This window comes from Mya arenaria, chromosome 3 (genome assembly GCF_026914265.1).
Source record: "Mya arenaria isolate MELC-2E11 chromosome 3, ASM2691426v1".
NCBI classification, from domain to species: Eukaryota; Metazoa; Mollusca; class Bivalvia; order Myida; family Myidae; genus Mya; species Mya arenaria.
Window position 1 is genome coordinate 16,574,378 of NC_069124.1, and position 132,387 is coordinate 16,706,764.

A 132,387-nucleotide genomic window follows, 5' to 3' on the forward strand; every position below is an offset into this window, starting at 1 on the left:
TAAAGTCAAACTTACTCAATGAAAGCTAAAACATAAGAGAATATAACAAATATTTACTGTATGCAACATTGCTCTTCGGCTTTTTAACATTCCTGGGCAGGCTTTTGCTAGAGACCTCACTCAATGTCTATCGGGTTTTGTAAACAAAAATACAAATCTTTCCAGAATTGTTAACAGCTCAAAGTAAAGCTCGATGCTCATTGCAACATCAAACAGCCTTTGACTTCTAGTAATATACATAGGCATTCTAACTATATTTTAACTTGTTGAACAGATCTGACATGTTCTTTGAAATTCAGGTAATTGTTCTTATCGGCCAGCTATTTTTCTTAATGGAGACGTGATGTCACAGCATTTTTTGCAACAGCTGATCTATGTGAGGGTGGTAGAACTATATTTTGATAGGTGTCACCGTCATATCTTTTTTTTTTTTTTTGTAAGACCTTAACTTTAACGTCTACGACCGCTCGGCAGTTTATTTATTTAAGCATTCTGAAGAAAAAAATGAGCAACTTAGAATTGATATCTGATATAAGTCGTTTACAGTTGAATGACAATTATGTTTAGTTTTTTTAAACAAATGTCATTAAATTTACCCGGTACACCATAAGGTTATTTTTGCATTTATTACATGTTTGTCTTGTGAACTGTTAAACATTCTTCTTTCTAAACACAAACATCTATGCCAGTAATTGCATACAGATTTCTCCTGATCAGTTCATATTGGCGACCAGCACATTTCATCATTGACAACTACATCAGGAGCTTATCCACCAACAACCAAAAAAGACTCTCATAACTCGAGTCTGGACCGCATTGATACTTCTGTAAAACTTAGCACCCCAGGCAGATGCACCATATCTTAAAGCTTATTACTGGACAACACAAGTGTAAAACAGTTGCCAGTGGCAGTGGCAGTTTTTAGTAACTTGTTTTCCAATCCATATTATTTGTATTGTTGTTGTAATACCTTTTATATGTAAATTTGAAATAAATAATGCTTAAACTGAAACAGTTGTCACTAGATTTTATATGGAACATCATCAGAATTCTTGAATTAAACATGTGATAAAACAGCCGAAAAGAATACCTTCTATTTTCTAGGAGATGACAGAAGCGGGAAGTGATTGCAGTCTGAAAAATGACTTGTATAAGTTATGGTTGCAAATCTTGGGTGATGGTACAAAATTAGCATTTAAAAAGCAGTTACTATTTGGGACCATGAAATATTTCTAGCATAAAACTATTTACTGAAACCTGTGCACACACGTACTATAATTTCAATAGAATGAACATATGCAAGAACGCATTAATGAGCGAATTATTTAAGGAATGAATTGCGGGGTTGATGTCATTATCGGGGATATGAACGCAATTGGGCTGGATAAAGTACGCGTGGAGTCCTTCGGACTCCACACACTTAGACCAGCCCAATTGCGTTCATATCCCCGATAATGACATCAACCCCGCAATTCATTCCTAATATTTACACCAATAGTACATTATTTTATTCAAGAAACGTTAAAAAATACTTAATTTCATTTCGGATTACCGATATTCGGATTACCTATCGGTAATCCTTTCTTACCCATTCTGTAAATAGGACGACCCGACTGTTACGTGTATATTGTTATGCGATGAATTGCGATCCGAACATATCCGAAGATGTTGCGTTCATCGATTGATGAACGCAATTGCCAAAATGCAGTTCATTTAAGGAATGGAAGTTGAGGTGTAAATATTTATTGTTATTAATATAGAAAATAAGATACATGTAAATGTATTTCAAGTATTACTGTAATTTATATTTGAAAACATCCGGCAATTCAGAAGCTGAAAATCTAATTGGGCGTTTGACGGCAAAGTTGTTATCTTGGTGATTAATTCAATATCGAAGCAACTTACGCACCAACATTAAGTGTTAAGCAATGGCCCCATTGTTGTCGGAATTTATCATAAGATTCAAACATTGAGTTGAGAAAGTAACGTAAATATGAGAATCTTGTCCGTTAATATATACAAGTGATTCTTTGAAGTGCAATGAAAACCAGACACGTATAATTGATCAGTGCAAAAATGCTAATTAATTTCTAGAAGCTGTTGTGCATTATCAAACAGAGCAATTCCAACATCAAGAATACTGTGATCGAATTTAATAGAATCAATACCATCCAGACAACTGACAATTAGAGCTGCACTCTAGCACATGGTTCGTTTTTATTTCATGTTTTGTTTTGGAACGAGCCATATTTGCGTAAATATCTGAAAACCATTGATAATCGATAAAAGGTAAAATCTCAGTTATTTATATTAACGTTCGAAAATTGATGTTTTATGACGCTTTAAGAAAAATGAGTTTTCGGCCGTTTTCCAAACAACTGAAGTCTGATATATTGTGACAGCTCTTATATGACTGTATAAATGATGCCAAAATCAGCTGATTCTGAGACAAAAAAATAAATAAAATAGAAGTCAAAACTGTCAATCCGTTAGAGTGCAGCTTCAATTTAGGAACAGATAAAACACACAGATTTTGAAATTATGTTCATCGATCAAGTATAAATTAATGTTAGGGTTGCTTGCTCTGATGATGCTGATATTTTTCAATTCAGCAATTATTGACAGATTTTGGGACGAGTGTGAGTTTATGGCCATGCTAACGATTTTAATCCCCCAGTACACTCGGGTTCCAGTGAAATCTTGTTTCACTGACCATCCCAAGGCGATTAACCAATTATTTAACGATAAAGCAACTTTAATGAGTGTGTTGTTTGTTTGTTTGTGGTGTTTGTATTTTTGTATGTATTGGTGTGTATATTTGTCAAAGAGAAGGACGTATTTTCGTTTCATGCACACATTAAATGAAAAGCATGTTTCATGGCAAAAAAATCTCAGGAAGTCCGTTCCTGAAGTGAAAAAGTTGTTGACTTCAAATTATGATACACATCACATACCAACATAAAAGACTCGTGATCATTAGCGATTCTCAGAACTAAAAACGTATCCTCTCAAAGCTAATGGGGGGGGGGGGTTAGAAACAAAATATCGGTCAGGAACGTGTACAGTCGAGTAATTACCATGAAGTTTGGAATATATACATACAAGCATAGTTACAACATGCACAGATATGCTATATTTGCAGAGAAAATACGAAAAATTGTGGATAAAATCAACACATTTATTTGTAAACATTGCTTCCTAAGCCATAATCTGTTCAATAACTTTTTATCTTTAAAGTTATTATACTTAACTAAGATGTTAATCGAAGAAAATACTTTTCGCCACATAATTGACGCCAACATTTTTCAAAATTTAAAGAAAAAAAAAACATTTACCAGGCAAAAGTTGGTACCTGAATCGGTACTTTTCATTTTTAATCCGCCATTTTGTTTGCAATGAAACATTTTTCTTACTCAATGTTGGCATGAAACGAAATAACGCCCCCCCCCCCTCCCCTTGAGTTGTGTATTTATATATTTGTGTCTCTAGTTCATTGACGTTTGGACCCTTGCCCTGTGCCCTTAAACAGGCTTGATCTTATTATGAATTTTGTAAATCGGTTACCTCATTATATCAGTGACACGGGACTAGGGATGTAAATCGGTTACCTCATTATGTCAGTGACACAGGACTAGGGATGTAAATCGGTTACCTCATTATGTCAGTGACACAGGACTACGGATGTAAATCGGTTACCTCATTATGTCAGTGACACAGGACTAGGGATGTAAATCGGTTACCTCATTATGTCAGTGACACAGGACTAGGGATGTAAATCGGTTACCTCATTATGTCAGTGACACAGGACTAGGGATGTAAATCGGTTACCTCATTATGTCAGTGACACAGGACTACGGATGTAAATCGGTTACCTCATTATGTCAGTGACACAGGACTAGGGATGTAAATCGGTTACCTGATTATGTCAGTGACACAGGACTAGGGATGTAAATCGGTTACCTTATTATGTCAGTGACACAGGACTTGGGATTTACTTCGGTTACCTCATTATTTCAATGACAACAGGACTAAACTAATATTTAGCCGACAATCCATATTTGCTTTTATGCCTTGCTGACGACAAAAGAACACACATTATACGACTGAATCAAATGTTTACAATATAAGCAATGCCAATGATAATAGGATACAATTTCAACACGAATAAAAACGTGTAAAGGTAACAGCGCCCACCCATAATCCTATCCGCGATATGGTGCAACCGCTGAGTAAAACTCCAGAATTAAGTTTTTCAATATTCTAGATAGTATTTATTGTGGTTTGACCTTTAACTAGCTTTGGGTTTGTGATGCTATAACGTCCTAACCAAAACAAAACAGATAACAGACATTGACAATAACATAATTGCTGTGACGTGAATATAATTTAGATTTCGAATGAAATGTGTAATAATATAAATTCAAGCTCATGCAGAACTGCAGTAAGCATAAGTATACAATAAATAAAAGAATGAAATTATATAACGGTATGGATGTAATAAAATTCTAAAAATAGGAAGTTTCTAAATCAGTTGCTAATACTGTCCGTTATCAACGCCATTACAGTCGGTTCACTACCCAGGTAGGATCGGCACCAATTCGATTCCGACAACAACAGGCCTGGCACCACCTGTTATGAGGCTTATTAGCAGTTTGATTTTAATCTTTCAACCTTTAACGAAGCCAATTCCAAGCGGAACATAATATTGTCACAAGTAATCAAGTAACATTATTTCTTTCAAATTGCTTCGAAGATAAGGAGGATAAAAAGCTTTACACATTGTACCAATGCGAAGTAATTGAGCGTGTAAGTTTCACAAATCTAGAGTAGAAAAAGACATTCGGCAAAAAAGCTCTGATTAAAAATAGAAGCTAACGAACAAGGCCAGTGGCAAAACACTAAAAATGAGCACGTACACACTTTATACAATAAGGTCTAGTCATCTTTTCAATCCGATGACATGAATATTTACGAAAATGACTTCAACCACATGCACCATTTTCGCTGACGACGTCATATATTTACACAGTTTCGCCTGTAACTTATGTTTTCAACGTATTAAACAGTAACATAATATCATTATCATACTGTTATTGCATATGTGCACGGGCTAATTAATGTTTGTTTACACATACCCCAACCGCTGTTTCTCTCCCGGACGTCTGGAATTTCCGCAGAAATATTGTGAATTTACACTGATCAATCTTGACAATAGCTTGCGAAGATGATAACGCACAATAAAGAGATAAAACATTCCGGACTGACGCCCTCCATGTGCCTTCAAACACAACAATGTTTCGTTAGACAGTCGACAAGCGGGGACCAAATGATCGCAATCTGAATGATGCACTGCGTATGTAATGATTGAAATTTCTGGTTTATGATTCAGAAAATAGTTGAAATAAACATTAAATGTTTCTAGCATAAATATACTGCTGTCATACTGAATATGAAACCTATCGTATCATAAGCGAACACGTACATACGTTCATTCCAAATAATTTGTTAAAATGATTTCAATAAATTGAGCATATAGAAGCACGAACAATTGAACGGATGGTTTGGTCGAAAACAACTACCTTGCGTTATTTACAGTAGCGAAACTAAGATAAACATATTGCATGTGTTTCGGTAACCTATATTGAAAAATATTCTTGTATTCTAATAAATCAATTTGGCGAAGAGAAAGCTATATTTTGGGTTGATTTATAGTTTATTTTTGTCTCATTTTTGTACAATGTAATACGTATAAAATTATTTACATATAAGGAAGAAAGTACACAGCCATTCTTTATAACATAATATTGTTTTTGGTTTTGGTTTTCTATTCCAGGAAAGGTGATGTATTTAATTATTGTTTCGGTCAATTTGGCTATTATAAAGAGGAATATTAAAGGTAGATGTTGAATTTAAAGATGTATTTCTGTATAAGCACCAACATTTTCATATTCAAAGTACATGATAAAAAAACCATAAAATATACCTGATCATGGTACACATAACATAAGTATAAAATAAAACTTACTAATTGAAAGCTAAAACATAAGAGAGTATAAAATATAAATATTTACTCAATACAGCATTACTCTTCGGCTTTTTAACATTCCTAAGCAGGCTTTTGCTAGAGACCTAACCTAATGTATATTGGGTTTTGTGTACAAAAATACAAATCTTTCCAGAATTGTTAACAGCTCAGAAATATAGGTCGAAGCTTATTGCAACGTCAAACAGCCTTTGACTTATAGTTGTATACATAGGCATTCTAACACTTCATGAACGTATTGAACAGATTAGCCATGTTCTTTGAAATCCAGTTTCTTTTTGTAAAGGAGCTAAATCACGGCATTTTTGCAAAAACTGATATATGTGAGATGGTTGGTAGAACCATCTTATAAAAGGTGTTACCCGCATAGCTTTGTTTATCTACCTTGTTAGACCTCAACCTTTACGTCTACGACCGCTCGTTCTTTCAGTTCAATTAATTGTAACATTCTATAGAGCAATATGAGCATTTTACAACTTAGAATTGATATTAGATATAAGTCGTTTACAGTTCAATGGTTATTAAATAAAGCTATTTATACCAAAGTCTTTAAATTTATCCGGTACACCATAAGGTAATGGCAATAATGTGTAAGAATGTAAACCAAAGTCATTAAAAATTTTGCGGTACACCATAAGGTAATTTTTGCATTTATTACATGTTTGTCTTGTGAACAGTCAAACACTCTTCCATTAATTCTACAGCTTTCTAAACTCAAACATCTATGCCAGTAAGTGCATACAGATCTCTCCTGATCAATCGAGTCTGGACCGCATCTATAGGATTAGTACCCCAGATAGATGCACCATATCTTATAGCATATTACTGGACAACACAAATGTTAAACAGTTGTGTTTAGATTTTATATAGAAAAACATCACCATTCTTCAATGAAACATTGTCTGAAAATATACCTTCTAATTTCTAGGCGATAAAAGAAGTGGACCAATGATTGCAGTCTGAAATATGAACTGCACAAGTTATGGCTGTAAATTTTGGGTGATGATACGAAAATAGCTTTTAAAACCAGTTTACATTTGGCACCGTAAAATATTTCTAGCATAAAACTATTTACTGAAACCTGTGCGCACACATACTATAATTTCAATAGAATGAACGTATGCAAGAACGCATTAATGAGCGAATTATTTATTGTTATTAACAGAGAAAATAAGATAATTATATTGCAAGTATTCCTGTAATTTATATTTGAAAACATCCGGCAATTCAGAAGTTGAACATCTAATTGGGCGTTTGACGGCAAAGTTGTTATCTTGGTGAGTAATACAATATCGAAGCAACTTACGCACCAACATTAAGTGTTAAGCAATGGCCCCATTGTTATGGTAATTTATCATAACATTCAAACATTGAGTTGAGAAGTTTACGTAAATATGAGAATCTTGTCCGCAAATATATACAAGTGATTCTTTGAAGTGCTCTGAAAACCAGACACGTATAATTGATCAGTGCAAGAATGCTAATTAATTTCTAGAAGCTGTTGTGCATTTTAAAACAGTGCAAACCCAACATCAAGAATACTGTGATCGCATCTATTAGGATCAATACCAACCAGATAACTGACAATTAAAGCTGCACTCTATGTTATAAGTTATTTATATTTACGCTCGAAAATTCGAAAGCGTTGCTAATGCTTCAAGAAAAATGAGTTTTTCGGCAGTTTTCAAAATGATTGAAATAATCGATTACATCATTATGTCAGTGGCAAGGGGATAAGGGATGCATATTGGTTATTTCAGTGGCAAAAGTACTAGGGATGTGCATCGGTCATCTCATTATTTCATTGGCAAGGGGATTAGGGGTGCATATTGGTTATTTCAGTGGCAAAAGTACTAGGGGTGTGCACAGGGCATCTTATTATTTCAGTGGCAAAAGTACTAGGGATGTGCATCGGGCATCTTATTATTTCAGTGGCAAAAGTACTAGGGATGTGCATCGGGCATCTTATTATTTCAGTGACAAGAGGATTAGGGATGTACTTCGGTTATCTCCTTCTTTTTTTTTAATGCCAGCAGGACTAAACTCATTCTTTAGCCATCACTCTTTATTTGCTTTTTAGTATTGCTGACGAGAAACGAACACACATTATACGACTGAATCAAGTGTTTACAATATTAGCAATGCCAATGGTAACAGAAAACACGAATTCAAAATTCTAAAAGCGTGTAAAAGTGACAGCGCTAATGTAATAACCCGCCCATAATCATATCCGCGATATGGTACCCCTGCTGGGCAATACTGCACATTTAAAGTACTTCAATGGGTGTTTAACGAACCGTTATCTTAACAATATTAAAGATAGTATTTATTGTGGTTTCACCTTGAACTAGCTTCGGTTTGTGATGCTATAAATTCACAACCAAAACAAAATAGATAACATAGACAATTGCTGTGACGTGACATGATTTAGGTTTTGAATAAGATGTGAAATAAAACTCATTAATGCTGGTTCATAAGTGCGTTAAGAATAAGTAGTCAATTAATAAAATAATATTACGGTATGGCTGTTATGAAAACAGTTGTTTCAAAATTCTGAAAAAAAAAGTTTCCAAATCAGCTGCTGACTTTGTCCGTTATCTAAGCCAATTCAGGTTGTTCACTATCCGGGACGGAAAGGCACCAATTCGATTCCGACATCAACAGGCCTGGCACCACCTGTTATGATGCTTGTTAGCAATTTGATTTTAATCTTTCTAACTTTAACGAAGCCAATTCAAAGCGGAACATAATATTGTCAGAATTGACCTAATAACATTAATTCTTGCAAATTGCTTTTAAGATAAGGCGGAAAATTAGCTTTACACATGGTGCCAAAGTAGAGTAATTGAGCGTGTAAGTTTAACAAGTCTAAAGTAGAAATAGAGGTTCGGCTAATAGCGGAGGTGCTTGTTGAGTTTGCCAAATTCATGTTGGCTCTGAATTCAAATAGAAGCTAACGCACAAGGCCAATAGCCAATCAATTTGATTCCGTTTAATGATACAAAGATCGAGCGCCAAATCCAAACAGACAATAAACAAGAGACACCCGAGACAGCACACAAGGTTAACAAGTTTTCATCATGTAGTTCTAATTAACAATAAGGGTGTTGTTGACCAAACGGACATCACTAGTCCTGTATATTTGCGAAATCGATTCGTACCACTTTCGTATTCGGGAGTTGTTCTGGCTTCCATAACTTTAATGATACCTTTTATGTTTACTACACATACAAATTATGGTATAACCCCCATACAAATTAAAGTCAACCAGTGTCAACGGACTACGATAATCCAATAAAATGAGACATAACAAGTATACATTTCACACATAAGCATACTTTTGTGTTTCATCTTCTGAACAATAATTACATAATCCAAAACATTACAAAATCAGCCTTTTATTTTGAGTAAATTACCAATTTGTAAACATTTCCTTCGAATTCCAGCACGAGACTCGGCAATCACATGACCGTAATGATGCCCATTGATTCTAATTCAATTTTAGCATCGGAATCACATTGTTTATTTAATTAAAATCCAATGTAGTTCGGTGACTCAACAAAAACAATTAATATATTCCAAACTTGTGTTCTGTTCGATTTCTTATCATTCAAAAAAGAAAAAAAAATACAGCAAAATAAACTTAACACTTGTGGGTCAAAAGTAGGTCACGTGGGTATTTTTCGAACATCTTGTTATCACGTGATTATTTTGTATGTACAATGTATTCAAGTAAAGTTACAGCGAGACATAAAAATGTCACGAATTCTGGTGGGGATACGGCGTTCTCTTCAGCGAACACTTCCCAAAAAATCTTTAGCTAATACGGGAGCACCTATATCAAATTCATCAAAAGCCTTTTTGTGGTTTCTGTTTTGATGTCCCTGAGACAATGCGATCTTATACGCACTGTTGATAATGTAAGAACAACAGCAAGGGCGAGTCCGCGAAATCACAATAATGCCTTGGCTATCGCATATTTGTTTTGTGAACCCGTTCCAAGGCCGTAGCCCAACTTTTGTTAATAAATAATGCATTGATATGGATGTGCACGTTATCTTGAAAATTACGTAAGTCGTGTTTACTTGTTTGAATGTAATTTACGTTTGAATATTTGTGTTACTAAAACCGATCTATATAGGGTATGTTCCGGCTATTCATTTTGTAATTGCTTTATTTGTGTATAGTTTTCATTGTATTTGAATTTAGCTGATCGCTTTCACAGTAGTTTAACCCTATTTGGGAATCGTTGCATAGTGATGGACACATGTCTAGAAATCATTAAATTTACCCTAGAGGTTTTGAACAGCATCTGTGACTCTAGTTATATCGAACAAGATCACCGCAGGCCTTTGGCTGATGAACATGTCCTTATGTATAAGCTCCATTGAATTATTATAATTATTATATATGTAGTCTTTCCGTCCTTGATCCAGGATCAAGTCCAATATGATACCCAATAGTTAAAAGCAAAAAAAAACTAAGTCGTTGTTGATGTAGACACAGACACTCAATGGGAGTGACACAACGTCACAAAACCTAACAGACACTAAATATCAGACACACATTCCCACAAGCCCTAACAGACACTCAATGAGTGTTACACAATCCCACAAGCCCTAACTGACACTCAATGAGTGTTACACAATCTCACATGGCCACAGACACTCAATGAGTGTTACACAATCCCACAAGTCCTAACTGACACTCAATGAGTGTAACACAATCCCACAAGCCCAAACAGACACTCAATGAGTGTTACACAATCCCACAAGTCCTAACAGACACTCAATGAGTGTAACACAATCTCACATGGCCACAGACACTCAATGAGTGTTACACAATCCCACAAGTCCTAACAAACACTCAATGAGTGTAACACAATTTCACAAGACCTAACAGACACTCAATGAGTGTTACACAATCCCACAAATCCTAACAGACACTCAACATACAACGCCACAAGGCCTTATACACAGTCTATGTCAGACACACAACGTCACAAGGCCTTATACACATTCTATTGAGACATACAACGCCACAAGGCCTTATACACATTCTATGTGGGACACGGAACTCCACAAAGCCTTACACACATTCTATTGGAGACACACAACGTCACAAGGCCTAGCATTCACTCTTAAGAGACACACAACGTCACAATGCCTTATACACACTCCTTGAGAGACACAGAACGTCAAAAGGCCTTACACACAATCTATGAGAGACACACAACGTCACAAGGCCTTACACACACTCCTGGAGAGACACAAAACACCACAAGGCTTTACACACACTCTATGGTAGACATACAACGTCACAAGGCCTTACACACACTCTATGGTAGACACACAACGTCACAAGGTCACACACGCTCTATGGTAGACACACAATGTCACAAGGCCTTATACACATTCTATGTGAGACACAGAACTCCACAAAGCCTTACACACATTCTATTGGAGACACACAACGTCACAAGGCCTAGCATTCACTCTTAAGAGACACACAACGTCACAATGCCTTATACACACTCTATGGTAGACACAGAACGTCACAAGGCCTTACACACACACTCAATGACAGGCACAGAACGTCACAAGGCCTTACACACACTCTATGACATGCACAGAACGTCACATGGCCTTACACACACTCTGTGACATGCACAGAACGTCACAAGGCCTTACACACACTCTATGACATGCACAGAACGTCACATGGCCTTACACACACTCTGTGACATGCACAGAACGTCACAAGGCCTTACACACACTCTATGACAGGCACAGAACGTCACAAGGCCTTACACACACTCTATGACATGCACAGAACGTCACAAGGCCTTACACACACTCTATGACATGCACAGAACGTCACAAGGCCTTACACACACTCTATGACAGGCACAGAACGTCACAAGGCCTTACACACACTCTATGACATGCACAGAACGTCACAAGGCCTTACACACACTCTATGACAGGCACAGAACGTCACAAGGCCTTACACACACTCAGTGACAGACACAGAACGTCAAAAGGCCTTACACACACTCTATGACATGCACAGCACGTCACATGGCCTTACACACACTCTATGAGAGACACAGAACGTCACAAGGCCTTACACACTCTCTTTGGTAGACACAGAACGTCACAAGGCCTTACACACACTCTATGACAGGCACAGAGCGTCACAAGGCCTTACACACTCTGTGGGATACACAGAACGTCACAGGGCCTTACACACACTCTATGACAGGCACAGAACGTCACAAGACCTTAAACACACTCTGTGGGATACACAGAACGTCACAAGGCCTTACACACTCTCGGTGGGATACACAGAACGTCACAAGGCCGTAAACACACTCTGTGGGATACACAGAACGTCACAAGGCCTTAAACACACTCTTTGGGACACACAGAACGTCACAAGGCCGTAAACACACTCTGTGGGATACACAGAACGTCACAAGGCCTTAAACACACCTTTTGGGATACACAGAACGTCACAAGGCCTTAAACACACTCGGTGGGAGACACAGAACGTCACAATGTCACAGAAACATTGAATTAATACTAAGTTTCGCTTTATATAAAGAAAATGTTAAGTTAACCTTAATGTCAAATGTTGATGACTTTTTTCAAGTTTTTGGTATCATGACAAAGGCATTTGCTTACTGATTACTAATACGTAAGTGCATCATAAATACAGTTATAACAGGTCGTATATTTAGCTCTTTATTTGTACTGATATTGGACGTATATATGTAATCAAGTATTTTGCAATCTTTCAAGGCGAATAAAAAGCGTGTTTGGTACATCATGTTCGTGTTCATTGCCCACAAAACCAGTTAAAATGATATCAAACTAATATGGGGTCACCAGGCATCTGAAATGCACATAGTTGTAGGTTGGTTACCTTTACTGTATGATCTTTAATTGGATTTCTTACAACTTTCTGGGGTTGTCACTGTAGTTCACATTGTTAGTGGTTTGAAATTATTTTGAAAACTTTTATGAGAATAAGAATGTTACCCCACAGAAATTGCGTTGCGGCTCATTTATTTTAACATCCATGACATATCAGTTAGACACGATGATATATACCCCGCTGGGAGCATAATGCAATATTCATGCGTTTTCTAAATGCATTAAGCAGATAATAAGCAAATAATGAACATCAGGTAATTATATAACCTTGGATATAATGTTAAATGAAATATCAATAAAAAAGAGTATGTTGTTTTTTCAAATATTTCAAAAACGCACACACAAAATAATACCATCGCAATGCCGCGTTGAGAGAGAATGATAATGACACAGCCATGGGATTGAGGGACATCATTTGCCCTACAGAAGAAAAAAACATTACCAAATGTTCTGTCAAATTATGTGATATAAAGTTAAAAAACAAACTGAAAAATGTTTATTTTCATTCTGGACTCCTAAAATTTATGCCGGACTCCTTGATTTTGGAGTTCAGGAGTCCGGTGGACTCCTCTAAAAGTCTAAATGTCAAACACCGAATGCGTTGTTTATTACTGGAATATTCGATCGTTAGTAATGACAAGGCGTAGAACTTAAATATGTCCAGTCATAGAATTTCCGCGTGGGATTTTCCCAGAGGGCGAACAATCTCAATATAAGCACGTTTAATACTTGATGTAATTAAAAAGTTACGGATATAATGCACTATTTGATGGTTTGAATGTCCGTTTCCTTAGTTTTAAAGTACCCTCCACTTCAAGTCATCAAAACATTGCAACATATGACATCATACCGTAAACAACTCACACTGCCGTATACAATGATACAATGAGCAATATAAAAACAGGAGGCAAGACTCACGTCGATTTGACAAAACCGATGTAGCTACAGATTTCGAAAGTGTTCCAAGCAATTCCAATGTGGTTAGTAGCCATCGATGGTATCTATCAATGTAGGCGTTTTGCACAATATTTATCCCTTAATTACTTTTTGCACCGTTTGTCTGTCAGACGAAGGATGTTAAAATTCACATGGTCGTATGATATAAAACATACGCATTACCACGAGCGAGGAATGTTTTACAATTGAGTGAAACACTATCGATCGAAAACTTGTACTTACGAACAGACATACGAATATAATGATCATTGATATGGTTAATGATAAAGCTGTTGTTGCCAATATATTAATTACTTAAACGTGAGACTGGGGGTAATTTATTTATTAATTGGTATAATAGTGAAGAAATATAATGATCATTGTTACGGTTAATGATAAATGTGTTGTTGCCGATATAATAATCACTTAAAGGGGCTGTCTCACGTATGATAAAATAGCGGAAAAAAGAAAATTGTCGAAAACTGACATAAACTTGGCATCGATGTGTACAATGCATTGAAACTTACTAACTGAAGTACCACATAGTTTACAATTTATTTAAGTTCAGCAGTTTTTCGTATGTTCCATTAAAAAAGATTACTGGGTATGTCTACCAGTTAGAATTCATTCCTTATGCGTGATTGGCTAGTCGGTGTTATCACGTGATATTACCGAGGTAGGTGTATAGCTTAATTATGTCATCCGATTAGTATAAGCCTTTGTAGCTCAGTGAGTAAGACGCTGGAGTTCAATTTTGGCGACGCGGGTTCGAACCCGGTCTCCGACACAATTATTTTTTTACATTTTGGTACTTTTTTTACAATTATGATATCAAAGCGTAACACATTCTATTAGATAATTGTCCTGAGATTCGTTACAGAAAAAAACTTTCTTTGGTGCCAATCTGTGACACAGTCCCTTTAAACTTGAGACTGGGTGTAATGTATTTATTGGAATAATATTGAAATATAATGATCATTGATATGGTTAATGATAAAGTTGTTGTTGCCAATATAATTATTACATAAACATGAGACTTGGAGTAGTTTATTTATCGGAATAATTTTGAAATAGTTGTTGATACTTATATATAGAGCTAGTTACGCAGTTATAGGCAAACGCGATAAACTAATCGGAAAATAAAATTACTCATGGTGAGAGTTAACAAGACCTAAGAAAAGGCCAGCGTGGGAGTAAATAAGACAGAATAGCTTGCAAGTCAGATCTTAACGGATCAACATTTAAAACAAATCAGAATTTAAAACGGGAGAACCATTGATTAAAATAAATAAATAAATAAATATATATATATAAATACATACATAAAGTCAACTGGAATCTATAGTAAAGATAATTTACGTCACATTTACCGTATGATAGGATAGAGGCTTGGTCTCAGACAGGAAGAAAATCTAGGGATATACCAGGTGGTTGCATTCTTCAAAGGCTGTAACAATCAACACATTTGTCGTTATACTCGTTTGCACTTGGGGCAGCAACGATTGTATGTGAATGATAGACGAAATAAAAGCATAGCATACGCAGAAGGCCTTGTATCGCGGCTAAAGACTTGACACTCGTGTGGATGTGACAGAAAAACTTAACAAATTTACTGAATTATTCAGGAGATTGTAAGAATGATTATGTAAATGTGTTTGGTTGTTCAGAAGATTGTGAATTTCCATTAGACATAAATACGAACAATTTGACAAAATGGACGGACGTTCTGGAATTCTTTGCGTTGTTTTGATTTTGGTAAGTATTAGTATAAAAAGATGTTTATTTTGTTTTGTATTGTGTTAATGAATTAGTTCGCGTATTTGTAAAGTTGGGAGTGCCGCTCCTTTGCGATTTACTGCATAAATAGATAGATCTATTTGTATACTTTTGTAGTTGTTTACAATAACTTGATAAAATCTCTGTTTTCAACGCATGATTTAAACACGTTCATCATCCACTACATTTTTTGTTTAAGTTTATTATCATAACGCCTTTGACGCTGTGGATATAAATTTGTTAACAAACAGCGTGTACTCTTATTACAGTTATTCAATATTTCAAGGACTAAAGATAAAATTTGAAATTTAAAAATACACCTTATTCATGAATGTTATTTATTATCAAAAAGCATTAAAATGCAAAATCATCTGTATGTAAACAGATTTATTTCTCCATGAGTAATACCTAAAAGATAAATATATATAACACAGGGCGGACCATGATTTGGCGTAAGCGGGGAGCATAGTTTAGGGGACCATTGACATGCGCCCTCTCCCTTAGAACCGAACAATATATGGCTTAAATGTGTTTTTGTAGTGTAGTGCAATTTTGCGTATTTAGTTTATTTTAGCATCATGTTATTATAATAAGATTAACTCCCTCAAAAAAATCCGATAGTGTGACACGCACGCAATATTATTTTATCATAGTTCCGGCTTGAGGTATTTAATTGTATGCTCTCGAAACTGCGTTCTATTCTCCAACATCTATCAGGTTGAGAATTAGGTTTGTTGATCATTGCAATTGCATGTTTTAATGAAAACCTTGAAATATCGTAATGATATCTCGAAGTATGCTATTTTCTATTGTAGTTTTTGCATCAAATTTAGTTTGCTATTATTGACATTGAAATTTTAGTTGATTTCAAACGAATGAAGGTCATTAGTCTAAAATAATACACGTGTTAAACGGTATACATATTCTTCAATTCCCTAACTACGTGAAGGATTTGCCGTATCAAAAATCGTAAAAAAATCTGTCAACGCACAATTATATGGACTAAAAGGTCATATGCCATGTAAGCAAACAATAATTAAATCACTATACAAATGTCAATATATGGTGTTTTATGTAATAGTTAGATGACATGAATCAAAATCTTATGATTAAGAATGGGCGAAGAAAGTGAAGCAAACGACCCCTTGTTAATCATTAATATTTTTATTCAGGTCATTCTAACTGACTTAGAATACAACCGCATTGGCTGATACATTGTGAACGCAAAATCTGACGCAGGGAGTGTGTATCGCATGAGTGGCAGTAGGCGGACCTTTAAACAGCCGCGAAAGTTGAAATTCCTAATGATTAAGCCAAGTCATTGGCAGTAAATGTAGGTTGTATTCTATTCTATATCATGTCCTATCCAGCAGGCTGATAATGCTCAATTTCAAAGTGGCATTGGCATAAACTAACGACATATTGAACTGAGAGCCGATATAGTTTAATAAAATGTATAGGAGACCACAATGCATGTCAATTTTGTCAATGAAGTTGTTACAAAAACACAGATTTCTGTCATCGCCCTTTGGCTCCAACCTGACACTTGGAATGCAATTCTTTTACAATAAATCTACCGTTATCACTCCTACTTCTTTCAAAATAGATGATAGTAATCTTCGTTAAACCGTTTCTATTCTGGAGTTTGTCAGGATGTGTGCACGCATGGTACCTTCTATCAAGTGAAGCTTCATAGACATACCCAGCATGGCTCCTAGACGGCCAGTGAAACCAATGATTTTAAATAAACCCAACACGTATCCTTGAACACAGCATCCGGCTGTAAAAATGAACGATCAATTAAACCTATCAGGAGCGTAGCTGACTGTACGCAAATACGCAGTTGCGTAATGACATTTTAAAAGTCGAAGTTTTTGTTATACCAAAAAAAACGAATTTGAAATAAAAACAAAAGGGGGGTAGGGAGAGAAGGGGTTATGCATCGATCTGCATAATCCCAAATCGGCCCAAGCTAGGCGCCTGCCGATACTGATATTTGCATACTTTTTGATGAGCATTGTGCTTCTTTCTAGAATGTATCTATGATTTAAATAACACTATGAAAACAACAGGGACATGCCATATACTAGTGTATATCTTGACATTTAAATATAAACCCCATTTAGAATCACAAGGCAAGGGTCCAAACAACGGCGTATTTAACTTAGGGACTACCGGACTCGGTCCATGTAAGGCTGGGAAATATAACAACATTAAATGTGAATAAGGGGGGACCTCTCATGGCCTCTAAATGGTACCCATAAAACTTCTTTGAACATCAATAAATACAATGAAAACCACAGGGACCAGCCCATTTCAGTATAAAGAGGCACAAGGTATGGGCCTACACAGGATAATTTAAATCTAAAGCAGAACTAAAGCTGCACTCTCACAGATTGAACGTTTTCACCACTTTTTTTGTCTTGGAACGAGCCAATTTTTGCGGAAATCCATGGAAACCAATCATATAAGACTGATGACAAAAATTAGATAGCAGATTTTTATATTTAAGTTTAAAAATTGATCCTTTATGCATTTTTCTTAAACCTTTAGTAACGGTTTAAACCATAAAACATTAATATTCGAATGGAAATATGAAAATCTACGATCTGATTTTTGTCAGAAATCTTATATCATTGGTTTGCAGATATTTACGCAAAAATTTGCTCTTTCCAAGACAAAAAATAAAAAAGTTGTAAAAATGGTAAATCTGTGAGAGTGCAGCTTTAAGTAGCAATTCCGAATACTGGAAATTGTTCCTATTATTTAATTCATATTTGAGCCTTTTCTGAATCGCAAAACCAAATACAAAAATAAACAATGGATGAAACAGTATGTCCGTTTTTAACCCTTTATGCATGGATCGTCTGTTGGACATATTAGGGGGAAATGGGTCAAGATAATATGAAGAAATATGTGGTAAGGAGATGATGAAACATGATGAAAGTAATGGTTACGAGTGTCATTAATCTGTTTTTTTAAAATTAACAAATGTTATGAAACTAAGCCATTCCGCTTACACCCATTATAATAAGATAAAACACGTTTTATCGTGTACAGTGACAAACTTGACATACGAACTAATTTATCAAATGTAAAATGAGGATGTAAACATTGTCAACGTCAGAAATTTAATTCTATTTTAAAAAGGTGTCACATAATATCATTATGTTTAATGTATGCCAACATTCTGTCGGCAAACAATACAATCCAGGTATAAAAACACAAATGAACTGAAAATTCAAAGTATGTGTGGAGGTCAAAAGCTCCTGCTATTTAGCTGGCTGCGGTGTTTGAATTGTCAACATGATGGGAGGCTTTGTGTGCTTCAACTCATTAATTATTGTTACACACGTGCTGCAAACTACACTAACAGTGATGTTAATGTCTGACAAAATGCAGATGCATCCGAACTGCGTTCTTTACAAATGTTCAATGCTAATATGACAAGCGTTTCATGAAATATTTGCTTGGAAATATTTGAATAATATTCAATTCTCATTGGTCCAAAATCAGTAAATTCGTTTAATAAAATAGCATTAAGTCAAAACGGCTAATAGAAAAAAACTTGTCGCATTGAACTTTTTGGAATCGTCGGCGGTGCTGCTTTGGTCAGTGGTGTTATAAAACAGTCTCAATCGAATCGGGGCTGTTGATTTACTTGTTCCGATTCGTCAAAACATATACAAGTAAAAACATATTTTAGTTTGAATCTATTTACCTCCATCCGACAGTTCAGTGAAACAAGAAGGGGTTGGAATAATAAAAAAAATATCATGACCATTTCTTTCTCCGTAAGACAATTCCGTACGCGTTAACTTCATTGATTTTCATCCAACATTTATCAGTTAACTCTTTTGTAAATATGTCTGAAAATGGCAAGTTTCTTTTCATGGCCTTCGTCACGGCTATTAAAGAAAATTGTTACTTGATTACTGGGTGGTGTGTCCCTGTGGCTTCATTTAATTAAATGTATGTTTTGTATCAATGTCACTGATAAACAAGTTAGCAGTACTCATTCTTCCTATCATATTACTGTGAAAATGACTTCGACTTTGATTAATATAATCTACCCTGGTAAAGGTCTACTCTAATTATCGAAAACAGTTTAAATAATTACCATTTCCGTTTGTTCAAAATGGAATAAGGCGATTAAATTGTTTTGGGACAATAATAAATAATGAGTTTCATAATTGTTTACCTGAGTAGCGAATATAATTATGATAATATGAATTTATCACAAGAAATAAGTCAGAATGTCATAAATCATCAAATAATAGTGGTGACAAAAATATTCAAAAGTGGGGTACGGTTTGAAGACGCTCGACCGAATTTAATAGATAAGTTTCACAGAAGCGGGACAAAGTATGAGCTTTGCAGAAGTGAGACATAGTATAAGCTTCACAGAGTTATACAGGATGTAAGCTTCAAAGAAGCTTCGCAGAAGTAAGTCATAGTATAAGCTTCACAGAACTTTTACTGGTCATAAGCGAGACATAGTATACGCTTCACAGAAATATACAGATCATAAGGTTCGAAGAAGAGAGACATAGTATAAGTTTCACAGAAGCGAGTCTATATAGGCTTAAAAAAGCCATATTATAAGCGTCACAGAAGCGAGACAAAATAAGAGCTTACCAGCAAGAATAGTTTAAGCTTAAAAGAAGTGAGACATAGTATTAGCTTCGCAGAAGCAAGGCATAGTATAAGCTTCGCAGAAGCGAGACAAAGTATAAGCTTGGCAAAAGCGAGACATAGTATAAGCTTCGCAAAAGCGGGACAAAGTATAATAAGCTTTGCAGAAGGAGAATACATACTGTCAATCAAATAAAAGCTAACCTTCTTTCAAAAATAGCTTGCATACCATATTAGCTTTGTATAGGCTTTCTGCAGTTACATGCAATATATTACAAAAATTGGAATTTGCATGTAGTTAACTGTGACAGCGTAATTAGTTCATAAGCATATTTTGGCTAGTCTTCAACTAATGTCCCGCCAGAAAACCCTCAGAAACACCTGAAAAGTTCTTCGATTACGTCAGTAACATTTTACATTTACTGTTTGTTGTTGTTTTTTCGACTAGCAGCTATGCTGCATTATGCTCTCCTTTAGCTTTTCTTTTTTGTTTTCCCATTAATATTGCTTATTCTGATTACAGGTTTTGCACACTTGTAATGTCATTAACAGCTGCATGGGACCTTTCGACAAGGACATATTTAATTTTTTCTAGGTTATCAGTGCAACACTATTTTGAAACTTCTTAGAATAACAAGTATTAAGCTAAGGCTTATCTTTACTGAAATATTTGGCTCCTATATTTCCTCTTTTACGTCTTAAAGCTGCACTTTCACAGATTTTCCAGTTTTGACATGTTCTTAGTTTTTGTCTCGGTATCAGCTAATATTGGTATCAATACCTTTAATTCAGTCAAATAAGATAGCTCACTATAGAAAACAGCCAAAAAATATCAATTTTCTTAAAGCGTTAGTAACGTGTTTAGTTATAAAACAACAATTTTCGAACGGAAGTTTGAAAAACTGCGATCTGATATTTTGTCAGCAGTAAAACTGGTTTCTGGATATTTACGAGATATTGACTCATTCCTAGACAAAAAAAGACAGAAAAGTTGTAAAAACAGTCAATATTTGAGAGTGCATCTTTAATAAACACAAAACTGAAAAGCAGTACTAAACCCCCAAAGTTTGTATTGGCACGGGCGTTTCCTGCTATTACAAAGAAGCTAAGGACGGAAAACATCGAGAAACCCTCAGACAGACGAACTGACTATCAAATCTATTTTCGTAAAACCTTGGGTAAAAAATACCAGTACTGCGTCTATCAGAAAATACAGAAACCTCATAAAACTTTCGAAGGAAAGTTGAGACATTTTAAGTATATAAAAATATTAATTGAGTTTTAAATTTCTTGCAGGTATCACTTGAAGTTGCATGTGCAGTAAATGGTCGTTTTCATCCAGGTATGTTGTCTGATTGGCAAGTCAATCATTCTTGATATCATTGAAAAAAAAACTTCGTATTTTGATATTCGTATACAGTGCTAGTAATAATACTATACTATCTATCATAAATGAAACGCTATAAACGACGTTCACCTCTCACTGAAAGATGCCGTAAGCTCTCATGGGTGTCTGGCCCCAATTTCTCAAAACTTCCCTTAGTCCCTTATGACAGGATTAAGCTATGCTCACTATTCTTGCTTTCCAATAATTTGCGTAATATTAACTTCGTTAAGAGTTGCTATACTTTAGATAGGAATTATCGTTATGATTATCACAATAAACCATTTTTCGTTTTTCGTTTAAATTTATAATTTGACCAATTCAAAAAAGTTACTTAAGTATGTTAAGCTTAAGAAGATAAGAGAAACTAGGGCCAGCAGGTCTATAAAAAAAGGACACCGGCGCACAATACTCCTAACTTAGTTATTGCAAGCTAAACATTAAACAAGAAATTGTATATTTAAACACATTTAGATACTGTGCCGGCTGGAAAACAAATCAACGAGTTGTTATTTCATTCATCAAGATTTATCAAGTACTTTTTAAGCTGTATTTCATCAAATCATTCTCACTTTCCAGGTCAATGCGGGAACGAGGCGTTTGATATTGTGTTTGCCATTGACACCTCAAGCAGTATTTGGAAACCGGATTTTGATCGCCAACTCAAATTTATACGGGACGTCTCTAACCAGTTTGACATCGGCCGAAGCGATTTACAGACGAGGATTGGCGTTATTTCGTTTGCAGATTCCTATTACTTGCAATTCCATCTATGGCAAAACAATCGGCCGGACCTTTTAGACCGGGCTTTAAACCGCGTCCATCATAGGGCAGGTCGCAAAACAAATACAGGGGACACTCTGAAATACATCGCAAAGTATATGTTTCAACATAGATACGGTAGTCGACCATTTGCTAACCATGTTGTTATCGTTATTACTGACGGAAGGTCGCAAGACCGAAAGAAAACAATTGAGGCCGCTAAGCTTATGCGAGCATCCGGGATCCATGTTTTTGCCATTGGCGTTGGCGACGGAGTTGAGTACCGGGAACTGGAGGAGATTGCCACCAGACCACCCGAGGATTACGTGTTTGAAGTGGATGATTTTAAATCTCTTGACGCAATGAAGTACATAATTGCAAATAAAACGTGTCAAGGTTTGTATAAAACTGTGTGTTGCCCCAGTAAAATGACTGATCAGTTGTGATATACTAAAATAAAAACAATATTCCCTTGCCATAATCATTTATTGCGATGCATCTGTTCCATTTTAATGGATTTCGTGCATATAATGCCATATAATGCACCGGCAATCTCCAACCAATGCATTATTTATATTTACTCAGCAGGTTATTAGATTGGCTTGATCGATTTCTCAATATTCTATTAATATACATCTAGGTACACTAAGGACAACGACAACGACGACACCTTTACCTACAGTGCCCTCTCGTCCGATCCCCGGAGTGATCAACCCTGTGACCCAGTACACCCGACCCCCGCCCGTGACAGTCACCCATGTTGATGGGGTCACCATCCCCAATCAACCAGATGTTCAAGCTGATATAGACCCCAGCCTGAATGTTACAAGTAAGTCTGTCTTCCAGTAAGATGCTTTATCTCTCTTTAAATAACGAATAGCTCCGTCTTGTTTATCTCCCTTTATTTAAGTGATATCAAAAAGATCCGAATACCTGAAATACCATGTAACATTAAACAATTGTTTATAACTTATTGGCACATTGATTAATCTACTTATCATAATATTTGTTCCAGATTGCGGGGGAAAACCTGCAGATATTTACTTCGCACTGGATGCTTCTAACAGCATATGGCCTGAAGATTTTAAGAAGCAATTGAATTTCGTTCGCGATCTGATAAGCCTTTTTGACGTCTCCGCAACAAAGACGCGGATTGGTCTTGTAACTTTTAGCGACACAGTGAGGCCGATCTTTGACTTCAACACCAAACAAGAGAAGAGCAATTTGATAGCGTTGATGAACAACATAACGTTTATGAGTGGACGTACCAAGACGTCAGATGCGTTGAAATTCATTCACGAGCAGGGATTCTCTAGAGACGTTGCAAGGCGAGAAGTAGCTCACATCATTCTGGTTTTCACGGACGGTATATCCAAGACACCGCACGAGACGGCGAGGGAAGCAGAACTTGCTAAGAGGGACGGTATATATCTATTCTCCATCGGTATCGGAATGAGTGTGGAGAGAACAGAACTGGAGGTATTTGACAAGTTTACAATTGTTAGTCATTCCCATATATACATGCATCATAAAAAGTGCATCAAATGAGACTAAATATTGCTAAAATCTGAATCCCGACACTGACTCTTCACTTATAAATGCCAAAAAAAGTCTTATACGACTGTACCCACAGCAGAGGTATTGAAAAATTGTCTTTTTACGGTTGTAAGCGGACCGTGCACGAGAATTCCGAGTAATCCCACTAGCGATACATTGTATTTAGAGAGTCCATGATACTAATATGTCTATTTATCTTTTTATAAATCTGTATTTATTTATTTATATATGCATTTATTTGCTTACTAATATTATGCAATACACTTATAGTCGTATAAGTCACATACAGTTACTCGTTTTTTCTTCAAAATTGTCCTCCTACAGACGTAAGAAACCGTTTCGCTAGGACGAACACCAATTACGTCTGTAAGAGGACACTTTTGAAGAAAAACTCGTACTGCATCTAATACATACAGTATTGAAAATTTACATTCCGAAGTTTAACAATTTCATAACGCACAGAGAACTTCATAGCTCATTTATGCTTTTCCAGGACATTGCAAGCGAACCTGTTGACGATTACGTGTTTCATGTCAGCAATTTCAGCGTCCTAAATACCATCAAGAACATACTAGCCATCAAAACATGCGCTCTACAGCCAGAGGACTACGTTGCTGACACAGACGTGAAGAGTATGTTATTCTGCCTGCTGGCATGTTGTAATTTATATAATAGTTGGTGTTGATATTCTGCACTTATGTCCGGTATACATCTTGCATGTGCTGACATTTTCCTTTGGCGATGTGGTCTGAATAGATCGAGGCGTGCGTTGTTTTTCTTGACTTGTCAGTTGTCACGAAATACCTCAATATGTCTTTGTTTTAAAGGTGTCATGTAGTTGTTTTATACTTAGAAATATATAAATATGTATCCTCTAATTTTAAAAATGAAGCTTTTAAGAACTTGATATTTGTTAATTTTCGAAATTTAATAAAAAAAATACAATTTAATGTGCATACGTTAATGAAATTGTACTGTGTGTCGATTTTTTATTAATGTATTACCTGGATGAATTTTAACGCTATTTCGGTTATTTCTATTTTTAGAGATATTAATATGTTTGTTGATATGTATTATAAAAGAGTTATTGGTGATCAAACTAATAATCATTATTTTATTTTCAGAGTGTGATATCAACATGAATACAGACCTTATGTTTGTTTACGACTCCGCACAACTCGGAATCCCTCGCACAAGAAAGATCACGAAGTTTGTTTACGATGTAACCGCCAATTTGAATTTGGAGTCCGGCCATTTGAAAGTTGGGCGGTTACTAGAAAACTGTATATCCAACGCAGATACTTACTTGACATCTCAACGACAGAACATGGACTTTGATGAGATTTATTTTCCGGATTTCCGTAGAATGATCAGGCGGTTGGCGAGTCAAGGTTTCGCGGAACCTTACGGTGCTCGGCGTTACGCAAAGAAGGTAGCCGTGCTTTTTATTGACGATGCTACGGAAAACTTGAAACAAGCGGCGGATGAAATCGTGCGTCTTACAAACACACATACGTTTGTCGTTGCCATTGGTGATATGGACGTGTTCGCTGCTGCTAATTTGGCATCGAAACCAGCAAACGATTATATTGTGCATATTCCATCTTACAAGTATCTTCATACTGCAAAATACACGCTTCTTCAAAAACTGTGTAACATTTTCTCGAAACCTGTGCAATGAGAAAGAACTTGACGAGAACTGTACACGTGCTAGTATTCCAGATAGGGCAGAGCAATGACATGTAGTGAGGGCACTATACGTGCAGATGGTCCATAAAATCGTTGCGAATTCGTTTTTTTTTAGAAAAAACAACAACAATGAACTATACATTGCAGTTATAGTCACTGTGTCTGTTGCTATTGTATTTGATTTTAAAAGCCAGCCTTTGCTAAAGTAGGAAGGACATTTAGTTTTAACATAATTATATATTACTGATGTACATATTTTGATATTTTATATCATAGACATTACATTTTTTCTCTATATTTCACATTCAGATACCAATATATAACGATGTCATTACATGCGCTAATGACATCATTTTCTTTTATGCGGATTTGTAATTTGTTACCATTTTGTGATATAAGCATTGCTTGTATATTTAGCAGTAATGTTGATTACATTCGAGATAAAGAAAACTATTTTTCTTTTTTCAAGTGTTGAATATGAAAATATAAGACCAATTTGTGTTATTTTGTGTTGCTCATTCGTCATTATATATGTAAGTGGCTGTCAGCTGTATTATAAATAGTGTATATAGTATGCAAATAAGTTTGGTACCTATTCTATAGAATAAAACTTGTTTTGTATATAATGTGTATCGATAAATATATATGTGTGAAATAAATCGATTTTTAAACTTCTTCAACAATAATTTCCAACGCTTTCACCTGGTGTAGACCAAATAATATCGAAACACGTTTTGGAGGTGGGAGTTTGTCTGCTGGGCTTATCTCTGTACTCTCGATTGTGTTATATCTGTTTGGGTATTTATTTACGATAGTAAATGACATTAAAATAGTTAAAATTCAACCATTGACTGACACATTCTGCAAACTGTGTTCCACCCAAACATCCGTATGGACCGTGCTTGTGTTGTTCCTTTCTTGGTGCTATTACTTGAGCTATTACTAGAAACATAGGTTTTAAGAAAACACAGAGAGAAGCTTACACGTATGGCCTCCGGGTAGGCGTATTTATATTGCGATAAAAGTGATACTAGTATAAACTTACTTACCAGGTCAAAATATCCTTCAAACACGCCAAAATACTCAAACAATTCGCCATTTTGTTCCGCACCCAACACGTCCCTTACTTAAGATAAAAAAAATAATTTACGTTGGACCCCCTGGACCTAGAAGCCAACATTTCTACGAAGATCCAGTTTTAAGACACAAAGCTTAGGGCCAACAGACACTAAACAAGAGAGTCTCAACACACAAAAGAATACATAATCCCAACTCTTTCTCCTCCCCCCCCCCCCCCCACTCTCTCTCTCCGAGTCTCTCTCTCTCCCCCTCTCCCCCCCCCCCTCCCTCTCTCTCTCTCCTCTCCATGGCGTAAGTCAAGGTCGCAGCCTTGAAATGACTTCTTCCTCGTACTAGAAGAGGAATACGTAGTATATAAACATAACACTGTGACATTAAATTTAAGTTCATGATCCTACCATTTTTTTTAAAACCAAAATTAATTAGTTACCATTGAAAAATAATCAAAGGTAAGTAATCGATCAGAAACTCCTGAATCATACTATAGTGTGGATAGTGTTATGAGGCACTTGACGAACCCCAACCCTTCCGTTTTCGAAACTTTAGTTGTATATGTAATATGCCGGCGGGCCGTGAGACCTTCCTCATAGAAAATATAATTTGTATTAATAGAACATGTTCTGGTAAGGATTGGACGGTGACACCCACTTTATCTGCTAGCTACTGCTTTATTTGCAATACTTGCCGATAGTCTGCGAAAACGCGGTACCGATGCACTATGGATCTGCATGCACGGGTTACAGATACAATTACTTATACATTTAAGATGGTAGAAACGCACTTCGGGGCTCACTTTTAAATGCAATGTAGATAAATTTAAGATTTTTCATTATTCCGTTAAAAAAAATCTAAGGAAAGGGAATTCATATGGCCTGGTACTATGGAAAGAAGTGACCAGAATACTCAAATGCTACAAATCATGCTCTCCTGTTCACATGCATTCGGAACTCCTCGGCCATTTTATCGAAAACAACCTCGGATGTATTTGGATGGTTTACACACTCAAAAAGTGGTACGTTTAAGTCCGCTGCAAGTAGATCGCGTAGTAATTTTATTTAGCAGTTAAACTTTGTGACTTAACTCTTGGGATTCTTCATTATGTTTGCTATAATACAATTCAATGACAACAAATTTAAACTTAGATCAATAAATACAACTCTAAAACACTACATTTAACTAATGATATAATTCAAAATTTTACGAACTACTTCAACAGATGTACCGGCATACATCCGAGGTTGTTTTCGATAAAATGGCCGAGGAGTTCCGAATGGTTCACATGTTGATCTTTACAATATAAAGTTACTGCTATCTGACCTAAACATGCTTGGTACACTACGGCACAGCTTTTAATATTTGCACTATTTTTGACCAATCGGAAAGCCCGAATCTATTCACTGCTCAGCAACAAATGAGTAATGAGTTAATCTCAAAATCATTTCCTAGTTGCAAGAATCTGCAGAATTAAGCTGCAATTCAGGTATATAAGTATTTCGTACAATGTATTTAGTATTACCAAAGTGATATGCAAAATATGGCCCCATGTCATGGCGAATAAGCTCAGTTTTGTGCATCGGTATGTGTGGGCGGATGGTGTCAGTTTCAATGTTATTGTTCTTATTAACCACTTGTTAAACATTTCCAATTCATGAAGTGTTATCATAATGTTATGTTAAAAGATCAGACGTAATGTGCTGTACTTTAATGTTTGTTTTTGGTAGTGGGTTTAAATTGGCATTTCCACTTCATTCTAGTCCACATTTTGTATATTTTTTAGCTGAAAAAGTTGTGAAAGTATTGTCATTGTTCTAGTCGTGGTTCTACACTTGAATTAACTCAGGACAGTTCACGAATGACTGCATATGCTTGTGTTACTAGCTGTTGTTGAAGTATTATTTCTTGCATCCACCACACTTGTTATCAAAAGTGTACAGAAAAGTATAATTTTAATCATAAGAGTTGTGTGATAAGCAATTTTTCCCATGTTGTCAAGAACAATGTTCAATAAGCGGCATGTGTATCATTGATGAGCATTGTATTTTATCCCCTCCCTTCATGCCATTGCACCAATGGATGAAATAAGCACTGGCCCACAATATATTTGATACAGCAGGGCTTGTTACTCCAAACAGTGATGTTATAAGTCTGGCTCGTTATCCAAAATATGATTTCCATGACAGTATAGTGCTTTCTACTGCAGGCTACCATTCTGGTATGGGAGATAATAACAAAAAAACTATCTAACATGCTACAAGACAGTTTATTTCCCTTTAATTTACATCATGGCAGATATGCACTTAGGCAATAGGCTCAGTCAATGGTACATGGTATATCTTACATGATAAAGTAATTCTGTCTGAATAATTCTAAAATAATATTTTATTTGAAAATATGTCATTTGTTTCACACATTTCTTGTGCTGAAAATGATCATAGGAGAGATATAGTTTTCTTCAAGTCTACATTTAAATTTCAATCCTTAAAAGCATGTGAAAGGTATAATTATGAAAATAATTTGTTTTTAGGTGTCAAGATAAAAAAAGCCCTAGCCATGCTGGTCTTTAGAAGATAGATTTTTATGTGTCACAAAATTCAATAACAATCCAATTGGCCATTATGAAGTCAGTGTAAGGAAAGCATTTGCTTCATAAAATGACATATACAGCTTGCACTTTACAGAAGGACTTAGCCCAGGTCCAAATTTCTTAACTATAAATCATTAGATTCAAGAATAAATCATAATATAAATTGATCCGTAACAATATTTTCATATATTTGCTTTTCCTGTTTGATATTCTCTTTCAGAAACATTTTATTTAAATCACTGCTGAACAATTCATGATGATATTTGTAAAATTATGGAAGATAATATGTATTAGCAAGCATGAGTTTGTGGTGTGAATTTTAAATCTCATACATGATGTCACTGCTAAGTAACACCCTTAATAATTTTCATTAATGACTTAAAAAAGTATAAAAATTTGGCAGTTTAATTGATTTCATCTGAAACTCTCTAAATGATTCAATCAAAATCTCTCTGCTGATCCCATTGGTGAAAACATGAGCATGAACACTAAGATTTTCCTGTCTTAGTTTCAATGACAAATATTTTATTGCAATTTCCTGACTTTTCAACATGATTATCTTTGTTGTTATTTGATAGGTTAAAAGACAGGCCTTCAATTTTAACAAATCACTAGTACATCATTTATGGTTTGATAATTAAATTGATAGAGCACATTTTTTTCATTACTGTATTTGTTGATATGTTTCATTAGAATAGTACTTGTTTTATGCACAGTCATGTAAACATTATATCTCAGACACACATTATACAAGTTTTCCAAGCCAGCCCTGTGCCTTTAACCTGTTCTGGAAATTCTAATCACCAAGTAATGTGTGATATGACAAATAAAAAACACATGTGGATAAAGAATTATCGAAAAACAAATTGTGCACCATATTGCATTAATCAATTATATAAGGAAACAAGCAAGTTTGTTCAGTACTTCAAATAGACAGCCATGCAACCAGACTCCAGTATAAGTTGAAGTGGCATATCAGTCAGGTACACGGGAGCTCATTGATGGCTTTTTGTTCTGTCTCATAATGCTTTCATAATCCATCATTTGGCATTCCATGTGTAACAGGAAAGCTCATGAAATGATAACCATGGAAAACAACTTTTATATTCAACATGTTTATAGAAAATCAGGCTTTTATGGATAAATATTACCCATTAAACATTGATTAAGAGATGATATTAAATTAAGCGCTTAAATTAAGTAAGTTTGTAAGATAAAAACATTTTTTTCTCCAAATTTGCTTTCAATTTAAATACTCAGATATAATTCATGATGCACAAATATTTAGCAAAATAATGATTATAATATAATATTACTACATGTATGATCATTTCAATTAAAACTCTTAAATCTTGATTGAAACAGGGCCCACCAGGCTGATTCATAGTAAGAATGTATGGACACAGATTCCTGTCATTCCGTAAAGTGATTTCCTTTAGAAAAGCTCGTCAAAGCAATGTTTTCTTGTTATTGCTTGATAAAATCTGCTATTCACCTGCAGACATTTAACAACAAATAAATCAAAAGTATTGAAAGTTTGAAAAAAATATCACTTTGTTTCATCAAGGCATCCAAATGATCAGTGATTATAATGGTGGTATGTTTCTGGCACCCGACCACAATCAGGTCTTGAGTACCGACATTTTATACCTACCTGTTGGAAAGACCTGTAGGAAAACGTCCAGTGTGAAGAGTATGTCTGTGAGGTTTATTGTGATGCAGTAAATGTAGGTACTACTTTCCGTTGCTGCTGAATGTTAAACTGATGTGAATTAAGGTTGAATATGGTTGGTTGACATTTCAGAGGAGTACAGGTTAATGCATGTAAACATGAAGTGTTTGTTGTATAAACAATGCTTTTATGTCTCAAATGATTCAAAGTCAGGCCTGATTTTCTAATGATTTTTTTTGGGCGGAAATTCAGTCCAACTTACACGGTATATATTTGGTGTAAAAAAAACTGTTATTTATAAAAATAGTCAAAATGTATGCAATTTTCAGCATCTATCATACTGTCATGAGAATCTTGTTATTACTAATGTTAATGTAAATGTGATGGTCTATATATGACTTAACAGTTCACTTACACCTAATTTTAAGAACATATATTATATTTGTCACATTTTTAATTCCCTTTTTTTCTGGAAAAATTATCTCTATGGAAGGGTCCTGGGCTGATTCCCCTAGGGAAGAGAGACAGCGCAGAATTTGATTGCATGGATATTTTTACAGTGTGCAGCCACTGGTGAAATCCCATCAAATTAAGATCATGCAGATATCATTCATATCTATCATTCATATTTCATTTTTTTTTGGACCACAGCCTGATATCAGGATGCATTTGTAGGTGAAACTGGAATCCGTGTTTGATGGTTGTATTTACAAAGGAAAGTTTTTGCAGTGTTTACTTACATGATGTTAAGAATTAACCAAATTAAATAACTGCTTGACATTTTTCGGGTGAAAGGTGGTGCTCATTTTAAAGCACAATAAACCACATGATCTGCAGCAGCATAAATTGGTCGTATCTTTATCAAATTGAATAAAAAAACTCATGTACGGTCTAACAATATGTTTTTTGCACTGTATTAAATTAGGACTTTTTTTGGCTAATTTGGGATTTTTGCGAGAAAGGGCAAATACTCAAATTTTACAATAAATGTAAGGTATAATAGCATGAGATGTATGAATCTGTTAATCATATTAAATCATTTGTTCAATGCAGTCATTGAAATTAGACTTTAGGATGAACAAGCCCAAATTCTTATACTATTTCTTGGCATCATATTTTTTTGAACAAGACCTGCTTTTGTAAATTAAGAATTTGAGCAAGCCTGAAAGACATTTAAGAGTGCAGGGTTGCAGGCTTGTGATATTTTCGACTACTGTCAATGCCTGTGAGAAAACGAGAGCTATTGTTTTGTTGATTTCTTGCCTATTGACCAGCTTTTTGAAATTGAACTTGGAATTTCTGCATTCAAATCAAAGCATAATCTTTTTGGCATTGGGACAATAACCCAATAAAGTTTATTAAAATGGGCGAAATAAATCCATGTGTATACTATTAGTTTGTGTTTATAATAATTATAAGCTAAGGCCAGGGGGAAGTATAAAGTTAGTTTCATTACTTAAAAAAAAGAAAAGAAATCATTTTACTCGACTTATATTGTACTTTTTCCCCCTGGTTTAAATTCTAAGAATTTATTGGGTGGGCCAAGTGTATTTGAAAGCCATTAATGTTACAAAGTGCTCAAGCACTTAAAAAGTTAATGATTATATTATGAATGAAAATATGTGTTTAAAAGCTTCAGGCACTCTGAGATTCATATAATAACTGCTTTGCTGTATGTCTGAAGTAAGTGCTTGCCTGTAATTTATATTAAAATCCTGCTCAAGGTAATTAATGAAATACTTTGACTCCCAAGGTATTTCAGAGCATATCCTTGTAGTTTACTGTATAAAATGAGATTAAGTGGGATTAACAAATTAGTCAGGAATTAATAAGGTGAGTTTACAACAACTTGGACCACAGTACATTTTTGGAATAAATCATAAAACATTATCAGGCATGTTGCATACTGGATTTATTTTCATTAAATGATGTTTATCAAGGGGAGGAACACTACCACATTGTGAATAGGGCCAGGGTCCTAAAAAAGTGTGGAAAAAGGGATGCTATTTTGTGAAAAAGCCAGACTCACAAAAGATGGATTATTAAAAAAAAGTTTTATACTTATTTACTAAAATGGTGAAGACAGTTAAACGCTGATAACTAATAGAATCGCTCTCAAGTGACTGTTTCCTGGGAAGAAACCAGTACTAGAGGCCATGAGAATAGTACACCTGGTGAAGATCGAACCCACAACCTCTTGAGTGAGAGGCGTACACCTAGAGCCCACTAGACACTGTCACCCTCAATGATGTATTTTGAAAGAAAGTTTAAAAGTAACAATGGATGCCTTTGCATTATTCGTTGATGAGGAAGTGGAGAATTAAACTGAAACTGTAAACCTACTGAATTTAATTTACGGCAAATTGGGATGTTTACAGACTAGTAAAGATGAACTTCAAAGAAAAGATTTGGAAGTAAAAATATACAAAAGCATGAAATAAGGCTTAGGTAATCTTAATAGATAGTCAAAATTTTGTGGGTGGTATTATACTTTCAAAGGTTTGTATTAATCTGTAAGTTTGGATACTCTCAGCTATGTAAATTTCTATTTGAATTAGGTCAGTCTATGATGTCAAAGCAAATAACAAGACTTATCATCAGGATGAACGGATATCATAGTCATGTGTGTCTTTGTTTACTGCGTTAGTCAGTACCATTACAGTCATTTACTTTGAAACTATCCTTTGGTTTGAATTAAACTATCCCAGATTGACTGTTCACAAAAATTAATGGTCAAATCTGATTTTGGTGTAGCAATAAATTTAGGTTTATCTCTGTTTAAATCACATTGTCTTCATTTTAGTGGTTGGATGTAGATTCCTGGATTTCACTTTTAATGTGTGTGGTGGTTTTTATCTTTGAATTAAACATGACTTAAAGTTGACTTTGTGGTTAAAGTATTGTCACTAGGAGTGGTTTTATTAATTTAAATCAACTTTTCATATAACTGAATTTGAGTGTATTGAAAAGTAAAGTTTTTATCCAAGGGGCAATAGTTTTTCATGTTTGTGGCATGGCTCAGCTTAGTAATCCATATTAGTTGAAGTTAAGGCACAGCACTTGAGTCTTTAAGACTTTCTCTTGTAAAAACCACAGGAATGTCTGGCCGTGCATGTATGTTTTCTGTATATAGAGTGTAAGGAGACTGAAAATGCACAGCAGTGCTTTAATTGTGGGGAACTATTTGTAAAAACTCTTCCTGTTAAGCTTTGTGTTTTAGGAAAGAATGACACTGTTTATAAGTAAACTTCCGTCTATATATCTGTATTATTTATGGCGTTATTTTGCGTAGGATTGTAAGCTTCATTTGCATTTAGGGTATTTTTGAAAACATGGGATATTTTCCTGGTAAGAAAAGTGCACATTTTCATTTTTAATTAAGATACTTTTCAATGTCACATCTAACAAAGCTTTTATGAGCATTGGTTTATTACTATGATCACAGGTTATTAGCTAAAATTGCAAGTGGGCAATTAAACTGTTCATTACTGTGCAATAAAGATGGGTAACACTCGCAAACCATGTAGATGATGAATACAAACATTAAATGGATATAAAATGATGTGTACATCCTATTGGTTTGTCTAAATTTAGGATCACTGTATGTTTAGATCATAGATAAAACATGTTTGTGTATTGAACATCAGGTCATGATCTTTAGCAGGTGGAACATACACTGTACATGTTAACTTATGTACTAGTGCTGTAATTTATCTTTCCAATAATACAAAAAGGTAAAAGTTCTATTTATTAACTGAATGACTGTGACATAGTTTGAAGGTAAATGTAAATACATTGTAGATTCACTTCTTCCTGGTTTTGGCTTTCGTTAAAATCATCTGTGTTATTAAAATTAAAAATATAAAAAGTGATGGAAACATGGATTTTTTGTACGGATCGATCCAGGAGGTAAGAATTCATGTTGATTAAAATCTGTATTAGATTTAAATCTATTTAGGACCAAGCCTTTTAGTATGCTTAAATGGTGGATGGATAAACACATTTGCTTTAATTGTTTTGGAATGAACAAAACAAAGTTCTCTAAAATGTATTGATGTACCTTCTACTATTATTAAGATGTTGGAGTGGTTATTTTTATCAGCCTGTCAATCTGTCAAAAAAGCTGAATAGTTGGACATAATTGATGTAACTGCCCCCTCCAAACTTGTCCAAGTGAACTAACTATATGACCTATGGAACTTTGGACCCCCAAAAACTCATACCATTTAAATCTCTAGAGTTATATTTCTCAGTTCCAGGGAAAGTGGGTCAACAGGTGCCACATGATGTCTTCCCCAGTTGTATTACAGGGTGACCGTGAGGAATCACGTGACTTAAAGGTTTTCTCACATGGGTCAGAAAAAAGCATAGTCTTTTAATATAGGCTAAAAAATATTTTCATATCTTTTCTGTCAAAAACAGTTATTTAGAAATTAATGTCACCTACTTGTTTGTTTACATTAGTTGTACATGAAGCGTGGTGACTCATGTGAGAACCCCCTTGAAGGTAAGACGCATGATTCCTCACCCTGAGTACTCAAATGCAAAAACCTCGGTCTGTTCCTGGAACCATTCATTTTTAACATCATGATTTATGGCCAGTACATAATCTGTCATTTTAGTTTGGATCATGCATTCAGCATTAAGAGTGTTTACAAAAAAAATGGTGTTTTAATAAATGAGGATTCTTTGGTTTGAAATGCCAGTTTCCCTAAAATATCTTTTGTTTATGAGTGTTAAGTGTGCTCATGGGAAATATACATGTCCAAGATGGCAAATTGGATTTCACTTATAGTTAATCTTTGCTACATGTCAGTTGATGAATCACTTGAAAATTAGGAAATGAAGTTTAAAAAGGAAGTTAAGGCTTTGTTTTATTGATTAGGATCAAGTACAGTGAGTATAGTGAAACAGAGCAGAGCAGCTTGTGGCCCTGTTTTGTCTTAACACGTGTAACTTAGCTTGGTTTTATGACTTTTTAATTACAGTTTATTAAAATACATTGTGTATTTAAAAAATTATAATGAAATGTTTGTACAGACAGTTATATAATTAGTTTTTGTTTTTTTCAACGATTGTGAAACAAGTTATTGCAACTTATATTAATCACTCACGTTGGCACGATGTTGCGTGTGAGTGTGGTCTTGTGTTGTGGGGGAAAACGGAGTACCCGGAGGAAACCCATTTGGTGACCACAAACCAAACTCACATGCGCCCAGACTGGGATGGGACTCAAACTTGGGTTGCCTGAAGAAGCGAGTGCACTAACACCTGTGCTAACAGGACAGCATGAGTTGTGGGGTTGATGCCAAAAGGTTCCAAAACCTTCTATAGTTTAATATCACGTAACACCTTCTGTCATTAACCTCAAAAATGATGTTCATCTATTTGGGATGAAATATTGTTTGTTTATTTTTCCAATAAAAGTGTTATATTTGACCTTTGAAGCTTTAAAAGTTGATTACCCGAACAGATTTGATTAGCTTTACTATAAAGATTGTGGGCTGTATGTATATTATTTATGTAAAGGATCATCTTTTAGAAGGTAGTTACAGGTGTTAATTCTGAGTCTTGGGAATTAAAAAGCACTCCAGAAGTCGGTTATGTGGATATATTGGTAAAATACACAAAATTTGGAACAGTAGGGCGTAGTTTTGTTATACGTGCAACTATTATATAGCCCAAAGAAAGTTTCACATTCAGTGTCATATTTCTGTCTAGTGTTCATAGTATTTGAATGTGCTCAAGTTTCCAGCTCTATGGATTATTTTAAGAGTGAAGAGTCTCTGCTCTGTTCCATTGTGTATGTATTAATAATAGTTGAATGGTCTTCGTTTAACAATTTTTATTTTTTTGATTATGTTAACTCAACTTTGTGCATTCTTTGATTCTTAAAAGGTGTTTGAACATTAAATAATCAGATTTCTTTTTCTAAAGGACAGGATTCACTCAATTATCTGCAGGCATTTGCATAAAACATGGATAAATTGTCAACATGTTATCTTAAGGCTTGTTTGCATATTTAAATGATTTGATTGGTTAATATTATTTTCCGGATAAATATTGACCAATTAAAAAACAGCTAATTTTAACCAAACCAAACAATTAACCAATTTTATTCAATTGGCTGCTGGTAGGTTTGCTTTGAAGGTGTTGTTTTCTAGATGTCATAGACCTCACATGTGCCGACCTCCAAATTCATTCATGCACCGTGTGTAACATTCATACAAATCACATACAACATTAAACAGAGTCACATTAAGTTTGAATAAACATTATGATGTAAAAAGAACTTTCCGGGAACACTTTCAATTGCTTGTGTGTTTTTGCACTGTTTTGCAAGAATCGTCATTGAATACTTGGAATGTTAATATTGTTATGTTGATATCGCGTTTTATTACTTCATAAATCATAAATTGCCTTTACCTTGTGGATTTTAGCTTTGAACTTCTTGTTGTGTAGGTCTGCTGGATGCATGTCTCCTTAAATCAATGTACTAATGGCTGGGAGTCAGACTGGGAAAAAAATATTGTTAATGTTTTTCTGTCTAGAAAATGTTTATGATCATAATGTGTTCACATTCCACTTTTTCCTGACTTAACTTGGGTCAGACAATGGAATGTTCTATGAAGAATAAAGATTGCTACTATTTATGTATGATAAGGCCTAAAAAAAACCATTTGTTTCGGGATACCCGACCCTAATAATAAGTACGTAATAGGCACCTGGAAGCCTACCATTTTATTGGCAGTTGTCAGTAATTCCCCAATGATGGCAAACACATTCTTATATAAAGCCTCATAATAAGAAACAAAAAATAAAAAGCTTACCTACCCTACCAGTTTTTGAAAAGGATGTAACCCCAACCAAACCAATGTTTTTGGCCTAATATGAACATTTGCCCTTTGTTTATAAATCACTTTTGTGTGTTAGAGTGACTTTTGTAGACTGGTCATGAGTCTTTGCTGATAGTATTTTAATACCTGCATCATGATTTCTGCTTTAAGGGATATAAATTGGTGTGAAGGTAACCCATGTTTTGCAGTGTCAGTCAGCCATTCATGTGTATGAAAAAAGTTTTTTATAGACAGCTCATGATATACACATATCTATTAAAAGCGTAATATGAACCACTTTGAAAGGTATAAGCTGAATTGTTAGCTTAAATATTTTGCTTACAGATGGGAAGTAAATAGGACGTACATGTTCAAAAAAGTTTTCATCCTGTGTTACCTACTTAATGTATGGACCTTACATCTCAGCAGGATGCAATGAATAAAAAGATTGGCAGGTTTTAGGCTAGAATCACTTAAATCAAGTGTGATGTGTTTATTGGAGAGTATCATGATTATTGAATCCATTCTTGGCAGGAGTTGTGGATATTGTTCCATAGGTTGGCTCACCTTTGATTTCTACTTTCAGATTAATGTGATCACAGTGGCCTGATAAGCCTTTAGGCGGCAGGAAAAGCAGAGTCTTCCAGCTCGGAAATACAGTTCAATCATTGGAAATGAGAGGGAAGATACTGCTTCATTGAAAGTCATCAACAGTGAAATCTACCTATAAGCTTAGCTAGCTGGTGCGTTACACATTCAAGGAAGTTTAGGTGTTGAATTTATCTGTACCCATCATTTAGATCCAGAATGGAAAATTTTGATAGTGAATCAAAGTGTGTAATTTTGAATTGGGAAGTAAGTTGTCTTGAGGTGTTACAGAAATGTTGAATGCAGGATAGCGATGGCTCTAAGCCCTATTGTGCCTCCGGTTGTTGTGGCCATCAGCGCAGCCCCTGGACGCAGAATGAGCACGGAGACATACATGGTTCGTATCTACACTGGGCCACTGAGTCAGGAACTGGACTTCATCTCTGTTGAGGCTGAGAAAATCACACCTGCTGAGGAGGTCGTGCGTGTTGCGGCAAGAAAAATGCATCTGTTGGAACCGAAAGATTATGAAATTGCCGAAGTTTTCAGTACTGCAGGTCAGCTATGCAAAGAACGAAGGCTCGGGGATTTAGAAAATCCTGTAAGAATTCAGTTACTGTGGCCGAAAATTGTAAATGCCGAATATGATCCTCTTGCTGATCAGGGCTTTACTGGATACAGATTTTATATTAGGAAGAAAAACCCGGAAATTTCTAAGCGGACTTCATCGTGGATGGAATTCACCGAACCCAACCCTGTGGATAATTTCTTGACAGCATTCTTAAAACAACCCACGAGTAACAAGGAATATTCCGATTTGTGTAACCTTCCAGATCTTAATGAGAGAACGTTGTTAGAAAATATCAAATCTAGGTTCCTCAATTCAAACATTTACACATACGTTGGCTCAATTCTTATAGCTGTGAATCCATTTAAGTTCTTTCCAATATATAATCCGAAATATGTCAAAATGTATCAAAACAAACGCTTGGGGGATCTGCCTCCACACATATTTGCAATAGCAGACGCAGCGTTTTACACGATGTTACGGACTAAACGTAACCAGTGTATTGTGATATCGGGGGAGTCAGGCAGCGGGAAAACCGAGAGTACAAACCTGCTGTTACACCACCTCACGGCGCTCAGTCATAAGGGTCTCCATGGTAGTGGCGTAGAACAAACCATTCTTGGGGCTGGCCCTGTTTTAGAGGTGGGTATAAATAGGTTATGGCTTTGAACTGTTTAGATAGTTTTAGATATTACTTACTTATTATTTTGCTAATAATGTAAGTCTATATAAATATCAGGGAAGTGCATTTAACTTTTGCGATTGCGTGTGTTACTGGTTATTCGATATGTATATAGTGGCACTTATACTGTATCACTATAGAGCTAGGTTTTATAGCCAGACAGTAGAGTGTCTGCCTGCAGAGTGGGTGGTTTTGGGTTCGAACCCAAGTTTATGCACACAGAAAGTTGTGCAGATTGTTAAACATACACTTAAACTATATTAAACGTTATAAAGGACCTATAATTTTATCTTGTAATTTTAATGAAAATACGATAATAAAACTAAATGATTATGTAAGTTAAGAAGGTAAAATATAGACTATTTTTGTATTCACAATGTTTTGAACTCACAACTGTGGTTTGAGCAGACATGAGGCGGGTCGTATTTTGCACACATCATTACAACTTGTCTAACCACTAAGGCGATATTAATTAACATTTGTACCACTCATTATTGATTTGAATGATCAGTTGACAGCTTTTATGCAACTTTTACATATTTTAATTGCAGCTGTGTACATGTAGCATTCGTATATTGATATGATGTTAATTGATAGATAGCTGTCATTTTCAAGTGAAGAGTTATCATCTCGCATATCATAATTATCAATTTTATTGTCTACATTTATTAATACCTCATGAAAATATTATTGAGCCATCGATCCTTTGACACAAATGATATTGTTTAATGATATCTGAATTATAATGGAGTTAAGTTTTGAGAGTCAATTATCAGTTGTCAGTTGTATTCTGTTTTATTATCGACTCCCAAGCTTGAAAATGTTTAAAGAGTATGCTAATGTGCAAATGACTTGTTACACAAGAGTAGTCACTTTCGATTAAGTGCATTCTGTTTGCTTGACTACACAATTATGCAGACTGAAGTTTTCAAACTAACCTGAAGGTTTTCATTTCTGAATTGAATTTTCATTTTAAATGGGAAGAAAAAATAATGGAAGATTTTAATTATCATAGCATCTTATGATACTGTTTGCTTAGTTTGCTGTAAGTACACAGAAACTAGAGCTAAAAAAACCGAGTTGGCTGTTCATCTGTGAAAAATGTTTTAACATAAAGTAGTTGTGTCACTATAGTAACAATCTCTGATTAATTAACCACCTAGTTATACAGCATTCCCCCTGTTAGAGCATGACAGACAAAGCCTATGTTTTGTTGACAGGTTTACAACACTATTTACACCTGCCCTGGCTAAAGAAGTGTGCCCATCCTGTACTTTTATCATTTTGAATTTAAAAGAATGTTGTTAAATGTTTGTCAAGAATTTCAGTTGTTTTCATCTTCGCTGTTCTAAATTACTCAATGGATTTTAATTAAATAACATACTTTGGTTGAGCATGAGAAGTGAAAATGCAGAGTACGATAACCTCAGAAGTTATATGGCCTCTTTTCAATATATTGCCATTCCTGTGTCCAGGAGACATTCGGGGGTATTCGTCACTCCTGTGATAGTGATAGTTTATTGTCCTCAACATTTGATACCTATGATGGTAGATTACAAATTAAAATCTTTATACAAATGATATATTTACAGCTCCATTCATCTACATGTACAGAATTGAACTTTTGTCTGATCATTGTTACATTAGATATTAAGCTCTGGAAAACTATTCTATGCTTGCCCAATTTAGATTTCCAGATTTTTTAATATTTATTTCATTCTGAAGACTGAAAAACAACCTGCCCAATGACACCTAACACAGAATCATTTTGCCATGGCCAAAATTTTCAGATGATTTCAACTGGTTCAGATTTTTACAATGAAACTTATTAGTTGTAGCAATTCCATTGCTTGAGTTTTTGACAAATTGTTTTCAAATAAATATGCATTGTTTTGGCATTATGATTTACATGCATTCCCTGCTAATTGACAAGGCTGAATCTCAGTCAATCTTAGTCAAGTATAATTTCCATTGGAAAGTTATTACAATGATAAGTTGAGCAATTTTCTGGAAGACATAAGAAACTAGTTAAAGTAATATCTCGGATCATAAATCTTTCAAAGAAAATGAAGCACACAAATGATACTGTAAGGCAAATCAAAATCTGGGAAACAAAAATATTGACTAATTATGATGGGCCTACCACTTGGCAGGAACATTAACCGTATTATGTGAACCTGCGGTAATGATTAACCTGTACTTACAAGACTGGTGTCTTTTAGACTTGGGTTCAGTGCTAATTGCTCCGGTGCTAATTGCTCAAGAAAGTCAGGTGTTAAAACTGTCTACATTTTACTGCTTCAAAAAACTTTTGCAATGTTATTTGTCATCCTCCGCACCTGAGCGTGTTCATAACATATATTGTACCCTCGGTGAATCTACTGTAGAAATCTGGTACTCATGAATAATTAATGAGATGAAATTTAGTCGCTCGATTGGTTGCATGAGACACACCTCATGCTGCGGAGAAAAAACGGATGAATCTCGGTTCTGAATGCTCCAATACGATTGAGGCTTTCAAATCATTTTAGGCAGGATATAAAATATTTTGTCAAATTTGCTGAAAGCTTGTCACAAAATTGGCTAAATGTCATTTGTCTGAAAATGCTTATGAATATTCAAGCATAACAAAGTTTCGCGAGCAAATTCGCTCAGGGTAGCATATATTATATATATATATGTTATGAAAAGGTGGGTTGTCAAGGATGTTTATCTGTATTAATTCTGCCATAATGTTACTGATGAATCCAACTGGGACGAAACACATATGGTAATAAAGTTGAGTCCAATCGATCTACATGTAGTTCAGGTCATAAGTATTGTCTTTCTTAATTACTTTGATTTAACCAGGTGTGTGAGTCTAAAAGAATTTCAATGTACAATAATGTTTTAAGCTTATGAGTTATAAGAGGGTGCTACACCCAGTCGTTCTTTGTATCACACTTCTGCCCTCATCGAAACAAACAAATGCAGCCTTATAACTTCATGGAATTTATTAAATGCTTAAGATTGCCAAATATTTTTTTAGTTTTGATTAAAACTTGTAATATTATTATAAATGCATGCAATTTTAGTTTACACTAAACATATATATAGTAGCTGAAACCTAATATTACTTGAATTTAACATAATGCCAATTATTTCCTTTCAAATGCATTATATTTAAATTTTATTCAGCCCGATACATTATGTGTCCTGCACGCCCTGCCGCTAAAACCCTGTCATTAGCTGCTCTTTGTGAATAAACTTTACTGTAGATATAAAATTTTGAGGTTTACTTTTCTGCATTGTAAAAAGTTTCTGCAGAATCAAATTTTATGTGGTATATGAAATTCACATTCTTGTATTAAAAAAGAATAATTATTTTGATTTATAGCAGGACTGTTTAGAATTGTGCCTAGGCCTAAAAAAAAATACATTTGGTTCGGGTTACCCGACCCTACCTACGGAATAGGCGCCGACCCTAACGTTTTTATAGTCAGTTTGAAAAAAAAAATGAAAAACTAAAAAAAAAAAAAAAAAAAAAAAATTTTTCTTTTTTTTTTTGCTTTTCAATATGTAGTTTAAAACCTTAATTGCTTATATAGAAGATAACTTTAACACCATTCTCCAATGATGAAAATGAAATTCTTATATAAAGCCTAATAAAAAAAAAAAATAAAAAAAAATAAAAAGCCTACCTACCCTACCTATTTTTGAAAAGGATGTAACCCTAACCAAACAATTTTTTTTTTTAGGCCCTACAGTAGTGGCAAGTCTAAGGTTTACATTTCCGACCATGTTGGCCATTTAACCTTTTAGTATAGTTATTTGTGACTTTGCTTTATTGGAACAATGAGATAAAGAGATTATGGTAGCTATAAAAAGATGTTCAGAGATTAGGGCCTCATCTTAAAGAAGGAAAATCACCTGATAGTGAATTATAGTTTTTGTCTGTAAAAGATTATTTCTGAGCTGTATGTGTAATAAGTCTTTTAGACTTTTGATGTTAGAAGGCTTGTATATCATTCCAGTGGGAGCGAGGTTGTAGAATCGTAGAATATATAAGACGTATCTGTTATATTTGCATCCTCGAGGGGTAGCAGTCTTGTAAACAGTGAGGCGGTATGCTTTTAATTCTCCAAACCTGCGAAATTTATGTTGTAAACAACAAACTGAATAACGCAAGATAGCTTACTTTGTGTTGATTGATAAAATTATCATTAAGTTGTTAAGTGACAATGAAATCTCAAGTTTTTGTTTCTGGTATGAGGGAAAATGTGAGAAAGTTGCCTAAATGTCTGCAAGGAAGGGATTATGACCAGAGGTTTTTGTAGGTTTCATTTTGACACACACACTTACTCTGGGTAGAAATATCTTTTGTTATAAATGTTCTCATTTAACATACAGTCGAACCCCTTTGGCTCGAACTCCCAGGGACCAGCAAAAATACCTCTAGCCTCAGAAAATTTGAGCCAAGCGGGAATGCTTACATTTAGTATAGAAAAATCGGTCCTTAACATCCAGTTTGAGCCAACGAGGAATTCGAGACAAGGGAATTGGAGCTAATGTGGTCGACTGTATCTAAATGTTTGGGAATGTATTTTCAATTTATTTTCATTTAAGGCGGCACTGCTACTACTTTTAGTGAAAATGTTGCATATCTTTTGGATGAAAGCTTCTTTCACTGCAATGTGTTGATGTTGATGTTTCTTTATTCTTATGATGATAAGACTCGAGGGAAAATCTTCATCCTAGCAATGTGTTGAGATGCAATGCAATCGGCTTAAGCTGCGCTAAGTCGTATTTTATTTCTGTTAAAAAAAATGCAGAAGAATCGAAAATCTTTGCATTAGTTTTAATCTTAATACACTTTTACCTACTATTTTAAGCCAAATCAAGATCAACTGTATTTACTTGTCAGTCATTTTTGCTGATGGAAAACATTAATTGCATGTTAAGTGCCAAAGAGATTTCATATGGATTTAACTTCAAAGTTATATGAGCTGCATGAGAAGAAAACATAATTTATCATGAAGTTCTTAAATTTACTGCATCTCTAAAAATTGTAGTGAGAATCATTGCGTTTTATTTATGATTCCACCTTGAAACATTATATTCATGTTAGGTGTCTGCAAAATCATTTAATGTGGAAAACATGTTCATTGAGATTATTTGGTGCAGATATCTCCAAATCTGAAACTTAATTTAGAATCTGAATGAAATTGAACTAGAGGTACTAAACACTGTAGCCAACATTTCTATTAAAGATGCACTCATACTCCCAGATAAGATTTACCACAATTAATTATATTGTTTTAATATCCCAAAACGGATGAATAAATGTCGAAAACAATGGTTCTTATGAAGGATACCGAGTTTAATTTGAAGGAAATGAACATACTTAATACAGTATTTCTACCTTATGAGACCATAGTAGACCACAGTAAATCTTTTAGCATTCACCAATCATTTAATATTTTGGCGCTTTCTGCTATTAAATACACGGTTACAATTTTGTTACCAGTAATTAATATTTTCCATAAATGCATTATTTAGTAAGTTGTTAAAGGTTTATCAGTCAAAATTGATGTTTGTTTTACATGTGTATGTATTGATTTTGAATAAGAGTGTCACTTTAATATATTGTTTAACAGCTACATGACATTTAAGAAATACTTCACTGCTCAAACCACAACTTGTTATTATGAAATACGATTTATATCTCATTTGACAAAAGGTTGTGAAATAGAGTTATCTTCCCTTTATCCTGGAAGAATTTACAGTCACTCAAGATCAGCAGGAAGTATGCAATCTGTACAGTGGTTGCCAATGACCTTGACTGTTCGGAATGCAGTATACTTCAAAGTAAAGAATTCTATCAGCAAAGTAAAGAATTCTATCAGTCAGTTATTGTATGTTGTTGTTGTCCCAGCCAATTTATTGTATGTTGTTGTTGTCCAAGCCAATTATTGTATGTTGTTGTTGTTTCTTGCAGGCTTTTGGCAATGCGAAGACCGTGCACAACAACAACTCGAGTAGGTTCGGCAAGTTCATACAGGTCAACTACAAGGAGAATGGAATGGTCCATGGGTAAGATGGGCAGATATTTAAGGTTAAAATAATCATTATCCAATAAAGGTACATGTATGTTTGCATATGAAATAGAAAGGCTAATACCCTGCTTGGCAGTCAAAGGATTATTTGTATTATCTTTTCTGTTTTTGAAATAAAAAGTCACGGTATTGTCATAGCCTTGAAGTTGTTGTCTGCCACAAGAAGTTAAAACTTTGGCCACAAATCTGTAGTATTCTAATGAAACTTTCTACACTTGTTGCCAAAGTCAAAAGCAATGCAAATGACTGGCTTTAATTATTGTCGAGTAAAAAAGCAACAAGAGCTGTTGTTTTTGAGGTAAATGGTATATATCTATAACATTACTTTTGCAACATATTTCAGAAAAGCTACTACTGTGTTGGGCAATGCCAATAAATATTGTGCAAAAGCAACAATTTTAACTGTTCTAAATCTTTTTTACATAGTTATCATTTTGTATGATTCATCGTTTCTGTCCTAATATATTAAGCAAATTTTCTTGGATGATGGATCAGACATTGCTACCATGTGTTTGATGGTTATTTTGAGATTTTCTGTTTGTGATAAGTTCTATAAGCCAGATAGGGCATGGCTGATGTAGAAATTATTTTAAGAATACAGATGATAAATTGTAAATCAAAAACGTGATTATTGTTTGTTTGCAGAGCTATTGTGGAGAAGTACTTGTTGGAGAAGTCCAGGATTGTTTCACAAGCCAGTAACGAGAGGTAAACACAGGAATTGGCCGAAAATATCAGTTTCTTGTTTAAGAAATTAATTGGCATAATTTTCAGGGTTTCTTGTTTAAGATGGGAATTGGCCGAAAATATCAGAGATTCTTGTATAAGACAGGACTTGGCTGAAAAAAAATCAGAGGTTCTTGTTCAAGAAATAAATTGTCCAATATTTTAGAGATTTCTTGTTTAAGTCAGGAATTGGCTAAAAATATAAATGATTCTTGTTTCAGACAGGACTTGGCTGACAATATCAGAGATTCTTGTTTCAGACAGGACTTGGCTGACAATATCAGAGATTCTTGTTTCAGACAGGACTTGGCTGACAATATCAGAGATTCTTGTTTCAGACAGGACTTGGCTGACAATATCAGAGATTCTTGTTTAAGACAGGACTTGGCTGACAATATCAGAGATTCTTGTTTAAGACAGGACTTGGCTGACAATATCAGAGATTCTTGTTTAAGACAGGACTTGGCTGACAATATCAGAGATTCTTGTTTAAGACAGGACTTGGCTGACAATATCAGAGATTCTTGTTTAAGACAGGACTTGGCTGATTTTATCAGAGATTCTTGTTTAAGACAGGACTTGGCTGATTTTATCAGAGATTCTTGTTTAAGACAGGACTTGGCTGAAAATATCAGAGATTCTTGTTTAAGACAGGACTTGGCTGACAATATCAGAGATTCTTGTTTAAGACAGGACTTGGCTGACAATATCAGAGATTCTTGTTTAAGACAGGACTTGGCTAACAATATCAGAGATTCTTGTATAAGACAGGACTTGGCTGATTTTATCAGAGATTCTTGTTTAAGACAGGACTTGGCTGACAATATCAGAGATTCTTGTTTAAGACAGAACTTGGCTGACAATATCAGAGATTCTTGTTTAAGACAGGACTTGGCTGACAATATCAGAGATTCTTGTTTAAGACAGGACTTGGCTGACAATATCAGAGATTCTTGTTTAAGACAGGACTTGGCTGACAATATCAGAGATTCTTGTTTCAGACAGGACTTGGCTGATTTTATCAGAGATTCTTGTTTCAGACAGGACTTGGCTGATTTTATCAGAGATTCTTGTTTAAGACAGGACTTGGCTGACAATATCAGAGATTCTTGTTTAAGACAGGACTTGGCCAAAAAAGTCTTGAGTTTCTTGTTCAAGAAATTTATTGTCAAAAATTTCAGAGATTTCTTGTTTAAGTCAGGAATTGGCTAAAATATTAGAGATTCTTGTTTAAGACAGGACTGGGCGAAAAATATTAGAGATTCTTGTTTTACACAGGAATTGGCCGGAACTATCAGAGTTTCTTGGTAAACACAGGAATTGGCCGAACATGTCAAGAGATTCTTGTCTAAATCATGTCTCTTATCAGATTGTGTATTCATGGGTCTCTGCTATGAATAGACAAATATCTTCCATGTTATCTATGCTATATCAATCCATTCCATTTGTTATAATTATATGAAGATGCTCTATGATTCTTTAGCATGAAATAAGAAACCATCTTTATATGATGTGTTTTTAAGCAATCATAAGAGTATTACTTCCTGAAGGGTTATATGCTTTCTTTGACAATGCATCAAGCAGGAAATGATTTAAAACTAAAAGATCTGTGCATCTCATTCTGTTTGTAATATTAAGATTCTGCCTGATTTTAGCAAAAAAACATGCATTGAAGTCATATCTAGAGATGAAATTTTAAGCAATCGTGAACACATTACTCCTGAAGTGAAAAGTATAATGTTTGACGATATATTAAGAAATAAATGATTAAAACCCCAAAGATCTGGGCATCATTTCATTTTGTTTGTAATGTGAAGATACTCCCTCATTCCAGCAAAAAACGTTTTTTAGCAATCATTTGCGTATTACTTCCGTTATTTTCTTTGGCAGTGTATAAAGCAGTAAATGATTAAGATCCCAAACTTAGGTATGTGCACTGTTCGTGAACAAAGGTGATATTTGCTGATTTGCATTTTATTGAAATTTCACAGGTGAAATCTTCCTTGTCTCCTGTAAATTGAAATGAAAGTCATAAAGAACATGTGTCATCTTGGGATGGGAAGAAATTAGTCATATCATTATGATATTTGTTTAGTTGTAGTTTGTTTATTTTCAACAGGCCTAAAATTGTATGTGTTTGATTTATGAGGTAATAGCATGTGTTCATGGTTGGGTTTTTACTAATTATAGCTCAATCATGATAACATCTGATTGCTGATATGTCACTGAGTCAGTACTGTATACTTTCTGAGAGGCTAAGAGAACGTTCAACTGGTAGGGATCAAACCCATGACCTCTTTGGTGTGAATCTGACAACTATATCTCTTGACCACAAGGCCATCCTCAGCCTGTTGGGGTTCAAACCCTATTTCCACCGGTTGAGAGGTGGATCATTTTTCACCCTGGTGGGGTTTAAATCCACAACTTCTTGGTCTTGGGTGAGAGGAGAACACCTATACCATAAGGCCAGTCTCACTCTGGTGGGAATTGAACTGAAGTCCAATTGGTGGTCCATATAACACAAGACTACCCTCACCCTGTTGGGGATTGAACTGAAGACTTTTTGGGTGAGAGGTTGACACTTATACCACTAGACCATTCGCCCTAATGCTTTCTTTGCCTCAAAGCTTTGGTTTTGAAAAAGAATTTTAAAGAAGAATGTGTCTAAATGTTGTTAAATTTTGTCAAATATTTCTAAGCCATATAATTATTTAGTATGATTTCCTTCTATTTAACAAGAAATGTTTGTTTTTCAGGAACTACCATGTGTTCTACTATCTTCTGGAGGGTGCAGAAGACTTGGAGAGGGAGAAATTGCACCTTGGCAAGCCCACAGACTACTTTTACCTTCAACAGGTATGTGCATTTTGGGAAGCCAGAAGACTACTTTTACTTCCAACAGGTATTTGCAACTTGGCAAACCCAGGGACTATTTCTACTTCCAACAGGTATGTGCACTTTGGCAAGCCTAGGGACTACTTCTACCTCCAATAGGTATGTACACTTTGGCAAGCCCAGGGACTATTTCTACCTCCAATAGGTATGTGCACTATGGCAAGCCAAAGGACTACTTCTACTTTCAACAGGTATGTGCACTTTGGCAAGCCAAAGGACTACTTCTGCCTCCAACTGGTATGTGCACTTTGGCAAGCCAAAGGACTACTTCTACTTCTAACAGGTATGTGCACTTTGGCAAGCCAAAGGACTACTTCTACTTCCAACAGGTATGTGCACTTTGGCAAGCCAAAGGACTAATTCTGCCTCCATCAGGTATGTGCACTTTGGCAAGTCAGGAGGCTACTTCTACCTCAAACAGTTATGAGCACCATGGAAAGCCTCCTAAAGGTTTGTGAACTGCAATCCTATCCCCCAAAACAAGACGGTCTGTATGCCCCAGGATTTATAAAACACAGAACAATCCAGTCACAGACCAGTCATTTATTCATTGTAAATTTGATTGACTTTCATCATCTTAAAGTGTATTGGACAAAATGATATTGTAAAGATTTTGAAGTCCAGAAGTAGGTTACAGTACTGGCATAACTATATCATTAAGGAAAACTTATCATAATATTTAATGTGAAATGTTGATGAATGGACAAGGCCTACATTCATAAATATGTGCATCTGTCTGTGTGTTTCAGAGTGATCGTGACAGCGTGGAGGAGGAGGACGAGGCCAACGAGTTTTCCCGCCTTAAACAGTCCATGGAGATTGTAGGCTTTTCTCAGCTCACACAAAAAAGGTATGCTTTTTTTATGCTTATTAAAAACAGGTACCTTTTTTCCAGCTCTCACAGAAAACATACAAGTGTCCAAGCTCACTCAGAAAAGATTTGCCAGTCTGTAATGATATTAAGTTTTCCCTTCTTAAATAGCCCATGTAGATAGTCAAATTATCTCTGTTCACACATGTGTATATAAATGTATAAAAATGATATGACTATCTGTAGTGTAACTGATTGCACAAATTGCTATGTACAGCTCTGGTGGGAATCAAACTCCTGACCTCTTGCACTGCAGATGACCCTACTGCAATGCTCTAATAGCTAACTCAGTAGCATTACATTATATAAATGAGGATATATGTTTGAAATAACTGGTTACAGAAACTGCCTACTGAGGCTAATTTTGTGTAAGGTGTCCTTTATGTCTTGCACTGAATCTAACAGACTGCACATAATTGTTATTTGCTAGGATGCAGATTAAACACAACCTCTCGCACTGCAGGCGGGCACTATACATTGTCACTATAAAAGAAAGGGAACAGTATCATTGCCATTATAGTTGGAAAACACAGTTTTAAATATTGACAGTCAAGTTTTGTTGGATGATTTTCACTTGAAAAACTTGTTTTTAATTCAAGGAAAAACTTGTTTTTAATTCAAGGAGAACAGCTCTATATTGTTATCAATATTGAACGTATCACTGTCTGTTCTTTATTCTGAGATATTTTATTTCTCTAAGAAAATACAGTCTTCTCTCAATTATCATCCAATTATAAATTTGATATCTTTCCAGTGAAACAAACATTGTTATGAAAAACCGAGATACTCTTATAATTGCCATAATTTGTGTACATTGTGAAAGTACAGACGGTTACTTGTAAACAGTAAGGGACCATGCTAATATTGACATATTTATGATAATAAAAAAATCCAGCATTTTTTCACCAATTAACCTCGTTTATGTTTTCAGAATATTTGGAGTTCTCTCAGCAGTGTTGCATCTGGGAAATGTTACATTCAAAAAGGTAATCATCTTTACTGATATCTCCGACATGGGTGGAAGGTACGAGGGAGGAAACTGGCATATATACACATGGGAAATATGTCTTGCATCACAACAACGCACAATCAGTTTGTCTGTGGTTTGTTTTAGGGTATAAAAATTGTGGGTGTTTATTATAGTGTATTAGCTTTGATTATGAAATTGATGCCACACAGATCGTGAGGGATGAAACTGGGTTGTCTGGTCGCTAGTTCCGGGTTGTGATGTAGAAAGTGAAAACAACTGTTATTGTTGGTGGCAATAGAACACAGGGTGAGAAATAACATGACTGAATGGGGTTCTCACTTGGGTCACCTCGGACACAACCGATGTAAACAAGATATCTGTTATGCTATTTTCTGCTTCTCCACATGTGAAGAATTTTAGATATGCTTGTATTTTAATGATGCGATCATTGGCCAAAATTTCAACTTGATGGAATTTCCTAGAACGATGCAACACGGAATTTTTGGCCAAGGATTGCAACATTAAAATAAAAACAAATCTAAAATATTTCACATGTGTGGAAGCAGAAAATAGCATAGGTTTTTTATAGGTTAAGAAATAATTTCATATCTTTTCTATCAAAAAAGTTATTCAGAAATTAATATTACTTCCGGTTTGTTTACATCAGTTGTGACCCGTGGTGACCCATGTGAGAACCCCTTTAAGTCACATGATTCCTTACCCTGGTACAGACTAAAGCTAATCAAATTAAATATTTTAATCTATTAGGTATTCTAACTATATGACATCACACAGTGAATGAAATTGAACACATTTCATTTATTGATTGTTCTAAAACCTTTTTAATCTGAATCGTTGGTATATTTGTAAAACACTGATTTGTAAATTTTTACAGGATTTAACATTGGGTCGGAAAAAGGCGTTCAAACCAATGGTCCTGATTTAATCATAAAATCATAAGCTTTTCTGTTTTTCCAAAATAAAAAGTCAAGGAATTGTGATAGCCTTAGTGTCATTGTTGATGTTGTAATTCAAATTCCTTAACCTTGGCTATTACTCAAACATTCAAATAATACCATTGAACTTAGTACATATGTTACTAGTTACTAGTGACAATACACACATGTGTATCAAGGCCCTTAACTCTGGCTTTAATACTAGTCAGATTATGCCCCATTATTCAATGAGTAAAACAGACGACCATTGGCACCCATTTGCGGTTCTCTTGTGAACATTCTTATGTTTGTCTTCAGAAAGGGGACCAACACCATGACGAATCAGTGACGATAACGAACCCAGAGACAATCGATGTTGTGTCACGTCTTCTCATGGTGAAGAAGAAAACACTGGAGGAAGCTCTCACCCAGAAGAAAACCATTGCAGGAGATGAGACCGTAGTCATGACTCACCGCATGGAACATGTACGGAGACTTTTGTTCGATAATTGTTTTGATTTATTCAAACAGGGATGATAAAATTCAGGATTGAAAGCTTTCTATTTCATAATATCATAGATTTGTTTAAGTTTGTTTATTTCCTGGACATTTGCATTTAAAAATAGTAGGAAGTACCTTGAAATGGATATGAATGGTTTCAAAAACAATTCCAACAGTTGTCTAAGCCCCTTTATCCTGCTTTGATTCATACTCAAACTAAATTTCCAGGATTAGAATTTTTGGTCTGTAACTGTCCCTTTTATAAAGCAATATAATGATAGTTAATTTGTTTCCTACAGTTATTTGGACTGTTACTTATATAATGTTTCCAAATTCTAAAAAAATGCATGATACTCTAAGGCAAATATCACAGGCAAATACACCTGCATTTAGAATAATTAAGAACAGCCTTGTGGATTAGCTGTGTTACACCCATTACTGAAACGAATGTTTGAGGACCACATAATTGATTTATCCAGATATCTTTGTATCACTCAATAAAAAAGTTTATTACCATTGACTTCAAACATGCTAATCTACAAGTTTTTATCAGGGCCTCATGAAGTGTGCTACAATTATGATCAGGTAACTTGTGTGTCAAACAATGAAAGTAATTACGTAAGTCCTAAAAAAGAAATATGTTTGTTTCTCGTCACATGTCCTAAAAGGTACCTGTTGCAGTGTGTGTATACCACGTGATAAATTACGTCATATATGCTACGTCGGAAGGCAACATTTTGCTTAAAATGAAGTCTTAAATCAAAGATAACTTTTGTTTCACAACACCATTTTAAATGAAACAAAGGGTAGTCTATGCCGCTTAAAGAGCTCCGCATTTGTTTTATTACCGAAATTTGATACAGTCATTAGTTTCATCAAACACTTCGACAAACCTGTTTCCAAAATAATGTTTTGACAGTGCTCTGTCAGACGGCCGTATTGTGAAAAGGTTTGTCGAAGTGTTTAAAGAAACTAAACTCTCAATCAAAATCTGGTAAAAGATTGAAGGCAGGGCTCCGTAAGCTGCGTAGACTGCGCTATGTTTCATTTAAAATGGTAAATTAAAAGTGAAGATATCTTTGTTTAAAGTCTTTTTTTCAAATCAAAACATTGCCTTCCGACATAGCATTTATGACGCAATTTATCACGTGGTATACACACACTGCTGTTGGCAGGTTACACCTGGTAGGATGGTTTTTTATGGTAATAAGGTATGTTAAATTACTTTCAAACGGCATCTTCCATGGCCATATAGAGCAACGAAGTAATGCACCGTTAAGTGCTGAAATAAATTTAGTTGTGAAATAAGCAAATTAGCCATATTTTCGGACTAAAAAGTTTGGATACTGCATTGAGGGGGGGGGGAGACATATATAATAAATAATATAGATAGGGGCGGTCCGGTGACCAGAAACAACCTTTTTTTTAAGCCTTGTATAAATCTGAATCTAACAGAGTTTCAACTAATGTGTAAATTAAGAGTTGTACCTGTCATATGAAATAAAATTTTGACTTCACAGGCTGTAGCGACACGTGACGCAATGGCCAAGTGTCTGTACGGTGCCCTGTTTGATTGGATTGTGCTCAAAGTGAACCAAGCGCTCCTCGCCAAGCGACATAACAGCGAACACCAGGTAGGTGGCATGGGGTAGAATATAAGAAGAGTTACTGTTTTCTTATAGGTTTATTATTGGATAATTTATGTGACGCTAAAATTAATTTCTGCCTACACAACAATTATTTTTTGTGACAAACTCATTGAGAATTTGTTTGTTCAGGGTTATTATGTGTCTCATTGGTTGAAAAGTTATGAATATTTATAGAGGGATGTTTCGGCGTCTTTTCAATAGATGTACACAATTGGCTTTATTTCGCCTTTATATGGTTTTTAATAGAAGGGACATTTCACTTTTCAGGCATATAATGATTTTAGGTAGAATTTAAATAAAGACTTTATAAGTAGATTCTCGTATTGTAGTGTTAACGGAACGATGCTTTGCATTGCAATTTTCCAGAGTTTTTGTATTGGCTAAGATAAACCAAATCCTAAGAGAAGCGAATTTTCTCCAGTTTCATGCAAGGCCACTAAACAATACTTCGCATTGCATTTTCCCAGAGTTTTTCTATTGGCTTGAATAAACCCAATCCTAAGAGTTGCGAATTTCTCCAATTTCATGCCAGGCCACTATATGTTTGCTTTCTTGTTTGGCTTTGTATGTGTTTTGAAAATCACAAGCAGTCGCCCTCCAACAAAATTTAATAATTTCACACAAAATTGCTTTGTACTTGGTAGTCCCATTCAAATGCAACTCTATGTCACCTGTTTGATATTTAAACCTCACGCATAATGTTACACTGATTGGTAAGCTAAACACAATATAAGATTAACTAAAAAGCCATCTCTTAAGTAATTGTTAGCTTGTCTGGTTTTCTGAAGCTTGTCAATTTTCTCGAAGATCCATCTGTCAAGGTATTGTGACAGCCTTGGTGTTGACATCGGCTTTGGCATACAATGTTTAAACATTGACTCAAAAGCTGATAGATATTATAATGAAACGTGGTACACATGTTACCAGTGACAAATTACGCATGTTTAGGAAGGCCCACAACTCTGGATTTAATAAATATTGAGTGGCTTTTAAACTCAAAACAACTACAGACGAATGTTGATGTTCGCTCTTGTTACTAATAAGCCAGGTTTAGGCTTATACTTAGTAGTATTTGCCTTCAAATATAGTTATAATGTCATCTTGAACATAATGAGACAATTCCACTGAGAAGCCATGGATATGCTTATACTTGGTAGTATTTGCCTGTAAATAGAACTGTAATGTCATCTTGCACATAATGATACAATGCCACTGATAAGCCATTGTTAGGCTTATTCTTAGTAGTATTTGCCTTCAAATATAATTATAATGTCATCTTGCACATAATGAGACAATGCCACTGATAAGCCATGGTTAGGCTTATTCTTGGAAATATTTGCCTTCAAATAGAATTAAAATGTCATCTTGCACATAATGATACAATGCCACTGATAAGCCATGCCTGTTTACCACAGGAGGAAGAGGAAAGGACAAACTTTAACCGACATACGGTACCCAGGACTTTGTGTGCCCTGCCGCCTTTAGCTAGCTTCTTAACCTTAAACTGTATTGTATTGCTACACAACATCCACATATTCTGTTTCGAACTTGCTTATTTGACCAAAGGGATTGCTTTTCAAATTTTACATATCTAGTTTTGAAGAATTTGAAGTAGTGTTTTACATTAGGTAATTAAAGCCTGATTGTTTTTAAGTATGGCCTTGTAAACCGAAAAAACATGTTTTGTATGTTTTACCTTTTAATTAATATGAACTATCTGTTCTTTATGCAACGATGAATGATTTGCATGGAATGATCATTTTAAGTTCCATCCCATTTAATCAGAAAGGCAAGTTCTAAAACATGATTAGGTCTGATATTGTAGATTTCTTTACTTAATTGTTTTGAGCACGTGCATGTGTTTTCTGCTATGTTGTAGTTCCCATAGTTGACTTTTGGATATTGACTTTCCAGTACAGCATGTTTAGTTAATAATGTTCTGTCTTTAATAACAGCTGTCCATCTGTGTTGCAAGTGTTCAGTTTTGGTGCACATAATATTGTTTGAGAGTGGGAGTGGTCTATCAGTGTTTGCCTCTCACCCAAGAGGTTCAGGGTCTGATCCCTATAATTGAAACTTCCTCGCGGCCTCTCAAAACCAACAACAATACTGGTTTCTACCTAGAAAGAAGCCTTGAGCCGGAGTCCAGAAGCTATCAGTTTTCATCACAATCAAACCAAAATGAATTAGTACAGTCAAACCCTGTTGGCTCAAACATCCAGGAACCAGCGAAAATACCGTGAGCCTTGTAAAATTAGACAGCAACGAAAATGCTTCAGCATAAAGAAATCGGTCCTTTACATCCAGGTCGAGCCAACGAGGGATTCAAGCCAAAAAAGTTTTAACCAACAGGGTTCGACTGTTTAGACTAAAATGACTATTTAGTTTCAAACTGAGACTTTCCCTTGTTGTTTTGCTAATGGCTATTTTAGTATTACTCACTTTCAAATTCATATTTATTCAACAAATTGGTTCAGAGGTGCTTGTATGTATGCTTTGGAAGAACACTGCAAAACACTGCAAGTACTGGTCATCTAATAGAAATGTGATGGTAACCAGCGAAATACAGAACAGAATTCATTTATTAGCTCATCTGTTTTTCAAAGAAAAGATGTGAAGGTTTTGTGATAGCCTAGGTGTGTCATCCATGGCACCTGCTACGGTGGGTTGCTAATTTTTTACCAAGGTCATTTCTCCAAAAATAGTATTTGATGTTTTCCTGAAACTTAGTACACATGTTGCCAGCGATAATATGCTTATTCGTAGCATGACCTATAACTCCAGGTTAAATCATCATTGAGTTATTTTCCTTGTTCGACTTAAAAGAAAACAAGACAAGCGCTAGCATCTGCTTGTGACGCCTGGGTTTGCATTATTTCCTTTGACAAAGTATTGTTTCTTATTTTTGCATCTGTTTTTAAAACTACCGCCTAACTTCTAAAATTATAGTTGTATTCTCTAAACCTATAATCACAGTAGGATAATCATAGATTGAGTGTTTTAGCAAACATCTTTGAGCTATTTCTTTCAACTTTGTTTGATTAAGTTTGCTAGTTTTTATTCCCCTTAAAATTAAACACTTCTGAGTGATCATGATCAATGATAAATATACAGAAGCTGCACTCAACAGTTTTACCTTGGTTAGTACACAATGCATGCCACCTCAGTTCCAGTTCATTTAGGTGTATAATGCAAGTCGTGAAATTTTGGGAGGGTTAAATTTTGCAATATATATATATATATATATAGCAAATTGATCAGGTCGGGTATGTAATATCTATATCAGTATTTGCCATGGGTCAAATAATGATGTCAGGACCTATGACCTTTTAACCTGGTATTTGACCATGAGATTCATAAGAAAAGGATCTCTATATAAGTAATTAATGAACATAGGCTGATTATTCATGTAGATTAATATCCTGTTTTCCTTATACTTCTACTAAATGAAGTTTTTGGTTCCAGCTCATCTATTTATGAAGAAAAAAGTCGTGGTATAGTCATAGCTTTTGTGCAGTTGCCAGCAGTGTTTGGTGCAAAACATTCACCTTGGTTATAACTCAGAAAACGTTTCAAGAAATTGCAATGAAATTTGGTATACATTTAGCCATTGACCATACACACATAACTGTAGTCCTTATATTGTTGAGTAAAGCCCCTTCCATTTTAAAAACAACAGACGAGCTTTGGCATTTGCTCTGCCAGGCTCTTGTTTGCACTAGGTAATGAATGGATATTGTTTTGTCATCATTTGTTGTTTTTGGTTGTGAAGTATGCCATTGTGATGTCTGTGTGTATGTAACTGCCGAATGAAGATGTTGATAATTTTGACTAAAACTTAACAGTTTTTGTTGTGGTTAACTGTTTAAAAAAAGAAGCAGAAATGCCAAGATCTTTTGATAGAGATGCAAACTCTACCTTTAAGTTAATTCTGTTGAAGAATTTGAATGAATCAGTGTTTTTTGCTTAAAACCGTTCGCAGTTCACTCTTTTACAAATTCTCAAACATTGTAACAGACATGAAAATCAACAATCTGAGTTATAACATAACTGCTTGTCTTAAAATATGGAGAAAAAAATCAAACTGCTATATAAAATTCAGATTTTGAACAAGTTCGACAAACAGTTAACCAGTGCAGGGCTTGTGTGCTTCTGCTTGCTTCCACCACTGTTGTTATAAAGGAAAGTAAAATGACAATCATTTAAATTTCTTGTGTTTTCAGGGTAACTCTATCGGTGTCCTCGACATATTTGGGTTTGAGGATTTCCGTTGGAACAGCTTTGAACAATTCTGTATCAACTACGCAAACGAGCATCTCCAGTATTACTTCAACCAACACATCTTCAAATTTGAACAGGTACATTCTGAAATAACTATGCCAACAGGTCCATTCTGAAGTTACTTTTCCAGCAGGTATGTTTGTAGTAACTATGCCAAAAGGTACTTCTGTTGTAGCTACTCCAACAGGTATGTTTTGTAGTAACTATGCCAACAGGTACGTTCTGTAGTAACCAAGCCGACTGGTATGTTTTGTAGTTACTATTTGAACAGGTACATTCTGAAGTAACTAAGCCAACTGGTATGTTTTGTAGTTACTATTTGAACAGGTACATTCTGAAGTAACTAAGCCGACTGGTATTTTCTATAGTAACTACAGCTACATCAGCTATATTTAATTAAAAATTGTCAACTCGTGGTCAATTTGAATAACAGCATTGACATTTTTTGGATCAACGAGCCAAAATTATTTTGATTGGCATTAAATGTTTGAACAAGTTCTGAGAAATTTGAGCAAGCTGGTTAAGCATTTTACCAGTGCACGGTGTGATGGCTTGTTTTAAACCACAGAAATAACTACTGAAAATGATATTTTCCTGTGAATTACCAGCCAGTTGGTATGTAATTTCAGGAGGAGTACAAGAAGGAAGGGATCCAATGGATGAACATAGAATTCATAGACAACACTGGCTGTCTGGAACTCTTCTCCAAGAAGGGAAAGGGACTTTTCTCCCTCCTAGATGAAGAGTGCAAGTAAGAGGGTTTACAATAAACTTGTTACAAAAGAATACCCAAACAAATATTTTTTCGAAATATGTATTGCATTTTTGTGAAAAGAAATACAAAAATAACACATTAGACTGAGAAAAAGCTGCCTAAGGTTTTATTCTTTCCAGTTGATTCTGATAGCCTGATCATCAACTTACTTCTCTGTCAGGTTGTATGCATTAATTCAAAATGAATAGTTCATGTTTTAATGTAAACGTATGTTTCAGTTTTCCTGGGGCAACCAATGACACATTACTGAGCAAATTCCACCATCACCACGCGAGGGGCAACGTGTACTATGAGGCCCCTCAGAAGCGAGAAATGGCATTCACTGTCGTACACTACGCTGGCAGGGTCAAATATCAAGTCAAGGTGAGATATGGCAAGGAGTTAAACGTTTTTCACATGACTTCCTTGAAAACCACTAGTGTAATATAACATTGATGTCTTTACGCGAAACTAATAAAGTGTCAAATTTTGTAATGAAAAATGAATAAAATCTTCATTTTGTGGCACAAATGTGTCATTTCATAAAAAGAATCTCACATTCATTGCCATTTAATTAAAATGAAGAAACTTGTTACAGAAAAGTTATAATGATTGCAAATGGCTGACTTGATAACTTCCTTATTTTATTTTGTTAATTTTTGTATTAAATGGCAACTCCTGTAGGATCCTATATAGATATAAAGTTTCGATTGGTTCATTATTATTTGTAAAGGTCAATTATGTACTAAATTTTAAACTTATGTTTCAACTGCTTTCAGGACTTCCGTGAGAAGAACAGTGACCAGATACGGACAGACATTGTGGCAAACTTGAAGAGCAGCAGTCTAGCCTTTGTCAGGGAACTCATGGGTAAGACCTGGATATTATTTATGAAATAATAGATGGGCTACCATGTTTTGTTGTCTAATAAAATATGGATGGGAGTTCCACTGTGTGGAAGTTGCACCTGAAGGATGTTACCTCTGGTGGTTTTATTTCAAGCATCAAAACAAAAAAACATGTTTTATTTTTCATAAACCTTGGTAACGTATCTATCATTTCCATTTTAACATAATATATACATTTTTTCAATTAAAAATATCAAGTTTTGAATTAGCACTATTTCTAATTGGGTAGCACCATAATTGGTAACAGGATGTGACCTGGTCGTTGGTCAGTCTTTAGTCTGCAGGTTGTTGTCGGGTTTTATTGTGGAATAGAATATGGCTAGATTTTTGTTTTTTAGTAAGGAAAAATGCAAATGCTATCATTGTAAAGTGATTGTTGATCCTAGCCAACAAATCTATGCTTTACACTCATTTTGTGTGACCTTGTGTGAATAGCTAATGACTGATCCTGGTGTTCAGTTAAAAGAAGTGGACAAAAAAAATGTTCAGAAACCAATTTATGTTGTAAATATAAGAATATACATCTCATTTTTATTGCAGAAATACATGCACAATGCACATGTATTTATATGATTAATACATATGATTAATACTTAAGATTTACATTTTGATATTTCTTTTATTTTCTATTCAGGAGTTGACCCTGTGGCGGTGTTACGCTGGACGATCATTAAAACCCTCATAAAGAGTGTGTTTGCCTTCAAAAAGGCCGGAATTGTGTTCAGAAAGAGGGGAGGTAAGAACAAGATAAAGCTCTGTGTGCGTGGTTATTTTGTATATGATAAACATTTGTATTGAAAAAGGTATATCATAACACAACATAAATCAACAAAATTCGCAGTTTTAATTTTATTCAATTTTGCCTTTGATGGGCAAAATAGAGCATGACACTTTGCATTTTCTTCATTTTGTCTGCTAGTAAATCCTTTTATTTTTTTTAAAATGACTGGATTATGTTATTAGGTTTTCAGTTCGTTTTCATGAATAAATTAATAGATTTAGTCTTAGTTATTTCTAGAACCACTTCTCATTTAAGATATTGGCATCTTTGTGTCATCAGGGGGTAAATTTGTTTAATTATAATTTTAAAATATTTTTATAGTATCAAGAGAACTAAATTTTGCTAACTTTTCTGATTGCAGGCCCTGACGAGGCCATGAAACAGCGGCGAAAACACCCCCCGACTGATGGTCTCAACATCCCCACCCTCGACTCTAGTCATTTCCTTAGGTAAGTTGGGCACCAGATATGTTATAATTGATAATTGTAAGCTTTCAAATTGCCCCATGAGTAAGCATGGCCATTTATGAAATAGTCTGCTATTCCCATATATGTATTTATGGCACTTTTCTAAGTATATACATGTATGTCTATATTTTTGAGCTTATTGTATGACATCTTTTAAATTTAACTTTTTTTATAGAGGCTGTCCATTTTGACATAAAGTCATTTTCTGTTATGATACAATGCCATTTAAAAATTAAAAATCTTTGCAATCACGTATAGAAACATTAAAAGTTCAAGATAATGATGTTTAAGCAGTAGAGAAATTTGTGGACTTATGCTATTGTTGTATGCTCGTTGAAGTTATTGTAATAGACTTGGCATCATTAGATTTGTCGTCAGTGTGCAAAATCTTCAACCTTGGCCATTACTCAAAAACCAGTCAAGATATTGAAATAAAACTTTGTACATAGGTTTACAAGACAAGATACAAGAATTTTTATTTTAAAGTCGGGTACATGCTAACAAGAAACATTAGCTGAAGGAGCTATTTTCTGACAAGTTTCTAGAAACATTATGCACGTGTACAGCATCATGTGGGCACATGAATCAGGCTTTAATAATTGTTGAGTTATGCCACTTTACTGACTGAAATTAAACAGACGAGCGTTCATCTTTGATCCACTATGCTCTTGTTTAACTTCTGGCATAGGTAGCCATCAGTTTAATGGTTGTATTCTCTTTAAAGTTTCTACACGTGTGCTCAAACTATATCTTTACTGAAGAGAATTCAGTAAGTGAATTGCCTGACACCAGTTTAGACATGATTTCAGTATTGTTTGAACTTTAAAGCTTGTCATGTGGAAGTTTGAATAATTATGGAACAGGAAACATTTTGAATATTTGTCAAAAAAAAAGTATATTTCAATATCGTTTGATGGAAAGTATAGACATTGTTATTTTTGGATAGTGATAAGGTATTGAAATTTTGATTTAATACAGAACTTGATCATTGCCTCTTAATGTACTAACATACCATCAGTCTGTGTTTGGAAAAAAATTCTTATGAGCACTAAATTCCACATGATGAGAAATGTTGGTGTTTAAGCATGAAATATCCAGGCATTTTTCCTAACTTCCTGAACACCGATAGGAAATATCTCTGATTCAAATAATTGTATGGGAAGATCCAATTATGTCTTATATACTTATGTAAAGGAATAGGAAATGGAAGAAGCTTAAATGTTAGACATAATATTTCTGTTTGTGTGAGCCATAATATAAAAATTTAGTAATTGTCCTCAACGGACACCATTCCTTGGTACAAAACAAGATTTCACAAAGGATTTTGAAATATTATTTTCAAACCAAGATAGATTTTTACATACTACATTCTTGCAAAAAGCTATTGTTTGCACTGGAAAATGTTTTTATTTTTTCATTGCACAGTTCCACATTGTTACTTATTAAACCACAAAAAGTTGGATGTTTCTTCATGCATGTTGTTTTTTACTTCTTTCTTTGAAGTTTTTATTGTTGAATTTGGCATGTAGCTGTTTTATCTGCACTGTTTCTATATATTTAGAAGTATTTTGACTGTTGTGCTTGGATTTAGTTTAATTTATACATGTCAGATCTCTTTAGTAACAATGGGTTTTAGAGGTTTCGGGGGGGGGGGGGTTGCTTGCTTGACATTTTAAAGAAGTTCCCATATTATGGTTATCTTCTTTTCTACTTTAAAGAATATTTGTCATACTTGTTTCCAAAATCAAATTTTACTGTTGAAAAAAACTTTTGTATTGCCTAATACCGAATTGATTTTCGAAGCTGACTCATTATTCAACCTTTCTTATTGATCATACAGTAATTTATTCTAGGCAGTTTCATATATTTGGTATCAAGTGTCATCAATTATATTTCCATTGGGCAAGAGATTTGGCATGTATGATTTATGTACAGGTACAAGTATTTATCGTTCTTTCGTGTCCCCCCTGTGACTCCGTGCACTATGTCATCTCTATTGTAGCCCCTCCCACTCCCCCACCCACCCCAAGCGTACGGCCCCCCGCTCCTCCCCGCTGCATGACAACCACAGTCATCACGAGCCCCAGGAGTTCACCTTCAGCGATGACGATGATATGTATCTCAGCCCGAAACGTAACTCTACGGGAGCATTGCGTAGCCCTGTGGAACAGTATCTCTCGGCGGACGAGGCTCGCGTTATGAGACGCGCTACCAGGGTTTTAATGTAGGTTAATGTGACTGTGAGAAGAGTTAAGTCCTGCAATATTGGAAAAAGATAAATAGTACACCTCACAAAGACCAAAGCATTTATTTCTATGAGCTTTTTATAGTTTAAGATCTTTGGCAGGATCTTGTTTTTCAATGAAAAAGGTAATGGTATTGCCATTACCATAATGACTGCAACATCATGTAAATATGTTGACACACACTTGATTACTGAAATAAAATACACTTTATTAAAAAAAACATGTGTTGTAAGTGAATCATACTTGCTAAAATAAGTAAGGTCCTTGACAAATTGCTGTAGTGAGAAAAATAGGTGAGCATTGGTTTCCACATGGGGTGCTCTTTGTTTATGAACTTCGCATTATTGATGCTGAAAAGAAAAAGCTATTACAGTTGTTCCTAAGTATTGGCTGCGCTTTTGCATTTTGCAAATATTTAGAATTTTCTGGTTTGTCTTTTGCATCTTGAAATCTTTCCGATTTATTTGTTTTCTTTAAAAATACTTTCTTGTATGCATTTACATTATATCTTTTAATAATTTTATGATGTTAATTTATGTACTATATTCATTTTTTTTTCGTTTTTCTAATCAGAAGCTTCAATTATCATTAAAGTGTTTTTTTGAATTATATTTTGGCTTTAAATGTATATAAGTTATTTTCTGTAACTCCTGTGTACTGGTTGTTAACAATTGTAAAGTATTCTACATGTTGTGTTGTGTATTATATACCAGTATGCATCCGTTGACTTTAAAAAATTTCAGATGTGTGATATACTTACATTTTCAGGAAAAATAAGTCTTTCAAGCCAAAGACGAGGCCACAAACTGTAAGTATAAAATACAACTAAAGAACTTCTTAACAATTGTTCACATTAATTTTAATAATAATGGTAACCAACCATTAATTGACATAGCTCCAATTGATCTTATAGTTTGATGCAAAATTGGAAAACTAAATGTTTGTTGTTTGATTCTAACTATATTGTTCACATTAATTTTGATAATAATGGTAACCAACCATTAATTGACATAGCTCCAATTGATCTTATAGTTTGATGCAAAATTGGAAAACTACATGTTTGTTGTTTGATTCTAACTATATGGCATTAACATAAAGATAACTTTTACTATCCAGATATGTGTTTAAGGTACATGCTGGGTAAACCAAAATTTATTGCCATAGAATTGTTTTAAATTTTGTTTGAATAACAGCTCAAAAACATGGCAATATGCCCTGTATTACAAATGTTCCAACAGCTAACAAATGCTACCATATGTCCTGTATTACAGATGTTCCGACAGCTAACAAATGCTACAAAATGCCCTGTATTACAGATGATCCAACAGCTAACAAATGCTGCAATATGCCCAGTATTACAGATGTTCCAACAGCTTACAAATGCTACAATATGCCCTGTATTACAGATGTTCCAACAGCTAACAAATGCTTCAATATGCCCTTTATTACAGATGTTCCAACAGCTAACAAATGCAAAATATGCCCTGTAACAATATGCCCTGTATTACAGATGTTCCAACAGCTTACAAATGCTACATTATGCCCTGAATTACAGATATTCCAACAGCTAACAAAGCTACAATATGCCCTGTATTACAGATGTTCCAACAGCTAACAAATTTTACAATATGCCCTGTATTACAGATGTTCCAACAGCTAATAAATGCTACAATATGCCCTGTATAGCAGATGTTCCAACAGCTAACAAATGCTACAATATGCCCTCCATTACAGATGTTCCAACAGCTAACAAATGCTACAACATGCCCTGTATTACAGATGTTCCAACAGCTAACAAATGTTTTAATATGCCCTGTATAACAGATGTTCCAACAGCTAACAAATGCTACAATATGTCCTGTATTACAGATGTTCCAACAGCAAACAAATGCTACAACATGCCCTGTATTATAGATGTTTCAACAGCTAACAAATGCTACAATATGCCCTCCATTACAGATGTTCCAACAGCTAACAAATGCTACAATATGTCCTGTATTACAGATGTTCCAACAGCAAACAAATGCTACAACATGCCCTGTATTATAGATGTTTCAACAGCTAACAAATGCTACAACATGCCCTGTATTATAGATGTTTCAACAGCTAACCATTTGTTTCAATATGCCCCATATTACAGATGTTCTCTGACATTAAGACGCTAAAGGCTATAGCTAACCGCACGATCTACATCGGCGGAAAGGTCAACTCTAAACAGAAGCCTCCCAGTGTCGGGGCACAGTTCCAGGTAAGTGCATATTTGCCGTGGACTTCCATTAAAGCCAAGCAAGCCTCATGGGAACATGAGAAGATAGAGGATATGACATGAGCGTTCAATACAGAATTTATAAAATTACTTAAATTATGAGTTATATAAATTTCGTTTGAATGACCATGTGATATTCTATCGTTAATACTAATTTGATTATTGACAGAGCCCTAAATACTTGAAAAGGTTGCTATATTGCATGCAAATGTTTCACATTATTTATTTATAACGTCATATCAAAAGTTATTACAATAATTATATATAAAATAAATACAATGACATTTCTCATGATGGGAATATCAGTAATAAATATTAATATAAAAATTGGTTGAATAATTTGTAAGACCAAACAATCTTTTGTGGTAACAGTAATCTTTAAATTAAAATGTGCACATACCAGTGTAAGAAGTTTTCACAAAAATGAGAGTTTTACTTAGTTACAAAGCTGGGCTCTACAATTCCTTTAAAAAAAGTAGTGTCTGTTGACCTAAACTGTAACTTTGAAGACTGTATTTTAGTGGTCCCTCCGCCGCCTCATGTCCGCACTAAACCAGGCCAACCCATTCTTCATCCGATGTATCAAGTCAAACGCAGAAAAACTTCCATGCCGGTTTGACGAAGTTCTTGTCCTCCGGCAGCTTCGATACACTGGTATGCTGGCGACGGTTCGGATACGACAGTCAGGGTACAACTACAGGCTCACATTTGAGGTAAATTGCAAACTTTCAGATGGTAAGATAAGGAATAAGCTAATATTTTTCAGGGAAAGTAGAAATATATAAAGATCTTGCACTTACAAGCTCAACTAGCTGAATATGTAGCATATCATTTTTGTGTCGTCTTGGACTCCTGTTGATTTGGGGTCAGTAGGTCATGGTTATTAGGGGACCCCTGTAGATTTGGGGGTCAGTAGGTCATGGTTATAGATGACCTTTGTATATTTAGGGGTCAGTAGGTCATGGTTATTAGAAGACTCAGTAGATTTGGGGGTCAGTGGGTCATGGTTATTGGATGGACCCTGTAGATTTTGGAGTCAGTAGGTCATGGTTATTTGATGACCTGTATTTGAGGGTCATCTAATTGTAACTGCCAGTTATAGAGTGATTGTCATCCACTCTATAAGGTCAAAGGTCAAGATCATTCGGCAGTCATGGTTCTATTTTCAATTCCTACTACATTTACATCTAGTAAATGGGGTACATGGCTAAGTAGGATCAGATTGTATCCCTTTCATTTTACAGGAGTTTGCTCAGTTGTACAAGATTATCCTGCCGAAGGGAGAGCAAAGCACCATGACAGACATTGCCGAATTTCTACACTCCAAGGAAATGAACATGGACAACTACCAGATTGGAAAAACAAAGGTACTGTATCAGTGTGTGTATACCACGTGATAAATTACATCATATATGCTACGACAGAGGGCAACATTTTGTGAAATGAAACAAAGGGCAGTCTATGCCGCTTAAAAAGCCCCCACTTTGTCGTATTACCGGAGCTCGATTAGGTGATTAGTTTCATCAAACACTTCGACAGACCTAGCTGTTTCCAAAATGTTTTGACAGTGCTCCATCAAGCGGCAGATTTGTGAAAAGGTTTGTCAAAGTGTTTTAATAAACCCAACTCTCAATCAAACTTTTGTAAAAGACCAAATGCCGGGCTTTTTAAGTGGCGTAGACTGCGCGCCATGTTTTAATTAATATGGTGATTAAATAGAAAAGTTATGCTTGTTTAAAGTCTTCAATTGAAGCAAAATTTAGCCCTCAACGTAGCATTTATGTCGTAATTTATCACGTGGTATACACACACTGTGTATGGCATATGTCCATCTTTCTGAAGAAAATTGAACTGTTTTTTTTTTTTTGTATCAGTGCTATACACTGGTGCATGTTAAAAAACCATGGCAGCTCTTACCAGGTTACCATTCTGTATTTGAACTATGCTCAACAACCTTACAAGAATTTCACTGGGAATAATGACCATGGATAGACCCATCTGAATATAAATGTACGTTCTCCATAGGTCATTTGTTATAGTAGGAATAATACAGATGGGCATATTAACTAACACCTGTTTTACACATTGTCCATGAAAACCAGTTGTAATTGATTTATAATAAATAAAATTACAATAATATGGGGCGTATCAGCATTGTCTTCATTGGGATGTCATTTCTAAATGCTCTATTCTAATAATTGATTTATAATAAATAATATTGAAATAATACCAGTAAAAGGATTAAATTAATTTATAGTTTAAATATTGGAAACAAAATAACATTCAAACTATTTTGGCTTAAACCCTTACCAAGGTCGATTGATTGTTTAAAAATGTCTCCAAGATGGATGGGCGTCAAACACCTTCAAATTTAGCCAAAGTTTATTAAAGTGACATTCTATTCAAAATTAATACATAAACATGAATAACACACATCTATTTTGACTTAAAAACCTTGAACCACTTACTAAATAATGCATCTATAAAAAATATGAATTACTGATAACAAGATTTTTTTTTTTTTTTTAAATGATTGGTGAATGCTAAAATATTTACTGTAGTATAATATAGTCTCATACAGTAGAAATACTGTGTTTTATGCTCATTTTTTTCCAAAATAGAACTTGGTATCCTTCATATGAACCATTGTTTTGGACATTTATTCATCCTTTTTGAAATATTAAAACAATTATATTAATTGTGGTGAATCTTATTTGGGAGCAAGAGTGTATCTTTTACGAAAACAAAGGGAAAACCAACATTTTTAATACAACTCACGACCTGTAAATTGTTGCAGGTGTTTTTGCGCGAGGCCGAGAAGATGTACATAGATGAATGCCTACACTGTGCCATAATGAAACGAGTGATTACACTCCAACGCTGGGTCAAAACCAAGGTGGAGCGCAAAAACTTCCTCCAACTCCGGGAAAACACTGTCATCATACAGGTGAGAAATGGGGCTAATCAGTGTTGTCTGAAATGTGTTGTAATATTTAAATTTTGCATTCTTGTAATAGCAAATGATAGAAGAAGTCTATGTGTGGACAATTTCCATTCAGCATATTTTGGGACAATCCTGACTTTTTCTCCCTTTTTCCTTTTTTTTAACCACTGTGATAATGGAAATGTACATGTTGACTGGTATTTTAACTCAAATATCTTTTCCTGAAACTTAACCAAAAAGAATGGTTTGAAATGATAATCAATCATGTATACCACCTCGAATGTTTCTCTTGATGAGGGTTGTACATTACACAGGAAGTTTTGTTATATTTCTTAATAATATTGAAAATAATGATATTATCTATACATTTATGAAATCAAACATGAATTTGCAGGTGTTATATGTGAAAGTTTCTAGGCACGGAAATAACCTAATTGACATGAAATGGAGACAGCTTTCCCATTTTGATTTGGGGTTCTTTTCCCAAAATAGCTGAAAAATCCCTGTTGTTGTTGTTGTGGTATGTGTTGTCATTGCTGGCAGGAGCATGCAAACTCTTGAAATGGTGACACATTATTTACTCAACAAAATTGTTCATAATATAAGTAAAATTTAAAATCTGCATTTTCAGAAAAATGTTCGTCAGTTCCTAGCGCGTCGGCGCGAGGCAGTGTTGTGTATCCAGCGTGTGTACCGGGGCTGGTGCGTTAGGCGCGAGTTCAGGAAGAAACGAAACATTGCCATTAGAATACAGGCACATTTCAAGGGAAACTTAGGCAGAAAGAGGTAGGAGAAAAGAAATTTTGTTTTATTTTTGTATCAGATGCCTTTTGTTTACATTTAATTTAATGAAGAGAAGGTCATGTGGGCTAATTCTTTTTTTGTTGAGTAATGGTAGGGCAGAGCTGTTCCTGTTATGCTTTTAGGTTGATAATACCTTTTGAGGAAAAAACTAACCTGACAAGAATTGATACATTAAGATTAGATTATAAGCATTTAAATATACATGTAAGCAAACATAAGACATAGTCAATGATAGAATTTCGATTTCCATACATGCCATATCCCCCGGATTTCCGACCCATCCCTGGTCCCCTGCCCGAGGTTTCATATCCCCTGGAAATTTAAATGAAAAAAATTCACTGATAACTTTGATAAATTACCGTAAAGCGTATAATAAACTGACATTATCTCTGACTGGCAAAAATATACACTTGCTTACAATATTAATATGCTAATGACCAAGGCCATACTCTGAAAGAAAATGTGTTTAAATGCATTTGCATAATCAGGTTAAGTGGGGAAGTAGGTCAAAATTAAAACTGTCTGTGTGTAATTCTATAATAAGTTTATTTCTACTGGATGGGAACAATTCAGTTCTATGGGATTATGCATCTGCATATATATTTTTATTTCAAAGAGTGGCTTTTCTCCCTGAATGATGAAAACCAACAGCATAAGGCCACAATTCATAAATAATTTGTTTGGCTTTACATCTACCTTCTCATAAATATACCTGCAGCATGAAAGTTTGTTTTATCATGGTAATTATAATATTTCCAATTTTCATTAGAGGTAAGAAAGTAGATAATAAAAACATCATAAAAAAAGTACCCCTCAGAATGTTCGTCCGGTCAGGCTTTACAAAGCATTTATTACTTGCGGCCTACAATGTAGTATACACATAATAGCTTAAGTAATGACCAACACATATTGACTCTATCTGTTTGCCATGCAATGTTAACTCTATGCCATGTTTTTGACAATGCTGCATAGAGCTATACGAAGGCGGTATGTCTAGCAATCAGTGTATAACTTGTACAAAGGCTCATATATAACCTCTATCTTTATATATCATTAAAAATAAGGGCTTGTAAGAAGGGCTGTGGGGTTCCCTTCTGACGGGGATAGAGACCACATTTACAAACAGTCTCGCATCTGAGTTCAGACTCTCGTCTCAAAACTGCAAATCTTCATTTCGTTGTGACCCCTTGCAGATCATTAATGGTAAATTCTGCTAAATTAAGTTACTATTTGAATGTTTTACCATTATTTACAAAATATTTTTGTAAAATGAATGGAATGAACAATGACGATTGTTTGTAATTCAATAAAAATGCCTTTTCGAGTTTGAGTCTTGAGTTGAGACTGTTCGAAATAATTTGTCCAGGAATCAGAGACTGCCTTTAATGTCTCTTGTTTTTTAGCAACAATTGCTGGTTTCGGCTTTACTGTTCCAAAGCTTATAACTTCAAACTTCATCAAATTAGTGCTATTTCTCTTTAATGCGAGTTGTATAACATTTATTTAATGAAATGTCAATCATTTAAAGTTTCGCCCAAACAGAGCCCTTTCTTCCAAGGCCTTATAGACAAACCATTCTACTGATATGAATATTCTCACATCACCGATCATATGGGTATCATTTCTAGTACATGCTCAGAGACAGAATCATGCAGATGTCGTATTGATCCCAGGTTCAGTTGGTTTGTTCAGAGAGTTTCATTGAGATGCATGATTTCTGGGACATTGTGTGAAGTTATGCTAATGACCAAGTGCTACAGTTCATTATGTACATGCGATTGTGTAATCAGCATATCCAGTAAAATTTTGAATAGAGCTGATAGTATTATTTCGATCTTCTTTCTCTGAAATAAACTTGTTTTGAACTCTTATCTGGTATGAAATAGTCACATGGAAAAGGTGGGTGCCTCCCACCCAAGGCCAATTTAGAGCAGTTTTTCATGGCCTCTCATAATGAGCTCAACAATAATAGATACAGCATCTAACATGTTCTTACTGTAACATCTTTAGATGTCTTTTTACACTGAAGCTGAAAGCACTGTAATGTCTAAATGAAGTAAACAAACGTGTAGTTTAGTGTAAACCATTCCATCTGTTGTATTATATCCAGTTGTATTTAGTTATTAACCATAGGTTGGAACTTCCCATCCAATGTGATTAAGTCATTAGTACAAGTCATATGCTGCCTTCTGTATTTTTGCCATGTGTGATTTTGTTTTGGGCTTTTCCATGCAGCATGCCTCTTCATCAGTACCTCCAAGGTAGCATGTGGCGGGGCATATCAGTTTGTCGTTTTTAACAATTTCAACAGTGTCTGGGGTGGTTATATTAAAAACAAAAATCCTCCCATAACCAGAATGGTTATTAGTTATTTAATTATATACTACCATGTACTGAAAATAATTGTTCTTAAAGTACATGTTTGCGTTTAAAGCCAGTCAAGTTTATTATAAAAAAAATATGAAAAATATGTGTCAGAAAATGAAGATACGTATGTGATGAAAAATGTATGAAGATGAATGTAAAAATATAAGTCGAATTTGGTCAGTACATTGCGTACATTTTAAAAGTTATATAGATAATTTCAGCTTGAATGGCTTTAAAAACTTGATTACTCGTGTAATTATTAACATTGTTATCTAAAGTAGTGTTAGTGATTAATAAAATGTATCATGTTGAAATGTTGCTTTTTTATTTTGATGACATGTCACTGAATAATCATATCTTTTGATCCATAAAGAACTAAGAACAAAACAAATCTTAAAAGAATAATATAGTGAAATTGTCATATATTTATGAGTACTGAGTATTATCAAAATAAATAATAGATGAACATATACAGTGAACGAAGTCATTTTTGCATGACCAAAGCTTTTTGAATACAACCCAAAGCCAATTGGAAGATTCTTTTATCACATTAAAAGTTTGATAACCATTCTAACCTGATTTCTCCACTGTCCAGATATCGAGCCATGGAGGAGGAGTCAAGACGAGAGCGCGCGGAGCAGGAAGCAGGGCGACACACAGAGGACATGCACTCATCCACAAGCGACGAGGGAGTTCTCATTAAAGACAACAGTGCAGACGAACTGGAACAACCCGGACTCATCCATCGCAGCTATTCTGAAGAGTATGTGGGGGAAGGGTTCTCTATTGAGGGATTTTTATGCCCCCCAAGGTGGGCATATTAAAATTGCACCGTCCGTCCGTCCGTCCGGCTCTGTAACTTTCCCTTGTATGGACAGATTTTAAAATAACTTGCCACATGTGCTCCACATACCAAGACGACGTGTCACGTGCAAAACTCGTGTCCCTACCTCAAAGGTCAAGGTCACACTTAGTGTTTATTCACAATGGAGTGCTGCATATAAGGATATAGAGTATAGGTTGTCGTGTCCGGGCTGTAACTTTCCCTTGTATGGACAGATTTTAAAATAACTTGCCACATGTGTTCCACATACCAAGACGATGTGTCGCGTGCAAGACCCGTGTCCCTACCTGAAAGGTCAAGGTCACACTTAGTGTTTATTCACAATGGAGTGCTGCATATAAGGACATAGAGTATAGGTTGTCGTGTCCGGGCTGTAACTTTCTCTTGTATGGACAGATTTTAAAATAACTTGCCACATATGTTCCACATACCAAGACGACGTGTTGCGTGCAAGACCCATGTCCCTGCCTCAAAGGTCAAGGTCACACTTAGTGTTTATTCACAATGGAGTGCTGCATATAAGGACATAGAGTATAGGGTGTCGTGTCCGGGCTGTAACCTTTCCCTTGTATGGACAGATTTTAAAATCACTTGCTACATGTGTTCCACATACCAAGACGACGTGTCGTGTGCAAGACCCATGTCCCTACCTCTAAGGTGAAAGATACACTAAGTGTTTATTCACAAGGGAATTTTGAATATAAGAACATAACAGTGTAGGTTGTCAAGTATGGGTGGTATTTTTTTATGTTAAGAGGCAATTCAAAATAAATTGCCATATGTATTTGACATGTAAAGGCAAGATCAACTGTTCATGTACTGACCTTGTTCATAGGTCAATGTCACATTTGGGGGCAATCGTCACATACTGTGACAGCTCTTGTTTAGATCTGATTTTGTGTTATGGTGTTATTTTAACTATACTAAAATTGTTCTTTACTATAAAGAATATTTGATCAACCCAGAGTCATAATTATCAGTGACTCTGACAGAAGTTGCATTAAGTAACTGGTAAATTATAAATATTTTTTTTATTTTTAATCTTTGAAAAATATTATGCACAGGTACATGTATGTTGGGACAGCTGGTTATGTATTATGTGAACTTGATTTGGTGTTATGCAATTTTAAATATTTTGCTTCATGAGAAGTCTTCAACTAAATACATTATGGAAAGATGAATTGAGTTACTGAAAATTTAAATTTATTTCTTACTTATTCCTTACGAATAATTAACTTTACTATTATCCTGTTTTCAGGAGCAGTGGTATCCATGACGACTCTGAGTCAGACACATTATCAGAGGTGAAAAGTCGCGGGGAGTCTATTGGAACACCACCCCACACGCCGACATCCCTGGGAACCCCGGACATCCGGGTAGAGCCCTCACCACGTGTTAAAGAGGAATTTCTGGGCCAGGCTGGACAGGGGTCAAGGTCAGTAGAAAGGTCAAGGGTGGAATTTCTAAGGTCATGTTGATTCCTTGTTTTTTTTTTATCATAAATGATGTTGCCTTCACAAAATCATGCCATTATATATTTTGATGATTAACTTTGGTAAAATATTTTTATGTGATGAAATAAGTGAATTAAAGTAGGGTTTAGAAATTTACCTGCTGTATCGTACGCTTGTGAAAAGATGGTCTCATTGTGTGCAAGCAAGGTTTTTCTCTGATATAACTTTATGAAGTAAAAACATTGTGAGTGTCTGTTAGTTACTCACAGACAACAGATAAAGTATACTTTGTACGATGTATTAAATTGGCTCATCTTACAATTGATTTTATAAAATTAACAATTGTACTTGATTTTATGAATATTTATTTTTAAAAGCTGTTTTAAATTTTCAGGGTGTCGAAGCTGGCTGAGAAATTTCAGTCTCCAGACAAAGCAGGAACCGATGATGTAAGTTAAATCAGAAATGTGTGTCATACCCTTCTACCTATATAAGCTATGCTTTATATATCAACTTTCTCCTTTAATTTGGAATATTATAACATTTTGATTGTATGTGGAAAAATAAGGGCAAATGTAAAGACCATCTTAGGGTTTTTTGTTGCTGCACTATCAACTATCAGATTGCATTGCATAATATTTTAAGGGAAAGATTTTTGATAATATACATGTGTCTGATAGTTACGCTTTAAACTTACGGACAATCCCTAGCCAACTGCACAAGCTTAGAATTTTCTATTTAGCGTCATTTTGTGTAGATTTTCTTCTTTAAATTCTTGGGCCAGTATTCAATATAAATTTTATCCTTATCCTTAGACATGCCTTAAAGCTGCACTCTCACAGATATACCATTTTTACAACTGTTTTTTATTTTTATACCCCCACTAACGAAGTTTGAGGGGGTATATAGGAGTGAGCTTGTCGGTCGGTCGGTCTGTCTGTCGGTCGGTCTGTCGGTTTTCATGGTTTCCGGACGATAACTCATGAAAGGCTAGACAGATTTAAAAAAATTTTGGTACACAGGTGTAACATCAGAAGATACAGGTCAAGTTCGATATTGGGGCTGGTGGGGCCGAGATCAAGGTCACTGTTACTAAAAATAGAAAAACGGTTTCCGGACGATAACTCATGAAAGGCTTGACAGATTTGAATTTTTTTTGGTACACAGGTGTAACATCAGAAGATACAGGTCAAGTTCAATATTGGGGCTGGTGGGGCCAAGGTCAAGGTCACTGTTACTAAAAATAGAAAAACGGTTTCCGGACGATAACTCATGAAAGGCTTGACAGATTTGAAAAAATTTTGGTACACAGGTGTAACATCAGAAGATACAGGTCAAGTTCGATATTGGGGCTGGTGGGGCCAAGGTCAAGGTCACTGTTACTAAAAAAAGAAAAACGGTCTCTGGACGATAACTCATGAAAGGCTAAACGGATTTGAACATTTTTTGGTACACAGGTGTAACATCAGAAGATACAGGTCAAGTTCGATATTGGGGCTAGTTGGGCCAAGGTCAAGGTCACTGTTAATAAAAATAGAAAAATGGTTTTTGCTTCATAACTTTAATTGGGCATGAGATATTGTGATGAAACTTGCTGTATAGGCAGCCTCTGTGAAGACAATGCTTGTGATTGAAAATGGGGCCAGTGGAGTAAAGGTTTTTGTGCACTGTTACGAAAATAGAAAAACGGTTTCCGGACAAACAATACATGCATGATAAAAGAAGATGCAGTGTGCAGTAACCTTGGAGTTATGGCCTCTTTTCAAAGGAATGGTTTGCCATTCCTGTGTCCAGGCGGCATTTGGGGGTATTCGTCACTCCTGTGACAGCTCTAGTTTATCTTGGAAAGAGCAAATTTTGGCGAAAATATCTGCAAACCAATGAAAAAAGATTGCTGACAAAAGATCAGATCGCAGATTTCTATATTTCTGTTCGAAAATTAATGTTTTATGGCTTAAACCAATACTAACGGTTTAAGAAAAATGCATAAAACATCAATTTTTGAACTTTAATATAAAACTCTGCGATCTAATTTTTTGTCAACTGTCTGGTTTCCATGGATTTTCGCAAAAAATGGCTTGTTCCAAGGCAAAAAAATAAAAAAAGTTGTCAAAATGTTGAATCTGTGAGAGTGCAGCTTTAATAGTTACATTCAGTATATTGGCCAATTAATTCTACAGGCCAATAGAAACACTCAGATTCTACTCTTGAATTTAAGTTTAATCTAAGTTATTGAATACGGCCCCAGATGTAGAAAGCAGCTTAGAATTGGCTGAAAAGAGCTTGTTGCGTTTCCCTGTTCCATCAAAAGACCAAAGTATTGTAGTTGCCTAAATGCTAATAGTCTTTTACCTTCAATAACCTTGAACTACAGTTTAATGCTTATAAAGAGTTTTGCATAATTATTTGTAGAAAACAATACTTTTTGGAAAAAAAAAAGAAGTTGTGATTGATCTATATTTTGCATGAAATTGAACACATGTAGTTTTGCATGATATTTTGCATGATAAAGGCATGTACAATTCACATTAATAACTTTAGGGAGAAAATTTGAAATAGATGTTAAGCTTCAAACCAAATTTATCTGACCAGATATTCTGGTTCTGCAAACAGCTGTTTTGCTAGTTAATAAAGCAACATTTTTAGCTCTACTGGCCAAAGGCCAGAAGAGCTTATGCGATGGTAATGTGTACGTAGTATGCGCATCCGTGCGGTCGTGCATTCGTGCGTCTGTAGATATCCATTAGAGCTGGGTTCCTTTCGAAAACCAGCCAGATCCGCCCATGCATGCCTAGATTATGGCCCTTGATAGTATAAAAAAATGCTATTGTGTAAACAATTGGTTGTGAACACGATACAGTCTTCAGTTTTTATTGTATCTCAATGAAACTTGTACAGTATCTAGATATCCATTAGAGCTCGGTTCCTTTCGAAAACCAGCCAGATCCGCCCATGAATGCCTAGATTATGGGCCATGAAAGTTTTAAAGAAATGCTCTCTATTTTTAGCCAGGTCTGCATGAGCGAATTCTATTTTTAGCCAAGTTTACATGTACATGTAAATTCAAGTCTAGAGTTAAGGGAGACAATTTGCAAGTCTAGGATTTTGAGAGACATTTTGCTTTTTGCTTCTGCAGCTGATTTTGTGAATTACTCTGCCTTGTTCTTGTTGAAAGCCCAAAGGCCATTTTTTAGCTTTAAGTTCTGTAGTTTGCGCATTCATCTTAACAAAATTGGTTGTGAATGTTTAAGTTATGCACCTGGTGTCATTACTGGCCACACCCAGGGTTCACAGGTTTGGTAAACATAAATCTGGAAAGGTTTTAAAATCTTTTTGTGTGTTCATGCATCCATCTCAGCACAATTGATTGTGAATGTTTGTTCAAATTGATCAATGTTGTTCTAGGATGCCCTTGACTTTGACCTTTTGACCAACTTTTTTTAACTTTTAAAACTACAGAAATTTTTACTATGAGTACAGCTTTGAAAGCATTTTTTTGTCAGATGACTTTTACTTGGCACATATTAAAATAGTTCATGGAACTAATCTGCTTATAATACTTTCTGGGCTCAGATGTTGAACGTGCTACGTTTTCAGGTAAGCCAAACACAAAACATAAACCATATGTCTGTTGCCTTTTACCCATACATACATGCTCTGGATTGATACGACCACAAAAGCCATGCCAGTAGAGCATAGGCCCTTTTGGGCCTCTTGTTATTAATTCTTTGATGCTTGGTTTTGAATATCACAGCTTATTTTCTCTCTTTGATTTCTTGCACTTTTAAGGCACATAATTTCATAATATCTTCATCTAATGATTAATTTACCATTCTTAATATAATATATCTTGACCAACATTGAAAAAATTCCCTCTACACTAGTGATTTTTAATGTTCTTAAATGATGGATTGTGCTACTCAGTTGTTTGGAAATTGACTGCCTTGTTGTGCAACAAGCTGAACAATATCCAAGGCATTCATTTCAAAATAATGCAGTTTCATGTGCATTGTAGAATGAAGAAAAATAAATAAATTTTGGCATGGTTTCCAATCATCTGTTTGGTACGAATACGTTAACATGTATGTTTATGTGATGTAACCCTTACCTGAAACTAAGATATATATTTAAATAAACATAGCTACTCAGACTTAACCTCTGTTATGTGTACATGTACATTACCCCGCCCCCTCGGGGTGCCTGTCTTCACAGGTTACTGACGGTAGGTCGCCAGGAGTCATATTTGTCCGTCGGGGCTCAGCAGCGAGAAAACGTCCACCGAACATGTCACCAGCGCCCCTCGCAAAGCAAGAGTCGTTCTCTGACCTGGTGTGTGCCGCGGTGTATTGTTGTGTTGTCTAATCTGATGTGCTGTTGTGTTTTACCTTACCCATATTATTATTCAGTATATTGTGTGACGCAGACTCGTTGGTAAAGCAAAATTACATAATGCGGCGCCATTCAATTCGCTGCTCTCTTGTCATTAAACTTAAATGAAGAAAGATGTTCATCACAATCATTGCTAGTAGATACATAATACAATGATGAGTTCATGTTTTCACAATGGCCACTTCATGAATTTTGTTTAAATGAACACGCACTGGGCTAAATCTACTACAGGAAAGGAAACATGCTCATGATACATTACAAGTGCTAACCAACAAGTCTGCAAAGTTTGTCTCCCTTGATATTGTAGAGTTACTACTGATTGTTAAGTTAGTCCGGTTTCCTCCTGTTTACCAGCTGTATAGCCTGACATTAATGTCAAGGGTTCCATGTACAGGGTTCGTAGGGAAGGTGGTCATACTACAGTGGTTTCGAGATGTGGGTTGTTTTTGCAGTCATAACCAAATCCTCAGCATGCTGATTTTTCAATTGTTTTCTGATTTTCATATCTCGCTTAATTTGATTTCTGGTAATTATTAAATATGTTTCCATGGTAACAGTTTGCATGGTTCAGTTTTTGCATGTTTTCTTAAAAAAATTAAAATATGCCTTAAAAATTGTGTTGCAAAAAGTCATTTATTACTTTAAAAAAAAATGAAAAGTGTTTTATAAGTATGTGTTTATATAAGTATTTCAAGAAACACAATCAAAAATTAATTTTAAACAAAGGAGCAAATGATTTATTACCAAGTATCCCTCCACAGGTTGATGGTAAACTGTACGCTGTAAGTTGTAAACCAGTCTGAATGTCCCCTAGCATCCCTGTATAACCATGGAAAAGGAATTTCTATTATCGCTTTCAACGAGTATATGACATTTCAAAACGGTGGTTACTTCCCTTTGCTGAAGAGTAATCACTTCTCTGATGCAAATCATATGATGAGGAAAAGTCATGTGACCACATTCAAAGTCTTGAAATATGTTCTATTAATATTTAAACATACCTATAAATATAAAATCTTCATAAATTTTATAAAGATTTTTACAAGACATTTTAGCAACAAGAATAAATAAAGTTAATTCTTTAATAATAATTATATAGCTGAATTACAGCCATCTGTTCGTACTTCTGAAGTCAGAGATTTTTTCTGCTCGCCAAAGGAGATCACTGGGTAGGGAATTGATAAAATATCGATAATATACCAAAATTGATTGTTGAAAATGCAATAATGCCTTTACATTTTTGCTTTTAAATCAGGCAAGGAAAATTTTAGTAATGTCAAAACATCTCATTACCCTTCAAATGTTTTTTCTTCATTGAACTTGAATTTCAACTAACAATATGTAATTTTTATGAAATAGAAGTTCAACAAACAATTTTATTATATTAAAAATATTTAATCGATCCCTGTATGCAGTGAGCTCCCTTTGTAAGCAGAGAAGAGCTCTAAACACCATACCAATTTAGGGTTATGCTGAGTAGACAGTTATTGTGTAAAAATCAAATGAAATATTCCTTTTCCATCCAACAATGTGATTGCTGTGCATTTACCCATAACATGTATAACATTCAGGTTTCATTCTGGAACCTCTTGAACTATATGACTCAACTGATTAATTATCAATAAAACAACTAAAGGAATGAACGTATTGATCTTAATGATCTTCATCTGCCTATTGTTTCCTTTTTGATAACATGAATAATAGCATGAACTTTTCTATTGATTTAGAGAAATGTAAAATGATAACTATTTCCTTTGTTTTTATGTTTCCTAAATGTGCACAAAATTCCAAAATGCACCATCTTGCAACAGCACCTTGCATTTCCTCATACGCTAGAATTCTGCACTGGTATTTGAAAACGTTTGTCTGGTAGACGCTACCTTGTATCTTTAACTTTTTCACAGAAAATATGGTGAAGTTTTTGTATTAATAAGTAAATGAATGTTCTGGTGATAGTTCATTGATTTTGGGATAGGTAATCATTTCTTGGTGAAGGATTAATCAACATGTTTATTTTCAAAGATAATTATTACATTATTTTGTTCATCCATTCATTACTATAAATTATGTACAATTAAACCACAGGATTCTCCTACAAGTCTTGGTTCATCTTTGTCACCGGAACAAATCCAGCATATTGAAGACTCGTTACGGAAACCTCTCGATCGTCCGCAAGATTCCCTGAAGGTTGCGTCAGCTGATGATGTGTACCGAAGCCCACTCAAACATATCAGAGACAAGGCAAAACATCTTGTTGGTAGGTAGACTGAACTTGTAATGTGCAAGGTCATCTGCGAAAATGAGACCTGTTGAGGTTAACATGAAACGGAAAAAAAAAACACTTTTTTTAAGAGCATTACAAAACACACTTTTATTAATGTGTAAAATTAAAATCAACATTTTCGAAACTATGTAATGATATCTATGATTGGCTGATTATGAGGCACAAAAACCTTGCAAAAATGAAATCATCATTTTATCCACATATCTCATTTTCATTGACGAAGTGACGCATTAGCATATTTTTTTTCCATTAATTAACATCTATATACCAATTCATGTAGCTTGTTTTTTTTCTTTCGATTATAATTTAAATTTTGATCATAAAGTACGCTACTTTTTTGATATTTTTGTTCTTTCTTTTCTGCTTGTTTTGTGCAAAATTTGTCAGACAAAGGCTGTTGTTGTTGTCAGTAATGTTAAGTGTTTAAAACTTGTTTGAAATAATTAAAAAAACACCCAAAACTGCATCGAAAATTAAAAGAATTAATGTAAAAACTTGAATGTGTAATTCTAGTACCTCCCTATCCCTGGAGCGTTCCGCAAGAATCTTTACGAGAATGTAAAAGTTTCCCTAGTGCCTCAAACTTGTCCTATACGGACTCGTTAAAGAGAAAGTCATCATTTTCCTCTACTCTGCTTCGACGGACAAAATCGTCTATTAAGTTGCTACGCGATATGAAGAGTGAGTTAATGAATGCCAGAGTTATGCAACAGTTCCTGTTCCTGAATGTTGAGTTACTGCCCTTGATTTCTCACTTTAGTTTGCCGACTCAATGATGCAGTCATTTCTGTCAAGTTTGACAATAATTATTTAGTCTTTTATTTTCCTGTTATTAATGCCCGGGAATACTGGCAAAACTCTGGTAGAATGAAGTGTCACCTTTCTGAGCAAGAATAATCAAATTTGATGGTTTGATTAATTCCAATTTCCCTTTTCAACATTCCTATAACACTTTCACTCAATGATTTTTAAATCACATTTTGTCAAATGATTTGATCGTGTGTTCCCGTTTGTTTGTGGTAAGATTACATAAAGTATTTGTTTCAGTAAAGATGTTTGCCAGTTCCACAAATATGATTTTTATAAAGGAGTCATGTAATGAATATTTTTGTATTTTGACTTTACTAAAAAATGTATTTTGAAATGACTGCATATATATCAGCGCAAGCACATTTTCAGAAAGGCATGATAGCTCTTTTTTCAACTGTTCTTCACTCAATAGAAATGATAAAGATTAAACGCAGCATTGAAATATGCTAAGCTTTTGACAAGTCTTGCTGTGAAGCGGAAAAAGTAAATTATGTATAAAATACTTGAATAGTGTTTTATCTTGTTTATGAAAGGAAAAAATATAGGAAATGTGCTATCCCTTGTGTTGTTAGTAACAACACTTTTACCTTGACCATAACAAAAAAAAACATAAAGGTATTCTTATGGAACTTTGTACATCTGTTGCCAGGGACAATACACACATGTTAAAAATTGTCACGATATTCCCCTTTTTCAACTGGAGTACTTTTCTTTTATATCTACCTAAATCAATAAATATCATCCTGTGTGAAGGCTGCGTTCAGGGGTAGTCTCATCATTCCTGTAATAGCTCTAGTTATTAATTGTATTAGCCGCTTTAACAAGTTGAAAATAGTTTGAGAAATCTGACCCCCCTGTCTTAATACCAATGATTTAGGCATGCTCTTATAGCTCCAGGTTTCTATGGTGATATTTAAAGAAACAAAATTTGCCGCTTCTTACTTTTGCTTTCTTTTGCCCAAGTTCTCTTCAGTTTCTGTTTGTTTCACTGTTGTTATGTTGTTGACTTGTTATATACATGTTCAAGGTACGTGAATGACGCGTCTTGTTATATACATGTACATGTTACGTGAATGATGCGTCTTGTTATATACATGTACATGTTATGTGAATGATGCGTCTTGTTATATACATGTACATGTTACGTGAATGATGCGTCTTGTTATATACATGTACATGTTATGTGAATGATGCGTCTTGTTATATACATGTACATGTAACGTGAATGATGCGTCTTGTTATATACATGTACATGTAACGTGAATGATGCGTCTTGTTATATACATGTACATGTTACGTGAATGATGCCTCTTTCTTGTTGAGTAAATGCTACTCTTCTCTCTCTCTGAAGTATAAACCAACATTTTCTTGTTGGAGAGCATTTTTGAAAATTTCTGACATATTATTTTGTATTTCAGTAATGTTGTGAACTTTTTTAGTAACAAATGTAATACACACATGTGTGATAAAACGACATGGTCTTTGTTCTATGTTTCTTTGTAAGAGAAAAAGGTTTTGGTGTAATTGTTGTGTATTTTACATGTTCAAAGTAATACTGGAAACCACTATTCAGTGTTAAATGTTTTTTCAGGCGATCTAACTTGTGATAATTATGTTATAACTTTTTCTGTAAAAACGAGGTTGTGATTAGAAAACATACTAAATGGATACAGTGTATGTGTTATCAACTGAATTCTAACCCTTTAAACTAGTAAAGTTGTATAATGCCTTCTTGTCGAAGAGTATTCAACAAAATATCATTAGATCAATACAATTAGCTGATTTTATTAGACCTTCATTTTAGTTTTTAAAACTATTAACATCATTGGGCTGATTGTTCAAAACTTTGTTAAAGTTAATAACATTGTTAACGTCATCGTTGTTAACTTTCAAATAAATATTGTTCTGTAAGTTTCACAGATACACTTATGATTTGCAGTATTCCTAACAAGAGTTTAGACAACCGTTTCAGCTGTACTTGTTTTGTTTAAATATATGAACACATCGTCAAATATTTCCCCTTTAAAAGTTAACAACGATGTCTTTAATCCCATTGTTAACTTTAACAAAGTTCTGAACGATCAGGCCATTGTTGTTAACTTTTAAATCTTAATTATTTTGGAATTTAAATGGAAACATTAGTGATCTGCAGTATTTCTAACAAGAATCGAGATACCTGTTTCAGCTGTATTCAAATATAGGAGCGTGTAATAGAATTTTTAACCTTTAAAAGTTAACAATGATGTTGTTTATCTAGTTGTTGATGTTAACAAAGTTCTAAACAATCAGACCAGTATGTATTAAAAACATTTTTCTTGCAATATAACCTCATCTGATTTTCCTAGAAAAAAAAATGAGGTATTATTATTGCCTTGTAGTCATTGACATAGTGCAAAAACTTCAGCCTTAGACTTTACTAAGAATTAATGTGAAGATATTCAAATGAAACTTGTCACACATGTTGCCGGAGACAATGTGCACATGTGTCGTAGCCAGGCCCCATAACTCTGACTTGAATAGTTGTCATGAAATGCCTTTTTTAATTGAAAACAGACGAGCATTTCCATATGCTCAGTGGTGCTCTTGGGTCCAATACTTTCATGTCTAACTTGCAAATTACATCTTCTTGCGCAATGTTTTTTTCTGATGAGATGGGACCTTTGGGTGTCTAACTAGCATTTTCGTCTGTTTAACATCCTGTTTTCTGTGTGTCCCAGCGGGTAGCGGGGGTCGGAAGAAGAAAGACTCTTTGGCAGAGGACAGTGACGATGAAATGGATCCACAGAGGACGTCACCTGTCTCCAAGCATAGCTTACACTCTAGTGAGATCTGTTACATGTTTTAACAAAGAAATAACCTTTATTAGTTGACTTGTCTTTTTTCAAAATTAAGTTTATTTGGTTCTGCTTCAAACTGCTTGACTTTGCATGTTACTTTGTTTCGATTCTTCATATTACTTACAAAACAAGATGTTCATCACTTTATCAATATCATGAATGTTAAAAAAGGAACAAATTATGTTTTTTTTTATGTAGAAATATCATGATCTGTCTGCTTATTTTTTTTTTGTATTAGATTTATTAGCTGTTCTTATGTTCTAGTTTTTCATATTAATCCAGACCATCAGCTTTGTTTATGTAACTTAATGTTAAACATAAAGATTCTTACACAATTTATTCAACTTCATTATCTCCCCCTTGCAGTGGGAGGGATCAACGTTCTACCACATCTCCATCACCATCCTCTGTCCCCTAAATCCCCACAGCAGGAAACTAGTCCTGGTTTCCCCGAGGATGAGAAAGGCAAGGCAATCGAGAAAAAACGTCGCACACGGAAGGAGAAAGGCGAGAAAGATAAGGAGAATAGTCGACCCCCAGACCTACACATTCGGGGAAAGACGAAGTGGCAATACCCTGAGGAATTCGTGATCAAAGAGACCTGGGAACTACAGGCGCTAGACAAGTTCATAAATGAGAAGGTGGGTGGGGGAATGCTTTTGAGAATGAAATGGGTGGGGTCATGCTGTTTTTAAAGATATTGGTTAAGTAATGCTGTTATTGATAAAGTGGATTGGGCAAATACTGTTGTTCATAAAGTGGGAAATTGCTGTTGTTAATGAAGTGGGTGGGGGATGCTCTTAATGAATTGGGTTGGGGAATGCTGTTGTTAACGAAGTGGGTGGGGGAACACTGTTTAAGCATTTACTTTGACACTGTTGATTTTGCCCATTTGCGGAAAATCAAATTGGTTTGTCTCTCATTTCAGTATGATCTAGTATTCAAGATAAGCCAGCTGTGCAAAGAGATGGGATGACAGTTTCATTTTGATTTTGTTTTCAAGAAGTCTCTCAAATTGAGTTAGTTTAAACTAGGGATGCAAACGAATGGCAAAATTGATATTCGAATATTCGGTAATTCTTTCGATCGAATATTCGATAACCAAAATACATCTTTTAGAAAGTGTAGTAAACTATTATTATCATTCGCTTAAGTAATAGCCAAGGCATTTTAATCCTACTTTGTCGTAGCAAGTACCCGGTCGGACCCTGATTTCCCCAAATGAGCCTCTGAAATTCCCCATTTTTACATAGAAAAAAGGTAATACATTATGAACAATCAAAAATCAAAATCGAATAATTTCGCTGCCTTCATTTTGTGAAACAATGTGAAATTAGATGGATTCCTTATCACATGGCGTAATGAGCCAATGGAGGGTCTTTCCATAGGACGAGCAGCCTCGTTCTGGGATAGACCTCTACCTAATATACCAAACAAACTCGGGAACTAGTAAAATAATAAAATGAAAACATATATGAATTTGATTCTTCTATTGTACATCAATAGAGGAAATATATCCTAAACGCTATACTATACAGTTACATTTCAAAACAAGAACAGTGCATCGAAACATGGAAAACAGTTAACAGCTACAACTACATTATTGTAGCACATGCCATACATAGTATCACGGCGATTTGAGCAATGTTGCACAGCTTAATTTGCAACCGAGACAGCACATTAGTGTGAAGGCTGATTCCTTAAATCCTTAATTGGCAAATGCATTTAAATTTACCGAAAATAATTTTTTTTTTGGTGTCATTTGTCAGATTGCCAGTTGTTTGTTTATCTGAGTTTATCAAGGTCTGCCCGTGCCCATTGGCTGCATTATGGCTTGACCCTGCTGTGACGCCATCACGACTTAAATTGTGTTTAAATGCCATAAGTGACATGAGATAGAAGTGACAGCAATTCACAGTCAAGTCCAGACATTGGATTACTTGAAGAAACAGAGTGAGATACAAGAGATCCGGGTGCGATACCCTAGCTCTTTGCGAAGAGACCTCTTGGTTCTTTAACGTGCTTGGTGTAAAGCACCGATACACGGGATACAACTTTCCAGTTGTAAAATTACGGGGACTTTTTATAGTACCTGGCGATATGTCCCTAAATGACATATGACGCGTGTTTAGTGTATTGTCATCACATTCACACCTCTGTCATTAGGGGCCAATCATTGTAAAAACATGACAAACGAACTATATACACAATAGCAGCCTTGTAGGTCAAAGGTTTTTTATTCCATTTATTCAACATTTTTTTTCTAATATTCGAATACCGATTATAACATTCGAATATCAAACGTTTGATCGAATATTCGTTTGCATCCCTAGTTTAAACTAATGATATTTACATGTATCGTTGATTCCAGATAAGCCAGCTGTGTAAATAGACAGGGAGGGAGTCTCAGTTCGACTTTGTATTCAATATAAGTCTCTAAAGTAACTTTTAACTAATGAAGTTTATCGTGTATTCCAGATAAGCCAGCTGTGTAAAGAGACAGGGCGGGAGTCTCAGTTTGATGTTGTGTTCAAGAAGTGTCTCAAGTCATTCCACACTGACCTTAAGTCACATCTCGCAGTCTTTCTACAGGTAATAATCATATACAGGGTGTTCCAAATGTCTTCACAGGCCGTTTTCAGTCCATTTTGGAAAAAGACCCTGGACAATTTGGGAAAATTTTCTCATTATGAAATTTGCATTTGGAATAAAAAATAATTGATTCACATTGTCCATCAAAAGAAATACCAATGTAACATTTGGCGTGCATGTAAGGGAATTATATTTAGATTTAGAAAATTAGTGAAAGCACTGACAGTTTGTAAAAATCAATGATGACTCGTATGTTCAGGTTTGTTTTGTGAGCAGTAGAGTAAGAGTACCTAGAAAAATCTGACCTGCTCGCCTTTATGACACATGAATTAAGCTCAACCCGAAAATAGTGTTTGCATTTTAATAATATTGAAAATAGTGTTTGCATTTTAATAATATTTTTGTCAGTTAAAGCTTTACATAAGTTAAGTTTCATCTATATACTGCACATAAAACAATCGACAATAAACAAATATTGACATGAATTATTAACAACAGCATTACCCCACCCACTTATTTTACTGTTCAATTTCAGGAAGAAAACAAACCATGTAATATGAAATACCGTGACTTATTTGTGAACTTTGAGAACACAATGGAAGCCACTTGCGCGGAAGAGCAAGTGACAATAGACTTTCCTGTGACTCTGTGTATAAATGCATTCCGTGGATATTTAGACGAGTTCAGAAAAAGTGCCAATACGAGGAAAAAAGAAGCCAAACATAAAAAGAAGCAGAAGCGAGAAAAGGCGAAAAAGGACAAAGATGTGATAGTAAGGCTACATCAAGTCAATTTTTTGTTCCACATATTTTTAAATATAAAAAAATTGAGAGAGCGCACTTAAGAAAAAAATTATATTTTTCTTTCTTCATTTTTCATAAAAATCAAAAGGAGTGCATAGTGCGAACACTTTTTTTCTTATGATAAATACAGAGAAGAATGATTTTTCAACATATTACCCGTTAACCAATTTGAACACAATCTTAAACTTAATCTCTTTTGGGCATTGGAAAAATGTTTCTATAGTTATTATTTACTCAATAGTTATGATAAGAGATCTTGGGTACCTTGATGGCTTTAAAAGAAATACAAGAGAAGGAAATACTTCTTATTATTGAAATTATTGCTTATATTTCCCCCCCTCTCTTCAGGACCATCAAGGTCACCGGTTCCTTCAAGGGCAGTTCGGGATTCCAACATTTTGTGAGATGTGTTCAAACATCATCTGGTCCCTTGAGAAGGGATATGTCTGTCAAGGTAAATGGATATTGATGTCATATTGGAATTATACAGAGTATATACCGCATGATTTTACTGCTCTCTTCACTTAATCATTATTTCCCAAAGATAACCAATATTTTAAACCAGGCACAGGTTGACCATAACAGCAGTGCTCCAGCTAGGCCTAAATAGCAAGGTGGGGCACCCCGCTGCCCTTTTCAAGCACCCTGCTGCCCTTTACTACACCCTGCTGTGCCCTTTTGTTTGACAGAGTCAATTTTCAGAAATAAGTATGAAAATAATAAATATAAATAGTTTTGACACTAAATTAAAGAAAACAGGTAAGGTATTCATTACCAACTATTAGGATTGAAAGTAATTACAACAAATACACAATAAGAATTCAACATTGGCCCTTGCAAGTGCCTGATCAAGGATCATTGAAAGTGCCCTTTTTGACCTTGCACCCTGCCCTTTTCAAATCCTGGCTGGAGCACTGTAACAGGTTCAGGTATGGCAAGGCAAAAGCCCATTATTCAAGAAATATTTGGTAGCTCAAACCAGAGAGTGATGAGCAGAAAACTGACAAATTTTTCACGTTAAGGTCCATTGTACATTAAGGGTAGGTTTCTTATAAAATATTTTATGAGCTGATCCCCAAAACTTTCAATTTTTAAATTAAAATAAAATTCATTTCTGCTTGTTGCATCGTGTATGTCAAATTTTTACTCATATGTTTACACAAAACCTACTGTAAACATTCCAGTATGCAAGTCGACGTGCCACAAGAAGTGTATGTACAAGCTGTTGTCTATCTGTCGGGGCTCGGACATATCAGACCAGGTATAACACTTACAACTTGTTTATTTTTGTACACACTATGGGGCTTGAGGGTTTAGGCTAGCTATCCTGACTTTAATACTCACCTTTGTTGTTAGTTGCTCTGTTTTTCAGAAGAAAAAAACAACCTTTTGATTAGACCAATATAAATTAATTGCTAGATTTTCATCCAATATTCTTTTTAAATTGAGGTGGGGGTGATTTTTTTTCTTTTTTCTTCGATGACTTTTTCATTGTTTACTGTGTTCATGCTCTTTCTTAAGGCACCATATACATGTGTTTCTAGATGCACAAAGAACATGATTGTAACAATTCTCCTTTTTTACATGTGAATGTTATACATTGACACCTTGGGTATGAATAAACGCCCTTCCCAGACAGTAAAGGACTGATACACAAATACAGACTCTAGTTCAACATTTTTATTTGAGTCAATAAAGTTAAGGGGAGGGGGGAATAAAGTGGAGGCGGAACGGGATAAATAATTAGCATTTAATTTGTAGTTACCTTAAACTCTGTAGACATGTTGTCAGAGACATAACCCATAACTCTAGCTTTAATAATACACTAGTATTGTCCCTTGTAAGACTGAAAAACCCCGCAGACAAGTGTTGGCGTTCTAATCTCTGTGAAGCTCTTAGTTAAATTTTGCTGCTGTGTACTGGTAAAAGTCTCTTGGGATATGGTAACATTGTTTTTGATGAATTTCTTTATATGTTGTTTCTATCATGCTTTGGCGAAGAAACCAATATTGTCAAGCATGAATGCAGTCTTAAGTGTATAATTTTATGACTAAATCTGTGAGTTTATAATGTTCTCTTTAACTTCCTGCATGTGAATACTGTTTTTATAATTATGTCATTTTTGTCATGCTTTATGAGAATTTGGTTGTTGAATGTAAGCTTCAAGTTCCGATACTCTTAAAGCTGAAATGTATGTTAAGAACGATCTCATATATAAATATACTTTAAGAAAGGTGAAATATGTGTTAAGAATGGTGAAATATATTAAGAGTGGTGAAATATATGTTTCTACATGCTTTTAAATACAACCTGTTTTGTATTATAAGTATTTTCACAAATTTAGTGTATTCTAACCTTTTTTGCGTACTTGGTGCTTTGTAGCCTCAGTTGGTGTCGCCGCCCCCCTCATGTTGTGGTTCACCTATCGGACCTATGTTAAATAACGCCGTTCAACAACTTAACGTTATGACTCAGGTTGTGGAGATATATTGGATGTGTGTTTTGATACTTGAAACTGGTTGAATTCATATTCTGATTTCATCGAATGTAAAATATGTTAGAAATAAAAGCCTTTAGAAGTTTGTTGCTTTTATTCCTTGAGAGAGAAATGCCAGGGTTGTTTTTTTTTCTGCCGTAAGGCAACTTTACTAAAACTTGATTAGTTTTTAATGAGATTATACCTTGCTTAGAAGACTACTAGATTGATGGAAGTTCTCCATTAGACAGGCAGCATCAAGTCTATTTACAGTGTTCTTACTTTCATCAAAATGTTGCTTACCTTTATTTTGCCTGATAAAAATCTTGGTTGCCTTTGCTGTGATGGTTTTAAAACAATATGAGAGAAAGATTGCTTCAAGTATCAAAATACTGGGTGTTGTCAAGGATGGCTTGATGTGTGTTCTAGATACTTTTTTTCAAATTTAGGATACATTTTATGTAATTATTAAGTTTCTTGTTGCCGCCATTAGTAAACTGCACAGTAGAAAAGATAGATGCATACACACGTGGACATTAAAGCCTGGACATGCCTAGTTGGAAATCATCTTTATATTTAAATCTTTCATAGTTCTTAAAGAGAAAAACTGACGTTCATTTTGCATGAGCCATTGGCGTAATGATGCCATAGTTTATTTCCTTTTTGCACTCTGACGAGTGAGATGTCATTTGATATTCAAATAACTACTGTTCCTTTTCACAGATTGCTGATAATAGATTTCTCTACTTATTTTTATCTGAAATACTTTGTATCTTATATTAGAAACAATTAAAACAGACAGAGGAAAAATGTAATTTAAATGAAAAATGCTTATCTAACATGCTTATGCGCTTCATGGATTTGCAAAATGATGAGTATTTATACTGCATGAAGCACAAAAATAACACAATAGGTCCTCAAAAATGGCTTTGTCCACTGTTTTATGGCCACAATTGTACCTCTTCTGTTCATGATTCTAGAACCAAGCTGTTCTTTTTCACATACATTTATACAGAGGCTGTTCACATGGGGTACTCTGCACAAACTCTTGTATCTGTGAAATAAGAATGTCCATTTTTATTTTATTTTTACCCGATTATGTACTTTTTAAGTTTTCTGGAGTATTGATTCAAATTCTGATATGAAAATATGAATGTAGCTCATATTTACTTAGCTATTAAATATGTACTATTCTGTTTCAAAACATTGCTAGTCATTTTAATTTCACAGTTTCAGCTTATTAATGCATTTTCAAAGGTAATGTTGAATTTCCAGAAATGTATTATAAGAGATTATAATAATTCAACATGTTGTTGTACATATACAAGTATATATATGTGTATCTTGTAGCATTAACCACTAATTTTTCAAATGTCTTTGTGCCGAAAAAATCAGAAATTTGACATTGAAAAAAAACACTGTTAAAATTGTTGTTAATTTTTAAAGCATTAATATTTAAATAAAACAAGCACAGCTGTAACAGTTTTCTCAAAATTTATAAGAATTACTACAGACCACAAGCGTGTCCATAAAATGTCCAGAGTAGTGAAGATTTTAAAGTAAATTAAGGTCAAGGTCACTGTTACTAGAAATAGAAAAATGGTTAAAACTGAATATCTTTAGATAGAGTTGACATATTGTGACCAAACTTGGTATATTGGAAGAGTTTTTGGAGACTTTTCATGGGATTGCACTTTTGGTCCATAGGGTCAAGGTCACTGTTACAATAAATAGAAAAACAGTTGAAACTGAATATCTTTATTTTAGGATGACATATCGAGACCAAAATTTGGTATATAGGAACAGTTAATGGAGCCCTTTCATGGGATTGTGTTTTGGGCCACTAGGGTCTAGGTCAAGCTTACTCTTACAAAACTAGGAAAATGGCTTCAGTTACAGTTCATTTATTATAACTAAACCTTGTAACTGTTTGCCAAAAAGAAACAGCATTTCTACCGAGTGGCTGAAGGCCTCCTGTCAATAATTGAAAACCTAGTTTCATTGTATTGTGGCATTTCTTGATGTATTTCAGAAATTCAAACGTTATCATGCAATGTCACTAAAGTCTTGTTTGTAGAAAGTCATGTGAAAACGTATGTTTTAATGTATGTCTTTTTTCTGAGAAAATATGAGAGACATCAATATTGGTATTGAAGAATAGTGTCATCATGTTTGTTATGTTATATATTCTGCTTACATCTGTTTTTGACAGTCGATGAATGTTAGAAACTTGAAAATCTACTCCGAATGCAATCTACAGTAAAACTTTAGACACTTTTTTTTATATAATCAGTGATAATGGTTTCAACCAATTAACTTGTAACAAACTGTTACAGCGTATAGTTGGCACAAAGGTATTTGGTGTACCACTTCATCGAATGGTGGGACCAGATGATAAGACACCCGTGTTCATGGACCGTATCATTGTGCTCATTGAGACCCACGGGATCTACACCGAGGGCATCTACAGGAAGTCGGGCTCCGCAGCCAAGATTAAGGCCCTGAAGATGTTGTTAGATTCAGGATTTGTGGGTATGTGGGCTTTATTGTTTTTGGAATCTGACCAAATTTACTGTCAATTGAATAGATTTTATAACAAATGATTTATGAAAGCCATGTTGACACCTTACAAGGTATATAGAATTAACCCAATACAAGACATGTGGTTCAATTAGTTGAAAAACTGGTATTTCAGACATTGATATGGACACTTACCCTGTGCACGTGCTCACCAGTGTGTTGAAGACGTTTTTCCGCGAGCTGCCGGAGCCGATCCTCACTTTTGATCTCTACGATGAGTTCATGCAGGCATCAGGTAAGGAAACAGTTCAGCGATGCTTAATCCTTAATAATTTTTATGCAATGGTACGTTAGCAAAGAGCACTTAGAAATTGGAATTTTGCTTCTGGAATGGCACTATTTTGATTCAGGTTGCTAAATACAAAGTAATTGTTAAAACCTAAAAGACTTTCTGGAGGCGGGGCTTAATTATTCCTGCTTTTTTTAATTGATTAACTTATTCCTAAAGAGCTTTCTATAAATGGTTGTTGCTAAGGTAAGGAAGGCTCTATCGAATAGCTATTTGCATAAGCAATCCATTGAGAGCGTGTAATTTCGCTTAATTAATTTTACTGTCAAGTGAAACAGTAAGATTTGCACCATATATTTTAAATGCTTGTTAAATACAGCCCAAGTAACACTAAGGCAACTTCTTTTATATTTTTCCTCTAAAATGGAAATTGCTTCTGTATGTTGAAGAATGATTCATGTTTCCCAGTTGACATGACGTCCACCAACCCTGTTACAGATATCCATAACTCTCAAACAAATGGAAAGATTTGGAGTGATTACACTGGACAAACAAATACATATGAATTTGAGTTCAATATAGTCCTTAGTTAAACAAAGAAGGGAATTATTAATTGCAGATTTAATCAGATTAGGATCATGTTAATTGAAGTGGACAAATCCTTTATTAGCAGTGATATGAACTGGTTGTCTCCCTTGCAGAGATCAAAGATGAACGGGAGGCGATACAGGTGATGTTCTCGTTGGTTGAGCGCATTCCCAAGGTGAACCATGACGTCCTTGAACGCCTCATCTTCCATCTCGCACGTGTAGTCCTGCACGAACGCAACAACAAGATGTCGGTCAATGGTCTCGCGATCATCTTCGCGCCATGCCTGCTGCGCACCAACAGGAACGTCCAAGCGCAAGAAATGCTCACTCAGGTCTCCCGACAGCAAGTGTGAGTGTCTGGTTGCCGCATTCCAATACATTCATACTGTATTTTACTTGTTTAGAACACACTGTTTTCCCTTATTTTAATTTTAAAAAAGCATGATTCGTATATATAGTATTAGACTTTTGAAAAAAAAAAAAAAATGAAGTGTATGAGCCGATTTTACTCTAATTGATTTAATAGAGAAATAAATGGGTGAAAAAAGTTTGTTTACAATTTAAACTCAGGAAGTCTTGTATTCGTCTCTTTTTTTTGTGTGTGTGGGGAGGGGGGAATTTAGCAATGTTTGTTTTTTTCATGACCCCATTATTATACATTTGCAAACATCTGTCAAATATGAAAAAATAATGGGTTTTTATTTTGCAAAACTTAAGATATTGTAAAAAAAAGTGGAAGACATTCCCACCACATCAAAACCATGTAATAACCACATCATCTCTCTGCAGGTGTATAGAGAAGATTTTGTCGGAGCAGGTACGCAAGTTGAAGACGACGCTACAGGACATTAACACGCTTGAGTCCGCCGAGCAAACAGCCACAGAGAGACTGTCAGTGGTCCGTGCATCCATACGGGGAGAGAAAACCGTGAGTTTGTTGATTAATGTACTCAGATTCCCAGAAATAACAATGATAGTTGAAAAGAGCATAAGATTTTGCATTTCTATCAAATATTTAAATGATTGTAGAAAAAAGAAGATACCTGTTAAGCACATTTATAAGCCTTTAAGTAAAGAAACTACCTTAGCTAATCAATATCGACTGGTATTATATATAATTATTTACTCTGACACTGTCTAACTACAAATTTAATGACTAAGCAGGACAAAACACTTCAAAGTGTAACCAGTCTATATACAATTCTAGCGTCTCTTCTCTATCCAGGCTGTTCGTCATCATACGGAGGTCCGGTCTCCGGCCAGCGTGTCGGAGGATGCAGAAATCCTGGAGGAGCAAGAACGTGTAATTTCCTCACATATACAGTCAATACAGAAGGAGAAGTGAGTACAGTGAGATTGTGTTGATCTTAGCTGGATGTTATTTAATATTAGACAATATTCTTTGAGAATATTATTCCCTGCAAAAATAGGTACAATCAAAGTGAACATTAAGATTGACAGTACATTTCATAAATTGAGTTATTCCCAACAGGAAGTACAATTTATATTTTACTTTTAAGACTGAAATAAACCCAAATAAATGGAACAAAAATTGGGAATACTATTACTGTGCACTGAAGACCAACAATTCTTCCCTTATTTGTTTTCAGGGAGGATCTTACAACAGCTCTGCCCACGTTTGAGTATCGACACAGCTCGGATGATGAGATGCTCTCTGCTGACGATGTAGAGTCCCTTGTGGAGGACGTGGATTATCGTCCTGACGAGCCAACCTTTGACACGCCAGGTACACACCTATTGAGGAAACATTGTTTTTCTCTCCACCAACCCTCAGTTGTGGGCTTTCGCTATTGTTTACTTTGAGAGAGACACTATGGATAGGACTTACACCAGTCGCTGGATGAAAGCATTTATTAGCTCATTTGTTTTTCAAAGAAATAGTCATGGTATTGTGAAATCCTTGGCGTTTTTGTCAGCATCAGCATTGTTGTGCAAACACCTCAACCGTGGCCATAAATTAAGAAACCATTTAAGATATTGAACTGAAACTTGGTACGCATGTTGCCAGATATTGTACGCCCATGTACAGTAAGGCCAGTAACTCTGCCTTGAATAATTGTCAAGTTGTCCCCCTTGTGCGACTGAAGAATTTAAACAGACGAGCTTTAGCTCAACGGTGCTCTTGTATTTTTAGTAGCATTTAAGTTAGAAGCAGATTGGACTGTTTAGCTTTCATCCTTTGACCTAGAGTTTGACACCATACCCTGCTATTTCAGTTTTAGACTAGGACTGTTATTAACACTGATCACCCATACCAAGTAGTCAGGGCACAATACTCGTTACTCCATGTAAAGAATAGGAGGAATTACGTTTGTCTTGTGCTAAGCCCTCAATTGGTAGATGTAGGGAGACAATTTATCTGTAAGACTTCATCACTGACCTTTTTTTCACTTTTAGTCTGCTTTTTATCATTTTCTACAATGTACAATATTGTGAAATACTCTTATTCACATAAATAATATTGTTGTATTTTTTTTTTATATTTCGTTAAGTGTATTTGTTCTCCTGGTCAAAGCTTTTTATCACCACTTTTCATGTGAAAGACAGTGATGTGTTATTTTCAACATTTGTTAGCTGTTGTCACATTTCATTCCCTACAATTGCTTGTATATCATGCCAATGGAATCATTCTAGGGGAAGAAAGGCTGTAGTATCATTACAATGCCAATGGTAAGGTTTTTAATCGTCCTGTCATTCTTGTCCCCTATTTCTTGTCTCCACTGTCATGTATACATATTTCTATTGTAACGGAAATGTTCAGGGAATGCATTGTCTTTGTAATTCCGTTTTTCTTTCAATGATATTACTGTTGGGTAGGGCTTGGCATGCTTCTGATATAGATACAATGATCGTTGATAGATGTTTTGCTGTTTCCTATTAATGTTGTGTTTACCTATGGTCTTGATTCCTTGGTCAAGCATGGTTTAAAATTTCCTGAATTTTCCTAACTCTGCAATGAAGTGAAGTAACCATTTAACAGTTTTCTGACAGACTATTTAACAGTTTTCTGGCAGACTATTTAACAGTTTTCTGACAGACTATTTAACAGTTTTCTGGCAGACTATTCTTCATCATTTTGAAAATGATTGATAATGCTTGATTTAAACCTAATACAAATATACCCCTCTTAGAATGATCTTTAACATGCCTGTTTGTCTAAGAAAAAAGTCAAGAGTATTACCTTTGTTTTGTCATTCAACTTTAAAAAGAGTACAATTCTTGCTTAACTAATACTTAAATCATGTCCCTTGATTAAGAAAAATAAAAACATCAACTTGGGCTTCATTTGAACTTATTAGATTGAGATCTATTTTCTACAATTACGAAATGAATTTGAACAGAAGCACTAAGAAATGTTTAAAAACATTATCAGAATAGAACTTGTGAAAAAAGGGTTTTTTTTGTTATACAATTTCAGTTTTTAAACACAAGTAAAGAGCTTAACTGTACATTCAGAATGGTCCAAGAATTATCACAAATTGACAAACCTTTTGTCAGCTGAGCAAATTATTACTGATAAGCATGCTTGTTGATTTGTAATCTTACACAATAACAAGGCCTGGATTGAAGTGTCTGTGTTTGATTTAAGGCCGCCGTATTTCCCGTCAGGACAGTGCAGTGGTGAGCGTGTTTATTCCGCACAGTGATCGTGTATTATTAACAGGACCAGTTTGTGCAACTACCTAGTCCCATAAAATTTGTTTACTTTATTCATCTACTTCCCTTTTCCAAAAATCATGAATGGCATTATTGATAAAAAAAAAAGATTATACTGGTAGTTATTGGCTATTAATTTACTACTAATAATGTTTTATTAACCCTTTTGTTTTATAAATTTATTTGAAATTCATAGGAAATGACATTTAGAAAAGAGAGTTTTTACCATAATTTTGTCTTTTTTTAAAGAAGCTCACATTGATGATAAGAGTTGCACAAACTTTCTTTAGCTTAGTCTCTTATGTTAGATACTTGAGTTTTGAGGTAGTTGCTTTTGCTTTGGCTTGACAGTTTTACAGTTTCATTTAAAATTGTGTTTATACTTTATTAAGGTCGCTGTTCAGTTACGTCTTAATTTTACTACATAACTAGGACAATAATATGAGCGTGATGTACTACATGTGGTACAGTGTAATGTAGTACAGCATAATGTACATGTAGTTTAGTGTAACGTACATGTAGTACAGCATAAAGTACATTGAGTACAGCGTCATGTACATGTGGTACAGCATAATGTGCATGTAGTACAGCGTAACATAAATGTAGAACAGCGTAACATACATGTGGTACAGCGTAATGTAGTACAGCATAATGTACATGTTGTACAGTGTAATATATGTCTAGAGTAATGTACGTGCAGTACAGCTTAATGTTCTTGTAGTACAGCATAATGTTTTTGTAGTTCAGCATAATGTTCATGTAGCACAGCGTAATGTACATGTAGTACATCATAATGTTTGTGTAGTTCAGCATAATGTTCATGTAGCACAGTGTAATGTACATGTAGTACAGCATAATGTTTGTGTAGTTCAGCATAATGTTCATGAAGCACAGCGTAATGTACATGTAGTACAGCATAATGTTTGTGTAGTACAGTGTTATGTTGGTGTAGTACAGTGTAGTGTATGTGCAGTACAGCGTAATGTATGTTTAAAACAGCGTAATGTACATGTAGTACAGGATAATGTACATGTTACATTAGGCTCATATTATTATCCTAATTGTGGAGTCTGCTAAGCATGGCACCCACACATATATAGGGATGTGATATATGTAGGGATGTCTTTGTCTAGGCCACGTTGTACGCATTGGCGACACACCTTTGTTGATAATAAATACCTTTAGAATAAATTCTGGTTAACTGATGGTCTTAAAGATGGTTTTTATCTTAAAAGAAATCTATACTTTAGGAATTTTTTTACAGTTTTTCACCATAACTAACAAAGGGAAAGCTTGCTTTCTTGTAAAATGCTTTCCACTGCAAATAATTAGTGTGGGCTAAGTATATTGTACCAATGGCTTATCAGAAACATTCTAAATATTTAATACAGGAAGAGGTTGCAATTAACATTATATTCTGCATTGTAAGAAAATGTCAGTGTTCTTTTTTAAAAATAGTAATTATTAGCCTTTTCTCTATCTTAAATGGATAATAAAGGTGCAAATAAAAAATGAAATAAGAACTGATAAAATGTTGGTAGGCATTTATGATTATAAATGTGTTATGGTAAAATTTATTAGCATTTTTTCATTTTTACATAAAAATTAAACCTTTCCAGTCGTGTGTTAAATCATAGACAGTACATAGTTATCCTAGAAACTGCTTTCTTTTGTTACCGATATATATTCTGTTTTCATTGGGCAGGATGTTTTTTTATCTGTTTATTTTGTTTTGTTGTAGAAAATGTGATTAGAAATCGTCTCGATGTACTAACAAAATACTGCTTGGTTTTTATCTTTTTAGTTATTGATATAAGTAAGACATAAATTTGTATATAAGACTATTTCAAGACAATTGGTAAAGATGTATAAAAATAACTCTTTCTTTTATGCCTCCTAAAATACTTTTATGTCAAAAAATACATGAATGCATTTGCATTGCACTGTTATGAAAGCAGTTTGATTTTGTTCACGATTCTTCATAATTTGACAATCTTTTTTCTACATCCTTTTGTTTCAGATACATTTCTATGCAGAATGATGATATATGGTCATTGTTAGATTGATATTCACTTGCAATTTCTTCACTCATTAAAATCCATGTATTCCATTTCAGCGAAGACTGTTAGTCACCTGAGTCACCTAACCAAACATCGTGTGGACACACCCGCTCGACACCCACCTTCCCACCACCTCCCTAAACAATCAAGTGAAGAGTCACAGGATGACCTTAAACTCAGTGACCTCAAAGATATACCATCTACTGGAGGTCATGACCTTGATTTTGATAGTGTCGACCACTCAGGGTGCAGAAGGCTAAAAATAGTTCATGAGACGTCAAGACCTCTCTCAGACATTGAATTTAACCGTGCTAAGAAATATTTGTACACTGGCGAAGACAGTGGTAGTGATGATAGGGATTCAGAGTTTTCCAATTTCAAAAGGGATTTCTCCTATGATATTCTTGATGATAGACGAAAAAGGAGGCAGGTTGATGCTTTGTTGGATCCTTTTGGTCTGCCAAAACATTCTGAATACTCCACAAGAAGATACAGTGACCATTACCGAAAGTTAAACATAAAATCCTTGCACCTTGGAGGTGTTGCTAAGAAACTAGATACTGAAAAAATCCACCAACCAGCAACTCCTATGGCAATTATATCGGCAGATTCAGTCCAACTGAAGAAATCAAAAGATATTATGCTTTCACCAAAAACTAGACTGAAGCTCACCAAACCCCTTCAGTTGCCAGAACAAAATAAAGAAAGTAGGTATCAGAAATATATATCGGGTGCTGAGAAAAAGAAAAGATTAAACAAACTGGACTCTGACCTTGAAATTGATAGGGTGTTAATGTTAAAAACATTGGGGTCAAGGTCATTTGATGATGAAAGTGCAATATCTGGGTCATTTGAAAGGGAGCAGTCAACAGGTTCAGCCCTGTCAAGGTCATCACAGCAGTTTTCAATGTCACATACTTTTAAAACTCTGGAAGCAACGTCCCGTAGCCATAGCAATACCAGTAGGTCACTATTGGATACAGGGAGTGATTCGGATGATGAAATTATGGTGTGAACAAACCATCTTCTGTATCAAATTTTTTCTGTATATTCTATTCTATGTAAAGCATTCTATCATCCTTGCAAATATAAACACTACAAATACACAACTGCTGTAAAGCTATTACATAACAGCAACTTACAATATTATGACATTCTATGTGAATTATGTACAGATATTCTTAAAGTATATTGTTGTTCATGCTTTTTCAAAGCAATAATAAGCACTTTTATTCATTTTAATCTGTATGCATACATGTATGGGTTCTCATTCTTGTAAGGACATGTACGTTCAGCTTGCGTTTAATATTGTACATACATCTGTGATCATTTCTAGTCTGTCTATAATTATTAATTCATGTAATTTAGTATTAATCCTATTCTCATTTTCTTTCAAACTTCTTATAAAAGAATTTGTATCACTCACTGTATTTTAATTGATCAAGTGAAATGTTAATCAATATGTCTCAAGAATATTATGACTCAAACAGTCTTGCATGCTATCAGCTCCAACAACCACAGTAATAACTTCCATTACACTCCATATGCATATGCACGGTGGGAAATTTGACTGTCAAAATCTTGTTTTTATGAATATGCATGAGGTAGGGGAGACACAATGAAATCATACATTGCAATTCAATAATCTTCAATAACCCTTTATTGTCAGTTGTCTCCAGAGTGAGCTCAATGGCTGTGTTAAAAATTGTCGTGTTCTTGCGGACTGAGTTCAATATGAGCTTATGCCAGAATACATTAGTATGAGTGTCTGTGCATTTTTACACATTGGTTCCTTGAGGAACAAATAAAACTGCCTCATTAATTATTCATGATTACAAGATTTTCCTAGCCAAATCGTCCACAGTACACAATGAAGCAGAGCTCAGTAGTGTTACGGGTTTATCCAACGATGGCATATGTTAGCAATCCTTGAAACCACTAACAGTTCCCTTCGTTAGAAGTATTGAAAGTTAAAAATAGATATTGTAAACTACATATGTGAGGGTTGTTTTCTTTTCATTTTCAAAAGTTGCATTACTTTTTTTGTTAAATGTAAAGCAGTAAAAAATAATACAACAAATTGTATTGATCTTATGGTCTGTGGAAGGCATCTATTTATGTACAAACACCAAATGTAAATTTTATTTAAAACTATGCTCAACGTCTTTACAGATATGCTCCGCTGTATCTAGCTTGCACTCATTGTCCATATGACTGGTATACTTTAAGTTTATTCTCATAGTTCTAAATGTTTTAGTGCTGTTCATTCCTCATTTAGTGCTATTTGTTTCATATTTCAAAGCTCTCCGACTGCTATTTGTTTAATATTTCATAGCTCACACAGCTATTTGTTTAAATATATCATAGCTCACCCAGCTGTTTGTTTAAATATATTATAGCTGTCATAGCTATTTGTTTAAATATATCATAGCTATTTGTTTGATAGCTCGCTCTGCTATTTGTTTCAATATATCATAGCTCACACAGCTATTCATTTAAATAGATCATTTGTTTAAAATATATCATAGTTTGTGCTGCTATTAGTTTAATATTTCATAGCTCACACAGCTATTTGTTTAAATATATCATAGCGCTCATAGCTATTTGTTTAAATATATCATAGCTATTTGTTTGATAGCTCGCTCTGCTATTTGTTTCAATATATCATAGCTCACACAGCTATTCATTTAAATAGATCATGTGTGCATGGCTATTCATTTAAATATATCATAGCTCGCACAGCTGTTTGTTTAAATATATTATAGCTGTCATAGCTATTTGTTTAAATATATCATAGCTCACACTGCTAATTGTTTAGATATATCATAGCTCACGCAGCTATTTGTTTAAAATATATCATAGTTCATGCTGCTATTAGTTTAATATTTCATAGCTCACACTTATGCAATCAACTGCTAGATAATCTAGGCTTAAATATTTTGCTCAGAAGTATGACAAACAATTCTGAAGGTTTTAAGTGTTTCCATAGTGTTATTAGCAGAAAAATATCGGCAAATGAAAAAAGCCTGTAGAACAGTTTCCTTGGGTTAATGCAACAGTGACTCCTTTGGTTAACTTTCCTCACTTTATTCATTTTGCCATATGTCTTTTGTTTCTGTTCATATGTTATATATTAGCAATGTGAAAACAGTGGTATAACAAGTTAGTGTTATCATTAAAGCAATAATTCACCAATAGACCATGTGATGTCAGAGTGGTTTTCTAGGCGTCAATTATTGATATATGTCTGTGGTGCACCTATGCCAAGTGTTCAACATTAACATATGTGTTATTTCTAACATTTAATGCGTATTCTTTGGCATATAATGTGTTCAATTTTTGTGAACATGGGTTTTCACCATTAGCATATGTGTTATTTCTTACAGTAATGCTTATTCATTGGCATATAATGTGTTTAATTTCTGTGAACATGGGTTTTCACCATTAGCATATGTGTTATTTCTTACATTAATGCTTATTCATTGGCATATAATGTGTTTAATTTCTGTGAACATGGGTTTTCACCATTAGCATACGTGTTATTTCTTACATTAATGCTTATTCATTGGCATATAATGTGTTCAATTTCTGTGAACATGGGTTTTCGTTGAAAATTATTATTTAGCATATATTATAGATGTACATGTATGCATGTGTATGAGAGATTCTTGGAGATATTTTTACTCCTTAGTATGTGAAGGAAACTCTCTTCTCATTATACAATGCATGTTTCTGTCTTTCTTTTTTACAAATTTAGTGTTTTATAAGTTAACTGAGCATCCCACACCAAGAAACAAATTCAATTTTAGGAAACAAACAACTTCTGATATGATACCATACAGTGCAGTTGCTACCTACTGTTTCCTTTGTGCTCTTTTTTATGAAAACATTACCATGCCCACCAATCCAGGAGGAACCATGAGCAGTGGTTTCAAATTCTGGAAACTATATGTTTGCGTTTAGTTTTACGTTTACTTTAATCTGTAAGGATGAGTTACAGGTTATATGTTCAATTTATAAATGCTCTGACAGTGGACTGAAAGGAAAATTGTATTTATATTAGCATAACTGAACCAAGCTAATGCATGTTTGAAATTTGTTCTAAAGTTCATGCATGTGATGTTTGTATTTGTCAATCTGACTCAAGCAAGGATCTTCCTTACCTCTTCATGGGGAACGCACATGTATAGAGAGGCTAGGATTTTAATCAGATTGGGTATTTGTATATGTTTTGAAATCGCTTATAAATGGACGTTATTTGTATTAAAATGATATTATATGATTGTTTCGTTGATTGTACATATGTAATTTATGTAAAAAATCATATATTTTTAATGAGTATGTTATAAGAACAAGTTTGAAGTATATGTGTATATTGTCTTTAAAGATGATTTGTTGATATTGAATTGAAAACATTTTGTTACATAAAATTATTCGAAACCTAATGCTTGTCTTCCTCATAGCTATATCAAACTCCTACAATAATACAATGAAAACTACAGGGACAAGCCCAGGAGTTAAAAAGAAACTCTGTTAATAGGCACAAATTACAATGAACTAGAGTCACTGACTATAAATACCACTTACATAAATACAAGCTTCCAATTAAGTTCAGATGGAAGTAGTTGTCCCTAGTATTCAAGAACCTCAGCAAAACAAAAAAGCAAATATGACACAAAGATTCAAACATCAATGCCAGTCATGTGAGTGGGATTGTCACTGTACTGACTGTAGATATTATATATATTTAATGATTATTTATTATCATAGTAAAATGTATAAAATCAAATCAGTTCGACTGTAGAGGAAATATTGTATATTGTATTGGAACAAAACATGCAAAATGTAACCAATTGCATAATATATACTTGTGCAATGAAAGTAATGAAAGAATACTTCTTTTTCTGTACTCGCACTGGGCTCAACCTGGAGCATTATTGTACCGTGTGTATGTACAAGAGGTGCGCAAGCATTTACAGTGCAAGTTAAAAAAAAACATTCCCAGATCTACTCAGCAAGGCCTTTCTTAAATCCATCGACACTATCAACAGTTGGTTATTAAAGACTGGGCGATCGGACCATTTCCGGACAAACGGAAAATCTTTGGAATTTCTACCAAATGCAAATACGCATTTCTGTTTTATATTTTTATAGCTCGACTATTCGAAGAATAGGTGGGCTATACTACTCGCCCCGGCGTCTGCGTCCAGTTAAAGTTTAAGGGCAAGTTAGGGTTTTCACTTTTAAGTCCAATACCCTACATTCAATTGACTTAATACTTCACGCAGTGATTCAGGGCCATCACATGATGAGGTTAGATAACTCCATATTATTCTTTACACAGATTATGGCCCCTGATTGACTATGGAACTTAGGTTAAAGTTTTAGGGCAAGTTGGAATATTTATTAATAACTTCTATATCCTTTGTTCAATTGACTTAATACTTCACACAGTTGTTCAGGACCATCCCACAATGAGGTTACATAACTCCATATTATCCTAAATACAAGTTATGGCCCCTGATTGACTTAGGTTAAAGTTTTAAGGCAGGTTAAAGTTTTAGGGCAAGTTGGGATTTTCACTTAAAATTCCAATACCATTCATTCAATTGACTTAATACTTCACACAGATGTTCAGAGCCATCACATAATGAGGTTAGATAACTCCATATTATCTTTTATACAAATTATGGCCACTGATTTACTATGGAACTTGGGTTAAAGTTTTAGGGCAGGTTGGGATATGTTTAAAATAACTTCTATACCCTTCATTCAATTGACTAAATACTTCACACAATTGTTCAGGACCATCACCAATGAGGTTACATAACTCCATATCCTTAATACAAGTTATGGCCCCTGATTGACTTAGGTTAAAGTTTTAGGCTAGTTAAAGTTAAGGGCAAGTTGGGATTTTAATAAAAAAAACTTCTATACCGTTCATTAAATGCACTTAATAAAATTCAAAATTATTAACGACCATCTTACAACAAGAAACGTAACTCCGTTTTAAGCCAAAATACAAATTATGGCCCTTGATTTTTTTGATTTTTTTTAATTTCCTTTGAAAGGCATATTTATATATTCTTACCCACTTTTTCATAATGGGAAATCCAGTTATTTGAATGACTTGCGTCATTGTTTGGGCGGGCTGGTGGGAGGGCAGCATCAAAGTCACCTTATGTATCGAATAATTTTAGTTAGGTTTGACATAAAGTTACCAAACTTGGTATAATTACATCGTTATTGTATTCTAAGTCAAAACCGCGTAGTCGAGCGCGCTGTCTTACGACGGCTCTTGTTTACTTTCTTAGTGCCATAGTCTGATGGCGGAGGTGAAGAAAGAGTGGCACTTGTAGGGACAAACAGTGCTCTGTTCTCTGACGGAAAATTAAAACTAAACTTCAGATGCACTTATTAAGTGAACACAAAAGAATACAAATAATTAACATGTCTTCGTTTTAGCGGCGGTCGTAACCTTTTTAGGAGTAAACATCGCTCAACGGCAAATAGCCTAAATGTTGTCCTACGATACTCCGCCGTGAAGGTGAAAGGGCCTTTAAGTCGTCCTACCAAACTCACTCGTGAAGATGAAAAAGTGTCGTCCTAGGCCTCTCAGCAATGAAGTGGAATAGCCCTAATGTCGTCCTACAAAATTCGCTTATGGAGATAGAAAAAAACCTTTATGTCGTCCTACAAAACTCATTCATTAATAAAAAAAAGCGTTAATACCTAAAGAATTAACACACTTGAATATTTAATGTCGCTCCATTGTATTCAGCCAAAAAGATGGAATAGCCTTAATGTCGTCTTACAATGTTCAGCCATGAAGATAAAATAACCTTCGTGTCGACCTACAAAACTCATGCATGACGATGGAAAAGACTTAATGTCGTCTTACAAAATTAATTCCCTCATAAACATGGAATAACCTTAATGTCGTCCTACAAAACTCGCCAATGAAGATGAAATAACTTTAATGTCAACCTACAAAACTCGCCAATGAAGATGAAATAACCTTAATGTAGTCCTACAAAACTCGCCAATGAATATGAAATAGCCTGAATGTCGTCCTACAAAACTCGCCAATGAAGATGAAATAGCCTTAATGTAGTCCTACAAAACTCGCCAATAAAGATGAAATAGCCTGAATGTAGTCCTACAAAACTCGCCAATGAAGATGAAATAACCTTAATGTAGTCCTACAAAACTCGCCAATAAAGATAAAATAGCCTGAATGTAGTCCTACAAAACTCGCCAATGAAGATGAAATAACCTTAATGTATTCCTACAAAACTCGCCAATGAATATGAAATAGCCTGAATGTCGTCCTACAAAACTCGCCAATGAAGATGAAATAGCCTTAATGTATTCCTACAAAACTCGCCAATGAATATGAAATAGCCTGAATGTAGTCCTACAAAACTCGCCAATGAAGATGAAATAGCCTGAATGTCGTCCTACAAAACTCGCCAATGAAGATGAAATAGCCTGAATGTCGTCCTACAAAACTCGCCAATAAAGATGAAATAGCCTGAATGTAGTCCTACAAAACTCGCCAATGAAGATGAAATAGCCTTAATATCGTCCTACAAAACTCACAAATGAAGATGAAATAACCTTAATGTCGTTCTACAAAACGCGCGCATGAAGATGAAAAACGATTTATAGTCGTCCTAAGAAACTCGCCTATAAGATGAAATAGCCTTCCGTCCTAAATATTAAAATCATGAAGATAAAAAAACTTAATGCCGTCCTGGGAAACTGATCCATGACGATGGAAAAGCCTTATTGTCGTCCAATATACGGGGTTTTACCATTATGATTCACGATCATGTGTGTATTAATAAGGTGCTGATAGGTTGCATAGTGAATCTAAGAGTCCCCGTGTAAAACAACCACATGGGCCGCCCCAGGTTTATTGAAGCATGATGGTAAATGAAAAAATAATATATTAATGACAAAAAAAATAATGTCGCTGTGTAAGAAGGAAACAAGGATGGAGAATGTAACCAATCCAAGCAGAACTTCATCATATGGTGTTCCATATGAGTATATATATACTAATCAAACTTTACTCATTAGAAATAGTTTGCACATGTTTGCCTTGTTATTCACAAAGCAACTTCGAAAATACAACAGATTAAAGAGAAATAGTTTCTTAATTAAAATGATTAAAAATTTAAATAATTGATTTCCATCAATTGTAGATGAAACACCTAAAAAAGTTATTAAACAAAGTTAGCATAAAATCTTTCATTTCAAAACTTTTTTCCTTCATTGTCTTTATGGTCAGCAACTCTCTTCTATTTCTATAACGTCAGGTAATTCGTCAGCACTTACGTGCCTGTCATGCGTGCGTTTGTTTATTATGGAAGTCTTCGGAATTTCTACCAAATGCAAATACGCATTTCTGTTTTATAGGTTTTTTACTTTCTTAGTGCCATAGTCTGATGGCGGAGGTGAAGAAAGAGTGGCACTTGTAGGGACAAACAGTGCTCTGTTCTCTGACGGAAAATTAGAACAAAACTTCAGATGCACTTATTAAGCGAACACAAAAGAATACAAATAATTAACATGTCTTCGTTTTAGAGGCGGTCGTAACCTTTTTAGGAGTAAACATCGCTCAGCGGCAAATAGCCTAAATGTCGTCCTACGATACTCCGCCGTGAAGGTGAAAGGGCCTTTAAGTCGTCCTACCAAACTCACTCGTGAAGATGAAAAAGACTTAATGTCGTTCAACAAAACTAACCCATGAAGATGAAATAGCCTACATGTCGTCCAACAAAACTTACCCATGAAGATGAAATAGCCTTAATGTCGTCCTACAAAACTCACTCACGAAAATGTAAAAGATTTAATGTCGTCCTACAAAACTCACCCACGAAGATGAAAGAGCCTTAATGCTGTCCTTTATATAAAAACTCATCCATGGAGATTAAAAAGTCTTGGTACCGTTCTAGAAAAGTTAGTCATGAGGATGAAAAGCCTTAATGGTGTCATACAAAACTCATTCATGAAGATAAAAGAGCCTTAGTGCCGCCCTATAAGACTCACCCATGAACGTGAAATATATAACAAATTGTAGTGCAAGTGTCGTCCTAGGCCTCTCAGCAATGAAGTGGAATAGCCCTAATGTCGTCCTACAAAATTCGCATATGGAGATAGAAAAAAACCTTTATGTCGTCCTACAAAACTCATTCATTAATAAAAAAAGCGTTAATACCTAAAGAATTAACACACTTGAATATTTAATGTCGCTCCATTGTATTCAGCCAAAAAGATGGAATAGCCTTAATGTCGTCTTACAATGTTCAGCCATGAAGATAAAATAACCTTCGTGTCGACCTACAAAACTCATGCATGACGATGGAAAAGACTTAATGTCGTCTTACAAAATTAATTCCCTCATAAACATGGAATAACCTTAATGACGTCCTACAAAACTCGCCAATGAAGATGAAATAACCTTAATGTCAACCTACAAAACTCGCCAATGAAGATGAAATAACCTTAATGTCGTCCTACAAAACTCGCCAATGAATATGAAATAGCCTGAATGTCGTCCTACAAAACTCGCCAATGAAGATGAAATAGCCTTAATGTAGTCCTACAAAACTCGCCAATAAAGATGAAATAGCCTGAATGTAGTCCTACAAAACTCGCCAATGAATATGAAATAACCTTAATGTAGTCCTACAAAACTCGCCAATAAAGATAAAATAGCCTGAATGTAGTCCTACAAAACTCGCCAATGAAGATAAAATAACCTTAATGTATTCCTACAAAACTCGCCAATGAATATGAAATAGCCTGAATGTCGTCCTACAAAACTCGCCAATGAAGATGAAATAGCCTTAATGTATTCCTACAAAACTCGCCAATGAATATGAAATAGCCTGAATGTAGTCCTACAAAACTCGCCAATGAAGATGAAATAGCCTGAATGTCGTCCTACAAAATCGCCAATGAAGATGAAATAGCCTGAATGTCGTCCTACAAAACTCGCCAATAAAGATGAAATAGCCTGAATGTAGTCCTACAAAACTCGCCAATGAAGATGAAATAGCCTTAATATCGTCCTACAAAACTCACACATGAAGATGAAATAACCTTAATGTCGTTCTACAAAACGCGCGCATGAAGATGAAAAACGATTTATAGTCGTCCTAAGAAACTCGCCTATATGATGAAATAGCCTTCCGTCCTAAATATTAAAATCATGAAGATAAAAAAACTTAATGCCGTCCTGGGAAACTGATCCATGACGATGGAAAAGCCTTATTGTCGTCCAACGATACTCATTCATAAAGATGAAGAATGCCTCAATGCCGTCCTAGGAAACTCACCCTTGAAGAGGAAAAAGTTTTAATGGCGTCATACAAAACTCGCCCATGGATATAAAAAAAAGCCTTAATGTCGTCTTACAAAACTGAATTCATAAGATAAGAGGAAACGCCGCAATGCGATGAACCAGGTTTTCAATGATTGACAGAAGAACTTCAGCATGTGTCTGTTTTTCTATTTTTTAGTAACAGTGACCTTGACCATAGGGACCCTAAACGCAATCCCATTAAAGGTTTCCATAAACTCTTCCTATAGACCAAGGTTAGTCAAGATATGTGAACCCTGACTAAAGTTATTCAGTTTCAACCATTCTTCTATTTTTAGTAACAGTGACCTTGACCCTAGGGACCCCATGAAAGGTATCCATAAACTCTTTCTTTATACTAAGTTTGGTCAAGATATGTGGACCCTGACTAAAGTAATTCAGTTTCAACTGTTTTTCTATTTTTAGTTACAGTGACCTTGACCTTGACCTTAGAGCCCCAAACGCAATCACATGAAAGGTATCCATGAACTCTTCCTATATACCAAGTTGGGTCAAGATATGTCAACCCTAACTAAAGTTATTCACTTTCAACCGTTTTTCTATTTTTAGTAACAGTGACCTTGACTTTGACCCTAGGGACCCCAAACGCAATCCCATGAAAGGTTTCCATAAACTCTTGATATAGACCAAGTTTGGTCAAGAAATGTCAACCCCAACTTAAGATATTCAGTTTCAACCGTTTTTCTATTTTTAGTAACAGTGACCTTGACCTTGACCCTAGGGACCCCAAACGCAATCCCATGAAAGGTTTCCATAAACTCTTGATATAGACCAAGTTTGGTCAAGAAATGTCAACCCTAACTTAAGTTATTCAGTTTCAACCGTTTTTCTATTTTTAGTAACAGTGACCTTGACCTTGACCGTAGGGACCCAAACGCAATCCCATGAGAGGTATCCATAAACTCTTTCTATAGACCAAATTTGGTCAAGATATGTCAACCCTTACTGAAATTATTCAGTTTCATAGGTGAGTTTGACGTTGTCCGGCCGCCCTGCCGCCCGCCCGAACAACGCCGTTCGTCATTCTAATAACTAGCTTTCACTATGTGAAAACCTGGTTAAAAATGCCTTAATGCAATCCTAGGAAACTTTGCCATGAAGATGAAAATCCTTTATGTCGCCCTACAAAACTCATTCATGAAGATTGATAAAGCCTTAATGCCGTGGTAGGAAATTCACTCATAAAGATGAAATAGCCTTAATGTTGTCCTGCAATACTAATACATGAAGAAGTCGTTCATGAAGATAAATCAAAGCGCTGATAGCACTGCATGAACAGGGTTTTATACGGGGTTTTACCATTATGATTCACGATCATGTGTGTATTAATAAGGTGCTGATAGGTTGCATAGTGAATCTAAGAGTCCCCGTGTAAAACAACCACATGGGCCGCCCCAGGTTTATTGAAGCATGATGGTAAATGAAAAAATAATATATTAATGACAAAAAAATAATGTCGCTGTGTAAGAAGGAAACAAGGATGGAGAATGTAACCAATCCAAGCAGAACTTCATCATATGGTGTTACATATGAGTATATATATACTAATCTAACTTTACTCATTAGAAATAGTTTGCACATGTTTGCCTTGTTATTCACAAAGCAACTTCGAAAATACAACAGATTAAAGAGAAATAGTTTCTTAATTAAAATGATTAAAAATTTAAATAATTGATTTCCATCAATTGTAGATGAAACACCTAAAAAAGTTATTAAACAAAGTTAGCATAAAATCTTTTTTCCTTCATTGTCTTTATGGTCAGCAACTCTCTTCTATTTCTATAACGTCAGGTAATTCGTCAGCACTTACGTGCCTGTCATGCGTGCGTTTGTTATTCCCACGTGGGATATCGCGTGATGTTTTTAGCAGGGAAACTGTGCGATCATTGAGATCAATGAAACCATTGTTGCTTTCTAGGTCATTCCAGGTTTTAAGATGAGAATACATTTGCAATTCCTAAGCGAGGGTGGGTCTATATGTCCAGGTTACCATATGTAGCAGTTTGATAGTTTAAACAACAAACACAGTGTTCTTCAATATCTCTATATTCAACATTATCGAATGAAGATATAATATCGGAGCGTCCTGAAAATATAAATATAAACAATCATAAGATAATGAATAATAATATGTTTATAAGTTAACATCGTAAACAGTCTAATATCTTATATGATTTAATCGTGTGCAGTGTCATATTAAATTAAATGGCTCAAGCATATAAAACACACGTATAATACAAGCGATTACAACAACAACAACACAGTACATCATAAAACAAAACGTTGACATGGAACTTACTGATTTATGGAATCAAACACTCCTACTCCCTCGTGATCCCATGGTGACTTCTGTTATCCATGCATGTTATCATCTGTAACCAAACTCACATATATTAGTATATGGAAAGAGGCTAAAAGAATATCACGGTACTGCCATTCTCGTTTTATATACAAAATCTGCTGATGTCGTGAAAATACATGACAAAACTAAATAAATGCAGCTGAATGAAATAATGATCATTCCAATTCCAATCCATTGCTAACCCAAGACAAACACAAAAGACTACAAATGCAAATCAATACTAACCATCAGAACATCAGATTCCAAGTAAAACAATCAAGTTTTCTAAAACAAAATAAAACAAACATCTCTGTTGACTTCAACTGTGCACGACAATCAATCAAGCTTGAGATTTCCCGCTTCTTCTTTACAAAGGCAAGGGAGACAAATCTGTTAAACTTACTGCATTATCTCATTACAGGATTATCTCTCTTCGACTGTAAATTCACTTGGCATCATCATTGTGTCACGTGATTGAATGATGCGCTTAGAGTGGGTAGTAATTCTTCGTTTCGATGTTCATTCATTTTTTGGCGCAGGGATACTACTTTAATGTTATCTTTATCTAAGTTCAACATATTAAATTATTTAAATAGACATTGCGTTATGATTGCTTCTTGCTTTGTCAAATCTACCTCGGTTATTGGAAACCTAGCTTGCACTTTCTCAAACTATATTTTTGGTGGTAAATCGGCAGGCGACATTTGTTACTATTAATAGGAATTTTATGTTGTGAGTGTCGAGTTTGTGGCTACACTGAACAGGGTTGAAAACAACCCTGTTCAAAAACCTAAATAGCGTCCAAGGAAACTAAGCCACGAAGATAAAGTCGTCCTACAAAACTCACTCACGAAGATGAAAACACTTTATATCGTCCTACAAATTACACCCATGAAGATGAAATAGACTTAACGTCGAATTAAAATATTCTACCATAAAAATAAAATAACCATAATGTCATCCTACAAAAGACATTCATGAAGATGAAATAGCCTTAATATCGTTCTACGAATTCCCTCATAAAGATGAATTTATCTTAATTTCGCCCGGGAAAAAACTCACCAATTAAGATGAAAAACCTTAATGTCGTCTTACAATACTGACTCATGAAGATAAAATAGCTTTAATGTCGTCCTAGGAAACTAAACCATGAAGATGAAATAGCCTTAATGTAGTCTAACAAAACTCGCCAATGCAGATGAAACAGCCTGAATGTCGTCCTAGGAAACATACCCATAAAGATGAAATAGCCTTAATGTCGTCCTAGGAATTTAACCCATGAAGATGAAATAGCCTTAATGCCCTCTTAGGAAACTCACTCATGAAGATAAAATAGCTTTAATGTCGTCCTAGGAAACTAAACCATGAAGATGAAATAGCCTTAATGTAGTCTAACAAAACTAGCCAATGCAGATGAAATAGCCTGAATGTCGTCCTAGGAAACTTACCCATAAATATGAAATAGCCTGAATGTCGTCCTAGGAAACTCACCCATGAAGATGAAATAGCCTTTATGTCGTCCTAGGAATATAATCCATGAAGATGAAATAGCCTAAATGTCGTCTTAGGAAACTCACCCATGAAGATGAAATAGCTTTAATGTCGTCCTAGGAAATTAACTCATGAATATGAAATAGCCTTAATGTCGTCCTAGGAAACTCACCCATGAAGATGAAATAGCCTTAATGTCCCACAACAGCTTACCCATAAAGATGAAATAGCCTTAATTTTGTCATAGGAAACTCACATATGAATATGAAAGAGCCTTAATGTTGTCCTACAGAACTCAACAATGAAGATGTAATATCGTTAATGTCGTCCTTCAATACTACTATATGAATTTGAAATAGCCTTAATATCGACGTACTAAACTCACTCATTAATATAATCTGGCTTAAATGTTGTCCAACAAAACTCACTTATGAAGATGTTGTAGCCTTAATTTAGTCCAAAAATACTTACTCATGAAGATACAATAGCTTTATTGTCGTCCTACAATACTCACCCATGAAGATGAAATAGCCTTAGTGTTGTCCTATGCAATTCACCCATGAATATGAAAAAGCATTAATATCGCCCTACAATTCTCATGTATGAAAATGAAATAACACCCAACAAGACTAACTCATGAAGATGAAATACCCATAGTTTTGTCTTACAAAACTCATCCATGAAGAAGAAATGTCCTTAGTGTCGTCCTGTAAAACCCACCCATGAAGATAAAATAGTCTTAATATCGCCTTAAATAATTCGCCCATGAAGATAAAATAGCCCTAATGTTATCCTACAAAACTCGCCCATGAAGATGACATTGCATAATGTCGTCCTACATAACTCTTCCATGGAGATGGGAACGCATTAATGTGGTCCTACAAAAATAATCCATGAAGATAAAATAGCGTAAATGTCGTCTTAGGAAACTCACCTATGAAGATGAAATACCCCTAGTGTCGTCCTGCAATACTAATATATGAATATGAAATAGTCTTAATTAATATCGTCGTACTTAACATACTCATGAAGATAAACTGGCTTAAATGTTGTCATACAAAACTCACTAATGAAGATGTTATAGCCTTAATGTCGTCCTACAATACTCACCCATGAGATGAAATAGGCTTAATATCGTCCCAAAAATCTCGCTCATGAAGAAGAAATAGCCTTAATGTCGTTCTACAAAACTCACTTGAGATGAAATAGCCTTAATGTCGCCCTTCAAAACTCACCCATGAAGATGAAGTAGCCTTAATGTCGTTCTACAAAACTCAGCCATGAAGATGAAATAGCCTTAATATCGTTCTGCATAATTATCTATGAACACGAGCCTTTATGTCATCCAAAAAAACTCTCTTTATGATGAAATTGCCTTTTTATGTTATCTTAATACAATACAACATAAAAAAAGGTTTAATGTTTTAAGTATTAGGTATTAATATGTTTCTGTTCATGGCAACATTGTAAATATGATGCTTTTATAGAAATCAAGATTATTGTCATTATCTATAATATTCACAATTCACGCTATGGTGAGATTTTGATGTCCGGTATTCATGCCCACAATGTGAACTGCGTACTGTTTTAGGCTGATAGAAAGAACAATTTTGAAAGAAAATAGACTGAATTATACACACATATAGTTTGAATAGGATGAACTTCGCTCGGTTTCGAGCTCGTATTTATTATCAAGGCTTTGCACGAAATATAGTGCTAGTTCATAAAGTTTTTCTTCTCAGTTGTATGTCTCTGATGCAATTTAAATGCAATTTCACGAAGAAGTCTTGTCTCGACATTATCTTCTACCGTCATACAACTTTGATTCGGTGAAGGTAGGAGGAACCGGTTATAACACTAGTTCTTGGAGTTGTTATAACACAGAAACAGTCCGAAAGTAATATTATGTGTCCTCAAACTTCAGTTCAGAAATAACTGGGTTGATAAAAGTGCAATGAAACTCCACAACAAAAGATGTACCGCTAAATACTGTGCTTGGCAAGTTTGGGTGATGGTTATACTATTTGTATCAATAGAATATTAAAATCAAGTATGTTACATAAAAATATGTCAAAGGGCATCAAGATAATCTGAAGGCAAGATTTTGCAAAACTTCTGTCTCGTTGAAACTACGCAGCTCCTGTTCAGTACTTATCCGAATATATCCCAGTTTATCAAATAAATTGGCACACACGGCGTTTACAATGGTCACAGTCTGCCACTTTATAATATCTTTCCACCAAAACGCGTTGTTCTTTTTCCTAATATCCCTTGCTTTATAGTTCATGCTTGCTCCAGCTTTCGTATAATCGGTTCTGATGCCCCTCAAGTTCTTTAAAGTTAGCCTCATTCCCAGGTATGTGTGTAACTGAATCAACGACTCGTCCCTCGATGTAATGTCCTCGTAATGAATGAACTTAAACCTGCCAGGAAAATCATTTTGCAGTTTCATCCCCTCTTCAAAATCTGAGATCATCTTTGAGCACAGAGCTTCAGCATTTCGCTTGACTTCAACACTTTTCACACGCCCGCTGGAGTCCAAAGGGTAACCGTATGTTTTGATACGTGAGTTTATTATTGCTCTTGGGTCCCGGAATAAGTGGACAACTTTCAGGCGAGGATTGTGCAGAAGAAGAGGTCGATAATTACCGACACTCATTCGTAGTACCTTTGTGACCACATATTGAGCTGTCTCGCAGTTGTTGATTTCTAGTTGTTCCAAGCAATGTTTCAAAGACCCCCGCCGTTGTAAACAGTAGCGATAGTCATTCCAGCTTTGCCCTGAATTGTTAAGAGGACGAGGGTTTCATGTCTTGTAAAATGAAAACATGTACATTTATTTCAAAGTGAAAGTGATTATATTTTTTTTCTTTTTCGGAACAGTTGAAATTCACAAATAGAATTTACAAATAGACATAGCCATCAATTCTATAAAATACTGATATGACATGAACAAAAACAAAAATATACCGGATATATAAGGATATACAATTGTTCATTGGTCAGTAGAAATTAAAACAAAATGGGTTGTTTTTACATGAAAGTGTGTATTTGTAATAACAGACAATGAAAATTAAATGTTTCAGAAATATTCAGGTCATCATATCATATGACAAGTTAGTTATTTCAATTAGGAAAATGACTTAAGTTGTTAATTGACTGATTTATAATTACGAACACAGGGTTATACTTTTCTAAAACGAAAGAAAACATATTTCATATTTACCAGAAAATTTAATTGCATCAGTGACACCGGGTTGAATAAGATTTTTAACTTTCAGTAGACGACAATTGATCACGTGGTCTAGGATATGCAAAGGAACTTCAAGCGGCTTCGAATTGGACCTGCAGGAAACAATGACTAAATAAATAAGAACTCTAAAAACTATGGCAAAAGATTTGGGCATAAATATATAATTAATAGCACTCTGCCGGTTTCAACGGACATTTGTGAAACATAAATGTATAACTCGGACTTGAAAGAAGATACATGAAATTCATTTTAGCATTTCATTTATTGTATTGTATTGTAGTGTATTGTATTGTATTGAATAAAATAAGTTTTATATTTACGTAATGTCGGTGTCGTGAAGAACTTTGAAGTCTACTGTACGACCAGGAATAGGGCTGTTCGAATTTACCTTAGACAGCGATATTTTTCTGAAATAAAAGTTGTTTGACTTTTCATTTTACATTAAATTCAGTTTGCTAAGCCAACAATATTTCATATTGCTGAAATAAACGTGTGTTTTATGTGTAGTTATGAAGCAAGTTTGAAGAACCAGATTTTTTATTTCAAATATAAAATAAAAAATAAAATTCAATTGTACACATTATGTATTCGTTTTTACCTTAGTACAATGTGTCTTACTTGCATGATTGTTCACGTGTGCTACATAAGGTGTCGTTGTTTCTATAGAAGCCCCAAAGAGTTAGGTGCCACAGTGGTTCGTAAAAGTAGAAGGTGTCTTTCCGGAAGCCCAAAACTCGCCCGGTAAATGTCGACCCGCTGTTCATATATGCACTGACTATCACCTGAACATTGCCAGCATTGCTGTTTGCAGGAATATCTGGCAGAGAAAATGGTGTGGTCACTTTAAGTTTGCCTGTTCTATCAGGGCCCAACAACGCTAAAGGGGTATATTTTGAGGTATTCGCCTTTCTTCCTGTACCAAATAGAAGAATCGGAACACACGCGTCTATCATCCAAAGAAAATCTTCATTACCGAGTAGTTACAATTGCTGATTGAAGTTATCGCGGTCATCATACATGTAATGGCAAATAGTGTTCTATACTGAATAGGTATAATGCGTTTGATACTTCCAAATCAAGTTAAATTTCAGAGCATTTATGGGGAAAAATGTAAAAATTATAATCCTTATTGTGAACAAGCCAAACAATCATAAATCAATGACGCACATAACTATAGTAACGTTTACCATTGAGCGCCCTGTTGCCGTCGATGATGGCAGCAAACCGCTGGGCTGCAAACTCGGACGTGTACATCACCACATTTAGTACGCCTGGAACGTATGGTAAAATGTCCTTTGTAGGTCTTAGTTCGATATACATGTAATATAGTATATGATTATTACACGTTTTTATGAATCTCTATTTTTGACTTGGTCTGCGTCTACTATTGGGACGACTAAGCATATATATATACCCACTGATATATTTGTCGTTACACAGGTTGTCTTAAAAACACAGCGGTCATAATTTAGACCTGTACGCACGTTGCTAAGTTTGCTGCGTATTTTTTACCGTATGACGTCACTTTATTATCGTTGTAAGACAGTTGTGAAGAGTTATATGGGATTCAATTCGTGTAGAGAGAATACATACACAATTAATCAAATATGGACTAAATGTTAAAACTAGTACATGGAATGTTTTAGTTTTAGCCGAGACGGCAAGGCTAGACCACTTAACATTAAGTAAAATAAACATGATTAAATATCTCAAGGTTATTTTTTCTCCGGAACATAAATATGTATATATCATTGATAAACTCATGTTAGAGTGTATTGAAAAACACTCCCATAAAAAAAACAAATGGGCTAAAGAAGTAAAAAGTTTATTGGGTTTCTATGATTTAATTGTGGTTATCCAAATGAGTTGGAGATTACCCCAAATTTCCTTTAATTTTTAAAAAAATATTATCATACAACTTTGTACAAAGTCTGAACGGTAAAGTCAATTCACCTCAAGGGCTTTGTTTTATAAAACTAATTTCCAATTTGATTTTCAGTTCTATTTGAAAATGTGACAATATTGAAAAATACGGGATTGTTGACTTCCACTTCCTTTTTTAGTTTAGCATGTATTCAGCAATAAGACAAAGATACATTCCTCGGTGTTTTGCCGTAACATCAATATGTTTAAATCCATTGAACTTTTTATGTCAAAGAATATAAACTTCAGTAGAAACCTTATTTATTTTCATTTGTTAATAACTTGACTGTCTTTATATTTCGGCAATGGTCACATATGATGAACCTATCAAATGGATTTAATGATGATCTCCACATTCTGTTTTGGCGACTGGTAAATTAAAGATTTATATGGATATTCTGTCGTCAGTGCCTTCAGTGCTTTGATTAAGTTGTGCTAACGCTAGTGTTCAAATCAGCAAAACCATTGCGAACTTATTTTTGACAGTAAAATATGGCTCTTCAATCCACTGATATTGTTAAAAAAGATTTTTAAAAGTAATGACATTTCAATAAAATTCTTAAATTAATTTTATGTAATAGATAGATTACTAATATAATGACGCATTCAAACTAATATTGTTCTTGTGCATCTACCAAATGTTAATCTAGATTATCCTCCTTTAAAGGCTCAGAAAATAACAAGTCTGTAGACGAGTGACCCAATGTGTCATTGATCTACCTTAATTGTGCGGAACAACAAAGAACCGACCTAATCAGGTGACCTGACATAGGACCAATTAATAATTTATATAAGTTATTAGACATGCTTAGTGACCCCATTGGTAATTTATTACCATTGATTCATCTTCACAATAACTTTAGTGATTCGCTTTCACATTGAGTCCAATGAAGTATGACACATTATGAACAGGAGAATGACCTATCGAGTAGTTAAAACAAAGATGAAAACATAGAAAAGAAATAAACTTCGCTTAACGAATTTCATTACATGATCGAAACACATGTTTCACCTCCTATGACATCTATTTTTTCACAATAAGCAGTTATTTTAAAGGTACTCTATCACAATGAGCAGTTATAACAAAGGTACTCTGTCACAATGAGCAGTTACTATAAAGGTATGTTATCATATTGAGCAGTTATAATAAAGGTACTCTATCACAATGACCAGTTATTATAAAGGTACTCTATCGCAATGAGCAGTTATAATAAAGGTACTCTATCACAATGAACAGTTATTATAAAGGTACTCTTTAACAATGAGCATTTATAATAAAGGTATGTTATCACAATGAGCAGTTATAATAAAGGTACTCTATCACAATGAACAGTTATTATAAAGGTACTCTTTAACAATGAGCAGTTATAATAAAGGTATATTATCATAATGAGCAGTTATTATAAAAGTACTCTATCACAATGAGCAGTTATCATAAAGGTACTCTATCACAATGAGCAGTTATAACAAAGGTACTCTGTCACAATCAGCAGTTACTATAAAGGTATGTTATCACAATGAGCAGTTATAATAAAGGTACTCTATCACAATGACCAGTTATTATAAAGGTACTCTATTACAATGAGCAGTTATAATAAAGGTACTTTATCACAATGAGCAGTTACTATAAAGGTATGTTATCACAATGACCAATTATGATAAAGGTACTCTATCACAATGAGCAGTTATAATAAAGGTACTCTGTCACAATGAAAAGTTATAATAAAGATACTCTGTCATTATGAACAGTTATAATAAAGGTACTCTGTCACAATGAAAAGTTATTAACAATGAGCAGTCACTATAAAGGTACTCTATCACAATGACCAGTTATAATAAAGGTACTCTATCACAATGACCAGTTACTATAAAGGTACTCTATCACAATGACCAGTTATAATAAAGGTACTCTATCACAATGACCAGTTACTAAAAAGGTATGTTATCACAATGAGCAGTTACTATAAAGGTATGTTATCACAATGAGCAGTTATAATAAAGGTACTCTATCACAATGACCAGTTATTATAAAGGTACTCTATTACAATGAGCAGTTATAATAAAGGTACTCTATCATAATGAGCAGTTATAATAAAGGTACTCTATCACAATGAGCAGTTATAATAAAGGTACTCTATCACAATGAGCAGTTACTATAAAGGTATGTTATCACAATGACCAGTTACTATAAATATATGTTATCATAATGAACAGTTATAATAAAGGTACTCTATCACAATGAGCAGTTACTATAAAGGTATGTTATCACAATGAGCAGTTATAATAAAGGTACTCTGTCACAATGAACAGTTATAATAAAGGTACTCTGTTACAATGAGCAGTTATAATAAAGGTACTCTGTCACAATGAACAGTTATTAACAATGAACAGTTACTATAAAGGTACTCTATCACAATGACCAGTTATAATAAAGGTACTCTATCACAATGACCAGTTATAATAAAGGTATGTTATCACAATGAGCAGTTATAATAAAGGTACTCTATCACAATGACCAGTTACTATAAAGGTATGTTATCACAATGACCAGTTACTATAAAGGTATGTTATCACAATGAACAGTTACTATAAAGGTATGTTATCACAATGACCAGTTATGATAAAGGTACTCTATCACAATCAGCAGTTATAATAAAGGTACTCTGTCACAATGAACAGTTATAATAAAGGTACTCTGTCACAATGAGCAGTTATAATGAAGGTACTCTGTCACAATGAACAGTTATTAACAATGGGCAGTTACTATAAAGGTACTCTATCACAATGAGCAGTTATAATAAAGGTACTCTATCACAATGACCAGTTACTTTAAAGGTACTCTATCACAATAACCAGTTACTATAAAGGTACTCTATCACAATAACCAGTTACTATAAAAATACTCTATCACAATAACCACTTACTATAAAGGTACTCTATCACAATAACCAGTTACTATAAAGGTATGTTATCACAATGACCAGTTACTATAAAGGTATGTTATCACAATGACCAGTTACTATAAAGGTACTCTATCAAAATGACCAGTTACTATAAAGGAACTCTATCACAATGAACAGTTATAACAAAGGTACTCTGTCACAATCAGCAGTTACTATAAAGGTATGTTATCACAATGAGCAGTTATAATAAAGGTACTCTATCACAATGACCAGTTATTATAAAGGTACTCTATTACAATGAGCAGTTATTATAAAGGTACTTTATCACAATGAGCAGTTACTATAAAGGTATGTTATCACAATGACCAATTATGATAAAGGTACTCTATCACAATGAGCAGTTATAATAAAGGTACTCTGTCACAATGAAAAGTTATAATAAAGATACTCTGTCACAATGAACAGTTATAATAAAGGTACTCTGTCACAATGAACAGTTATTAACAATGAGCAGTCACTATAAAGGTACTCTATCACAATGACCAGTTATAATAAAGGTACTCTATCACAATGACCAGTTACTATAAAGGTACTCTATCACAATAACCAATTACTATAAAAATACTCTATCACAATGACCAGTTATAATAAAGGTACTCTATCACAATGACCAGTTACTAAAAAGGTATGTTATCACAATGAGCAGTTACTATAAAGGTATGTTATCACAATGAGCAGTTATAATAAAGGTACTCTATCACAATGACCAGTTATTATAAAGGTACTCTATTACAATGAGCAGTTATAATAAAGGTACTCTATCATAATGAGCAGTTATAATAAAGGTACTCTATCACAATGAGCAGTAATAATAAAGGTACTCTATCACAATGAGCAGTTACTATAAAGGTATGTTATCACAATGACCAGTTATGATAAAGGTACTCTATCACAATGAGCAGTTATAATAAAGGTACTCTGTCACAATTAACAGTTATAATTAAGGTAATCTGTCATAATAAGCAGTTATAATAAAGGTACTCTGTCACAATGAACAGTTATTAACAATGAGCAGTTACTATAAAGGTACTCTATCACAATGACCAGTTATAATAAAGGTACTCTATCACAATGACCAGTTATAATAAAGGTACTCTATCACAATGAGCAGTTACTATAAAGGTATGTTATCACAATGACCAGTTACTATAAAGATATGTTATCACAATGAACAGTTACTATAAAGGTATGTTATCATAATAACCAGTTATGATAAAGGTACTCTATCACAATGAGCAGTTATAATAAAGGTACTCTGTCACAATGAACAGTTATAATAAAGGTACTCTGTCACAATGAGCAGTTATAATAAAGGTACTATGTCACAATGAACAGTTATTAACAATGAACAGTTACTATAAAGGTACTCTATCACAATGACCAGTTATAATAAAGGTACTCTATCACAATGACCAGTTATAATAAAGGTACTCTATCACAATGAGCAGTTATAATAAAGGTACTCTATCACAATGACCAGTTACTATAAAGGTATGTTATCACAATGACCAGTTACTATAAAGGTATGTTATCACAATGAACAGTTACTATAAAGGTATGTTATCACAATGACCAGTTATGATAAAGGTACTCTATCACAATGAGCAGTTATAATAAAGGTACTCTGTCACAATGAACAGTTATAATAAAGGTACTCTGTCACAATGAGCAGTTATAATGAAGGTACTCTGTCACAATGAACAGTTATTAACAATGGGCAGTTACTATAAAGGTACTCTATCACAATGAGCAGTTATAATAAAGGTACTCTATCACAATGACCAGTTATTATAAAGGTATGTTATCACAATGAACAGTTACTATAAAGGTATGTTATCACAATGACCAGTTACTATAAAGGTACTCTATCACAATGACCAGTTACTATAAAGGTACTCTATCACAATAACCAGTTACTATAAAGGTACTCTATCACAATAACCAGTTACTATAAAAATACTCTATCACAATAACCAGTTACTATAAAGGTACTCTATCACAATAACCAGTTACTATAAAGGTATGTTATCACAATGAACAGTTACTATAAAGGTATGTTATCACAATGACCAGTAACTATAAAGGTACTCTATCAAAATGACCAGTTACTATAAAGGTACTCTATCACAATGAACAGTTATAATAAAGGTACTCTGTCACAATGAAAAGTAATTATAAAGGTACTCTGTCGCAATGAGCAGTTACTATAAAGGTACTCTATCACAATGAGCAGTTATAATAAAGATACTCTATCACAATGAGCAGTTATTATAAAGGTACTCTATCACAATGAACAGTTATTATAAAGGTACTCAATCACAATGAGCAGTTATAATAAAGGTACTCTGTCACAATGAGCAGTTAATATAAAGGTACTCTATCACAATGAGCAGTTATAATAAAGATACTCTATCACAATGAGCAGTTATAATAAAGATACTCTATCACAATGAGCAGTTACTATAAAGGTACTCAATCACAATGAGCAGTTATAATAAAGGTACTCTGTCACAATGTCCAGTTATAATAAAGGTACTCTGTCACAATGAACAGTTATAATAAAGGTACTCTGTCACAATGAGCAGTTATAATAAAGGTACTCTGTCACAATGAGCAGTTATAATAAAGGTACTCTGTCACAATGAACAGTTATAATAAAGGTACTCTGTCACAATGAACAGTTATTATAAAGGTACTCTATCACAATGAGTAGTTACTATAAAGGTACTCTATCACAATGAGCAGTTATAATAAAGGTACTCTATTACAATGAGCAGTTATAATAAAGGTACTCTATCACAATGAGCAGTTATTATAAAGGTACTCTATCACAATGACCAGTTACTATAAAGTTACTCTATCACAATGAGCAGTTACTATAAAGGTACTTTATCACAATGAGCAGTTACTATAAAGGTACTCTATCACAATGAGCAGTTACTATAAAGGTATGTTATCACAATGACCAGTTACTATAAAGGTACTCTATCACAATGAGCAGTTACTGTAAAGGTACTCTATCACAATGAGAAGTTACTATATAGGTACTCTATCACAATGAGAAGTTACTATAAAGGTACTCTATCACAATGACCAGTTACTATAAAGGTACTCTGTCACAATGACCAGTTACTATAAAGGTATGTTATCACAATGACCAGTTACTATAAAGGTATGTTATCACAATGACCAGTTACTATAAAGGTATGTTATCACATATCTTATTCCGAGCATCAATGTTTGCTTTTGTTACCAGTTCATTGCCGTAACAAATGTCCAAGCAATGCCGCACCGGACATAATGAAAGCATGTTGTTTATTTCTCGCATTCAGTCCTTGTGATAGTAAGGTCCAAACCCTAACTTTATTTCGGTCACACTTTATGGTAAAATCTCATTAATAGCCATATTCACAATTGTTGTGTCGGGTCTAAAACTCTGTTATACTCCTTCTGCTTAAGGAGCATAAGCAAAAAATGTTCCCGAGATCGCTCAATGTGTCACACAAAAGACATTTGTCAAGATCGTTTACACAAGTGCATTCAATGTATTGCACGCTTATCTTAAGCACATGCTCATTGTTAGCCAAGGGTCAACGACATATATAAGCGTTTGAGGCATTAAATGTTCAAAGACTTTGCTCTCAATTAATTGCTCGCTTATCTTGAGCACGTGCTCATTATGAGCCAAAGGCCAAGGTCTTATACATGTTTAAGCTTTTGAATTGCATAATACGTTTTCGTGCATGAGGTTGAATATACACTTTTACATAGACCTTAAAAAATGAATATCGTGAAAAGTTAATTTGCTTTGATTTTTTAGTTAGTTTAGAAAATATTCTTTTTTTTTTCTTTGACACAGAATAAAACTCCCGGTAATAAAAACACAACTTACATGCGGTGAGCGCTACCAGAGCGATCAGGGAACCACAGCGAACTGTCCAGTGCTGATAAACCAACCGCGTACTCCACTTCGCCATACTAGAGTCATGCTCTCATGTTATATTTTCATGTTTAAAACAACCGTTTTTATATAAATCCTCTTTTGAAACAACCGTAATAAATCATTGTTTCCAATGTTTGAAATATCAGTTATCAATTTATGTTTCCAATGTTAAAATATCCGTTATAAGGTTTTCACTTTTTGAAACACAGTTTCTGTGTGTTTGCACTTTGAACGATTTCACGTCTGATTTCTTACACAATGCTATTAACATCATACCCCTACTTTAGAAAATAATTTAAGCATCCTTTTATACGTATATTTCACATAACCAAAGTGTTATTTTAAATATCTGCTAATGTATGATTTTGATAATTACGTTTATTTTGAGCCCCAATTATATTCATCTTAAAAACCAATGCAGATATATGCCACGCAATGATACCCCGAAGTGCAACTCTGTGACGCTACCCCGATAGCCAATAATGGCACCATGCTGGCTATATATAGTCTCTCGATTTGCTGTGTCATTATATCACAAACACTAATGATGTCAAACGAAATGAGGTTCACTTTCAGTTTTAAAGTGACCCTCTTATCCAAAATACAATGTATGACAAACATAAATTTCGAGTAAACCTTTGAGAACTTCCAAAATAATGTATTTATGGAAAATATTAATTACTGATAACAAGATTGTAAACGTGTATTTAATAGCTAAAAAGTAAAAACGCAAATCTATTAAATGATTGGTGAGTGCTAAAATATTAAGTGTCGTCTACCATCGTCTCATAAGGTAGAAAACCCTTTCTGCACCTTTCTTTCAAATAAAACTCGGTATCCTTCATAATCATTTTTTTCGACATTTATTCATCCTTTTTGGTATTTTAAAACCACTGTATTAATTGTGGTAAATCTTAAATGGGAGTAAGTGTGCATCTGTAACGCATTGGTTGAAGAAAAAGATAAATGAGAATTACAACGAAATATAATATCATAAACATGATTCTCTGTTTTTGAAATATTGAAAAACATGTCATTTATGTTGAAATAAAGACCAAAAAAACGAAGTTCAATAAAAAGTCCATTATGTATTTTCTGTCATCTATTTTACAATTATTGGTCAGAAAGCAAAACCATTTCTAATGATCTCAAAATGACATAGAGTCACCAAGCATCACAAGGAGTTGCCATGGTTGCAATGGCGCGATGACAAAAGTTGAGAGTCTTATTTATACATCGGATTCCTTACGCGTAAATGTATCCAAACAATGTGGCGAAACGTACGTAGTACTTTTACTGTTTTATACATCAACACTAAAGTGACACTCTTATTCAAAATTAATTAATACACATATATAACAAACATACATTTTGACTGATAAACCTTTAACTATATACTTACTAAATAATGCATTTATTGCTGATAACAAGATTGTAGCCGTGTATTTAATTGCAGAAAGCGCAAAAATATTAAATGATTGGTGAATGGTTAACGATTTGCTGTGGTCTACTATAGTCTCATAAGACAGAAATACCGTGTTTTATGTTCATTTCTTTCAAATTCAACTCGATATCCTTCATAGGAACCATTGTTTTCGACATGTATTCATCCTTTTTGGAATATTAAAACAACATGATTAATTGTGGTAAATCTTATCTGGGAGTAAGAGTGCATCTTTAAAACAAAATACACAATACAGCTTCAGTCGAACCCCGTTGGCTCGAACTCCCACGGACCTGCAGACATATCTCGAGCTCGGAAAATTAGAGTAAAGTGAGGTTTTTTACCTTCAGTATAAAGAAATCTGTGCTGAACATCAAGTTCGAGCCAAAGAGGAATTTGAGTTAAGCGAATTCAAACTAACGGGGTTCGACTGTATGTATGACTATGCAACCTTCTACTAAGACTGAAAACTGCAACATTTGAATCTCTGTGAAGACAAAAAAAGAAATGTCGATAAACGTGGAACAAGCTATGGAAAAGACGAGTGCTCTAGAACGAGCCGTAGGTCTATAAAAAGCACTTTTAACCTTCTATGAATCAATGAAAATCGTTCTTGCTTGTCACTTGTCATAACGGGTGGGTTTTAAATCAAGCGATACTCATTTATTATTTATGGAAGCCCATTAACCACGCTTTAGCATAATAGAAAATGCGGGTTATCAATCAATTGTTCAAAAAGGAACATGACCACTTGAATTACATTTATCAATTATCCCTCACTTAAACCACGACGCAGTTTAGAGTCTTAACAATATATTCAAAGATTCGACCAAACAATACATTTCCCGTTTAGAAACGTACTTTCGTTCCTTTCAAAATAATTCTTGAAATATGGTGGATAAAAGGAACTAAGAGTTGGAAGAGTACGCGTTGGGAAACAAAACAATATGTTTGTTACCGGTTTCCATGCCCTATTTTTTTGCAACTACTCTAAAAATAGTTAACAAGCTGATTTTTTATGATTTTTTTCCTCTTATCATTTGGGACACATTTTCAGTAGTTTCTTTCACGGGGAAAACGCGTGAACGTTTAAAAATGATACTTACACACAACTTACCTCAAATAAATATATAAAATCCTACCCCTCCCCTCCCCTTTGTATATATATATGTTAAGCAGTGACATCTGAAACAAACATTTTTGGTTTATCACAAAGAGACGTTGTTTTTTTAAAAGGAACTCTATCATAAGCAGTTTTAAGAAAGGTACTCTATCACAATGAGCAGTTCTTATACAGGTATGTTATCACAATGAGCAGTTCTTATACAGATATGTTATCACAATGAGCAGTTCTTATACAGATATGTTATCACAATGCGCAGTTATTATAAAGGTATTCTATCACAATGAGCAGTTCTTAAAAGGGTTCTTTATCACAATGAGCAGTTCTAATGAAGGCACTCTATGACATTTAGCAGTTTTTTTAAGGTCACAAGGCTAGTTCAAATTAAGCTTCTCTATCACAATGAGGAATTGAAATAAAGGTACTCTATTTCAATAATCATTTGTTATAAAGGTTCTCTATCACAATGAGCAGTAATTATAAAGGTACTCTATCACAATGAGCAGTAATTATAAAGGTACTCTGTCACTTTATCACAATGGGCAGTAATTATAAAGGTACTCTATCACAATGAGCAGTAATTATAAAGGTACTCCATCACAATGAGCAGTAATTATAAAGGTTCTCTATCACAATGAGCAGTAATTATAAAGGTACTCTATCACAATGAGCAGTAATTATAAAGGTACTCTATTACAATGGGCGGTAATTATAAAGGTACTCTATCACAATGGGCGGTAATTATAAAGGTACTCTATCACAATGAGCAGTAATTATAAAGGTACTCTGTCACTTTATCACAATGGGCGGTAATTATAAAGGTACTCTATCACAATGAGCAGTAATTATAAAGGTACTCTATCACAATGGGCAGCAATTATAAAGGTACTCTATCACAATGGGCAGTAATTATAAAGGTACTCTATCACAATGAGCCGTTATAATAAAGGTGTGTTATCACAATGGGCAGTTATAATAAAGGTACTCTATCACAATTAGCAGTTATTATACAGGTACTCTATACCATTGAGTAGTTATTATAAAGGTACTCTATCAAAAAAGAGCAGTTCTGCTTAATGAACTCTATCATCATAATGAGTAGTACTTAACGGATATATATCATAATGAGCAGTTATCATGAAGGTACTCTATCAAAATGAACAGTTCTGATAAAAGTTCACATTATGAAGTTCTTATAACGGCATTCTATCACAATGAGCATTTACCATAAAGGTACTTTATCACATTGAGTTTTTTTTATAAAGTACTTTATCACAATGAGCAGTTCGTATAAAGATACGTTATCGCAAAAGAGGAGTTCTGATTAAGTAACGTAATCACAACGTTTTGTGCATTGTTGTATACATTTCAGCTGTATCTGATAGATTTTGCAAGAAATCATTTGTTTAATGGTGTTTTTTTACAAATGTTCAAATGTATGTAAATTGATTTAATAATGTCGAATGTATGTTACTTTACAAATGTTAATATGTGAGTGGTTCTGATGTCTATGAATTGAATATGAAAAGCACCTTCCATGGAATAATAAATGATTAACTGTTTTGCAATCTTTTTTTGTATAATATGTACCTTATATGAATTTAATTTACAAAAGGCACTTTAACTGTTAAATGCCAGGTTTTTTTGCGTGTTTTGGCTTTTAAGAACCTTGACTTTTTTATAAGTTGACCTATAAATGGCCTTGGCCTTGAAATGACCTTAACCATTAAATGACATCGACCTGATGTGACCACAGTGGGCACTTTTCTTTGGTTCGAAATATGAATGCCCATCACAAATATAAATTAAATCATTAAAATATCTATTTAACCATTAAAGACAGTTTCTTGTTTAATGATATAACAATTAGAAGAAAAGCTGCAAAAATCAAAATTAGGTGGTTGTTCTATATTGGCTGGTGTATCTTGTACATTTCATCCAATGTTGTAAAGTTTTGGTTTATTCTGATGGGAAATGATTATTTGTTATAGAGATATGCTCTTATAATGAAATATGGCATAAGTGTGTGAAATATTGAAAACAATTATTGGTAAATACCTGATTTTTTAGCACTTTTTCGCATTTCGTCCTTGAAAAGACATTGACCTTGACCTTTAAAGACCTGCATGGGTGGTTTGTTAGAAAACCTGACATCTGTTCATAACTTATCACAAACATTTAAATCCACAAATGCTTGTATTAGATTGCTATAATAAGTACAGTAAGACTAGTCATGGGCTCGAAAAGCGGCGGCCATTTTGGATGTTGTCTTGGTTTCCATGGAAACCTGAAGGATGCCAACTGTCCACCCTCGCTAAAATTATACCGAGAAACGCTCTGGACAAAAAAAATGCACACAAAAACCTCTATGGACTGTACTTAGGGCAGTTCCGGTCAATGTGTTTAGAGTTATTTAAAGCTGCACTCTCAGAGATTGAACGTTTTGACATCTTTTGGAACGAGCAAATTTTGCGATAATATCTGCAAACCAGTGATAAAAGATTGCTGACAAAAGATCAGATCGCAGCTTTACATATTTCCGTCCCAAAATTAATGTTTAGTGCATTTTTCTTAAACCGTTAGTAACGGTTTAAGCCATAGAACATGACATTAGGAATGGAAACATGTAAATCTGCGATCTGATCTTTTGTCAGCAGTCTTTCATCACTGGTTAGCAGATATTTATGCAAACAAATTCTAATTCCAAGACAAAAAATTAAAAAAGTTGGAAAAACGGTTAATCTGTGAGAGTGCAGCTTTAAATGGAATGTCCTAAATATCACAAGTATAGTTTGAAATATTTGGAAGTGATCGTCTGACTTGGACTTGGCATATTGTATATAATTAAAATTTTACTTGCTAAATACTATCATTTGTAACTAAGACACCAAAGAACATGCAATACAAACAGCCAAATTACAGTTGGTAACCATAACTAGGTCTAGAACTGTGCTTTCAAGCTTTGATCTTGGTTTATTTGTATCTTTTACAACAGCTTATAATGCATTCCAAACAAACATTAAGGGCATGAAACCAGGAGAATATTAGTTTTATTCGAGTTTCCACAATTCTGCTGCCCTGTTCGAATATCTTATAGTACATGAACGTAATTAATCGAGCATATGACTCCTTGGTTGCGATTTTCCGTAATGTGCTAAATCTTGTTATCAATTATTTATCATTGCCAGACGTTCTTTGTCGTAAATATCTGTAAATAATGTGGCTCCTGGTGGGAAGTAAGTATTCTATTGACATATTTGGGGGATTACCGCAGACAAGGTAGTTTTGTTTCTCCGATGAGGGGCATTCTGAACCCAGCTAATTAATAGTCATGGCAGGAAGAGAGATCAAAGTGGTGTCTTCCCTTTGTAGCCCTAGCCGTGTATAAACAATTGTTTTTCTTTATTTCCATTGATCAGATTAAGGCTATTCTGGAATAACGCATATTTAGAATTTGGCTGCCACCGCTTGGCCTCCTTTGTTTGTTATATATCATAATGTCTGAAAACATACAAATATCTTTTGCCAGTTTTTGTCTTAAAACAGAAACCTAGAATGCCATTCCAAGTTACATTAGCATACAAGTTTGTCCTTAAATGTGATATTCACATGCAAATCAACCGCGTTCGTTGATAGAGTCGTCTCGTTTCGTGGTGCGATTCCAGTCCAACACCGTTATTTTCCGTTTATTTAATTT

The 132,387-nt window shown here is 34.6% G+C and overlaps 3 protein-coding genes across 21 annotated transcripts; 2 read left to right on the forward strand and 1 right to left on the reverse strand.

Annotated features, from left to right (window-relative positions):
• Positions 1-15,013: 15,013 nt before the first annotated feature.
• On the forward strand, positions 15,014-26,395 carry LOC128227855 (cartilage matrix protein-like). Its single transcript, XM_052938754.1, has 7 exons — positions 15,014-15,672; positions 21,625-21,670; positions 22,292-22,870; positions 23,115-23,303; positions 23,490-23,953; positions 24,525-24,663; positions 25,156-26,395. Exons 1-7 carry the CDS (start codon positions 15,631-15,633, stop codon positions 25,710-25,712), a joined length of 2,016 nt encoding a protein of 671 aa, XP_052794714.1. The 5' UTR covers positions 15,014-15,630; the 3' UTR covers positions 25,713-26,395.
• A 1,783-nt stretch (positions 26,396-28,178) lies between these two features.
• On the forward strand, positions 28,179-104,098 carry LOC128228088 (unconventional myosin-IXAa-like). Of its 18 annotated transcripts, XR_008259886.1 has the most exons (47): positions 28,221-28,280; positions 34,858-34,965; positions 38,479-39,690; positions 45,708-45,802; positions 46,471-46,533; positions 49,308-49,407; positions 50,196-50,296; positions 51,249-51,303; positions 52,541-52,708; positions 54,244-54,357; positions 55,788-55,823; positions 58,596-58,730; positions 59,283-59,404; positions 59,647-59,791; positions 60,187-60,277; positions 60,950-61,051; positions 61,458-61,545; positions 63,566-63,787; positions 64,578-64,617; positions 65,950-66,057; positions 66,597-66,788; positions 67,320-67,442; positions 68,873-69,022; positions 69,651-69,805; positions 72,786-72,953; positions 74,293-74,469; positions 74,883-74,937; positions 78,701-78,817; positions 79,639-79,659; positions 80,963-81,134; positions 81,675-81,842; positions 84,689-84,793; positions 85,175-85,449; positions 87,287-87,400; positions 87,936-88,172; positions 88,552-88,657; positions 89,388-89,464; positions 90,586-90,678; positions 93,016-93,211; positions 93,375-93,494; positions 94,190-94,427; positions 94,868-95,006; positions 95,304-95,419; positions 95,689-95,825; positions 96,734-96,769; positions 97,689-97,720; positions 99,873-99,967. XR_008259886.1 is itself a non-coding variant. In XM_052939194.1 (46 exons), exons 3-46 carry the CDS (start codon positions 38,794-38,796, stop codon positions 99,891-99,893), a joined length of 6,186 nt encoding a protein of 2,061 aa, XP_052795154.1. In that variant the 5' UTR covers positions 28,221-28,280; positions 34,858-34,965; positions 38,479-38,793; the 3' UTR covers positions 99,894-100,042. The 18 variants fall into 18 exon arrangements, 17 of the variants coding, with proteins under 17 accessions (XP_052795139.1, XP_052795154.1, XP_052795155.1 ...); XM_052939194.1 differs by lacking the exon at positions 96,734-96,769 and having other exon boundaries at positions 99,873-100,042; XM_052939195.1 differs by lacking the exon at positions 97,689-97,720 and having other exon boundaries at positions 28,222-28,280; positions 99,873-100,011.
• An 11,400-nt stretch (positions 104,099-115,498) lies between these two features.
• LOC128228934 (carbohydrate sulfotransferase 5-like) lies at positions 115,499-126,158 on the reverse strand. 2 transcript variants are annotated; one of them, XM_052940494.1, is made up of 6 exons: positions 126,073-126,158; positions 118,482-118,565; positions 117,913-118,111; positions 117,615-117,701; positions 117,268-117,386; positions 115,499-116,822 (listed from the first exon to the last, which is right to left on the reverse strand). In XM_052940494.1, exons 1-6 carry the CDS (start codon positions 126,155-126,157, stop codon positions 116,122-116,124), a joined length of 1,275 nt encoding a protein of 424 aa, XP_052796454.1. In that variant the 5' UTR covers position 126,158; the 3' UTR covers positions 115,499-116,121. The 2 variants fall into 2 exon arrangements, with proteins under 2 accessions (XP_052796454.1, XP_052796455.1); XM_052940495.1 differs by lacking the exon at positions 126,073-126,158 and adding an exon at positions 125,434-125,547.
• Between the last annotated feature and the right edge of the window lie 6,229 nt (positions 126,159-132,387).

What these genes read in the sequence shown, in the direction of transcription:
- LOC128227855 (XM_052938754.1), top strand. Translation starts at nt 15,631, where the DNA reads ATGGACGGACGTTCTGGAATTCTTTGCGTTGTTTTGATTTTG. An exon ending in TTTGCGTTGTTTTGATTTTG is followed by an intron (nt 15,673 to 21,624) that starts GTAAGTATTAGT and finishes AATTTCTTGCAG; the next exon opens with GTATCACTTGAAGTTGCATG. An exon ending in CCCCAGCCTGAATGTTACAA is followed by an intron (nt 23,304 to 23,489) that starts GTAAGTCTGTCT and finishes TATTTGTTCCAG; the next exon opens with ATTGCGGGGGAAAACCTGCA.
- LOC128228088 (XM_052939179.1), top strand. Translation starts at nt 38,794, where the DNA reads ATGGCTCTAAGCCCTATTGTGCCTCCGGTTGTTGTGGCCATCAGCGCA. An exon ending in TGACTCACCGCATGGAACAT is followed by an intron (nt 52,709 to 54,243) that starts GTACGGAGACTT and finishes TTGACTTCACAG; the next exon opens with GCTGTAGCGACACGTGACGC. An exon ending in GAAGGGATATGTCTGTCAAG is followed by an intron (nt 88,658 to 89,387) that starts GTAAATGGATAT and finishes TAAACATTCCAG; the next exon opens with TATGCAAGTCGACGTGCCAC.
- LOC128228934 (XM_052940494.1), bottom strand. Translation starts at nt 126,157, where the DNA reads ATGGCGAAGTGGAGTACGCGGTTGGTTTATCAGCACTGGACAGTTCGC. An exon ending in TCTGGTAGCGCTCACCGCAT is followed by an intron (nt 118,566 to 126,072) that starts GTAAGTTGTGTT and finishes CATACGTTCCAG; the next exon opens with GCGTACTAAATGTGGTGATG. An exon ending in CGGCAACAGGGCGCTCAATG is followed by an intron (nt 118,112 to 118,481) that starts GTAAACGTTACT and finishes TTTCTCTGCCAG; the next exon opens with ATATTCCTGCAAACAGCAAT.